This window comes from Suncus etruscus, chromosome 2 (assembly GCF_024139225.1).
Source record: "Suncus etruscus isolate mSunEtr1 chromosome 2, mSunEtr1.pri.cur, whole genome shotgun sequence".
In the NCBI taxonomy this organism is placed as follows: Eukaryota; Metazoa; Chordata; class Mammalia; order Eulipotyphla; family Soricidae; genus Suncus; species Suncus etruscus.
The window spans coordinates 2,298,075-2,439,733 of NC_064849.1; the positions used below are offsets into that span (position 1 = coordinate 2,298,075).

Consider the following 141,659-nt stretch of genomic DNA (forward strand, 5'->3'; position numbering starts at 1 on the left):
GTAAGAGACTGAAAATAAAGGGTCCTCGCCTTCAGATTCACTCTGCAGTCTCATCAGTTTTCTTCAGAACCTGGAAAAACATCTGAGGACCGCTGGGTGTGGCCGAATCTAGCCTACCACAAATTCGAGTTGAATCAAGTGTTGTATGTAGCTCTTGCTTTGCATGAATGAAGGTGAGTTTCATCTAACACAGGTTTTATGTGTGGAAATTTGACTTTTGTATACAGCAAGCAAGCATATGTTCTATAAAAATGTGTAGCATTAATAATAGTTCTTACAATGGAATCCCGGGCATCCCATAGGGTCCCCCAGCCTGCCAGAGGCGATATCTGAGTGTAGAGCCAGGATGTAAACACCTGAGCGCTGCCGGATGTGACCCTAAAACCAAAAAAAAAAAAAAAAAAAAAAAGGATGTGGTGAATCAGCCATGTGTTTACATTTCTCATGGGGCACAACTGGCATTGTTCAGGGATCACACCTGATGGTACTTTGAAAGATGGGTACATATACAACACCAGGGATGGAACCCAGGGCCAGAAGGCAAGAACCCACCACTGGGGCTGGTGAGGGGTGGCGCTAGAGGTAAGGTGTCTGCCTTGCAAGCGCTAGCCAAGGAAGGACCGCGGTTCGATCCCCGGCGTCCCATAGGGTCCCCCCCCAAGCCAGGGGCAATTTCTGAGCTCTTAGCCAGGGAGGTAACCCTGAGCATCAAATGGGTGTGGCCTGAAAAACCGAAAAAAAAAAAAAAAAAAAAAAAACCCACCCACTGTACCATCGCACAGACCCTAAGGGGGAACTAATTTGAAAAGGCAGAACCCAACTGCGCTTTAGCACTGCTTTGCCCTGCACAGGCCACACAGGGTTCACAGTCAGCAGTTCCTCCAAAGATCATCAGGTGTGAACCCCGAGCTGTTTGAGTAAGCCCGGAGCAAGCTATGGATCTCCAAAGTTGTATCATCAGAGTCAAGAGAAATAGTGTTGACACTCTTAGTTTGCAAGCAACGAGTCTCTGGAGCACTCACTTCCAGGGGTCAACACCTGAGCAGATGTCCAGGGGATGTCCAGAGTACCTCAGTGCTCAAACAACTCCAATCCATAAAAGCAACTGTCTTTTCCCAGAAAGCTTGGCTTTCTCAAATAGAAATATTTCTTCACCAGAATTACCGAAACATGAACAAATGCCACTGAATTTATGCATGCCACCCTTAACTCTCCAGTCCCAATGCACTTGAGCAGGGACAATGTCTTAAAAATAAAAGACGCAAATTTGGTTCCTCTGAACAATCTTCCACCTTGTATTATGCTGCTACATTGTGTATTTATTTCCATAAGGATTTTTCTCTGGGGAAAAGCTAAAAATTTTGACTCCTGCAATGAAAGCAAATTAATCCCCAAATTCAAGTTTCTTCTACCCCCCAATTGATGTAGCCATTTATTGAGCAGCTTCTCTATAAAGTTTTAGAACTTTAGTCCAATGCCCAAGACTTCAATTAGGATAATGAGCAAAGGGGCATACAAAGAATTTGTTATATGGCACTTTATTAAAATAAAAGTGCTTACATCCTTTAATGTATTAATCTATTTCCTGAATAACATAAGGGAATAATTAACAAATACTATACACCAATATCTGTCCCTTGTAAGTAGAACAGCATCACTGCCTAAATCTGCTCAACTCCTCCCAACTTCTTTTATTTGCTCACCATGGTATTGCCCATATTATATAGCATAGTTAGTTGTCTTAAAAAAAAATCCTATTTTTTCTAATAGCAACTGCAAATGCTACAGGTAACAGAAAAACAAATTCAAGACAAGAATTCCAGGTAACTTAAATTAACACCAGTTTGAGAAAACCAATTTTTTATTATCATCGCCCACTGTGCTGGGCATGTACCAAATGGACCAGATCATCTAAAGAACATCTACGGAACATTTCTTTTATGTTTCAAGAGGATGAAAATAACTGTACAAAGGTTAGTACAAAAAGTACACAAGACAGCGGACACAAAAAATTCCATGTATGAGATTTCATCCACCTGCAACTTTTTTATATTTGAAAAGTTAGAATTCATGAAACTAAAAAATATTGTCCTTTCTTAGTCCCTGTCAAGTTTAATGGAAGTGGGTTTAACCTGATTACAACACTAACACCAGTATCCTGATCTGATATTTACAAAAAAAAAATGTATTTTTCAATAAATTAAAGTCAATGCCAACAAACCCATGCAAGCTAGAGTGCTAGCTGTTTGGTGAACAAGGCCTGACACCAGAACCAGGAGTCTACAGTTCCGAACTGAAGAAATCTTTCACACTGCATCACATCTCACGCATTGATGATGTGAAACCCAAGCCCATTCCTCGCTGTGTGTGGGTCTGTGATCTTGCCATTTCGTACTGGGCATCTAGATTTCGAAAAACTTCTTCCTGTTGCTTTAGAGTCTTGTAACTTTCTTCATCAACTGAGCTACATCCAGCTTCATCTTCACTCTATATGCCAGATATAAGATACATTAAGATTTCGGTAACAACAAGTGTCCTAATCCATTAGAGCCATCTGTCTCAACTCAGAAAATACCTCCAGGATACAAATTCGGTATTAATCATCTTGTTTTCATTTACTTAGCTTGTCTTTGGAGGTGAGAAAGAGATTTTTTTTTTTTGGTTTTTTGGCCACACCCGGCAGTGCTCAGGGGGTTACTTCTGGCTGTCTGCTCAGAAATAGCTCCTGGCAGGCGCGAGGGACCATATGGGACACCGAGATTCCGAACCAACCACCGTTTGGTCCTGGATCGGCTGCTTGCAAGGGCAAACACCGTTGTGCTATCTCTCCGGGCCCAAAATAGTATTATCTTTTTTTGGGGGGGGTCACAACCTGGCAGTGCTCAGGGGTTACTCCTGGTTCTATGCTCAAAATCGCCCCTGCCAGGCACAGGGGACCATATGGGATGCTGGATTTGGAACCACCATCTGCATGAAAGGCAAACGTTTTAACTCCATGCTCTCCAATCTTTCGGCCACAAATACTATTTCTTTAAAAGGCTGAGAGCACCACAGGCAGACACTTGCACTTCGGAGCTGGGTCTGAGCCCTGATCCCCTGTAATGGTACCCGAGCACTGCCATGATACTCATGGGGATGGAAGATGGTCACAGCAATCAGGGTAGTTCACTTTCACACTGGACAACCTGGGTTCAGTCCTCGCATTCTTTATGTTCCAACAAATCTACCAGAAGTCCCAGAGGTAGCTGGAAGCCCTGAGCACCGCTGCCTGTGGTCCCTAGCCCAGACCCCCCAATAGACATGGAAGCAGGGACGAGGAGGTTTCCTCTCATGTCTAAGGAATGGAAACCTATACTTTAGTTTACAGCCACCACCGGAGTATGTATTTGTGTGCTTTTCTACTTGATCCAAATTACTGTTTCTCTCCCCAATCCACACCCACTCGTTTAGGCTAGAACCCAGGAAACTCTTTCATGAAGAGTAGGCACTTCTGTCATGCAACCATTTTCCTGACACACACATCTTTCACGAAAGCACCTTTGGGCCAGGGCACCTACTTCAAGGGCTAAAGCGCTTACTTTGCATGTTAGAGTCTAGCAGTGTGTGTTCAGAGCCAAAGTGTAGCCCAAACAGAATAAATTAAGGGACAGAAAGACAGTGCAAACAACCACAAGCACAAGGCGGATTTCATAACCTATAGGCAGAGTTTGGGAGTGTTCTGGAAACTGTTGGTTATGGGGGGGAAATCTAACTTACCTTAATACCCATTCAGTTTCCTGAATTTGACATTTTGGTCCTTGTTTCCAAAATTCAGCTTTTCCCATATTTCAGCAGACTGGGATTTATCCTGTTACATAAAACATAGGTAACTTTTATTATGGAGAGTTGTATATGTAGCCGTTATAAAAGTCCACTTTGTATTTCCAGTGATCCCCCAACAAGCACATCTGGTGTGAATCCTCTGTTACTACAGTAATTTTGGGTAGAGCAAGTCTGTACATATGCCATGAAAATATTGTGGGACGGGGCCAGAGCCATAGCACAGCAGGTGAGGGTGGGCTGAACCCAGGTTTGATCCCCAGAATCCCCAGAGTACCCTGAGCCTGTCAGGAGTGATTTCTGAAGTGCAGAGCCCAACCCCCAACATATATAGGCGCAAAGGACCAGAGTGATACCACAGGTGGTAAGGTGTTTTGCCTTGTACAAGGGTTTGACTGGATCCTGTCCCTGGCACACCCCAAGCATCCGAGGTGTGACCCAAAACTAAAAAGGAAAATTTGACCTGCAGAAAGCATGTACTATGGAATTGCTTTAGGGGAGCACAGCTTTAACCAGAGAGCACAAAGCCCAGAGATCAACATCGGTTCTCCGGTGAGTGTCAAAGGAGGTCACACTAGAAGACAACCACAAAAGAGGACAAAAACCAATTTTTTTTTTTGTTTTTGTGGCCACACCCGGTAACCCTCAGGGTTACTCCTGGCTATGTGCTCAGAAGTTGCTCCTGGCTTGGGGGACCATATGGGACACCGGGGGGATCGAACCTCGGTCCGGTCCCGTCCAAGGCTAGCGCAGGCAAAGCAGGCACCTTACCTTTAGTGCCACCCGCCCGGGCCCCAAAAAACCATTCTTGATCATTACAAATAAGCAGGGCCTGGAGAGATAGCACAGCGGCGTTTTGCCTTGCAAGCAGCCAATCCAGGACCAAAAGTGGTTGGTTTGAATCCCGGTGTCCCATATGGTGGTCCCCCGTGGCCTGCCAGGAGCTATTTCTGAGCAGACAGCCAGGAGTAACCCCTGAGCATCACCGGTGTGGCCCAAAAACAAAAAAACAAAAAAAAAGGAAATAAGCAGATAAGTATGCAAAAGGAAGTACTATGACAAATACATAAGGAACAGCTTCGCTCCTTGAGAATCTTACAATAGCTCCAATGCAAATGTTGGGTGCTAGGGACTGACCCTAAGGTCTTAGGCTTCAAGTTGGTTTCCTCGCACCCTACAGGATTCCGAGTCTACAACCAGTAGTAAGCCCTGGGTACAGTGGCCCAAAACAAAACCCAACACTAACAAAACCAAACCACGACTTACTCCTTCTTTCTTTCCTTGCCAAAGCATTTTCCGTTTCTTTTCTTGTTCAGCAAATTTCATTGGATTCACAGCTGCTGGGTTATAATAACTGGGCACCGCGATGCCCGTCTCTGCCAGAGCTTTGGCTTGCAGGGCTGCCATTTGTGCTGCCATGGCAATCTGAGGAGTCACTTGGGTTCCTGATGCCAAGAGGGCAGCGACATTGAGAACAGAACCTCCAGTGGCTGCAGCGGCTGAAGAGTTCAAGCATGACTGTTAGGACTGAGGCCAATCTTGTGATTTATACATAAGCTACTAATGTGTAACATGACAGGAGATTGTTACAAAACACTAGGAAATAACTACTGGCTTATACATTTAAACCAAGGCTGGACCCCCAGCTTTCCATATGGTCTCCAAGCAGCACCAAGAGCAATCCCTGAGTTCAGAGCCAGGAATAATAATAATTGCTGGGTGTGGCCCTACAGGAAGCCAACTAAACCGAACACAGAGTATGGTGTACAATAAATACTAAACCTGTATACCATGAACCACCGGGAATATATTCAAACAATGAAATATCTGTATTTCTTCAGTGCTCAATTGAATCAGCGCTACACACACGCTTTGACAACAGGAGACCCAGGTTTAATCCCAGAAACAGCAAGGGCCCCAAGCCCTCACAGCACTGGCTGACTGCGGCAAAACTAACTAAACTAAACCAAAGAGGGCAGGTGCTCTCCAGTAGACCATCATCACCAGGTCTCATTTCCCTTTATTTCTTTAAGTACATGTAGGTGCACACGCTCCACCTTGTTCATTACACTGCCTGCAGTGCACTGAGCGCGAGAGAACAAGCAATACGGTGCTTAAGGCACCTGCCTTGCACGCAGTCGACGGGAGCTCAATCACTAGTATTACATAGTTGGCTATCTCTCAGGCCTCGATACTCCATTTCTTAGTAACACAAAACATATTCTTTCAGTTCACCTAAGTTTTATTTATTTTATTATGTTTTTGGGGGGTGGCCACACCAGGTGAAGCTCAGGGGTTACTCCTGACTATGCACTCAGAAATTACTCCTGGCTCTGGGAGACCATATGGGCATATGGGATCCGACCGGATCAGTCCCGTGCAAGGGAAATGCCTTCCTTACCTGCTGTGCTATTGCTCTGGCCCCATCTAAGTTTTATTTCTAAAATTCATATAGCTCATCAGCAAACATACATGGTGGCTCATGCGCTACAAAAGAACAAACCAATATTCACCACGACCTCGGGGAAGTCAGTGGTACAGACATGTCCCGTATGTGTTACGCCATAGGGTTCTGCTCTCCAACATCAACTCAAAGTAATTTTTAGAGTATTGGTGGGTAGTAGGAACAATGATTGAGGTGTGAGTGTTCTTCCTATGACCTTTCAGTCTACAAATATATTATTTTGACAACACATAAATACCTGCAGCGATTTCTTGTTGTTTTTGTTTTTCAACCATTTCCTTTTCTCGCTGTTCTTGTAGCTTCTTTGCCTTTCTAATCTGTTAAAGCCATAACAATGATCAATATGAAACTACTACGTATCTCTATAAACAAAGACATGCAGACATTAAATATACTTTGTAGAATTTAAAATGTTGACAAATCGACATGGGGAAAAGTAGTAATTCTTTAGATGGCATCATAGCTTGCTTATCTCAATAATCATAGAAAGCATTTCTGAAGCCAGAGTACGCAATTATTTTTGCATAAATTCTATGCAGTTATAATTGAAACAAATTAACATTTCTGTTCTGGTTATAAAAATTAAGTTAAATTTCACATACGTGACAACAAAGTAAAACAGGGTATGTTAAACAGTAGACTTCTTTTATAGTTTTATCTAAATACTTCACGACAGAGGCGGATACAAGGCCAAACATGCAGGTAACGGTTTCTGCATTTAAACAGTTTTAGTAGACATTAACAAGGGCACGGAATATCATTCTAGCAATGTAATGGGAAAAGCCCTTTAAACTAGAAATTACTTCTAGTAGTAGCTCAAGAAACTTAACATTAACTAGAAACATTCTATTAAGCAAAAATTCGATCTCATACTTAATGCACTAAAGAGAACACATTCTAGATGTTCTGGCAGGTCAGTATGTGTACTCTGTAGCAAGCATTAATGTTTTCCTAAGGTTTGAAATAACTTTTCTTTGCAAGGATACCTTCAATTTACAAATCATATAATTAAACATGACCCTTCCCTCAATGTAGTGGCATAAAGAGAATGGGCCCAAGGGTTCATCTCTGGGATAGCTGGGCTGGTAAACTATGCTGAGATGAAACTGGCACCTGCTTCAATTGCTGAAATTAACATAAAATGAATAAAGTACAACCCCATTTATTACAGTAAAGATAGTTTTTTTTTTGGTTTGTTTGTTTTTGGGCCACACCTGGTGACGCTCAGGGGTTACTCCTGGCTATGCGCTCAGAAGTAGCTCCAGGCTTGGGGGACCATATGGGACGCCGGGGGATCAAACCTCGGTCGGAGGCTAGTGCTGGCATGGCAGACACCTTACCTTTAGCACCACCACGCCGGCCCCAAGATATAGTTTTTTTTGACCTTGGGAATAAAGCTTCTAATTTTTAAATATTTGGGTAGTTAAGCAGCCATGAAGATTTCCAAAGCAATTTAAACATAGTCCTTATTTAAATCCAGTCCCCTCAAAATTCTTTCAAATGCCGAGATAGCCAAGGCATAATCTGGTTTGTGAATTTGTCACCTCAAAATCAGTACAACAACTAAAAGAGTTTTTCGAGATGGTACCAGCTTCAAGTTCCACCAAAATCTTAAATTCTAAACACAATTACCTTGTATACAAGTAAGAATAAACTTCAGAACTACAAAGTGCTAATAGTTAATAGACTAATCATAGTAAAATCAACGCAGATAAAGCGACAATTTCCTAATACCATCGATAATTTCAAAAAGAATCTGATTGCTATTGGTCGCATTAAAACAGTCACGGCAGGTCTGGAATTAATCCCATTCACGGAGGTGAATGGCCGAAGAAGGGACGAGCTCACACCTTTGCTGCTGCTGTTCAGCTGGAGTTTCTGCCAGGCTGGGGTCACAGGGCAGCAGCCCATCAGGTTACATTGTGAACTGTATTTTTGTAATGGAAAAAAAATACAAACTCAATTTCACAAAGAAAAAATGTGAAGAGAATCATTTTCAGAATGTGGGAAAAGCCTGCAAACAAGCATGTCGATTCGACTTCCCTTCTCTCCTGCTTCTACAGGAGGCAGCGCCTGCACTTTCATCTGCTTCTCTCATCTTGATGTGTAGGATTTTCAAAATTCTAGACCTTTAATACACGAGACACTTGAAAAACCACCCAAAAATCCTACTATGCTACCAGCAGTAAAATCTCCAAGACCAAATAAATTGGCTCATGTCTAAGATATGCCACCTTCAAATTGGAACAAAGAATTTTCTTTCAGATACTTTGTTTTCTTAAAGATCAACAACAAAGACCAAAAAAAGCTGAGGGGCCAGAAGGATTAGCACAGCAGGGTGTTCACCTTATACAGGGGACCCTGGTTCCATCTCCAGCACCCACATGGTCCCCAGGAGCAATCTCTCAGTGCTGCTGGGTATGGCCCCAAAAAACCCCGAAAATAGAAAAAGAGCAGGCCAGGGCAAAAATCACTGCTTTACATCAAGACACTCATTTGATCTACACAACAGGGTTATTAACCAGGGGAAACCGGAGCAAACACAAAATCAACACACCTTCTAGCCAAAGCCTCCTGTGCATCCATCGCTGTGTTTCTGCCTCTGAAAGGAGGTGGACTAGGAGTTCGACTTAAACTTCTACTAAATCGTCTTGGTTTTTCGATCCTCTTCTTTCTATCTCTGTAGTAGAAATATTCAAAATTGTTGGAGTTACATAAAACTGCACAATAAATATTTACAAGCTAAGCTCCTTCTCATTTCTATACTATGTTTTTCCAGAGCATATACAGAGCTTTCCATATTTTTTTTTTTTTTGTGGTTTTTGGGTCACACCCGGCAGTGCTCAGGGGTTATTTCTGGCTCCACGCTCAGAAATTGTCCTGGCAGGCACAGAGGACCATATGGGGCGCTGGGATTCGAACTGATGACCTCCTGCATGAAAGGCAAACGCCTTACCTCCATGCTATCTCTCCGGCCCCCGAGCTTTCCATATTTAACGAAGTCTAAAGGGAAGCACACGAAGTTTCCAATCATTTAATATCATATGTAGTGTTCCAAACACTAGACTTGTAAATAGCTGTTTTATATGTCAGGAGGAGGTCACACTGAAATCTCTAATTGGGAGCAATAAATGAAGCATTCTTAGTAGTTTAGTATATAATGAACGTGCATGTATGTATAGACGTATATATAAATAAAATCCTTCAATTCAGTTGAAGTCAAGTAACAAGAGTTCACAATCACAATGATCTATTTTAAACATTCTCTTTTTAGGGGCCCGGAGAGAGAGCACAGCGGCGTTTGCCTTGCAAGCAGCCGATCCAGGACCAAAGGTGGTTGGTTCGAATCCCGGTGTCCCAGAGGGTCCCCCGTGCCTGCCAGGAGCTATTTCTGAGCAGACAGCCAGGAGTAGCCCTGAGCACCGCTGGGTGTGACCCCCCCCCAAAAAAAAACAAAAAACCATTCTCTTTTTAGCAGACACTATATTAGACATTGTCTAGATAACCTACTATGCCTTTAGCTTTAGTGTTTTATTTATTTTGGTTTTTGAGCCACATGGGGTGGTACTTAGGGATTACTCCAGTCTCTCCGTTCAGAAATTGCTCCAGGCACTATATGGGATTCAGGGAGTCGAACTTACCGCAGTGCCATCTCTCTGGCCCCAGCTTTAGTATTTTATTATTTATTTATTTTTTGATTTTTGGGCCACACCCGGCAGTGCTCAGGGGTTACTCCTGGCTGTCTGCTCAGAAATAGCTCCTGGCAGGCACGGGGGACCATATGGGACACCGGGATTCGAACCAACCACCTTTGGTCCTGGATTGGCTGCTTGCAAGGCAAACGCCGCTGTGCTATCTCTCCGGGCCCAGCTTTAGTATTTTAAAACTATGATTTGTCCATAAAACAAAACAGTTGATCCAGTGTTGAAGCAACAGAACAGCGGGTCCCTAACCTGTGCAAACCTGACTTGCACAAGGCATACCTGGGTTTGAGCCCCAGCCATAAATATAGAGGCATGGTTTCTCTCTCAGGTACAATATGGTCCCCTGAATACCACTGAATGATCCCTAATATCAAGTTGGAACAGTGCCCAAGGACCTGCCAGGTGTGGCTTAAAGGCAAAAACCTAGCCAGCAGGCACCAAGTGTAAGCTAAGTGATTCTCCTCTCTTAGGCTTATCTGGGTCAAGCACTGACTAGGGGTTTTAAACCACAGAGCCAAACATATTCTGAACCTTGTCAACAATGTTTTAGGGCCACACCTCCGAATGCTGGATGCCCACAGAACCAGGTATTGAACCTGGGCCTCTAGCATACTCTCCACCTCACTGTGCTCACCTCAGCCCTGAGGCATCAATGTTACTTTTAGTTTATCATAACCTGCTAATATCATTTGCTTTTTATTCGAGATGCTTGAATACGCACCGACTTCTACTCCTCGTCCTACTTCTGCTTCGACTCCTATGCCGGTGTCTTGACCGAGAGCGGGATCGCGATCTGACCCTCCGTTTTCTGTCCCTGCTTCTGGACCGGGACTTTTTCCTGTCTCTGCTTCTGGACCGAGACTTCTTCCTGTCTCTGCTTCTGGACCGAGACTTCTTCCTCTCCCTGCTTCTACTACGATGACGCCTGGAATGACAGCACATACATTTATAGTTTAATGGAGCCAATCAGTCATTTGTAGTGCAGTCAGTCAAGACAGGCAACCCGTCCCTCTCTGACTGGAATCACTCCAGCCGTAGTACTCATATATTTTAATGAATGTGCTTGTTAATTTATCATTTAAATTTTTTTTACTTGCAGACTATAGAGTTATAGTATAGAAGGGCACTTGCTTGCAAGCGGTTGATCCAGACCAATACCTAGCACCCTATACGGCCCCCTCAACCTATGAGGAATGAGGGAGTGCAGAGCCAGAAGTAAGCCTTAAGCTCCACTGGATGTGGCCCCAAAACCAAACCAAAAAAAAAAAAAAAAATCCCGACTTGGGACTAGAAGATAATGAACAGAGTAGGTTACATGATTACGTGTAACACATGCCCAACCCAGACTTAAATCATGGCATAACACGGTACTCTTAAGCACCTCTGGTGTGACCTCAGTATCCCCACAAATGTGTCTCCTCCCTCTCCCAACTATGCTCACAGCCCACAGAGACATCTCTCACTCCTTTCCCATTACGTGGCTCACACACCGGACCAAGGACAGACCTTCTTGATGCAAAACATCACTGAGCCACCTGACCACCCAAAATAGATGTTTCTAACTTTATCATTCCTACCAAACTATTTACCTCTCCCGTGACCTAGATCTTGAGTGACTTCTGCCTCTTGACGACTTTCTCTCTTTCCGTTTGTGTCTGTCCTCACCATTTTCGGAAGAATTCAGCCGTTCTCTTCCTCTATCAGAAGAATGGTCTTTGTCATTATGTTCCTCAGACTTGTGTTTCTTAGAGGATTTATCTTTGGATTCATGTCTTCTTGCCTGTTTTAAGAAGAAGTTGGTTCTTTCAGGAAAATAGTGCAACAAAGAGAGTTAGTATGGGTAACAGCAGACAAAAATGTTGTGATGCAACATTAGTAACCTTAGGAGTGTGTGGCAAATAAAACATTCAAGATCTAGTTTCACATCAGCCAAATGTTGCAGATGCCCATATTCTTAATATAACCCCAGCATTTCATTCCCAAACATTTTCAATTAAAAACTACTTTCAGAGTTGAAATACTGAAAAACCTTTGTCAGAGAGGAATCCCTGATGTTTCTCTCATCTAAAGTATGAAGGGAAAGTACACAATATACCTAAACTTTCAAATATGTTCACAAACCTTATAGAGATCAGATCATGTACAGTCAACAATTTCAAAATCCAGAATATATAGTAGCAAGTTTAAGTTTAATAATAACGATAATAAGGACACAAGAAATGCAGTAGAAAACGCCTCTTTAAAAAGCACCAAGAAAAATTAGTCTTAGATATCATTACTTCACTGCAGAAAAAATTCCAAATGGAAGTGTCCTTTTAATAGCTAAACTGCCCCAACTTTTCTAAATGCGCAGCATTGACTTTTTTTTTTTTGCCAATAACCCACCAGGCCCAGCACTATAGAAATGTTGGTCTATCTAAGGTAGAAAATGGCAACCATCATTTCCTTTTTTGTTTGAAATCTAAGTAGGAAATCGCCATGGGTTTACATTACCCCCCCCAGATTCTTAAGGATTTTAAAACACTTAAACTGCATTTTGAAAGGTGGAAGGAAACAGCTAAACCTCCTTCGATAGGATCAAATCAAAATCTAAGGTCACAATACACAATAGCAAGAGTTGGACCCAGAAGACCACGTTTCCACTGCTTTCCCACCAAAGAAATTTATCCTGTTCTCCCCCAATAGGCCACAGCTTATTTCTACTCAAGGTTAATACATTAAAATAAAAAAAAAAAAAAACAAACAAAAACAACCCCTGGCCAAACATTTTGTAACATGCATGAGAGCGCTATCTGCAAAAAAAAAAAAAAAAATCAGACTATGAATTTTATCATTTTGCAGAAAAAACAAGAGACCTGGAGATAGAGCTAAATTTTAGTGTGCCAGTTCTCTATAGTATATTAAAAAAAAAAGTCCTTTGCTTTGCTTATTTAGATAAACTGGAAAAAAAGGGTAAAGTGGTTAAAACTACCAAAGGGCTTACTTAAGAGTTTACTTCCAACTGGTTTTCCAAACATATCACTATTAAAAAGAAAAAAAAAAAAAAAAAAAAAAACCAAACCAAAAAAACCATTAAAACCCTTAACTGATTTAAGAAATACTTAAGGGAAATAGGAGTTTTAATGACTAATAGTTACCTTATCATGAAGTAGGCTTATTATTTTGCTATCTGAGTCTGCAGCGTCTTCAGTTCAGTCTCTTCGCGCATTAGCACGCTGAGTATGATTTATTATAGAAATGTTATCATGTGAGCTAAACAAAATAGTCATTTTCACAAAAACTCTCCTAAATTAAAAATTTAACAGAGCTTCCATTAGGGGAGGAGAAGTCCCTGCCTGTTGGGGTTCGAAGTCCCTTGCCCAGCCCCCACAGATTCCGTTTGACTATTTCTGCTGTTCCTCGTTGGCTCATTCTTGGTCTTCTCATGTGGGCAAGAAAGGCAATGTCTGTGATACAGCTGCTTCCTCTCTCAAGAGTTGCTGTCACCACCACTATTCAGCAATCCCTTACTGACACTTTGGAAGTCAATACTGACTGACTGCTGGCAGGAAAATGGAACTAGTTTAGGAGTGAAAAAAAGGACTCAGTTATCTTTCACAAAGAAAAAGTGGCCAAGGGGGCTTGAATGAAGCTATTTTAAAAATCCTGAGTGGTCATCAGGCATAAGGAGATTCGGGACCTCAGATTAATGGAAGCTCTGTGTGACAGGCCTAAAAAAACCAGCTATATTCTTCAAATGAAATTTCTATTGTGAGTACTTTCACATAATAAAACTTAGTTTTTGTATGCACTTTGATATAAATATATATCCTCTTGAAAAACGATGATTCCAAATCATGCTTATTATTATAGCCCAATTAACCATCCAAACTTCAAGTTTTGGCACTTACCTTGTCAATCACCTGATCGTCACAAAAACATTTTTCTACCAGATACTTTTACAAGTACTTTAAAGTACCTATTCACTACAAAGTGTTAATTACCTCTTTGCTTCTGCTCCGGCTCCTGTGTTTTCTTCCTTCATTGTCTGCAAATACACACAAAATTTCATAAACATAAACATAAAATGACAGTATTTGCATAAATGAGCAACTTACCACCATCTTTTAATTTTATTTTCAGTGGCAGAAAAGCACCAATTTACATTTACACTACACATGTAAAACAAACAATCCAAGGAATATAAACCATAGAAGAAAAGGTGTATAAGCCAGTCATTTATAAAACTTCCTCACTAGCTCATCTTGTTTCTTAGTATACAGCAAGTTTATAAAAGGTCTGATTAGGGGCCGGACGGTGGCGCTGGAGGTAAGGTGCCTGCCTTATCTGCGCTAGCCTAGGACGGACCGCGGTTCGATCCCCCGGCATCCCATATGGTCCCCCAAGCCAGGAGCGACTTCTGAGCGCATAGCCAGGAGTAACCCCTGAGCGTCACCGGGTGTGGCCCAAAAACCAAAAAAAAAAAAAAAAAAAAAAAAATAAAAGGTCTGATTAGATAACCCACCATGAAAAATCTAAATAGATAAAACCCACCAAAATCAAGACAATTAGCATCAAGTGGGAAATAAGGCAGGTTAGTTTGTGGGGAACCACATGTGGTGCTGGGGGATCAAACCCAGGTTAGCCACATACAAGTGTCCTATCCTCTGTCTTCTCTCTCCAGCTTAATAAGACACTTCTACATTATACCCATCTATTTAAGAGAGGGATGAAAGTAAATCAGTAACTTTTGGCCCCAAATTCCAATTCAGAAATATACACATTAAAAATTAAAATAGTCAAAGGATGTTTGTTTAGATAGAATATACTATCCTCTTTCAGAATATTTTGCAAATGAAGAAAATGCTCCAAGGTATGGGTAATAGTTACCACCATAAGACACACCTCCATGCATTTAACAAAGGATCACAACCAGCAGTTCATACCTGACTTTCGTTTTCTTTCTCTTGACCTTGATCGTGACCTTGAATAATGATGTTTTGAGGCTCTAGGAGAAACGGATACATCTGACTGCTCTTTTTTCTTCTCTGTATCTGGTGATGTCTTTTCTGGCGCTAATCCATCTCGTTCTGTATCACTAGCCTAAGAGTTCAAGAAAAACTAATTATAGCACCTTCACCACATTTACAATGCCTCCAAATGCTTAGCAGCAAGGGAAAACCTGACGTTTATCCCAATGCTTTTTACAAAAATAGTGGAAAGACCAATACCAAGAACTGCAGGTTTCTAAGCAATTGCTGCATATCTAATCAAAAAGGCCGGAGTAAATGGGAATGGCTGACCTACAATACAGCCCTACAGTACAGACATGAAGTAGACTGATGTCTGTACCTTTTTGCTTTTAAAGAATTTTTCGGGTGACGCCCCAGGCTCTATGCTTAGGAGATTGGGCCAAGAGTCAAGAAAGGACCACATAGGGCCAGTCATTACTGCATAAAAGGCAAACCTTCACTGGTACTCTCTGGCTTCTTAGCTTTTAAAATCATATTTGTAACTTAAAAACAATGGAAGGGGTACATTGGACTCCCAAGTATTTCTAAACGTACTAGAAGATATTCCTTTAGATTTATGAACAGGTTTCATCAATACTTTAAAACTAGCATAAAGGCATTTAAAACAAGCTGTTACAAGGTTAAAGAGATTCAAGACTGCAAATCTTATTAACAGCAGGAAAATGCTTCCAGAATAGCATGAAAGAATAAACAGAATGTCAACTTACCTATCTGAGAACCCAATCTTAATTTCATTAACCCTCTTTAATGAAAACAGCCCCTTGGCACAGTGCTGCTGCATAATATGGTCTGGCTCTCCTCACTTATGCTCTGGGCTATGAAAACATTAAGTTGTTTTTGCTTTAAAGCATTTAAAGTTATTACAGTATTAAAACAACACTCAAGTTTTCACTCTTTCCCAGTAACCCGATTTTCCTCAAAAAGGTAGGTTCATTCATCTTTGTTTTCCGTATAAAAAGGGTAATTTCATCTGCCTCACTCAGAACACAGCACTCAGCACATGAATTTATTTGCTTCTAGGGCCTGAGAGAGAGTACAAAGGTAGGTGTTTGTCTTGCAAGCAGCAGACCTGGGAGGGACCTGATTTGATTCCCAGCACTCATAGTCCCCTGGCCTCCCAGGGGTGATTTCTGAGTGCAGAGCCAGGAGTAACCCCTGAGCACTGCTGGATGTGGCCCAAGTCAATCAATAAAGTTAAAAAAAAAAAAGTATTCGCTTCCACTCATAAAATTATGTGTGGTGAACAGTGTGTGGTCAATGTTAACAAGCACCATAAAGGGAAAAACCTGATTCAAGGACAGAAAGGCTTCAACAGACTGAAACTCAAAGCCTCCTAAGGCAAATTCTGAAACGACAAAGCTCTCTAAGCAATGAGGAGGGGGTAGAGATAAACCTCTCTGTAAAGGTAGGAAATAGAAGCTTGGGAAGTTGGTTGCTTAGAACAGAACTTCTAGCTCAGAATAGGTAGGAAGTAGGGGAGCATAGGAAGTGCTGGAAATCCAAACAGGGCTGCCCAATGCCAGCCATGCACTTCAGCCCAGCAGACCAATCATTACGATTTTGTTGATTTACTTCCTTTTGGGGTCACGGGGCATCCTCTGGGCTGTGCTCAGGGACCACCATATGAAGTGCTGGGGATGGAACCTGGGTAAGTTACATGCAAAGCAAATGCCCTACCTGCCGTACTATTACTCTGGCCCCATGTACTAACCTATTTATTATTGGTTTGAGAGCCACACCTGGCTCTTCTCGGGACTTATCCCTGGAGGGGGAACAACCCTTGGCTGTCTACATGCAAGGCAAGAGCCCTAACAGCTACATCATTGCTCAGATTTCCATTATAATTTTAAAAAGCAAGCAAGGGCAACCTGGGGCGTCTCTCCTCAAATTAAAGTAAACAGAAAAAGCAAATATGCTGTGATAGACTGGATACAACTCACAAAGCTCAGGCATTGACACTAGTCAATGCAGGATATATTTTCAGAAGAGAAATAAAGAAAAAAGAAGGGCCCGGAGAGATAGCTCAGTGGCATTTGCCTTGCAAGCAGCCGATCCAGGACCAAAGGTGGTTGGTTCGAATCCCGGTGTCCCATATGGTCCCCTGTGCCTGCCAGGAGATATTTCTGAGCAGATAGCCAGGAGTAACCCCTGAGCACCGCCGGGTGTGGCCCAAAAACCAAAAAAAAAAAAAAAAGAAAAAAAGAAAAAAGAAACATAAAATAATGATTTTCTCTTTTCCTTACAAAGATGACCCCAGAAAAAACGAACAGAAAGGAAAAAGAAAGTACTTAAAATGTTGAGGGAGGCAGACACAGCCAAGCGTGAGCCCCACTGGTCATGCCCATTATCAATGACTGTGAAAGGAAGTGAGGTCATCTTTCTTCCAATACTGGTCAAAAAGGCCAAATCTGAAGTTAGACTCCAGGTTCCCGCGCCCCCCCCCCCCCCCTCAGCCTTCAATAAAAGCTGGAGGAAGCACTTGCCCGGCAAAAAGCTGACCTGGGTTTAATCCTGGACACCGGTATGGTCCCCTTAGTCCAGCCAGGAATGATCTGAGCAGAGCCAGGAGTAAGTCTAAAGCACTGCTAGGCCCAACATAACACCAAGAATTCAGGTAAACCGATTGCATTTGTCTTGAAATGATCCCGAGCAGTCTGAACAATAGGCGGCACTCTGCCAGGCAAAACTTGAATTCCAGAGCAGGCTAACAACTACTCCTCCAAAGCTAAAATAGTCCCTACTAATTGCAACCTTTCTACAGACCCGGTTTTCTCGTCACACCTGGCAGCGCTCAGAAATCACTCTTGAGGGTTATTCTGGCTTGGGGGACCATATGGGATACCGGGGATGAACCGAGTCCGTCCAGGTCAGCAGCGTGCAAGGCAAACGCCCCACCGCTGTGCTATCTCTTTGCCCCCCCCCCCCTTCTGTACAGCTTAAATCTTAACGCAAGGCCATCTACTGTGGGTTTTAACAAACACGTCACTGTTCCCTAACATTTAAAACCCTACTAATACTTAGGATAGCCTACGTATCTGCATCCAGCTCGAAGCAAGCCGCGGATTGAAAGGACAGGGTTTACTAAGAGTGTTTCTCCCAGCCAAGAGACACGGTCTAGGATGGAAAAGGTGACCGCAGGGGCCCAAAGGTGTGCCTGCCCATTCATTACCACTGAGCCATCTTTCGACCCCAGGGCGTCTCTTTTATATAGAGACAGACCTAAACACTAAACGAAGAAACACATCAAATAGGGGCCTTAGGGTCCCCCGTATGGCCCAACCCCCTCTCAAAGAAACACACTAACACCTAGATGCACAAACAACTGAACCGGACCTCCGAGAGCACGGGGGTGGGGCGCACTCGAGCCGGCCAGGAGGAAGCAATCCCGGGCTTAACAGGGCGAGGCCCACAGCACAATGGAGAACAACAAAAAACCCCAAGGATCTCAAGAGGCCTTTCCCCAAGTCCGGTGGTCCGGGGATCCCAGGCATCGATCGCCCTAGAGAAGCCGCCCCCACGCCAAACCCCGGAAAAACACAACAAAAAAGCAAAAACCATCCAGGCCGCACGCTGGCTACTCGGATTTTTGCTCCATTTTAAACGGGGTGCCCCTTAAACCGCGATTTTTGTTTCGTTTTGTACTTTTTTTTTTGTTTGTTTGTTTCTGGGCCACACCCGGGCGGGCTCACATCACATCCTGGCAGGCTCGGAGGATGGGACCCTACGGGATGCCGGGTCGACCTCGAGCAAGGCAAAAGTCCTCCCTACCTTTTGTGCTACGATTCCGGCCCCTGTGCTCCGTCCTCATCCAGCCCTTTAAAGGCCTCTGAGCCTCTCCCTGCTGGGAGAACCCTCAAAAGTTGGGTGTCTTTAGTTTTGTTCTGGGCCACGCTCGGCGATGCTCGGGAGGAAGCGTCTCGTGGCTCTGCGCTCAGCAATCATCCTTGCCGGGCCGGAGACAGCACGAGAGTAGGGCGTTCGCCTGGCATGCAGACGGGTGTGGCCCCAAGCCCCCACCCCCCATAAACAGGCAAAATGGAGAACTAAGAAAAGAGAGAAATTGCTATTTATGATTTACTTTCCTTGGGGCCGGAGGGAGAGCACGGAGGGTGGGCGTTTGCCTTGCACGCAAAGGACGGAGGTTCGAATCCCACAGAGCATCCCCCAGATGTGACCCCCAAAACCGAACAGACATAAATAGGGGCCGGAGAGCTAGCACGAAGGCAGGACGTTCGCCTGGCACGCAGAAGGACAGGGGTTCGAATCCCACAGGGCATCCCCAGATGTGACCCCCAAAACCGAACAGACATAAATAGGGGCCGGGGAGCTAGCACGGAGGCAGGACGTTCGCCTGGCACGCAGAAGGACGGGGGTTCGAATCCCACGGGGCACCCCAGAGGGTCCCCCGGAGCCTGCCAGGTGTGACAGCCCCCAACATAAACCAAAGCAACGAAACGCCCTTCGTGCAGCAGCAGCAGCAGCAGCAAGCGCCTCCGCTCGGGGCCTACGGAAACCAAGCGAGAAATGCCCGGATGTGCCCGCGATGACGTCACGGGCGCGGCGATGACGTCACGGGCGCCGCCCGCTTTGGGGGCCCCATTGGCGGCGGCGAAGCCCCCAGAAGAAAGACGAAATAAGACGACGTCCACTGCAACAAGCCGCGGGCTCTTCTCTCCGCCGGCGAAGCTTCTCGAACGCGCCGGCCCGGCGTCGGCCATGATGGCGGCGCAGCAGACCCGGCGCCATCTTGTCGCCCAGCCCGCGCCGCCGCCCCGAGCCCGCGGGGGCGCCCCGACTCGGAGAGGCCTTCCCCAGGGCGCCCCGGCCGCCCTCCCCGCCCGCGGCGGCGCCACTCACCGCCATGGCGCCGAGTCCTGGCCGCTGCGACGACGCGCGGCTCGGAAGCAGCTTCGGCCCGACTGGAGGCGGCGCGGCTTGGCGCGGCCGAGAGACCCGGATGGCACAAAGGCGCTCGGGCCCGGCGCGCCGCAAGGCCTGCCGGGAAAGGGGGCGTGGAAAGGGGGCGTGGAAAGCGGGCGGTTGCCGTAGCGACCCGGAGCCGAAGCGGCGATTGGCTCTGTCTCCCGGAAGGGGCGCGGTCGGAGGCGGGTGCCGGAACGCCTCCGAGTCCGGAAGTGCGAGCGGATAAAACGCAGGGCGTGGCGACGCTTCCGGCGGCCGCGCTCGGAGGCGTTTTGGCCCCCGGCGGCCGCCGTAGCGGGGGGGCTGGCTCGCTCGCCGCTTTCCCGCCAATTCAAACGCGCAAAGTGGCGCCTCGGTGATTGATCCGGGCGCGGAGGGACCCGCGCGGGGCGGCGGCAGGTGAGGCGCCGGGGGGATGGAGGGAGGCGGGTGTTGGGGTTCCCGGCCCGCCTGCGTCCCCGCCAGCGGTGCTCAGGGTGGCTCCTGGCTCTGTGCTCCAGGATGACCGCTGGCACTGTGCTCAGGTGTGACCCCAAGTAAAGAAGCAAAAAAATCACTCTTGCAGGCGAGGGCAACTTGGGGAACCCTGTGGGATGTCGGGGGTCCAACTGGTTCTGTGTGACTCCTAGCACTGTGCTCAGGTGTGACCCCCCCAAACAAAAGAAACAAAAAAAATCACTCTTGCAGGCTGGGGCAAGTTGGGGAACCCTATGGGATGTCGGGGGTCCAACTGGCTCTGTGCTCAGGGGTGACTCCTGGCTCTGTGCTCAAAATAAAAGAAACAAAAAAAAATCACTCTTGCAGGCTGGGGGTTGGGGAACCCTATGAATTGTCGGGGATCCAACTGGCTCTGTGTTTAGGGGTGACTCCTGGCACTATGCTCAGGTGTGACCCCCCCAAACAAAAGACCAAAAAATAATTAACTCTTGCAGGCTGGGGGTTGGGGGACCCTATGGGATGTCAGGGATTCAACTGGCTCTGTGTTTAGGGGTGACTCCTGGCACTGTGCTCAGGTGTGACCCCCAAAACAAAAGAAACAAAAAAAAAAATCACTCTTGCAGGCTGGGGGTTGGGGAACCCTATGGGATGTCAGGGATCCAACTGGCTCTGTGCCCAGGGATGAATCCTGGCTCTATGCTCAGGGGTTTTTCTTGGTGGCCTCCAGTGACCAACTCTAGAGGATGCTGGGGATTGAACCCAAGTCAGCCTAATGCAAAGCATTGCTATTGTTCTGGTCCCACTATATTGGATTCTTTTATTTGATCACGATTAATTTGGTTTTGGATCCACACCCTGCAGTGCTCTAGGGTTACTCCTGCCTCTGCTCTCACAAATCACTCCCGGCTCCTGGCAGGCTCAGGGAACCATATGAGGTGCTGGGGATGGAATCTGGGTTCCACCTGAGCACTTCTGAGCTCAGATTCAAGAGTGACCCCTGAGCACCGCTAGGTGTGGCCCCAAAGCAAAAAACAAGCAAACAAAAAGTATTCCCAATCTGCCTCTGATTTACCTCCTTGGTTTTTCCCAAACATCAATCCCTGAAATTCATTTTGTTTGCTTGACACGCCTCATTCATGGTGGTAAGAAAATTTTTTTTTTTTTTTTTTTTTGGATTTTGGGCCATACCCGGCGGTGCTCAGGGGTTACTCCTGGCTGTCTGCTCAGAAATAGCTCCTGGCAGGCACGGGGGACCATATGGGACACCGGGATTTGAACCAACCACCTTAGGTCCTGGATCGGCTGCTTGCAAGGCAAATGCCGCTGTGCTATCTCTCCAGGCCCAAGAAAATCTTTATTGAATTTAAAACACTCCTATGACTGTAAATGCCAAGACCAGGTCTTACTTATTTCCACCAATACAATTACAGATTCATTCACACTTAACTGGGCTTTTCCCACTGCTAAACTTAGCTCTGAATTGAAAACTCACAGTAGGGGGCTGGCGAGGTGGCGCTAGAGGTAAGGTGTCTGCCTTGCAAGCGCTAGCCAAGGAAGGACCACGGTTCGATGGCGTCTCATATGTTTCCCCCCAAGCCAGCAGCAGTTTCTGAGCGCTTAGCCAGGAGTAACCCCTGAGCATCAAACGGGTGTGCCCCCCCCCCCAAAAAAAAAAGAACTCACAATAGAACTGGAGAGATAGTACCTGAGGTTGACACCTGAGTTGCATTTTCTTGCACCCGGCTGTTCCTGATTTGAATTCTGAGTGCCACCAGGAGTGACCCCTGACTGCAGAACCAAGTGTAAACCCTGAACACCACTAGAAGTGGCCCCAAACCTAAAATTAAAAAACAGAAACAAAACACACACAAAAACAAGCTTATGACAGCCTTTGTAGTAGCATTGTAACATGTTTTATCGATTAGAAAATCGAGGAATATAAAGGTTAAGTCAGCAGCTCAAAGGTTAGCGGAGCTGGGAATCTGTGCCAACTCAGAATCATTTCTGCCCTCTATAAGTTTTAAAACCTCTTTTGCTGGCAGTTAGCCAAAAATTATAATTATTTGATTCTTCTCAACTTTGATTGATTCGGGGCTTGTTCTGTGTTTTAGTGTTCTGTTGCCTCTCACTATGTGTAAATGAGGTAAATAAATTGGCTGATGACATGGAGGGCCAGAGAGATAGCATAGCAGTAGGGCACAGCGATAGGGTGGTAGGGCGTTGGCTTTGTACACAGCTGATCAGATGGACAGGATGGACGGTGGTTCGAATCCCGGCATCCCGTATGATCCCCCAAGCCTGCCAGGAGAGATTTCTGAGCACAGAACCAGGAGTAATCCCTGAGCGCCATCCCGTATGATCCCCCAAGCCTGCCAGGAGAGATTCCTGAGCACAGAACCAGGAGTAATTCCTGAGCGCCACCACAGGGTATGACCCAAAAACCAAAGGTTCTCTCAGGTTCCCTGATTACTCAAAAGACAGGAAGTTAATCAGGGTTTTTCACCTTTCTATTTACTTATGGTACAAAATTCTGAAAACTTTTTGTTGGGGGAATGAGTTCGGGCCACACCCGGTGGTACTCTGGGTTGATTCCTGGCTCTATGCTCAGGGGCCACTCCTGGAAGCTCCTAAGGGGTCATATGTGGTATTGAGGATGAAAGTGGGGGTGTACATGTGTAAAGCAAGCACCTAGCCCCCTGAACTACCGCTGGCTGGAAACCTTATTTTTTCCATGATGGAACAATTTTATGTAGGACATAGAAGAAGAGAGAAAAAAAGAGTCCTATAAGGGAAAGAAAGCATTCCAGGATGCAGTGCATTTAATAATTTCTTTCTTTAGGGTAGCAACTCATTTCCAGGGGTCAGATCCAATGTTTCCAATATGTAAGACAAGTATAGACTCGTTATTATGTGTTTGGGGGGGAACAGATTATATGGGGATCAAATCTAGGACCTCACACATACAAGATGTACCCTCTGCCGTCTGAGTCACATCCCTAACAGCGAACTTTTATTTTTGTTTTGGGCTCCATTTATGGTGATGCCCGAGGGTTACTCCTGGTTCCACGCTCAGCAGCTGGAGGTTCTCAGGGCTAACATATGGGACGTCAGGGATTATGACTTGACTGTATGCAAGGCAGACATTCTCCTCGCTATACTGTCGCTCCAGCCCATCTGTTCTTAAGACTCCATTTGGATTCAGTGCACCAATGTGATTTGGTCTCTAATTCGAGTATCTCAGGGAAGCCAGTGGCGCCTGGCCCGGAAGACAAGCCTCGAAACATGTGGAATGAAATTGAGCTGCTGACCAATGATGATACCGGAAGTGGGTACCTCAGTGTTGGTTCACAGAAAGAACATGGCACAGCTTTGTATCAAGTGGACTTGCTGGCGAAGATCTCCTCTGACACGGTATGATTGGTGTTGCTTCTACTTGTCGTTAGCTGCAGTAGTTGCAGAACTAGAGGGGTCCCCTTCCTCATCTCAGGCTCTCCCATTCTTACTCCTGGACAAACAAGAACACTGAGTTTGGGTCTATTCTTTTGACACTTTTTCTCTATATCTTTTACCATGTTTGTTTTGTTTTGGGGCCACAACCAGCGGTTACTCCTGGCTCTGTGCTCAGAAATTGCTCCTGACAGATTCGGGAGGCCACCTGGGATGCCAGGAATTGAAACCAGGTCTGTCCTGGGTCAGCTGCATGCAAAGCAAACTCCCTACCACTGTGCTATCACTCCGGCCTGTACTTTAACTTTTAATAACAATAGTTGCCTTTAATGTATTCTTGTTCCTGGCCTTCTGGAAAGTAATACTCTATGGATTCTATTTCTGGAGTACGGAAGACTCCCAAAGCATTATTTGGAACCTGGAGGCCACTCCTGGTGTGAGCCTGACATTCTAGGCCTAGCTCTACAGTAGGGAATCTCTCGTGGTTAAACCAGAGTTTGGAGGATGGCCTTGATATTCAATTTGTGGGAAGGTTTTGTTTCACCCTCCACTCTCACCCCCGCAGGCATCTTTGAGCCCGAAGATCCAGGCGTGCTGCTTAAGCGATGGCTTCATCATTGTCGCAGACCAATCAGTGATTCTGCTGGACAATACTTGCAGATCGCTTCAGTTGCATCTTGCATTCGGTGAGTCTCATGCAACTCCGTGAGATCGGAAGTCGGCTCCCCTGCTCCATCAGCCCCGAAACCAGAAATTAGGCTGATCCAAGAAATTAATTTTGAATGCCGTTAATCTAATATATTGAGTGCCAAACACCAGTGGGGCAGCCTGAGGGGCTATAGAGATAGTACAACAGGTCAGTCATATGCCTTGCATGAAGCCAACCCAGGTTTTATCCTTAACACCCCAGGTTGTTCCCCAAATCCTGCCAGGTGTGAACCTTGAGCACAGCTGGGAATCAAAAAAAAAGGAATTTTTTTAAATTTGTTGACTGAATAGGAATTACTGAGAATCTTTTCCTTTAATGGCTTTATTTTTTATTTATTTACTTTTTTGGAGGGAGGGTGTACTGGCCGTGCTCTCAGATTAATCCTGGTTCTGAACTCAGGGATCACTCCTGGTGGTGTTCCAGGGACTATATAGGATACTGGGAATTGGGGCCAGAGAGATAGCATGGAGGAGGTAAGGCGTTAAATCGAACCTGGGTCCGACCAGGGTTGGCCACCTGCAAGACAAACGCCCTACCACTATGCTGTTGTATATGTTAACATTTTTTTTTTTTTTTTTTTTTGGTTTTTGGGCCACACCCGGTAATGCTCAGGGGTTACTCCTGGCTATGTGCTCAGAAGTTGCTCCTGGCTTGGGGGACCATATGGGACACCGGGGGATCGAACCGTGGTCCATCCAAGCACAGGCAAGGCAGGCACCTTACCTTTAGCGCCACCGCCCGGCCCATATGTTAACATTTTAATGGGATTGTTATGTTACTGACCCTACCCTGATCAGTGACTGTGCCCTACCCTAGGGTGTGACCTGGCATTCTGCCCCCACCCTAGGGTGGTACCTGATTCTGCTCCCACCATTGGGTGGTACCTGATCCCACCGTTGGGTAGTACCTGATTCTGGGGCATAAAAGCAAGGGTCTGTGGAAGGCGAGGGGCTTTTTTCCTGGGGCCTATTCTTAGGCCTTTGGGCTTCGGCCTCTTCATGGAATAAAGAGCTGTTTTCTTCGGAAGCCTGACTGCCTGTTGGCTTTCTGCCCGCCGCATTCACCTCAGAACTGCCAACTGAACAGGGAAACAGACGTGTGGTCCGAGCTGGAGGAGAAAGGCCTCATCCTCCATCCCTCCATCAGTCAGCCTCTTCAGGGGCTGACTTGCAACACTATACTATCTCTCTAATTTCTTTTTTTTGGGGGGGTGGATTCTGGGTCACACCCAGTAGCGCTCAGATGTTCCTCCTGGCTCTACACTCAGAAATTGCTCCTGGCAGGCTCGGGGGACCATAGGGGATGCCATGCCGGCTATCTCTCTGGCCCCTCTCTAACTTCTTTAATCACTCTTTTGAAATATTTAAAAGTGTGAGTAGTTGAGGCCAGAGAGATAGCATAGAGATAAAGCGTTTGCCTTGCATGCAGAAGGACAGTGGTTCGAATCCCGGCATCCCGTAGGATCCCTTGAGCCTGTTAGAAGCGATTTCTGAGCTTAGAGGTAGGAGAAACCCCTGAGCGCTGCCGGGTGTGACCCCCCCAACCCCCCCAAAAAAAGTGTGCGTAGTTGACTTTCTGTGACAAAATATACAAAGTTTCATACCGCAGCACATTTTCGAAAGAAGTTTGAAACTGTGATTTGAAATTTTCAGACACTAACGTGGACGTAGTTGGCCTCTCTCAAGAAGGAAGGTTCCTTTTGGTGGGGGAGAGGAGTGGCAAGTTCCATCTCATTCATGTCACATCGAAGCAAACGTTGCTCACTAACGTAAGACACCCTTCATCTTGTTTTCTCTTTTCATTCCTTATGTCCTAAATTAGGTGTGGCAAACAAGTTTGACACAAAGAGCCAAAATTTTAAACTGAGAGAGTCAGAGAGCCACACCACGCAGTGACCTGCCAAAACAAACACTCACACAAAAGCATATAATTTTAACAATAATATATTAAACACATATTGCATTTTGCCATTTTGAGTGAGGGTAAAAGTCCTGTTCGCCACCCCGTCCTAAATGATAATCTGGACAGTCAAACTCTAGCAAACCTTTATTGGTTTTGTGGCGGCTGTGTTTGTTTTGGTCTTGGGGACACATCTTGTACTGCTTGAGGATGCTCCTGGTATATCTTGGGGAACCTTGTGCTGGGGATCAAACTTGTGAATGCCAAAAAGCATATGCTCATCCCTTGAACTGTTTCTCTGGCCTTTCCTTGGCTTCTAAATTAAAAATAATTCTTCTTGGGACCCGAGCAGTGGCGCAAGCAATAGGGCATTTGCCTTGCACATGTTAACCTAGGATGGACCCCGGTTTGATCCCCCAGCATCTCATATGGTCCCAAAAGCCAGGAGCTATTTTTGAGCACACAGCCAGGAGTAACCCCTGAGCATCACATGGTGTGGCCTAAAGAGAAAAAAAAATTCTTCTTTATAAGAGTTTTATATCAGAAACATAAAGGCAACGCAGAATTAAAAAATTAAGTTCTAGGGGCTGGAGAGAGAGCACAGCAGGGGGCATTTGCCTTGCAAGCAGTCAACCCAGGAGAGATGTGATTCAATCCCCGGCATCCCATAGGGTCCCCTTAGCACTGCCAGGTGTGGCTCAAAAACCAATTAATCAATCAATAAAGTTTAAAAAAATATTAAGTTATAGAGGTATTCTTATCAAGGTCTCAAATAGTTTTCCATTTTAGGGACTGGAGTGCTAGCACAGCAGTAGGACATTTATTTGCCTTGCACTCAGCCAACCCAGGATGGACCCGGATTCGTTCCCAGGCTTCCCATATGGTACCCCAAGCCTGCCAGGAGCAATTTCTGAGCCTGAGCTCCACTGGGTGTGACCCCACCCCCCAAAAAAAAACCATAAACAAAACAAAAACAAAAAAGAAAGAAATCAAGTAATTTTCCATTGTAGAGTGAACTTTTTTGGGCCTAATAGTATTGAACATAGGTTAATTACCCTGCACAGAATGTAGTGATCTAATGATCCCTGGGCGAAGAGAATCCCTGACTAAGTCCTGAGCATGGGAGGGTGTGGCTCCAGAGCCAAAAATCAAATAAACAAAAACCTTAATCTTTTCTTGAGTTAAAGCCTATAAGAGGGGGGCCAGAGAGATACAATGGAGGTAGGGCATTTGCCTCACATGCAGAAGGACAGTGGTTCGAATTCTGGCATCCATACCGTCCCCTGAGCCTGCCAGGAGCGATTTCTGAGCGTAGAGCCAGGAGGAACCCCTGAGTGCTGCCGGGTATGGCCCAAAAACCAAAAAAAAAAAAAAAAAAAAGAGTGTAAGAGGGGCCAGAGTAAGGGGTAGGGCTCTTGATTTGGCTCAGTTTTGATTGCCAGTATCCCATATGGTTTCTCAGGCACCCAGGAGTGATTCTTTTTTTTTTTTTGGTTTTTTTGGCCACACCCGTTTGACGCTCAGGGGTTACTCCTGGCTATGTGCTCAGAAATCGCCCCTGGCTTGGGGGGACCATATGGGACGCCGGGGGATCGAACTGCTGTCCAACCTACGCTAGCGCTTGCAAGGCAGACACCTTACCTCTAGCGCCACCTTCCGGGCCCCCCAGGAGTGATTCTTTTTTTTTTTTTTTTTTTTTTTTTTGGTTTTTGGGCCACACCCGGTAACGCTCAGGGGTTACTCCTGGCTATGCGCTCAGAAGTTGCTCCTGGCTTGGGGGACCATATGGGACACCGGGGGATCAAACCGCGGTCCGTCCAAGGCTAGTGCAGGCAAGGCAGGCACCTTACCTTTTAGCGCCACCGCTTAAGTGCAAGGCCAGAGTGTGCATCGCTGGGTGTGGGGTCCCCCTCCTGGAAAAAAGGAAAACATGTATCTCAGGCCTGGGAGATAGTCCAAGAACTCAAGCACCTGCTTTGCATGCGGTCAACCCAGGATCCAGCCGTCCACGGTTTGCAAATACCCCACAGAGTGTGGTCCTGGGGCATCGCTGATGTAGCAGCTCCCCCTCAGTCCTCCCCAGCCCCCCAAATGGAAGTGTTTAGAATGTAGGCAGGCTTATTACTGATACTGAGGACAATGAATAACTTTCAAGTTTAAATAGAAGACTTGATCATATCTTCTCGATTTAATCTTTTTGTTTTTGTTTTTGGGTCACACCGGCAGTGCTCAGGGGTTCCTCCTGGCTCTACACTCAGAAATCGCTCCTGGCAGGCACGGGGGAGGGGGGGTGAGGGTGGGGTGGTGGGGGACATCTGGGTTGCCAGGATTTGAACCACCATCCTTCTGCATGCAAGGCAAACGCCTTAACTCCATGCTATCTCTCCGGCCCCATCTTCTTGATTTAATCTTACTTAAAATTATTCTGCATTAGGTTTTTGTTCAGAAAAATAATGATGAAAATCAATGTACTTACCAGAATCTTGTTATCGAGAAAGATAATTCAACTGAAGGTAAGTTTTGTGGGTTTAATTTTTTGTGTGTGGAGGTTTTGTTGTTGTTCTTTTTTTTTTTTTTTTTTGGTTTTTTGGGCCACACCCGGTGACGCTCAGGGGTTACTCCTGGCTATGTGCTCAGAAGTCACTCCTGGCTTGGGGGACCATATGGGACACCGGGGGATCGAACCGCGGTCCGTCCAAGGCTAGCGCAGGCAAGGCAGGCACCTTACCTCCAGCGCCACCACCTGGCCCCTGTTGTTGTTCTTTTAAAGTTTTGGTCACACCCAGTGGTATTCAGGGCTTACTCCTGGCTCTGTGCTCAGGGATCACTACCAGTGAGGCTTAGGATGCTGAGAATCAAACCCAGGTCAGTGCCCTACCCATTATTCTGTCACTCTGGCCAGTTTTGTTTTTTGGGGGGTCATGGTTTTTGATTAATGTGTAATGATAATGTTTCTGTGCTATTTATCAAATTTTCTACTATTCTCATTGTTGTGATAAGAATTCGGTTTGGGGGCTGGATGAAGGTGTGGGGCATTTGCCTTGCTTGCAGAAGGACGGTGATTCAAATCCCAGCATCCCATATGGTCCCCTGAGCCTGCCAGGAGCGATTTCTGAGCCTGGAGCCAGGAGGAACCTCTGAGCACTGCCGGGTGTGACTCCCAAATAAAAATTCAAGTTCGTAGCCTTTTATTTGATTGTGATGTTGGGACTTGGAAATTAAACCCAGGACCTCACACTAAGAGGCATATGCTCTACAGTTGAGGCACATTACAGCCAAGAAGAAAGTTTATTGTCCTTAAAGCTAGGGATCAGGTGTTGGAGCGATAGCACAGCAGGTAGGGCACTGCCTTTGCAAGTGATTCACCTAAGTTCGATCCTCGTCATCCCGTATGAAAGCCTGAGCACTGCCAGGAGTGATTTCTGAGTGCAGAGTCAGGAATAAGCCCTGAGCACTCCTGGGTGTGACCCAAGGAGGTTAAAAAAAAAAATTATGCCTTGTTATATTTTGGGAGGGAGGGGCTCCCCAGCAATGCTCAGGAAGATCTGGGGTCCCTGGTGGGACTGGCTAGACAGATCAGATCAATGTAGAAGCCACAGAAGGGGTGCTGCTTAGGCCGTGGTGCTCAGGGCCAACCGCCTCCATGCCTTGATGCTCCTGCAGCCGTGCAGGTGTGGGGATGAACCCAAGATTAGGGCAGAGGGCAGGCACCTGAGCCTGGTTTTAGGCCTCTGCTTAGATCTTTTGGCATGTTTGATATTTTTTCTGGCAAGTCATTTGGGGCAGGACAGAGAGGTTGGTGGGAGCTACAAACTTTACTTTTGGAATCACTCCTGATGGTGCTCACGGGATCATATGGGATGCTGGGGATCAAATCTAGGTGGGCTGCATGCCTGGCAAATGCCCTCCCTGCTGCATTTTCTTCAGCCGCATATATACTTTCTTGTTTTTGATTTTAGGTCATACCTGGCAGCAGTGTTCAAGGGTTACTCATGATGGTTCTCAGGGACCGTAGGGGATGTGGGGATTGAACCTATGTTGGCTGCATGCAAGGCAAATGCCCTATTTGTGCTATGCTTCAGCCCCAACCAAATATACATTTTTAAGATGTGGAGTCAGGGAGTAGCTCAAGGAGCTATAGTGTCTGCTGACAGCCCATGTTAATCCAGAAACAGAAACATGTGCTTCCCTTGCTGGCTATCCCTGTGGGAGTCCCATCTGCACCCCGTGCTCAAGCAGTATCTCATCATTGACCAAGCATTGAACTGTGTCCAGACTGCCGGACCTAATGTTACCAGGAGGGTGAGGCAACAAGAAACCTGACACAGTCATGTGCTTTTTTGAAAAGTATTGTACATGGGCCCGGAGAGATAGCACAGCGGCGTTTGCCTTGCAAGCAGCCGATCCAGGACCAAAGGTGGTTGGTTCGAATCCCAGTGTCCCATAGGGTCCCCCGTGCCTGCCAGGAGCTATTTCTGAGCAGACAGCCAGGAGTAACCCCTGAGCAACACCAGGTGTGGCCCAAAAACCAAAGGAAAAAAAAAACCAAACTTGAAAAGTATTGTACGTGTCCTGAGCATCACCCTTCAGCCATGAGCTGATTTTACTCTGGTTTCAGGTCCTCATTGGAACTTTATTTTATTTTTTGGTTTTTGGCCACCTGGCAGTGCTCAGGGGTTACTCCTGGCTCTGCACTTAGAAAATCGCTCCTGGCAGGCTCTGGGGACCATATTGGTTGCTTGGGATCGAACCTGGGTCTGTCCTGGGTTAGATGTGTGCAAGGCAAATGCCTTGTCGCTGTGCTATCACTCCGACCCTTATTGGAACTTTAAATAAACACATGTGACTTTCAGAGAAATTGTTTTTGCTTTGATTATTTTTTATTTAACAGATACCTATTATTTGCTGCTTCTTACAACCAATGGATTTTTTTATGTAACAAACCTTCAGCTTGGGAAAATCCAGCAAGGTAAGTGATGCCTTGTTTTGTTATTATGAGCTGATAGAAATGCTTTTTTTTTTTTTCAGGTTACTTTTTAAATATTCACTTTAAGGAGATTCTTGTGTATTAGCACTGTATGTACCAAAGGGGTGGCGTGTTTGTGTCTCCCAGATTGAGTCTCTTAACTTCAGTCTGCTTTCTTTGCTCTGCAGCAATTGAGAATGCTGACTTCGGTACTTCGAAGAAGGTAAGAAAAACGATAACACTCTAGCTTCTTGAAACCTTCATTTTAAAAGTTAGGGCAGTTGGTCTCCTGGCTGATGTGTTAGAATGGCCCTCATATGACACCTTACTATTTCTATTTAAAAGCTCAGAGAGATAGTGCAGCAGGTATGGTGCTTGTCTTACACATCACTAGCCAGGGTTTGATTCCCAGCATCCTATATGGTCCCCCACAAGCATCACCAGAACAAAGTCCTGCAAACAAAGCCAGGATTAACACCTGAGTATCTCTGAGTGTGAACACCTCCCAAAAATATGTTTATAGAACTGTGAATATAAATTGAAAACATTCTTCATGTTTCATGAGATCTGTCTTCTGTGTCCAGCACCAGACACATACATGCACACTAACAAAATTGAAAATGTTTGGGCCAGAGCGATGGCACAGTGGTAGGTTGTTTGCCTTACACATGGTTGACTCAGGACGGATCTCGGTTCTATCCCCAACGTCCCATGTGATCCCCCAAGCCAGGAGCGATTTCTGAGTACAGAGCCAGGAATAACCCCTGAGCATCACTGGGTGTGCCCCCGCCCCCCCAAAAGGGGAAATGTTTGTAATTCAGTGACTTAAAATTATTTTGCCAGTTATATATGACAACTTGATTTTTTTTTCCTTTTTGCAGTTACAAGGAGAAATCAAGTCCAGTTTTATTTCTACTGAACAGTATCATACTCTCGGGTGTCTCAATCTTGTGGTTGGAGATTTCAGTAGCAACATCTCTGTGATAATTGGGGTAAATCTTTTTATAATATTTTTTCTTCTTTTTTCTTTTTTTTAAAGCAGCAGACTTTCACGCAGCCAACCCAAAACATCCCGGCATCCTATATGGACCCCAAGCCTGCCAGGAGCCATTTCTGAGCGCATAGCTAGGAGTAACCCCTGAGGGCTGCTGGGTGTGGCCCCCCACAAAAAAAAAATATAAAAAGCAGAGAGCTGAAGAGGTAGTACAGTGGACATGGTGCTTGCCTTGTAGGCAGCTAGCTGATTTAGGCTTGGTTTCTCCAAGTCTGTCAAGTATAATTTCTGAATGCAGAGCCAGGAGTAACCCCTGAACATCACTGGATATGGCACAAAATTAACAACTAAAAATGCACTGGAGAGGCTGATGTAATAGTACAGTTGGTAAGGCACTTTCCTTGCAGGTGGTCAAATCAGGTTTGAGCCCCACCACCACATATTGTCCCCACAGCTTACCAGGAGTGATCCCTGAGCACAGAACCAGGAGTAAACCCTAAGCATTGCCAGATGTGGTTTCCAAATTAAAGTAAATAAAATAAAAAGCATAAAAGTGTGTGGTTTGGGCTAAATTATAAATTAAGGGCCAGAGCAATAGCACAGCAGGTAGGCATTTGCCTTGCATGCAGCCAACCCAGGTTCAATCCTTGGCATCCCATAGGGTCCCCCAAGCCTGCCAGGAGTAATTTCTGAGTATAGAGCCAGAAGTAACCCCGAGTGCTGCCGGGCATGGTAGAAAACCAAAAAAATTAAAAATGAATTATTTTGTAATGTGTAATGAAAACAGGGAAATTTTAAGATCATAAAATTAAATAACATAAGCTTCTGTGTTGGAAAAATATTGCCTCTAGGGGACTGGGGGACAGCTCTGTGGTGATTTTTCTGCTTTGTTAAAGGATCAGATTAACTGACCATGTTTGCATTTGATGGTGCGCGCGTGTATGTGTGTGTATAGAGGCAAGAGAAGGCCCCACCAAACCCTTTGGGGTGTGTGTGTGTTTGTGTGTGTGTGTAGAGGCAAGAGAAGGCCCGGCCAAACCCTTTGGTTCTCAGGGGTTACTCTACTCAGGGATCACTTGTGGGGAACACAAGCAGTGCTGGGGGTACAAAACCCAGGTCAGGGCCCGGAGAGATAGCACAGCGGCGTTTGCCTTGCAAGCAGCCGATCCAGGACCAAAGGTGGTTGGTTCGAATCCCGGTGTCCCATAGGGTCCCTCGTGCTGCCAGGAGCTGTTTCTGAGCAGACAGCCAGGAGTAACCCTTGAGCACTGCCGGGTGTGGCCCAAAAACCAAAAAGGAAAAAAAAAAACCCAGGTCAGCCGCACCTCAGCATCTAGCCTCATATTTGCTATCCTTCTTGTTCTGTAGGGAACTGGCCTTTGTGCCATCTCCAGATGGACACCGGATTCTTCCGAGAACCAAATGACAGTCCAGAATGTTGTTGACACGGAGTTGATTCAAGGTAAGCACTTCATAAATTACTTGGGGCAGTGATGAGTGCATTTTGATGGCTGCGTCATTATGAAACGTCTGTTATTCTTTTTTTTTTTTTTTTTTGGTTTTTGGGCCACACCCGTTTGACGCTCAGGGGTTACTCCTGGCTATGAGCTCAGAAATCACCCCTGGCTTGGGGAGACCATATGGGACGCCGGGGGATCGAACCGCGGTCCGTCCTACGCTAGCGCTTGTAAGGCAGACACCTTACCTCTAGCGCCACCTTCCCGGCCCTCGTCTGTTATTCTTAAACAAGCCAGATTGGTTGTTAATTGTTCATTTTCATGACTGCTTTTTTACAGGATGCTATTGTCATCATTTGTGGGGGGAGGAGGTTACTTTTCAGTAGTCACCTAGACAACTAAAATTAAAAATGCAGACACGAGGGGCCAGAGTAGTGGTGCAGTCGGTTGGGCGTTTGCCTTGCATGTGCTGACCTGGGATGGACCACGATTCCATCCCCTGGCATCCCATATGGTATGCCAAGCCAGGAGCAATTTCTTTTCTTTTTTCTTTTTCTTTTTTTTTTTTTTTTGGTTTTTGGTTTTTGGGCCGCACCCAGTGACGCTCAGGGGTTGCTCCTGACTATGCTCTCAGAACTTGGGTGATCAATTGGAATGCCAGGGGATTTAACAGTGTGCAAGGCAAACGCCCTACTGCTGTGTCACCACTCTAGCCCCAATCAGGAGAGATGTCTGCACGCAGAGCCAGGAGTAACCCGAGTGTCACCGGGTGTGGCCCAAAAACCAAACCAAACCAAACCAAAACAAAACAAAACAAAACAAAAAAAGCAGGCATAAATGAGATTGGTAACTTTAGGTATAAATGTATTTCTACCTTCCCGTTGGTGTGTTTGCTTTTGAAATCTGACTGGAGGGGTGCTGGGAAGTGGCTCAGTTATAAAGTAGGTGCCTCATTTGTACGAGAGTTGTACCCCTCCACCCCAAAAACTGTGCCCTTGGTTGTAGGTACATAGAATTAACACACTCCATCTCTTTCTCTATTTTAGGTGCAAAGAAGTTCCTGCTGGTGGACAATCTGCTGTTCGTGCTCGACACTGGCGTATGTCTCAAATGTCTTTCTGCACTGTTTTTCCCCAATATTACGTTTAATGGCTAAAGGTCTGGACATGAACTGGGGTGGGTTTGTGTCCTGGCCTCGATGCCAGAGTTCAGAGGCCGACTAAACTCCGACTCTAGGAGCTCGATCTGCGAAGTGTCTCTTTTGCAGAATGTGCTGAGCTTGTGGGACGTCTTCACCCTCACTCCTGTCTGGAACTGGCCCTCTCTCCATGTGGAAGAGTTTCTTCTCACCACAGAGGCAGACACACCTTCCTCTGTCACTCGGTACGTTCTGAGCCTGTCAGGGTTTGCCTCCTATGCGAGTCAGGTTGCCCGCCTGGCTCTGTGCCCCGGTCACTGTGGGCACCTTCTCTGTGTGCTAAGAGTAGGCCGAGGCGGGGGAGCTCCTTGCCGGTAGGTCTAGGCGCGGACCGGTGGATTCACATGCACCGTGAGGGTCTCTGGATGTGTTATATTAATTATTAATTATAAAGAGTTCTGATGTCATGGATGGTGGGGAGGCCTTTCTCGGCCCGGCGCCTGCAGCGCATTCAGCAAGTGGGTCTGTAGGTGCAGGGTGATGGCGAAGAAATGATCCACAGGCAGTCAATTGAAGATTCAGGAGACATCCGGCTTTATTACAAGGCCCCAATCGCCATGTGCTTTTTTCACATGGCCTCTAAGCTAAGCAGCCTCTTTCCTGCTCCTGCAGGATCCTTCCTGTGTCTCATCTCCCTCTCCACCAGGCAACCCCTTAATTACCAACCACAGACCCCTCCCAGCTGTGAGTGGACCTCACCATCCAGCTGAGATTGGCATATGGCATTGGAGAGGGCTAACATTTCCCCCTTCCTTGTTTAAATAAAAAAAGAGAAAAGCTCTAGTTTTCCTGACCTCTGCCAAAGGTGGGAACTAATAAAACCCAAAGCAACAAAGTTTAAAGTGTATGATTAAAAGAATGTTCTAGGGCCGGAGAGATAGCACAGCGGTAGGGCTTTTGCCTTATATGCAGAAAGATGGTGGTTTGAATCCCGGCATCCCATATGGTCCCCCAAGCCTGTCGGGCTCGATTTCTGAGCTTAGAGCCAGGAGGAACCCCTGAGTGCTGCTGGGTGAGACTCAAAAATGGAAGAAAAAAAAAAAGAATGTACTAGGGGATCACCCTGCTTTGGCATTTGTCTGTCCATTTGCAAAGCTTATGCGCTTCATTTGCATCTCCTTTTCTGTAGGACCGGATGCTCCAGCCTGAAATTAGTCACTCTGACGAGGACTGCAGATGCCAAGGTACTGGAGAACCTGCTTCCATTCTCGTCCACATGATACATCGCAAACTGCCTCGTAGACAGCGAAACTAATACCATATTTGTTTATTTGGGGGCCACACTTACCTGTGCTCAGGATCAGTCGTGGCAGGGCACGAGAGTCCATTTGAGGTGCTGTGCTTCCGCAGGGCCATCACCTCACCCCTTCCCAGCAAGACTGGGTCTCTTCTCTGAACCTCCACCTGGTGGTGCTCACAGGCCAGGCAGTGCTGGGGGATCAAACTACTCGCCCTAACTCCTGTGTTGGCTCCAGCCCCCCAGCCCAAGAATATAATTTTATGTGATATGTGAATAAATATATTTATTTTGATATTGATATTTGATTTGTAAGCTCTTACTACATATTGATTTTTTGTTTTATTTTGGGTCATACCTGGCAGTGCTCAGGAGTTAGTAGCCATGTGCAAGGCAAACCTGCTCAATGTGCTATTGCTCCAACCCTTCTTATTCCTTTTTTTCTTTTTCTTTTTTTAATTTTGGGTCATACCTGGCAGCACTCAGGGATTACTCCTGGTTCTGTGCTCCGAAATTGCCCCTGGCAGGCTTAGGGCACTATATGGGATGCTAGTAATTGAACCCAAGTAACTGTATGCAAGGCAAATACCCTGGCTATCACTCTGGCCCCTCTTATTTCTTAAATGTGTTTGGGCATTTCCACTCCTGCTGCATTGGGGAGCAGTAAGGATGAAACTCAGACCCAGAGTCCCAAACACAACATATGCTCCTGCCCTTGAGCCATCTCTCCAGTCCCTATTCAATTTTTCTTGGGGTGTGGGTGTCATACTCCAATGTGTTCAGATCTTACTTCTGCCTCTGTATTCAAGGATCCCTTTTGGTAGTGGTCAGGGGACCATCTATAGTATTGGGGCTTGAACCCTGTTCTGCCTCACGCAAGGCAAATGCTCTACCGACTACTAGCTGTCCAGCCAATCCTATACATTATTTTGGCGTTCATCTGTGTGCCACCTTTTAATCTGTGCTAGCTTATGTCATAGCAATTCAACACATGTTGAATTGATGTGCTACATTAATTGTTCTGATCTTTGCTTTTAGATGAAAAACTTCCTCGTTTATTCATTACCTACCATGGAAATACTATATTCTTTGGAAGTGTGTAGTATTTCTTCTCTGGTACAAACGGGAATTAGCTCAGTAAGTTGATGTGTTACTTGATTTTTGGTTTGATTTTGGATTTTGGGCTACATCTAGTGGTATTAGTGTTTGCTCCTGGCAGTTCTTAGGGTTGGTCCTGTAAAAGGCAAGCCCCTTTCCCACCCTGTACAGTCTCTTCAACTCTTGTTTTAGTTTCTTGTTTGTTTGTTTGTTTGTTTGGGGGCCACACCTAGCAGTGCTCAGGGGTTCCTTCTGGCTCTGTGCTCAGAAATTGCTCCTGGCGGACTCGGGGGACCATATGGGATGCAGGGGATCAAACTCAGGTTCGTCCGGGTCAACTAAGTGCAAGGCAAATGCTCTACTGCTGTACTAGCACTCCAGACCCTAGTTTGACTATTTTTTTTTCTGTTTTTGTAGGATACCATATACCTCCTGGAGGGAATTTGCAAAAAGGATCCAAAGTAGGTGATGTTTTACTTGGCTAGCCCTCAGTAGTAAATGACAAATACCCTCATCCAAGAATTGTTTTTCAGCTGCTCGGAGGCCTCCACCTCTATCTTAGCGCTCCGGTGTCTCACTGAGGCTTTGCCGGAGAACAGGTAACTTGCCCTTTTTCTTTTTTTTTTTGTTTTTGGGCCACACCCGGCGGTGCTCAGGGGTTACTCCTGGTTGTCTGCTCAGAAATAGGTGCTGGCAGTCACGGGGGATCATATGGGACACCGGGATTCGAACCAACCACCTTTGGTCCTGGATCGGCTGCTTGCAAGGCAAACGCCGCTGTGCTATCTCTCCAGGCCCCACTTGCCCTTTTTCTGAAGCATCACCCTGTAAGGGAAATTTAAATTCCCTCCCAAGGATGACTTTGACCAGAATCTCTTTTTCCGTGTCACAGATTGAGTCGGTTACTGCACAAACGCAAATTTGCTGAGGCCGAGAGCTTTGCCATTCAGTTTGGCCTGGACGTGGAGGTAACTTTGGGGTGCTGGAGTTGGGGGCCATAGACAGACCTGTGAAACACTGGGAATGTGCCAGGCGGGAGCTAGGATGTAACCCACTTGCCATGTCGTCTGCAATAGGTGGCTTCAAGGAGGAGGCATTCTTTTGTGTTTGTTTTGGGACCATACGCAGCAGTGCTCAGGGATTACTCTGGGTTCTGTGCTCAGAAGTCACTCCTGGGCCGGAGAGATAGCATGGAGGTAGGGTATTTGCCTTGCGTGCAGAAGGACGGTGGTTCAAATCCCGGCATCCCATATGATCCCCAAGCCTGCCAGGAGTGATTTCTGAGCGTAGAATCAGGAGTAACCCCTGAGTGCTGCCAGGTGTGACCCAAAAAAAAAAAAAATCACTCCTGGCAGGCTCAGGGGACCATATGGGATGCTGAGGATCAAATCCGGTCAGCTGTGTGAAAGGCAAACATCCTACTTGCTTTGCTATAGCTCCAACCAAGGAGGAACCATTTTTTAGGCCCATCTGGAATGTTCCAGAGGTCCTGAGGGATGATGGAATTCTAGGCTCAGGCCAGCATGAGTCAATGAAGGAGTATAATGGGAGGACTGGTGTGTGGGTTCCCTGTGCAGCAGGTTGGGGCCAGGATGGAAAAGAGCCATCAGTTTGCTTCTGATACTGGGTTCTGTAGGGATTGGGAGTCAGCCTGTGGGCTTGGGTTGTCTCCACCAAGACAGGGCTGTGTGGAAACAGCCATGGACGAGGGAAATGAAGGGAGCGTCCCTTGGTGAGACCCGCACTCCTCTCCATACTGTGTTCCATAATACAGAAGGAGCTCAGGCTCCAAGCAGTGGTTTGCCAGAAGTCACTCTCCTTGTCACTGTTTCTGTGGCAGCTTGTTTACAAGGTGAAGGCCAACGACATTCTGGAGAAACTGGCTCTGAGCTCAGAGGACGCCCGCCGGGAGCAGCCCGAGTGGCAGAAGCTGCTGGACGAAGCAAAGGGGAATCTCCACAAGATCCAGGTCTGCTCTCCAGGTCTGCTTCCATGCCGAGCACTGCGGTGGGGACTCCTGCCCCCCTGACTGGTGTTCTTGTGAACAGGATGACGAATTTGTGGTGAATTACTGCTTAGAGGCTCAGTGGATGACGTACGAAACAACCCAGGAGATGCTCAACTATGCCAAAAACAGGGTAAGGCTTGATAACGTGTATGCCTCTTGTCTGCCTGATTGGAAGAAGAAAGGTGAGTTTTCTTTTTTTTTTTTTTTTTTTTGGTTTTTGGGCCACACCCGGTGACGCTCAGGGGTTACTCCTGGCTATGCGCTCAGAAGTCGCTCCTGGCTTGGGGGACCATATGGGACGCCGGGGGATCGAACCGCGGTCCGTCTCCTAGGCTAGCGCAGGTAAGGCAGGCACCTTACCTCGAGCGCCACCGCCCGGCCCCAAGGTGAGTTTTCTTAATAAGAGATCAAGAGAAAGCTTAACAAGATCAAATTAGAAAATACTTTATTCAGGGCTGGAGAAAGCGGTAAGGCATTTGCCTTGCATGTGGCCAACACAGGACAGACAGTGGTTCGAATCCCGGAATCCCATATGGTTCCCCCGAACCTGCCAGGAGCGATTTCTGAGTGCAGAGCCAGGAGGAACCCCTAAACATCTCTGGGTGCGCCCCCTCCCCCCCCCAAAAAAAAAGAAAATACTTTATTCCATAGACTTTTGTTGCTGTTCCTCCAGGGTTGGGGACTGGGTCAGCCCAGGTCTCATGTATGAGGTCCTGAGTTTGATCCCTTTTCACACACATTCCCATTCCCCCAAACATACACACTCGCATGCATGCATCTCTCCACATATAGGTACAGATAGATAAAGGGGGCAATAGTATCTATCTTGCACATGAAAACATAGGTTCAATCCCTGGCACCCCAAAAGGTCCCCCCAGCGCAGCATGAATTATCCTTGAATTCAGAGCCAGGAGTAAGCCCTGAGCACTGCCAGGCCAGGCAACAAACAAAAAGCAGATATTGATAGATAGAAATAAAATCCAGTCATCATTGTGTCTGGTGGCGAAAACATTATCAACTTTTAATAAAAGGCATTGTTCTAAAGGTAAGATTTTTCCTTTAATAGATACAGTTTGTATAAAATTTCTAATATCGTAAGTATTCTAACCACGTTTCTTGTTTATCTTAGCTTCTGAAGAAAGAAGATAAAACTGTTCCTTTCTATTCTGAAGGTTTAAAAGAGGTAATTATTATATTCAATTTATAGATAATTGGGGTTGGGATGGAAATGTATATTTACAAGTTTTTTACATTGTGTGTGTGTGTGTGTGTGTAAATGTATATTTACAAGTTTTTTACATTGTGTGTGTGTGTGTGTGTGACATCCAGCAGTGTCCAGGGCTTCTGACTCTGTGCTCAGGAATGACTCCTAGTCCTTTTGGGGTGTCGGCATAGAACCTGTGCCACTGTGTTCAAAACAAATACCCTCTCCCTGTACTATCTCTCTACTTCCTATAAAATGTTTTTCAATGACAGATAAGTAGCTTGTGCAAATTGATTAGTTTTTATAATTGAAATAAAAAGTCCCCTTTTTTTTTTTTGGCTATACTGGCATATATAAGGACTGCTTGCAGTTTTATGCTGGGCTTTGCTTCTGATAATACTTGGGTAACTATGTAGTACCAGGAATCGAATGCAAGCTTCCTGCATGCAAAGCATATCTCAACCCATGGAGCTGTCTCTGACCCCCAGATATTTATTTAATTGGATTTATAATTTTGAGAATTCTGAGTCAGTGCTACCATAGAATGAATACCCAGTGTTGTATCAAATAATTAAAGATGGATCTGGATGGCGATGGATGCCATCCCAGGCCACGTGGCTCCGCAACCCCCATTCAGCTGGTGGGTCCCAGGTTAGGTGAATGGCGGGTATAGAACTCACTCACAGGCAGGCATCAGGAAGCGTCATCTTTATTCATGCCCTATTCACCACATGTGTGTGGCCTACTCATAACCTTTCAAGCACTAGTTATTCTTGGCCCTGCATCTTAACTCCTTTCAGCCATCTTCCCTTTAGGCTCCATGCTGGTCAAAGACCAGAACGCAGAGACCCAAAAGCCAGAGAGCCCAGCAGGGCAAACGGGCTTATCCCCTCGCTCAAAGGTTTATCTACCTATTCCAAGACCCCTCCCAGGTATGGGCGGGGTCTAGCAGGTAAGGTCACACCTAATATTCAGTTCCCAAGACCCCTCCCAGAAATGGGTGGGTCTCAGGTAGCTACACCTAAATCCAGGGTCTCAGATAGGTACACCTACAACCCAGGGCTTTCTAGGACTTTCTGCTAGCTCTGCCCAGGACTTATTTCTGGTGAGACTCAGAAGCTGTATGTGGTACTGTGATTATGACAAGATTGGTTACACATCGGTCAAGCTACTTTACATTAGTACTATACTTCCAGTCTTTTTTTTTTTTTTTGGTATTTGGGTCACACTTGGTGGTGCTCAGTGGTTACTCCTGGCTTGGTGCTCAGAAATTGCTCCTGACAGGCTCGGGGGTCCACATGGGATGCCCCATATGGATCTGAACCACCATTGGTCCCAGGTAGGCCACATGCAAACGCCGTACTGCTATGCTCTCTCCAGTCCTATGTTCCCAGTCTTTTATTATTTTGACTATTTTCTTGGTATGGTGTCTTGTTGTTGTAAGTGCTCTGTTATTTTACTGACCACTCATTCCCTTTGGGATCAAACAGGTGGCCCTGGAGTTAAGACACAGTGCCTTCCATTTGGTCAACCTGGGTGTGACCTTGGCCCCACATATTCTTTTCTAGCACTGCCACGTGTGACCACAATACAAACTAAACCAAACAAGAACACAAGATCTTTATTTGGAGGGGGTCACACCCGGCAAAATTCAGGTGTTACTCTTGGCTCTGCACTCAGAAATCGTTCCTGGCTTGAGGGACCACGTTCGATGCCAGGGATGGAACCAAGGTCCGTCCTGGGTAAGCAGTGTGCAAGGCAAATGTCCTACCGCTGCACTACCACTCCGCCCACAAGATCGATTTTTTAATTTACAAAATAGTACTCAAACAACTCCATGGTTGTTTGAGATCAAATAAGTTTACATAAAGTATTTTGCATGCCTTAAATGGAAAATGTGAAGATGGTGATGATGACGATACCGTTAATGCACATGTAAAAATGTATATACATGCATATACGCATCATATGTGTGTTTATATGTAACAAAATGTTGCATGTCATTGTTTAATATACAAAAGAGACCTGTCACCTGGGATACAGCAGAAACAGGCGTGAGACTTCAGAAATGAAGTGCCTCGTTTTCAGTGTGAGATTTTTTTTTTTTTGGCTTTTTGGGCCACACCTGGCATTGCTCAGGGGTTACTCCTGGCTGTCTGCTCAGAAATAGCTCCTGGCAGGCACGTGGGACCATATGGGACGCCGGGATTCGAACCAACCACCTTTGGTCCTGGATCAGCTGCTTGCAAGGCAAACGCCGCTGTGCTATCTCTCCGGGCCCTCAGTGTGAAATTTTCCAAGCTAGTCTTTGTTTTGATATCCTAGTGCATGCCCTTCAGATTACCACATTCCCTCTTTTTAGGTCCTCAGGGCTCAGGCAAAGTTGACTACTTTCTATGGAGCATTTGGACCAGAGAAACTCAGGTATGTAGGTTCCTCATCTTTAGTTTTTATTGGTTTCTTTGTTTGTTTACAGGTTATAGCCAGTAGTGCTCAGGGCTCATTCCTAGTTCTGCTCTCAGGAATCATTCCTGAGGGGGCTTGGTAACTATATGTGGTGCCAGGGATTAAACCAGGTCAGTGAATGCAGGCAGGCATTCTACCCACTATACTCAGTGCTGCTTTGCTACAGATGCCCTGATAATGTAAAATGAGCAAACATGCAAATGGCTTGCAGAGAATAATCTAATTCAGGAGCGGGAGGGATAGTACATCCCAAGCACTACCAGGAATGATTCCTGAGTGCAGAGCCAAGAGTCACCCTGTGTGGGCAGCTGTGACCCAAAAACAACACAAATGGAAGGTGTTGTTGAGGTGGTGATTATCTCAAGGAGACCTACGGGTGTAAGACGATCCCCAGTTTTTGACCCAAAACAAAGGCTTCCCCAACTTCCCAACTTCCTCTTTCCTTAAAACCTAACCTTTTATATGTAAGAGCCCACCTGGATCACTTGACCTTTCCCCTCCTAGTCAAATGGGTATTTATTTAATAAAGAAAGGGTCATTTTTGACTTGGTACACTCAGACACCACAAGGGAGAAGCCACTGACTCCACGACTCTCTTCTGACTGGCCTGGTTTATTAATCCTTTGCAGATACCCCTGCTTCTTTAGACACATCCGCCTGGGGCTGTTGATCTCACAAACCATGGGAATTAATTTATATACAAGCAGAAATAAGCTCTGGATAACATGACTGGCCTTCTCTGGGTCTGGAGTGAGAAGGAAATTTACTTCACTGCATCACCTTTGAACATTTTTTTTTGTTTTGGGGCCATAGCCGTCTGCTCCCAGGGGTTACTCCTGGCTTTTGTGCTCAGAAATTGCTCCTGGCAGGCTCTGGGGACCACATGAGATGGTGGAATTGAACCCCAGTCTGTCTCAGGTTGGCCGCTGTGCTCTCTTTCTGGCCCTGAACATTTTTGTTGACGTTTTGAGGGGGGAGTTACTCCTGGCTGTGCACTCAGGAATCATTCCTGTTGTGCGTGGGGTATACCATCCCTACTACCTCTGAATTAGATTTCTGGCAGGTTTGGGAAACTATATGGGATGTCAGAAATTGAACCCAGATCGGCCTTGTGCAAGGCGAGTGCCCCACTGTTGTATTGTCTCTGGCCCGCTGTTTCTTTTTTGTTTGTTTTTTTGGGGGCCACACTTGGCAGTGCTCAAGGGTTACTCTTGGCTCTGTGCTCAGAAACATTCCTTGCAGGCTGGAGGGACCTTAAGGGATGCCGGGGATAGAATCTGGGTCAGCCATGTGCAACACAAATGCCCTACCTGCTAGGCTGATGCTCCACGCCCCCCCCCCCTCATTTTTTTTAAATGACTGATTTCCTCTTTTTTGGAGGGGCCACACCTAGTGGCGCTCAGGGGTTATTGGATACTGGGAATTGAACCCAGGTCTGTCCTAGGTCGTCTGTGTGCAAGGTAAACATGCTACTGCTATGCTATTGCTCTGGCCAAAACTACTGACTTCCTCTTTAACTTCACAGTGGCAGTTCTTGGATTGAGTTTCTGAATAACGAAGATGATCTTAAGGATATCTTTTTGCAGCTAAGAGAAGGGAACCTTATTTGTGCACAATACCTTTGGCTGAGGCATCGGGTAAGGCAACGGTTTGTATGTTTTCCTTCGTGCTCCAGGCCCTGTGGTGAGTGACTGAGTCACTGGTGGGAAGTTAGAGGGCAGCTATGTTCTAGAAGCATAAGGGCTGCTTGTCTAATATAGTGTGGAAATTCTTCTCGCATAACAACTGATGCAGGGGAAATAAATGCTGTCCTGGTACTGGGTTAAATTTTTGAGGTTTGTGGAAGGAAGGACTCCTAAAACTGTGGTCAGGGGGCTCTGGCCCTCTGGGCAGTGCTCATGACTGGGCTGGTCAGGTCAATGCTAGGCTCAGTCATGCAGAGTGTGCTGCAGCTACTTGGGGCCTTTCCAGTGCTCGGAGCCCATGAAGCATGTTAAGCTTGTCATTGACAATCCTATTTGCTCCAAAACTGCTTTGAGAAACATTTGTGAACCATTTATTATTATTGCTAATTTTTAGGTTTGGGCTGCACCCAATGGTGTTGAGATTTTTTATTTTTTTATTTTTTTTGGTTTTTGGTTTTTGGATCACACCTGGCTTCGCTCAGGGGTTACTTCTGGCTATATGCTCAGAAATCGGCCCTGGTGGGCACGGGAACATCCACGGGATGCCGGGATTCGAACCACCGTCCTTCTGCATGAAAGGCAAACGCCTTACCTCCATGCTCTCTGTCCGGTCCCTGGTGTTGAGATCTTACTCCTGGCTCTGTCTATTCCGTTGTCTCCTTGCTGCTTTTCCACACTCCCTGGGAGATTTCATGGAATCCATAGTTTCCTCCAGTTCATATTATTACTTAGATTACTTGGAGTAAATTGTCCTTAGAACAAATGGAATGACCTCCAAATAGGTCTTTCCTTTGGGGAACGTTGTCATTTCAAATTGAGAGAAATCTAAACTTCTCACTATACTTTAATAATATAATCTAAACTTCTCACTATAATTTAGGCAAATTTTGAAAGTAAGTTTGATGTGAAAATGCTCGAGAACTTGCTCAGCTCGATTTCTACGCCAGTCTCGCTGCAAGATCTTTGTCCGTGGCTTCAGAATGATGTGATCCCATTTGTGAAAAGAACCGTGCCTGAAGGCCAGGTGCACTGGGACTTGTGTTTGGGGGCTTTTTGTTTGGTTCTGTTTGGGGGGATACACCCTGCATGGCTTGTGATCATTTCTGACTCTGGTAGTTCTCAGGAAAGCATATGGGATGTTGGGAATCAAGATTGGGCCAACCAAGTGCAAGGTACCCTTCTCTGCAGAACTATCTCCGGAACCTTGGTTGTGTTTTTGATGTATGAAGACAATCTCCTTAACATCCATTCATCGTCACGCCTCTTGAAATGTCAGTGATTATTAAGTATTTCACTTATAAATGACTTATCTTTCAGAAAATTCTTGCTAAGTGGTTAGAGCAAGCAGCCCGGAACCTTGAATTAACTGATAAGGTAATAATCATAGAACTGGTACTGTTTCAGCATTGGGAAAACTCTCAGTAACAGAAAGCATCACTTATCATGACGGTTAATGCTTTTTTTAAAGACAAACTGGCCAGAAAATGGACTTCAGTTGGCAGAAGTATTTTTTACGGCAGCAAAACCAGATGCCTTGGAACTGACGTCCTCTTGGCATTGGATTTCCATGGTATGCTTTGGAAAATGAAAGGCTTGAGGAGGTGGGGGTGGTACTAGGGCTAGAACCCAGGACCTCAGACATTTGAGATGTGTTGTAACAGCTAGTACTTCCCTCATCCCAAAAGAATTTACAAATGATCCTGTTCAGGGGGCAGAGTGATAATACAGTGATAGGGTATTTGCCTTGCATGTGGCTGACTCAGGACAGACCCAGGTTCAATCTCCAGCATCCCATATGGTCCCCTCAAGCCTAACAGAAGTGATTTCTAAGTACAGAGCCCAGAGGAACCCCTGAGCACCACTGGATATGGTCCACAACAAAAGGGAAAAAAATAGAAATGAACCTGTTTATAGCAGCTCTCTTGTCTTTGTATCTGCAAGTACAGGTACTTACATTTTCTCTTTTGACTTCTTTTTTTTTCCTGTGCCCCTTCTCTTTTGACTTCTAATTGTTTCCCCCATCCCACCACTGGGTTTTTGTGTCACATCCAGCAGCAGCTGGAGGGATTGGGTTACCGTATGCGGTGCCGGGGATTAAATCTGGTTGGCTGTGTGCAGTGAAGTACCTTGTCCTCATTATACTATTTTTTTCAGCTCCAAATTTTTCTCTTTTTTTTTTGGGAGGAGGTTGGTTTTTGAGTCACACCCGGCAGTGCTCAGGAGTTACTCCTGGCTTTATGCTCAGAAATTGCTCCTGGCAGGCTCGGGGGACCATATGGGATGCCGAGATTCGAACCACCAGCCTTCTGCATGAAAGGCAAATGCCTTACCTCCATGCTATCTCTCTGGCCCCAAATTTTTCTCTCTTATGTTTGACATGTACTTTCAAAATCCACAGAAATTTACTTCTTTTTTGCTTCCTGAAAATTCTTGGACCTATTCCGTTGTTGTTGATTTAGTTTTGGCAATACCCAGAGATGCTCAGGGCTTGATCTCTCCTGGCTAGGCTCCTGGGAACTCTAACTGGGAGAGTCAAGTGCCCTCCTTTCTGTCCTAGCCCTGTGTTCTACTTGAGCCTGCTTCAGGACACTGAATTTATCTTTGTTTCTTCGAGGAGGTTCACATCTGGTGACACCCAGGGTTTACTCTGCACTCAGAAATCACGCCTGGTGATGCTCAGGGAACCATATCATACCGAGGTTTCAACCTAGGATGGTTATGTACAATATCAACAACCTACCCACTGCACTGTTGCTCCAGCCCCACTCCATAAATTAAAAAAAAGGCAGCTGTGCTTCACGGGCTCATGTGTTGGTGCTGTTCACATGTACGTTACCAACCCAGGCACATGGTGCTGCATCCCCCCCTTTCAGATGATGATTTTCCTATTTCCACACCAGGATGTGTGCTGGCACACTCTCTGGATCTGTAGAAGGCTGCACTCTTCTCTCCTTCCTTTCCTTACCCTTTTTTTAGAATTTCCAAGTAAATCCTGTTCTTCAAAAATAAAATCTAGGGGCTGGAGAGATAGCATGGAGGTAAGGCGTTTTGCCTTGCATGCAGAAGGTCGGTGGTTCAAATCCCGGCATCCCATATGGTCCCCGAGACTGCCAGAGTGTTTTCTGTGCGTAGAGCCAGTAGTAACCCCTGAGCGCTGTGGGTGTGACCCAAAAATCAAAATAAAATCTAGACCTTCAGGTCATCTGATAAACAGCCATGCTAGAGAGAGAGTGAAGATTAAAAATATTAATTTAGCAGGGCCGGGCGGTGGCGCTGGAGGTAAGGTGCCTGCCTTACCTGCGCTAGCCTAGGAGACGGACCGCGGTTCGATCCCCCGGCGTCCCATATGGTCCCCCAAGCCAGGAGCGACTTCTGAGCGCATAGCCAGGAGTAACCCCTGAGCGTTACCGGGTGTGGCCCAAAAACCAAAAAAAAAAAAAAAAAAAAAAAGAATATTAATTTAGGGCCCGGGGAGATAGCATAGTGGCATTTGCCTTGCAAGCAGCCAATCCAGGACAAAAGGTGGTTGGTTCGAATCCCCGGTGTCCCATATGGTCCCCCGTGCCTGCCAGGAGCTATTTCTGAGCAGATAGCCAGGAGGAACCCCTGAGCACCGATGGGTGTGGCCCAAAAACCAAAAAAAAAGAATATTAATTTAGGGACCAGAGCTGTGGCGCAAGCTGTAGGGTGTTTGCCACACATGCTGACCTAGGACGGACCTCGGTTCAATCCACCAGTGTCCCATATGGTCCCTCAAGCCAGGAGCAATTTCCGAGCACATAGCCAGGAGTAATCCCTGAGCGTCACTGGATGTGGCCCAAAAAACAAACAAACAAACAAAAAGAATAGGGGCTGGAGTAATAGCACAGCGGTAGGGCATCTGCCTTGCATGCGGCCAACACCGGACAGACCCCAGTTCAATTTCCAGCATTCCATATGGTCCCCCAAGCCTGCCAGGAGTGATTTCTGAGTGCAGAGCCAGGAGTAATCCCTAAGCACCGCCAGATGTGACCCCCCCCCAAAAAAAAAGAATATTTGTTTGATTTCCAAATTCTTAAATTTAGGGGCTGGAGCAATGGTACAGCAGGCAGGGGTTTGTCTTCCATGTGGCTGACCTGGTATTTTGTATGGGAGGGGTCACAACCGGCAGCACTCAGGGGTTCCTCCTGGCTCTACTCTCAGAAATCACTCCTGGCAGGCTCAGGGATCATATGGGAATGCCGGGATTCGAACCACCATCCTTCTGCATGCAAGGCAAATGCCCTACCTCCATGCTATCTCTCCGACCCCCTGACCTGGTATTTTTGTCCCTGGTACCCCACATGATCCCCACCAGGAGCAAACCCTGAGCACAGAATCCAGAGTAAGCTGTGGGCACTGTGACCCCCGGTGCTCAGGGCTCACTTCCGTCTGTGTTCAGGACCATGTAGTGCTGGGCATGGAAACCTTGTTGGTTGTCCAGCTGTGCCTTATCCCAGGTGCCGCCTCTCGGTCCCTCATGGGACGTGCTGACGGTTCTTTCAGAAGGATTCTCAGGAAACGGAGGAAATCCGACAGCTAAGGGAGCTGGTGACAGCCTTGCGGGAGTTGATCACGCTGCATCGGAAGTACAACTGCAAGTTGGGCCTGTCTGACTTTGAGAAGGTGAGGGCTCGGCTCCCTCAGAACCTCATCTGTCCCCCTGCCACAGCCGGTCTGGCTGAGGTTTGCACTTCGCTGTCATTCTTTCCACCTCTAGGAGAATACCACCACCATCGTGTTCCGCATGTTTGACCGAGTGCTGGCCCCGGCCCTCATCCCATCCATCCTAGAGAAGTTCATTCGTGTTTACATGCGGGAGCACGGCCTGCAGGAGGAGGACGTGCTCCTGCTCTACATAGAGGTAGGGCTCTACCACACCCGCCCTGCCTCACTGTCCAGTTGCTTGGCTGTCTGAGCAACAAGAGGCTTACTATTGGGACTTGTGGAACATAGTGTCCTCGTTAAGACCACAGCAGAAGGCTAGGGAGAGAGTAGGCTGATTTGGTCGGTCCCAAATACCACACAACACCCCCAAGCACCACAAGGAGTAGCCCCTGAGCTGCCAGAAAAAGGAATGAAGCCTACCTACTACTGATCGACAGATAACCGTACAGAAAGTGGATGGTGTTACGGCTTTTGCCACACAACTATTATGATAATACAGGATAATAAATGATGACAATTCTTTACCCTTTTTGCAGGGCGGGTGGGTTTAGGGCCACATCCAGTGGTACTCAGGGCTTACTCCTGGCTTTGTACTTGGGATCACTCCTGGTGGTCTCAGAGACTATATGGGATGTTAGGGATCGAATGGAATGAACCTGGGTCAGCCTCATGCAAGGTTAATGCCCTCCTCCTTACTATTGCTCTGAGCCAGAAATTATTTCCTGCGTTGAAAAATGCTTGCAGCTATTTGAGCCACTTTTCAGCCCAGTCATGACCAAGCAGAAGTTTCTAGTTTCTTTGACATCCATAAAAGCTTCCATCTATATCTGCCTGGGCATTTGGCTTTTAAATTAAATTGGGTCGCTATTTGTTTGTTTTTGGTTTTGGGGCCATACCCGGTGACACTCGGGTTACTCCTGGCTATACGCTCAGAAATCGCTCCTGGCTTGAGGGAACGTATGGGATGCCAGGGGATTGAACCGTAGTCTCTCCTAGGCTAGCATGCGCAAGGCAATCGCCTTACTGCTTGAGCCACCACTCCAGCCCCTCAAATTAAATTTTGCACTTAAAAAATACAGAAAAGAAAACCAGCCAGAGCAATAGTACTTGCCTTGCATGCAGCCGACCCAGGTTCGAACCTTGACATCCCATATAATTCTTTGCAGTTTAGAGTCAAGAGTAAGCCCTTCGCATAGCCAGTGTGACCCTAGAACAACAATAAAGTGAAAACAAAGAACCATATTTGCCTTTTCAGGACTTACTGAAGAGATGTAGCTCCAAGTCCACTTCCATCTTTGAAACCGCCTGGGAGGCCAAAGTCATCGCCGTCATTGGATGTCTGTCCGACCCCGACGTGAGTCCCGCTGTGCAGGCATCCTGGGGGAGGAGGGGCGAGTCTCATCGAGGAACATGTGGGTGTGTAAGGAGATAGAACTATGGCAGCCTGGGACAAGGACAGGCCAACACCTGGGCACCTAGTGTGGAATATAGTGTCCCGTCGAGCTCAAGCAGCAGAGTGGGCCATGCTATGCCCGTGTCCACGCTTGACTGCCAGTTGATGTAGACACTTTCCTCATATCTCAGAGTCCTTTATGTGTCTGATATGAATCATTAGAAAATAAGAATAAAGAAATCACAAAAAAAAATTTCAGACACTGGGCCCGGAGAGATAGCACAAGTGGCGTTTGCCTTGCAAGCAACCGATCCAGGACCAAAGATGGTTGGTTCGAATCCCGGTGTCCCATAGGGTCCCCCGTGCTGCCAGGAGCTATTTCTGAGCAGACAGCCAGGAGTAACCTTGAGCACTGCCGGGTGTGGCCCAAAAACCAAAAAAAAAAAAAAAAAAAAAAAAATTCAGACACTTTAGAGAAAATAGGCCAATTTTCATCAAAATACTTGGAATTTTTCTGAGTCATAAAACTTCTTGATGCATTCAGCTGTTAGGGCTTGCTTTTATACTCCGGAGGTAATATATTTTCCATGTGTGTCTAGCTCATATTTGATGCCGTGTTGAAGATCATGTATGCAGCTGTGGTTCCCTGGAGTGCAGCCGTGGAGCAGCTGGTAAAGCAGCACTTGGAGATAGACCATCCCAAGTAAGATCACGGTCTTCTAGGCCACTTTTGTTTTGTTTTGTTTCAAACCATACCCAGTGGGGCTAGGGCTGACTCCTGTGCCTTGACTCCTGTGACTCCTGGTGGTACTCAGGGGACCATATGGGATGCCGAGACACATAAGTCAGCAACATACAAGTGAAAAGCTCTCCCCACTGTGCTATCTCTCTGGCCCTTCAATAGCCCTTTTTGGTGCTTAGACACGTCCTCCAGATTTGAGTTACCATCCTTGAGAAGTTTTAAATTCTTCACTGTACCCTAATTAGTGTTTCCTAAAAAGTATATTCCATGTTAATGTTGATCAATTAACTTTCAGAGTCAAGTTATTACAGGAAAGTTACAAACTAATGGAGATGAAAAAACTCTTACGGGGCTATGGAATACGGGAGGTGAATCTCTTAAACAAGGAAATAATGGTAAGTGCAGTAGTTGATGTCCACCGTGGCCTCTTTGGTCCTGTTCAAAGCCAACATGGGAGTTTTAGTGCCTATTTCATGCACTTACAGACTTGGGCTATCCAGGATTTCCCCTTTTTAGAATGTTACTTGGGCATTTAGTTGTTCACTAAAGTATGAAGAACAATCAATTGTAAAATAGGAAGTCAAAGGAATGTATCCGGTTATTTTTATATACACATTAAATATGTAAATTTTCATTTCTGAATTACACTTTCATGCAGGTGAAGGAGAGGAGAAGTTGTCAGGACTGTCATAAAAATTTAGATAATAAATAGTGAACTTTTGGGGTTTGTTTGTTTGGACTTTTTTTTTTTGGTTTGTTTTTGTTTGCCACACCCAGTGATGCTCAGGATTAACTCCTGGTGGACTTGGGGGACCACATGGGAATGCTGGGGATGGAACCCGGATGGGCCATTACAAGGCCGATGCCTTACCCGCTGTGCTATTCTCCAGCATTGTGTTTTTATTTTATCATGCTATTTACTTTTCTGTCATGTTATTTTAATGGTGCTCTTGCTTATGAACAAATGGTTTTGAACCTCTGAGATCCCAAGACAAAGAATTGTCTGTTCTATCTGTTTCAGAGGGTGGCACGGTACATCCTTAAGCAAGACATGCCATCTTCTCTGGACGATGCTCTGAAGGTGGCCCAGGCGTACCTGCTGTCTGACGAGGAAATCTACACTCTGAGGGTCATCGACCTGCTGGACAGAGAACAGGTCTCAGTTTCCGCTGCCTTCTCTGTGGCTTCTTGTTAACTAAATCCTCAGAAACTCAGAACAGGGGCCAGAGAGATATCACAGTTGTAGGGCGTTTGTTTGCCTTGCAAGCAGCCAATCCAGGACAGATGGTGGTTTGAATCCCGGCATCCCATATGGTCCCCTGTGCCAGGAGCAACTTCTGAGCCCAGAGCCGGGAGTAACCCAAAAGAAACAAAAATAAAAAAAAAAAAAAAAAAAAAAAAAAAAACTCAGAACAATCACATTTTCCATATCCCAGAGTACGGGATGAAATTAGACCAAGATGTAAACGCTGGGTGATGGTCAGCAGCGTATTTCTCTCTCTGTGCCTGGCCCTGAACCTAACACTCCCCACAGGCTCGTGTACTGCTACTGAATCACAATCCTGCCAGTTTTCGAGGAACCAGGAGGCTCAGGCCCTGGAGTAAACACAACTCAGGCTCCATCCCTCTCTGCGACGCTTTGATTCTAGACAGAGATGTGCCTGTCTTTCTTATTTTTTTCTGGTGCGGAGGCTTAATGCCAGGCATGTGCTTCACCCCTGAGACACATCCTCAGAGCCTCTTTTAGGGACCAGTTGGTTTCTTTCTGTGAAACCTACAGGGTGAAGACTGTGTCCTTCTGCTGAGGTCTCTGCCTCCTGCTCAAGCGGAGCAAACTGCAGAAAGAGTCGTCATATGGGCACGGCTGGCCTTGCAAGAAGAACCAGATCATTCAAAAGAGGTAAGATGGGGGGGGTGGGGCAGATGACAGTACTCAGGTAAGGTACTTGCTTGCATGTGGCCAAACCTGGGTCTGATCTCTGGCATTCTTTCTGGTCCCCTGAGCATCACTCAGTGATTCCCAAGTGCAGTCTGGAGGGGCCGGAGAGATAGCACAGCAGTGGGGCATTTGCCTTGCACGCAGGTGATTCTAACAGACTGTAGTTTGAATCCCGGCATCCCATATTGTCCCCTATGCCTGCCAAGAGCAATTTCTGACTGCAGAGCCAGGAGTAACCCCTGAGCTCCACTTGTGTGGACTAAAAACCAAGTATAGTCTGGAGTAAGCTCTGAGTATTGCCAGGTATGGCCCAAATTTCCCCCGCCAATTTTTTTTTAATAAAAAGATATTTCCAAGTGCTGGAGAGATAGCACAGATGTAGTGTATTTGCCTTGCTCACAGCCATCCCAGGATGGACAGTGGTTCGATTCCTAACATCCCTTATGGTTCCCCGAGCCTGCCAGCAACGAATTCTGAGCACAGAGCTATGAGTAACCTCTGTGTCTCTTACTGAATACATTTAATCCATTGACATTGAGAGAGACCATTGTCTTGTGCTACATTTTTCTGCAAGAAGTTAGCAGTGTGTGGTCCAAAAAACAAACAAAAAAAAAAGGTATTTCCTTTTCAGTTTATCTATTTATCATACCCAGCAGTGCTAAGGAGATCAGGCAGTGCCAGGGATCAAACCCAGGGCCTGATGCATGTGAGGCATGACTGCTCTCCCCTTGAACTGTAAACTATAGGATAGGTCCTTAAGGATTCCAATTTGCAGGCCAGAGAGATAGCACAGGTAGGGTGTTTGCCTTGCATGCAGCCCATCCAGGATGGGCAAATCCTGGCATCCCATATGGTCCCCTGAGCCTGACAGAGGCAATTTCTGAGCACAGAGCCAGGAGTAACCCCTGAACACTGCCAGGTGTGACCCAAAAACCAAAAATAAACAAACAAAAAAAGAATTTAATTTGCTTAGATCATAGTATACTAGAGAATAGCCTTATGGTTATGAATATTTATCTTAGTTTTTTTTTGGTTTTTGTGTCACACCCGGCAGTGCTCAGGGGTTATTCCTGGCTCCAGGCTCAGAAATTGCTCCTGGCAGGCACGGGGGACCATATGGGCACCGGGATTTGAACTGATGACCTCCTGCATGAAAGGTAAACGCCTTACCTCCATGCTATCTCTCCGGCCCATGAATATTTATCTTACTGGTAGAATATCCTGATACAAAAATTCTTTTTTTTTTTTTTTGGTTTTTGGGCTACACCTGGCGGTGCTCAGGGGTTACTCCTGGCTGTCTGCTCAGAAATAGCTCCTGGCAGGCACAGGGGACCATATGGGACACCGGGATTCGAACCAACCACCTTTGGTCCTGGATCGGCTGCTTGCAAGGCAAATGCCGCTGTGCTATCTCTCCGGGTCCGATACAAAAATTTTTGCAAACTTTTACAAAAATTCCAACTGCTTTTGATCCACAGATTATTCTAGAATAATCTAGAATCAATAATCAGGATTTATTGATGTCGTTCAATGGTGATGAGGTTGGTTCCATGGTGTCCTTTGAACAAACGGTGTGTTCTGTCCCATGTCAGTACTGTTGGATCATGCCAGCACAGGGCACATGTGAATCCAAAGCTTAGAAGTTTGGAACCTGAAATGGTTTTAGCAGAGCTGGCTTCCTTCCTTCTGGAGAGCAGGAGCTGAATGCTGAATTCACCCAGGAAACCCAAATGTTCAAATGTCCCCTGGTTCTCAGACACGTGAGGCAGGTGCTTCCCACAGAACCACATCCCGTGCCCGTCATCCATTTTTACCGTTTTCTCTGCTTCCATGGCTTTACGTTTGTTTATATACATACTATTGATGTGACTCATGACGCAGATTTTATTTTGCCGTTTTTCTTTTTTAGGACAAGGCCTGGCGAATATGTGTTGCCAAGACATTAGTGGATATTCTGAAAATTCTGTGTGACATCCAGAAAGGTCAGTTCTTCTTCTGTCCCTTCTTCTTGGGTTTATTCTTTTTTTTTTTAATTTTTGGGCCACACCTGGTGGCGCTCAGGTGTTTACTCCTGGCATAGGCTGGAGTGATAACACAGCAGTAGGGAATTTGCCTTTTACTTTGCATGCCACCGACCCGAAATGTACCTAGGTTTGATTCCTGGCATCCCATGTGGTTCCCCCAAATCTGCCAGGAGCGATTTCTGAGCACAGAGCCAGGAGCACCACCGGATGTGACCCCAAAACCAACTAACAAACAAAAACACCAAAAAACCAGAAGTTACTCCTGGCAGGCTCAGGACCACGTGAGTTACCGGGGATCAAACATAGGTTGGCCATGTACAAGGCTAATGCCCTGCTCACTAGTATTGCTCCTGCCTCATAGTTTGTTTTTTTTTTTTTTTTTTTGGTTTTTGGGCCACACCCGGTAACGCTCAGAGGTTACTCCTGGCTATGTGATCAGAAGTTGCTCCTGGCTTGGGGGACCATATGGGACACCGGGGGATCGAACCGCGGTCCGTCCAAGGCTAGCGCAGGCAAGGCAGGCACCTTACCTTTAGCGCCACCGCCCGGCCCCTCATAGTTTGTTTTTTAATCTGTGGAGAACTCCCATTTGAATTAGAAGAAACATTAATGGTGAACAAAGCAACTGTTTGGGGGGACAGAGCTCCCATATATTATTTTCAGGACAGTTGCTCTTTCCTGTAACTCAGGAGACTTTTAGCAATATCTTCTATCAGCATCTGAGAAGAACTGATGACTCCAGATACTGTATTCTGTTTTTTCCTGATTTCAGCTTTTGTACATTTCTGAGGGCGTGGGGGTTACGATATCTCCTCTGACACAGAATTCTACTTACAGACAATCTACAGAAGAAGGATGAAAATGAAGAGCTCTTGAGACTGTTTCAAACTGTTTCTAGCCTCCAGGTAAAAATCGGTGAATTCGCTTAGCTTTTGTTGTTGTTGGTGGTGGTGGTGGTGGTGGTTTTGGTTTTGGGGCCACCCCTAGTGGTGCTCAGAAATCGATCCTAGAAGGTTCAGGGACCATTTGGGATGCCGGGGATCAAACCTGAGTTATCCATGTGCAAGGCAAATGTCTTACCCACTGTGCTATCGCTGGTTCTTCTGCTTAGCTTCTGACTCGTTAATCTACTTCTTAGTTTCTGCACAGATTTTCTCTCTCTCTCTCCTCTCTCTCTCTCTCTCTCTCTCCTCTCTCTCTCTCCCCTCTCTCTCTCTCTCTCTCTCTCTCTCTCTCTCTCTCTCTCTCTTTCCCTCCCTCCTTCTCTCTCCCCTCCCCAACAGTTTAATTCACACACCATGGTTTCACAGTGTAACTTAAAGTTAGCTGGCTTTGGAGCTACAGTTGAACCGACTTATTCCACTCCCAGCTATGCAGATCCTTTTTTTTCCCCGTTTTTTCTCCCTGGTCCCTGTACCTTTTGTCTCTGGATAGTTTCCTAAGTGAAGCCGAACAATGTCCATGATTTAGAAGTCTAAAGGTTTTTGCTAGGCAGGATGTTTTCTAAATGTCCGGGTCAGGCTGCTTGCATCTGTGATGTTGGTCACACAGCTGCCTGTGGGGGGCGCCGTTCTCCTGCTCCTGTTGCTGACTGCAGCCCGGCAGTTCCTGTGTATGCAGGGTTTCCACTTTTCACCTACTAGCTTCATCTAGGCTTTCTTTTTTTTGTTGGTGTTGTTTTTTTTTTTTTTTGTTTTGTTTTTTGGGTCACACCCAGCAGCGCTTAGGGGTCACTCCTGGCTCTACGCTCAAAAATCACTCCTGGCAAGCTCAGGGGATCATATGGGATGCCGGACCACCGTCCTTCTGCATGCAAGGCAAACATCTTACCTCCATTCTATCTCTCTGGCCCCTAGGCTTTCTCTTTTACCTTCACAGTTAATTTCTGTTAGCTGAGTGCAGTGAGTGCCCTGTTGTTTGAGGCTTGAGATTAATTTTACTTTGACCTGGCCTCCCTCATGCTACAGATTTAGAAATAGCAGGACTTCTGGGATTCATTGCTGGAGAACATATGCTGAATGATGAATTCACCTGGCCTCTTGGACTAGTTCAAACTTCATTTTGTGAAAACTTAAAATTAGTGCTGAGGCCAGCACATTAGCACAGTGGTAGGGCATTTACCTTGCACATAACCCACCTGGGTTAAATTTCCGGCATCCCATATAGTGGTTCCCTTGAGCCTGCCAGGGGCGATTTCTGAGCACAGAGCCAGGAGTAACCCCTGAGACTGCCGGTGTGGCCCAAAACAAAAACAAATTAAAAAAATGTAGTGCTGGTTGATGTGACTTCCAACCATATTATCTTTGTGTGGGTAAAGAAGAAATAGTGAAATTTACTTTATTCAGCTGCTCTTCCTCAAAGTCTGGCCTTTCAGACTTCGATCCTTTCAGTGGAATTGCAACAGTGATAAGAAGTTCTTGGGGTTTTGTTTTTTTGGGCACAGACTGGTTTTCCAGAAGCTTTGTGAAAAGGCTGCATGTGCATTTTCTTTTGTGCTCACTTGACCCTGTACTCTGTAGTAGATACAGGGAAGGGAAGGGAAACGTCTCTTCGTGGCTGAGGCGGGGTCTAGGAGCCTCGCCAAGACATTCGGCAGTCTGAAGATCCTTTTGGTTGTCACAATTGGCGCCAGCTGGTGGCACCAAGTGGGCAGAGGCCAGTGATGCCACCCTTGATGGCAGGGCAGAGCTGAAAGCCCCTCAGACTGTGACTCCCGCCATTCCTGCTCACTTCGAGTACTATCTGTTCAGAGTCTGGAGTTGGACTCGAACAGGAGCTGGAGGGAAGGCAACCAGCTCTGGAAGTTTCCAGCGAGTATTTGATTTAGCGTTGTTTTGTTTTGATTGTTGGTTTGGGACCACATCTGGCAGTGCTCAGAGCTTGCTCCTGACTGTGCTTGGGAATCCTTTAGGGTGGGCTCAGGGAACTGTGTGATGCCAGGGATTGAACCCTGGTTGGCTGTGTGCAATGCAAGTATTGTAACCCCTGTGCTAGCTGTCCTTCCCCTTTTCACATTTTTATTTATGTGTTTATTTATTTTGATTTTTGTGGCCACACCCGAAAGTGCACATGTGCTCTTGTGCTCAGGGATTCTTCTGGCTCTGCACTCAGGAATCGCTCCTGGTGAACACAGGGTGTGTTCCAGGTTATCAAGACTGAACCCACCTCAGCTGTGTGCAAGGCAAATGCCCTTCCTGCTCTACTCTTGCTCCTGCCCCATATTTAGTATTTTTTATTTGCTTGTTTTGGCTTTTGGGTCACACTGGCTGTGCTCAGAGGTTCCTGGCGGTGTTTGGGGGACCATTTGGGATGCTGGGGATTGGACCTCGAGGGACCACATGCAAGGCAATTGTCCTTCTTGCTGCTACAACTTCACCTTTTTATCATTGTTGCTTTGGTTTTGGTTTGTGGTCACTCTCCCATATTTATTCAGAGGGCCTTGCGGTATTGTAGAGGATAGGGTGAGGCATGCAATCCAGTTGAACTTGTGGGGGGGGGGCACACCCAGCGGCACTCGGGTCACTGCTGGCTCTGCTCAGAAATCATTGCTAGCAGGCTCAGGAGACCCTATGGGATGCTGGGGATCAAACCTGGGTTTGCCTCGTGCAAGCAAATGCCCTACCCACTGTGCTATCACTCCAGCCCCCCTGAACTGTCTTTACCCCAAATTAGAGTGTCAAAGGAATGTCAAATCTTTGGTTCATCATTTCCCAGGCAACGGGCAATTGAAGGGAAGTTTGACCACACCTGATTTTGAGCAGCCCACCTGTTGAGCAGGCCTCTACCTCCTCTTGCTTGCCTTACTGCAGGAGAACTTTGAGCTCTTCCTGACCTTCGGAGAGTACAGCAACAGCTCCCTGGTAGCCGAGCTCCGAGGACGGTGCATTAAAGCTCACGAGGCCCCAAAGAAGAAACATAGACTCCAGGGTGGCGTCGATTCCACGGCCACCATGAGGCCAAGTGCGGAGCTGCAGCTGCACAGGCAGGCCCGGGCTCTGCAGCTGACCCCGCAGGAACTGGAGGCTGAGCTGGCCCTGCAGGCTTTGGCCAGCAGTGACATAACCACCGCGCTGGCAAAATGCAGGTGAGTGAGAGGCTCCTTCCCTTGCCCCTTGAGGTGGCTGCTTGCCTTTTTCCGCAGGTAGGTGGATGGTGCCACTTGGTGTGCCAGGAGAGCCTGCTGGGGTAGCTGGGCCTGACCTTGTGCTGCAGGTGTCCCCACACTGGACTGTTAAGCGTTGTAAAGCCCACCACAGGCCCTTCATTTTATGTTGTAAAATTATTTTGAGAAATCGGGGCCAGAGCAATAGTGCAGTGGTAGGGTGTTTGCCTTGCACTTGGCTGACCCAGAACAGACCTGGGTTCGATCCCCAGCGTCCCATATGGTCCCCCAAGCCGGGAGCGATTCTGAGCACAGAGCCAGGAGTAACCCCTAAGCATCAACGGGTTTGGCCCAAAAAATTATTTTGAGAAATGGTTTATGAGAGCTAACAAGTTAAAGGGATTAGGGTTAGATTGTTCATATAACAGGTAAGGGGGTTGCCTTGCTGTGGCTGACCTGGGTTTGATCCCCACAATCCATATGGTCCCCCCAAGCCTAACAGGAGTGATTTATGAGTGCAGAGTCAGGAGTAAATCAGAAGCACTACCACATCTGGGAAAAAATAGGGAAAATGATACAGACACATATGTCTTACATTTATTATTAAATTTAAGATTAAAGGACCGGAGCAATAGCATATCAGTAGGGCGTTTGCCTTGCATGTAGCCGATCCAGGATGGACCTTGGTTTGATCCTGGCATCCCATATGGTCCACCAAGCTAGGAGAGATATTTGAGCCCAGAGCCAGGAGTAACCCCTGAGTGTCACTGGGTTTGGCCCAAAAACCAAAAAAAAAAAAAATTAAGATTAAAAAAAATAATAATAATGTTGGGGCCGGAGAGATAGCTTGGAGATAGGGCATTTGCCTTGCATGCAAAAGGATGGTGGTTTGAATCCCGGCATCCCATAGGATCCCCTGAGCTTGCCAGGAGCGATTTCTGAGCATAAAGCCAGGAGTAACCCCTGAGCGCTGCTGGGTGTGACCCAAAAACCAAAGAAAAAAATTGTCTATAGTGGTCTGCAAGCTCTAATCCCAAACTGTCTGATGCAATTTGTTTTGGGTTTGAAATATCAGAAATGCCTACTAAGACTCTTAGCATGATCGATCTCAGCACAGCTAACCAAACCATTGAACAATGCAGACACAGATTCCACAACTTGGCTTCAAGGGCCGGATAGATGAAAACAGTCATATGTACTCTTGCTTTGCTTACCGTTCCCTTCAAAACGTCCTCCCGGGCAGCCCTCAGGTGCCCACAGAACCACAGAGCTGAGAGCAAGGTCTGGATGAGTATATGTTTAGGGAGCGGCGCCCAGTGGAGAGCTCACTGACATTCTGACGTCCGCTGGTAACTCATGAACAAGTGAGGCTTTTGGACGCCTGAGCTCTCTAGCCTATAGCTGCATAAAATAGAAAAAGAAGCCAGGGGCCGGAGCTGTAGCACAGTGGTAGGATATTTGTCTTGCATGCGGCCAACCCAAGATGGACCCGGGTTTGATCCCTAGCATCCCATAGGTCCCCCAAGCCTGCTAGGAGTGATTTCTGAGCGCAGAACCTGAGTGCTGATGGGTGTGGCCCATAAAACCAAATAAATAAATAAATAAAATTTAAAAAGAAAAAGAAGCCAGTAGAGGCCCATGACTGTGTTTGCTGGTGATGTTTGCAGCCCAGGAAGCTAAGCGCTTCACTCTGCTCCTACAGAGACCTGTTCGAGTTCCACCGCAGTGCACACACAGGGACAGTGCTGCTGGCTGCCTGCCAGAAGCTCTGCCAGATGCTGGCTGACGACGTCCCGGTGACTGTGCCCACGGGACTGAACCTTTCCCATTGGATTCATGAGCTTGCCTGCCAGGCTACCACCCTCTGTGGCCCAGGTGACTTTCGTGCCTCCCCGCCCCCAACGTTATGGCCGATGGTCTTCTCCTGTCCCCCAGCTGTCCAAACTGTAGGCTTTCTCCATGTGCCACGAAGAGAGAGCAGTCTGTGCTTCGTGTAGGGACACTGGGAAGGTTATTGAGCCTAAGTGTGTGCAAAGCCTCTGTGTCCTTTCTGACCGTGGATTACATCTCTCTTGCGAGCCAAAAATGCTCTTCCCATAACTGGCCTTCCTTTCCCTCCCACACATGAGCATATAACATACAGATGTACACACACCCACACGGCTTATCAGAACAGTCATTTTTCTGACCTACCTTAGGTCTTTGGTAGTTTATTAAAAGTTGCTGTTAAGGGCCAAAGCAATAGCACAGCAGTAGGGCGTTTGCCTTGCACGTGGCCGACCTGGGATGAACCCGGGTTTGATTCTCAGCATCCCATATGATCCCCCCCAAGCCTGTCAGGGGCTATTTTTGAGCACAGAGCCTGGAGTAACCTCTCAGCGATGGTAGGTGTGGCACTCCCCCCCACCCCACCCCCAGTTTCTTTTAGGGGCAAGAACAGTGATACCAGTGGTTAGGGTGCCTTCCTTGCACACTGCCGCCTTGGGTTCAATTTCTGGCACATGTGGTCCCCCATGCACTAGGAGTGAAATCTCAGCACCAATCCTGTGCCCTGCCAGATAAAACCCCAAACCATAAAAAGAAGTAAAAGTGCTTTAGTTATTAGAAACACATGCTAGACTAACCGTGATGCCATCTCTCCACATGTGTTCTTTTCAGAAATTTTACTCGATGCTTTGGAATTGTGCAAATATACCTTAACGGCAGTAGAACTTTCCAGACAGTGTCAGATGGATGACAACGGGGCCCTCATCAAAGTAAGTTGTTTGTTTGCTGCTCCATTATACTCCACTTTTGTTTGCTCGTTCGTTTTTGTCTTGTTTTGTTCTTTGCACATATCCAGTGTAATTCCGGGTCTTTTCCCTCCTTGGGAGATCCTATGGAAAAGCACATGCTTCGGCCCTTTGAGTTGTTACTCCTACACAAATTTATGTTACTATATTTTTCTCTCTATAACATGCACCTGACCATAAGACGCACATAGTTTTTAGATGTTGAAAACAAAAAAAAAGAAATATTCGGGGGCTGGAGAGATAGCATGAAGGTAGAACATTTGCAGAAGGATGGTGGTTCGAATCCCAGCATTCCCATAGGGTCCCCCGAGCCTGCCAGGAGCGATTTCTGAGCATAGAGCCAGGAGTAACCCCTGAGCGCTGCTGGGTGTGACCCAAGAACAAAAACAAACAAAAGAAAGAAATATCCTAAAGCAAACGATGCAATGCAAGATGCCAGGAGATGGCGGCTGGAAGCAACCATCCTGTGAGGCCAAAGTACATTTACAATATGCCGGTCCACAGCTGATTAAACAGTTTTACATTAAACATTTTACATCAGAAAATAAAAAGCGGGGCCCGGAGAGATAGCACAGCGGCGTTTGCCTTGCAAGCAGCCGATCCAGGACCAAAGGTGGTTGGTTCGAATCCCGGTGTCCCATAGGGTCCCCCGTGCCTGCCAGGAGCTATTTCTGAGCAGACAGCCAGGAGTAACCCCTGAGCACCGCCGGGTGTGGCCCAAAAACCAAAAAAAAAAAAGAAAAAGAAAAAGAAAATAAAAAGCATTCTTTTAAATACTCAGGTTTCAGCTCCAGGCAGCATTTGCTCCATAAAACACAAAGACATTCCCCCCATCTTTTGGAGGGAAGAAAGTGGTATGAAAAATATGAAAAATTGGGGCCGGGCGGTGGCGCTAGAGGTAAGGTGCCTGCCTTGCCTGCGCTAGCCTAGGACGGACCGTGGTTAGATCCCCCGGCGTCCCATATGGTTCCCCCAAGCCAGGAGTGACTTCTGAGCACATAACCAGGAGTAACCCCTGAGCGTCACCGGGTGTGGCCCAAAAACCAAAAAAAAAAAAAGAAAAGAAAAATTTATGGTTTGTCATCAGTTGTTGTTGTTTGTTGTTTCTGCTCAGCTTATTCCTGGTTTTGCACTCAGGGATCACTCCTGGTGATGCTTGGGGGACCATATAGGATGTAGGGTATTGAACCCATGTTTGCCACAGGCAACACAAGAACCTTACTGGCTATGCTTGGGGCTATATACCCATTAATATTGGGGCAAGCATGCAGTTTCAGAGAATCGAACTTGGGGCCTTACCATGCAAGTGTGTGATTATCACTGTCTAAAAATCCCTTGCATGACTAAAAAAAATAATTGTCCCTTAGGCAAGGTGATAATGCAGCAGCTTGGAGTGTACTATCGTCTTGCATGTGGCCAACCGGATTCAATCCCTACTGCTCTAGGTGGTCCCAAAGACACAGGAGTGATTCCTGAGGTCAAAGTCAGGTGTAAGCCTTGCACACTGCTGGGTGTGGCCCAAGCCACCTCCTCCAATCACCTCTCTAAAAAATGTGCCTCTTGATTTTTTTGGTTTAATATAGACAACAACGACTTCTCTACAACTCATATTTGTTGACCATAATTCATACTTAGACAGGCCTCTCTGGACACTGGCCCTTCCTCGAGCCTCAGTTTTGCTAAGTGGTCTTTAGAATACTGTAGGAAGGAACTGGGGAGATAGCACAGCGGTAGGGCATTTTCCTTGCATGCAGCCAACCCAGGCCAGACCCGGGTTTGATCCCTGGCATCCCATATGGTCTACCAAACCTGCCAGGAGCAATTTCTGAGCACAGAGCCAGAAATCCTCTGAGTGCCTCTGGGTGTGCACACACCCCCCCCCCCCAAAAAAAAAAAGAATACTGTAAGAATACACTGATACTCTGTTAGCAGGGAGACAATGACACAAGAAACAAACTGTATCATTGTATTGACCATCGAGTCCAAAGATGCTTTGACACATGGATCCTCTGAGACTGGAGGCTGGAGGGAGAGCACAGCAGGTGATGTCTGACTTGGCGTTTTCTTTCCTGTCTCTCCCTCACATTGTCTCCTGGAGACTGCCCTCGGGACACACAAAGACCCGTACGAGGAGTGGACCTACAGCAGCTTCTTCACCGAGGATGGGATCGTGCTCGAGGCCCAGACGGTGCTGCCTGTGGTCTATGAACTGATTTCCTCGCTCATTCCGCTGGCTGGTAAAGTTTATTCGCTTATTCCGCCTCCTGCAGGGTTCGAGGGTTCGGGACTAGAACTATCTGCAGCATATAGTGATCATGGTCATGATGAGGAGAAAGCAAGGGGATCCAGACGGTACACACAGGTGCATCGAGTTCAGAGAGACTGACAGCACCTGCTCTGCCCACTGGACCTGGCCGGGACTCCGGGAGCTTTGGAACAGCAGTTAATTTCCTTTACCTCCATCGTGTCCTCTCTTACAGACAGCAAGAAACACCCCCTGGATTCTGCGTGTCTGCCGTACCTCTCCATCAGCCAAGGTATTTGAGGTGGTTAATGTAGATGGCATTTTTGGATCTTGTAAATACAGAACATCAGTCACTCATGTGGCTTTCTGTTATCACACAGGGTTAGGAGACTGTCACTTCACGTACTGTGTTAACTTTGAAGAATTAGTTTATACAGGGGCAGGAGCAATAGCACAGTGGGGAGGGTGCTTGCCTTGCACAGGGCCCACATGGTTTTGATCCCTGGCATCCTGTAAATACCTGGCTCCCACAAATACCAACAGGAGTAATTCCTAAATGAAGAGTCAGGAGTAACCCCTGAGCATTGCCTTGTGTGACCCAACCAAAAAAAAAAGAAGAAGAGAATTTGATCACATGTTCTTGTTTCGTTTACTTATTTTTGGGAGCATACCCAGAGATTATCAGGAGTTACTACTGGTTCTGCATTCAGGGATTACTCCTGGCAGTGTTGGGGAACTATATGGGATGCCAGGAATTGAACCTGTGTCAGTCATGGGCAAGACAAATGCCCTCCCTGCTATACTGTCTTTCCAGTTCTTTTCAGATATTTTAGAATCCCAACTAGAGAAATAGTTTTCTCCAAGAAACGATTAAATTAAAATAGCAGGGTACTATCTATGCAGAGCTGTAATGGACTTGGCTAATTCCTGGTTGTTGCATTATTTAATTAACAATGAGGCTGGATGGAGATGGATGGAGGTGGATTTCTCTTTGCCATCCCAGGCCACGTGGCTCAGCAACCCCCATGAACGGGCAGGTTCCAGGCAATCGGCGTAATCACTCACAAGCAGGCAGGCATCAGGAAGCATTAACTTTATTCATGCCCTATTCACCACATGTATGTGGTCTATCTCATAACCTTTTAAGCATTCGGCCATTCTTAGCCCTGCATCTTACAATCCAGCCATCTTCCTCCGAGAGCCCAGCAGGGCCAAAAGGCAAAAGCCCCTTAATCCCCTGGCTTCCGGGTTTATCTACCTATTCCAAGACCTCTCCCAGGAATGGGCCGGGTCTTGCAGGTAAGGTCACACCTATTATCCGGTTCCCAAGACCCCTCCCAGAAATGGGTGGGTCTCAGATAGGTACCCTACATTTCCCCCTTTTTTGAAATATAAAAAGAGCCTTTTGTAATTTTGACTCTACCTTTAGCCAAAGGTGGGTTAATATTTTCATGCAGCAACGTAATAAAGTGAAAATTAATATACCAGCCCTTTTCAAAAACATAACATTTTTGCAAAATATACTATACACCTGTAACCTAAAATTTTATTAATGCTTTTTTACCAAGCACTATTTTGGAACTTTCATGTTCCTATACTTTTAACTATATTGGGGGAACTTCCTGTTCCTATAAACCTTTTCTATACACAAGTACTACAGCATAGATGCATAACATACATTTTAAAAACAGGCTAAGTACATTAAAATACACACAGTAAAACATTTTGCAATTGAAAATATTAACTATGAAAGACAACAAAACACATTTAAATTATAAAGAAAATGACTAAGACAAAGATGCAGGTGGTTAGAAATCAGATGTTTAAATGGGCTAAGCTGTATTACCTCCCTATTTTTTTTTAAACCACTAACTCACTAAAACTTATCCCATTACCAACTATGAGTGAAATATATGACTACCCGCTTAGTCCCTACACCTAAAATCATAGTTTAGATGATTAATTTGTTCCACGCTGATCTCACCACGTGGCTTCTGTAAACTTTTAAAGTTCAGATGCTGGTTTGTCCCACGCTGATTTTACCACGTGGCTTCCTTTCATAGTTTTAGGCCCCGCAGACGGTTCTGTTGACCATGAGGTTGCAGGTTCCGCTGCCCGCTGCCGGTTCGCTTCTGCTGTTTCACCTTTTTGATTTGGAGGGTGGATTCCAGGTTTTCCGCTTTTCCGGGCCGAGCCGAGCCAAGCTGAGCCGAGCCGAGGCGTTCCTGCTTCTGGGCCGATAGGAGCTTTTCGCTGCTTTTCCCCTCCGGGCGGCACTTAGCAAGCAAGTTTTCGGCCACACCTTTACAGGACGCTTTTGGATGTTCAGAGTTGTAAAAGTCCAGTCCGAAGTTTTCAAAGTCGAAATCCAAATTCAAGCCAAAGGTCATTTTCAGAAAATCAGTTCATTTTCAATAGTCTTTTTTCTCCTCCTTTTCCAATTTAAACTTTTAATCAGTTTTTGAGGAGGCCGAGGTTTTTGTTTATTGTAACAAAGTTTCAGTCCTGGGCCTTGGATGGGAGTGATACAAGTGTTCAACTCCCCTGTATTACTGAAATTTGTGCCCCTAGAAGGGGTCGTGGCCATCTTTGAACATGGCTTCACGTGGTCAAACCCTTTGGGCTGACTCCATTTGAAAAGAGCCAAAATCAAACAGAAGAGCAGAAATCTCACCATATTTCCTGTTTTCTTGGGTCCAGGATTCAGGTCAAAGTTCGGAGCGCCAGATGTTGTATTATTTAATTAACAATGAGGCTGGATGGAGATGGATGGAGGTGGATTTCTCTTTGCCATCCCAGGCCACGTGGCTCAGCAACCCCCATGAACGGGCAGGTTCCAGGCAATCGGCGTAATCACTCACAAGCAGGCAGGCATCAGGAAGCATTAACTTTATTCATGCCCTATTCACCACATGTGTGTGGCCTATCTCATAACCTTTTAAGCATTCGGCCATTCTTAGCTCTGCATCTTATAATTCAGCCATCTTCCTCCGAGAGCCCAGCAGGGCCAAAAGGCAAAAGCCCCTTAATCCCCTGGCTTCCAGGTTTATCTACCTATTCCAAGACCCCTCCCAGGAATGGGCCGGGTCTTGCAGGTAAGGTCACACCTATTATCCAGTTCCCAAGACCCCTCCCAGAAATGGGTGGGTCTCAGATAGGTACCCTACACTGGTTTAAACCAAGTCTTAAGGGATCGGAGAGATAACACAGTGGTAGGGCATTTGCCTTGCATGTGGCCGACCTGGGAGGGACCTGGGTAGATTCCTGCCATCTCATATGGGCCCCAGCCTACCAGGGGCCATTTCTGAGTACAGAGCCAAGAGTAATCCGTAAGCGCCGCCAGGTGTGGCCCAGAAACCAATCAATCAATAAAGTTTAAAATAAATAAACCAACCTTAAGTTACTCTATACTTTACTAACTTTGAGAACAAATTCTGTGGCATCTGGTTGAAAACTAGATGACCTGAAACAGTTCCTAATAACAAGTTCTGAGGCTGGTGACGTGGTAAATAATAAGGATTCTTTTTTTTTTTTTTTTGGTTTTTGGGCCACACCCGGCAGTACTCAGGGGTTACTCCTGGCTGTCTGCTCAGAAATAGCTCCTGGCAGGCACGGGGAACCATATGGGACACCGGGACTTGAACCAACCACCTTTGGTCCTGCATCGGCTGCTTGTAAGGCAAACGCCGCTGTGCTATCTCTCTGGGCCCAATAATAAGGATTCTTGTCTTCTATAAGACCAGCCCTGTTTGGTCCCCAATACCACATGGGCCCCTCCAGCATTACCAGGTGCAAGCCTGGCAGCCAGCATATATACCCTCGCTGTTGGGGTACTCTCCAGCCACACGAGGCCTGAGCAGTACCCCATTCTCAATCCTTGCCGTGAGCCACTTGCTCGGTTGGCTCGGAATCACTAGCATGGACACAGTCTCTACTGCATGGCTTATGAGCCCCCCAAATAAGTCAGTAATTTAGCATGCTTCTTGCTTTAAAAAACTCTGAACATGAAAGTGCCTTTGCTCAAAAGTTGTTCCTCATTTCCCAGGAAACAGCTTTATTTTGCCCGTTATCAACTCCATCTCCGCCCTGCATCAGACCCTGGAGGAATCCAGCCAGTGGGAGCTGGCCCTGAGGTTCATCATTGGCTCATTTGCCATCTGCCATCAGCACTCTGTGACGAACTTTATGGATGTCAGTCTGAGTGAAAAGGTATTTTTTGAGAGAATTACATCAACTTGTAGTGAATGTGGACATGGAAGCACCGATAAATGAGTCCTCTCTTTCCTGTTTGACTGTTTGGCGATGCCACCGATCAGGTTTTAGAAGTATTTGCTGAGAAATGGTCAGGCACTTGCCTTGCATACAGCCAACCCAGATGGCCCCCCACAAGCACCTCCAGAATTGATTCTCTGAGCACAAAGCCCGGTGCAAGTCTTGTGCACAGCTGAGTGTGGCGCAAACTTTTTGGGAGGAAAGCAAGCTAGGTAGGATGTTTAGATTTACTGGATTTGCTGTGCTCACAGTGTCCTGAAGGGTTTATTGTGGCCTGAATTATTACAATTATTACCTGACAGCATTGTTGAAAAGATTCTAGGCCCAGGGTACGGCTCTGTGTGAGGGCTGTCATCGCCTCATATATGTGAAGCCCTGAATTTGGTCTTGGTACTATGTAAAAAAATATTCTAGAAGGCAAACTACCTGATAACTTGCATTGTACTCGTTTTTACTCTCTCGTGAATATTTATTAAATGTCAAGTTTGAAGATGATTGATATAACATAAAATATAAAGGATAAAGTTCACGTGTTGGGCTGGCGTGTCTGAAGAGGGGTAGTAATGCTGTAAAATAATTTACGGGCAGTCAGTTAAAGTTGCATCAGAGTCAGCCAGCTTATTCCAAGGCCCTATCCGCTATATGCTTTTAGTCATATGGCTTCTACACTCAGCTTATTCCAGGCAACTCCTTCTCTGCAGATCTCCTCTGGCTTTCTGCCTCTTTCTTCTTCCTTCCCCCCAGCCAGACCCTTTTCTTTATCCTCTAGATCCCCACCCCAGGTGGACCTGTAATCCAGGTGTGACTAACATTTCAACAAAGTTTAGGGCATTTGGGGAGGGATACCTTACAGAAAATGATATTTATTGTTGTATAGCTTTCACGGTTGAAATGGCCTCCCTAACACCATAAGGACTTTCTAGAAGGTCCTCTTTGCCCCCTTCCACTTTGTTGCAAGTCAGCCCCTGATGGGGTTGACTGATGGAGGGGTGGAGAATGAGGCCTTTCTCCTCCAGCTCGGACCACGAGTCTGTTACCCTGTTCAGCCGGAGGTTCTGAGATGAATGCGGCGGGAAGAAAGCCAACAGGCAGTCAGGCTTCCGAAGAAAACAGCTCTTTATTTCATGAAGAGGCCGAAGCCAAAAGGCCTCAGAATAGGCCCCAGGAAAAAAGCCCTTCACCTTTCACAGACCCTTATTTTATCCCCCAGAATCAGGTACCACCCAATGGTGGGATCAGGTGCCACCCTAGGGTGGGAGCTGAATGCCAGGTCACACCCTAGGGTAGGGCACTATCACCATCAGGGTAGGGTCAGTCACATAATAATCCCATTGAAATGTTTACATATACAACACCACTCAATCTGCCCGAACTGTCTTTCACTATTGATCCTTAATGCCATTGCCTTTCTAACCTAATGATGAAGTGTCAGCATTCTTTACTACTTAAGAAAATTATCAGACTGTTGCCTGTAATTGGACCTAATGATTCTCTTGTTTTTTTTTTCTAAAAGTTGTTCGGGGAGGCCATATCAGTGAAATTCAAGCAGGTTGTAATGGGATTGAGAGAAAAGGCCATCACCTTTATGAGGGCAAGTGCTGCAAAGGTATTACACAAAGTGAGTATTTGTTCACTCGTGAGAAGCTCCATGTTTTCCCTTTTCCTCAGTCAAGAGTGTCTGTGATTCTACACTTGAGTCTATATTAGAAACTTTTTCTTTTTTTTGGTTTTTCGGGCCACACCCATTTGATGCCCAGGGGTTACTTCAGGCTAAGCGCTCAGAAATCACCCCTGGCTTGGGGGGACCATATGAGACGCCGGGGGATTGAACTGCGGTCCTTCCTTGGCTAGCGCTTGCAAGGCAGGCACCTTACCTCTAGCGCCACCTCACCGCTACATTAGCGCCTATATTAGAAACTTCTGACACATGTCAGAGCTCCCCTTGGTTAATATGTTCTTCTGGACACAGGATGTGGTAACTCACTTCCACTTCTGTCTCTGTGGCTTAAACATGCCTGTGATCAAGGTCTTTGTTCCAGACTTGGAATAGCCTGTTAGCTCTACTTTTATTTTATTTTATTTTATTTTATTTATTTTTAGTTTTTGGGACACACCCGGCAGTGCTCAGGGGTTACTCTGGCTCTGCACTCAGAAATCGCTCCTGGCAGGCTCGGGGGACCATATGGGTTGCTGGGTCTCAAACCACCATCTGTCCTGGATCTGCTGCATGCAAGGCAACGCCCTACTGCTGTGCTAACTCTCCAGTCCCTACTTAATTTTTTAGCTTTATTTTATTTTATTTATTTATTTATTTATTTATTTTTTGTGGTTTTTGGGTCACACCCGGCAGTGCTCAGGGGTTACTCCTGGCTCCATGCTCAGAAATTGCTCCTGGCAGGCACGGGGGACCATATGGGACGCTGGGATTCGAACCGATGACCTCTTGCATGAAAGGCAAACACCTTACCTCAATGCTATCTCTCCAGCCCCTTTAGGTTTATTTTTTTAAAGTTGCTGCAAAAGAAATAATAACATTGATTGGTTTCCATTTGTCACATCACTTTTTCTTTCGTGTTTTTAACTTTTGTGTGTGTGTGTGTGTGTGTTTAACTTTTGATTTGGAAATAACTGGGGAAAAAAAATTTTTTTTTGGTGGTCACACCCGCCAGTGCTCAGGGGTTGTTACTCCTGGCTATAGGCTCAGAAATCGCTCCTGGCAGGCTCGGGGGGACCATATGGGATGCCGGGATTCGAACCACCAGCCTTCTTTATGAAAGGCAAATGCCTTACCTCCATGCTATCTCTCTGGCCCCACTAACTGGAAAATTTGAGAAATATTTTGAGAGCAGGCCCAAAAACTACTGAGGTTTTCACACCACTTGCTGCCAGTTATTCCTCATTGTCACACATTGGACATCAAGGCATTTTATGCATATTTTATAAACAGGTCAGATCAAACTCTGTGTCGTAGCTGTTCTCCGTTTCCTAGAGTTTTGTGTTTTTTTTTCTTCTAAAAATAAGAATGTAGGGGCTGAAGAGATAGTACAGCAAGAAGGAGCTATTTTTGTGATCCCAAAACAAAAATAAGTAAGTAAAAAAGTGAAATCTGAGGGCCAGAGAGACGGGAGAGTTGGTAGTTGGTAGTTTGCCTTTCACGTAGCAGACCCCAGGTTTGATCACTGGCATCCAGTGTGATTTCCCAAGCACCATTTGGAGCCATCCCTGAGCATTGCTAGTTGGGGACCAAAAACAAAAATAAAAAATAATAAGGTGACATATGAGTGAGGACTTACAGGAGTGGAACTGTGAGGACGAGGAAGAACATTCCAAACAGGGAACAGTGAGCACAGAGGCCTGAGCTCAAGAGCACTTTCCCATGGCTGGAGGGAACACTTGAGGGTGAGGGAGGAGCTGAGCATTAGAAAGAGGCAGGGGCAGGGCCCAGAGAGATAGCACAGCAGCGTTTGCCTTGCAAGCAGTCGATCTAGGACCAAGGGTGATTGGTTCGAATCCCAGTGTCCCACATGGTCCCCCATGCCTGTCAGGAGCTATTTCTGAGCAGACAGCCAGGAGTAACCCCTGAGCACCACTGGGTGGCCCAAAAAAAAAAAAAAGAAAAGAAAAGAAAAGAAAGCGGCAGGGGCAATGTCCCTAGTTCCCTGTCTTGAGTGTGGTGGGAGCCATTGGAGGCTTTGAATCTAGAACTTACGAAGCCCACACGAGTCGAAATGGGTTCCAGAGGAACAGCACAGCCCCTGGCTCCTTGCAGGACCTGTCACCAAGGCAGACAGGCCTGTGGAGGTTGGCTGCTGGTGCTCCGGCTACGACCACCTTGTGCTCTCCTGCAGGTGTTCAATTGCCGCGTGGTGGACCTGGACCTGGCGCTGGGGTACTGCACTCTCTTACCCCAAAACGAGGTGTTTGACAACCTCTGGAAGCTCGTCGATAAAGCCTGGCAGAACTACGACAAAGTCTTGGTATGATTATGATATGCCCCAGAGAGCATATGTTTGATATCACAGTGTGGGCGGGGCGCATGAAGCTGACCTTGCCTCTGTGGCGTGGAGGAGCCAACGTGGGTTTCTTTTTTTTTTTTTTTTTGGTTTTTGGTTTTTGGGCCACACCCGGTGGTGTTCCGGGGTACTCCTGGCTGTCTGCTCAGAAATAGCTCCTGGCAGGCACAGGGGACCCTATGGGACACCGGGATTCGAACCAACCACCTTTGGTCCTAGATCGGCTGCTTGCAAGGCAAACGCCGCTGTGCTATCTCTCCGGGCCCCCAACGTGGGTTTCACCCATGGGCGATGGCAAGTGTCTCTTCAGTTGTTGGGTGCATTGATCTGCATGAAGGATTTGGATGGTTCCCTTGACAGAATCACCTCAGTTCCACCTAGTTCGTTCCCAAGGCCCAGTCTCATCTTTCTGGACAGTGGGATCGGTCATTGAGTCTGTCTCCTTCAGCTTTCTGTTTGTGTGACTTTGTTTGGGAGAGTGACAGGGCCATGCTAAGAGGACCAGGAGGTGTCGGGGCTTAACTGCAGGCCTCTCGCAGGCAAAGGGGAGTCTCCAGAACAGCGCTTTGATTTATTTATTTCCCTCTTGGCCCCTCCTGGCAGCAATGCTCAGGAGATTTCAGGGATCAAATCCTGGCCACAGGAAAGGCAAGTACGTCCTCACAGTCTAGTGCCCGGACCGAGGGTGCAATTCTTATATTTAATGTAGTGCATCTGAGACCTTAAAACAGCATGAGCCAGGGCTGGAGAGATAGCACAATAGCACAGTAGTAGGGCATTTGCCTTGCATGTTGCTGACCCGAGCCAGACCCAGGTTCGGTCCCTGGCATCTCATATGGTTCTTTGAGCCTGCCAGGAGTGATTTCTGAGCACAGAGCCAGGAGTAACCCATGAGCTCCGCCACCGGGTGTGGGCCCCCCCCCAAAAAAAAACAAACAACAACATGAATCTGTGGTAATGTCAGTTTGACAAGCACAGAACCTGTCTGGGAGGCTATTTTAGGATGGACCCTTGGGGCAGTTGATGGTCAAAAAAAAAAAAAAGTAGGGCCCGGAGAGATAGCACAACGGTGTTTGCCTTGCAAGCAGCCGATGCAGGACCTAAGGTGGTTGGTTCGAATCCCGGCGTCCCATATGGTCCCTTGTGCCTGCCAGGAGCTATTTCTGAGCAGACAGCCAGGAGTAACCCCTGAGCACTGCCGGGTGTGGCCCAAAAAAAAACCTAAATTGTGGCCATAGTGGGGGGGGGAGCCATAAAGTCACAGCATCACACTAGAGCTAGTGGCCTAAACATTGTATGAGCTGGTGGCTTCCCACAGTGGTTCCCTGGCCACCTGCAGTCTTGAACGACTCATGCCACAAGGCTAAGTGACTTGTGCCCAGAGCCACTTTGGTTTCCACACCTTATCACACCTGAGAAGGTTATGCATTTGTGGCGAATTTTCCTCAGAGATGTCAAAGCATATGCTTTGTAAATTGTATTTCTACTTTCATTTTTTTTCTTTGGGGGCTGGGAAGAGCCCAGAGGGTTTGGGCCACCGACACCCTCCACCCCGCGCCCAGCAGGCAGAGGTTTAAACAGGGTCAGCTGCGTGCAAGGAGGTGTCTTAACCCCTTGTGCTCTCCCTGGGTCTGTATTTTCATTTTCTAGGCAATATCCCTGGTGGGCTCTCAGCTGGCCAGTCTCTATCAGGACCCGGAGATGGAGCTTAAGTTCCGAGAACTCAGTACTGACGCCCAGTGGGGAATTCGCCTCAGCAAACTTGGTGTGAGTATCTCCAGAGACCCTGTGGGTTGGATTCACTCTGATGGTTACCCCACAGGTTACATAAAACGGTCAGGTTCTTATTCACCCTGCCTTTGAATTGTAGTAAGTGACAAGTTGTCCTTTCAGAAGAAGTTAATATCCTTGGGGCCGGAGAGATAGCATAAAGGCAAGGTCGTGTGCCTTGCATGCAGAAGGATGGTGGTTCAAATTCCGGTATCCCATAGGGTCCCCTGAGCCTGCCAGGAGCGATTTTGAGCATAGAGTCAGGAGTAACCCCTGAGCGTTGCCGGGTGCAAACCCCCCCCCCCCCCAAAAAAAAAAAAAAGAAGAAGTTAACATCCTGAACCAAAATTGAAAGAGGCTTGACATTCTCATCAGTTTATCTTTCTTATTTACCAGAACGTACCTAGGATTGATCATGGATATTCAAGTTCCTTTTATCCTGCCCTGTAGGCTCATGTCTTTGCTGCTGTTATTTGGTTGAATGTTCTTTTTTTTTTTTCTTGGTTTTGGGGCCACACCCGGCAGTGCTCAGGGGTTACTCCTGGCTGTCTGCTCAGAAATAGCTCCTGGCAGGCACGGGGGACCATATGGGACACCAGGATTCGAACCAACCACCTTAGGTCCTGGATTGGCTGCTTGCAAGGCAAACGCCACTGTGCTATCTCTCCGGACCCTTGGTTGAATATTCTTTTTTTTTTGTTTTTGGGCCACACCCGGTGACGCTCAGGGGTTACTCCTGGCTATGCACTCAGAAGTCGCTCCTGGCTTGGGGGACCATATGGGACACCAGGGGATTGAACCGCGGTCCGTCCTAGGCTAGCGCAGGCAAGGCAGACACCTTACCTCTAGCGCCACCGCCCGGCCCCTGGTTGAATATTCTTAAGGTGCCATGAAATGCTCTCATAGATGTGATCAATTTTCACAACTCCTTTTTTTTTTTTTTTTTTTTTTTTTTGGCCCACCAGGCCCCACCATCACTTTTTTTTGTGGGGGGGGTTGGGTCACACCCCCAGCAGCGCTCAAGGGTTACTCCTGGCTCTATGCTCAGAAATTGCTTCTCGCAGGCTCGAGGGACCATATGGGATGCCGGGATTTGAACCACTGACATTCTGCATGCAAGGCAAATGCCTTACCTCCTTGCTATATCTCCGGCCCCGATTTTCACAACTCCTAAGAAGGAAAAGTCAATGGTTGTTATTTTTCACTCTGTGAAAACAAAACTTTGTCTTATATTAGAAACATAAAACGTTGTCTTTGTAGTTATTCAGGAATATAACCATGTCTGAATTCTGTATTCTGGGAGCCTGGCTCCTCTGCATCAAGGAGCTTTCTGCAGTTTGCTAACAGCCGACCTGTAGTGATGAGAAGCTCGAGGTGAGGGGCTGGAGTCATAGGACAGTGGGTAGGGCGTTGGCCTTGCAAGCTGCCTACCTGAAGCCATTTCTGGCATCCCATATGGTCCTCTTAGCACTACAAGAGTAATTCCTGAGCTCAGAGGCAGGTGTGCCCTCTCAAAAAAAAAATAGTTTGAGATATTGGGACTGAGAATTTTGAACTAAAGTCCTAAAAGTCTCAGAATGACAAATTGGGTAAAAGGTGAAAGATTTATTTAATTTTCTTTTTTTTTTTCTAGATTTCTTTTCAGTCCGTTTTCAGGCAACCTTTTCTAACCAAGAAACTCCTCGTTAAATCTCTGGTGGCAAACATTGATATGGACACAAAGCTCCTTCTGGAATACTGCTCGTAAGACTGCACTGGGGCTGGGGCCATAGCACAGCAGGGAGGGCTTTCGCCTTGCACAGGGCTGATCTGGGTTTGCTCTCGGCATCCCACAGGGTCCCCGAGGTCCCACCAGGAGTAATTCCTTAGCACAGACCCAGAAGTAAACCCTGAGCATCCTCAGATGTGGCTCAAAAAAAGTCTGGACTATCCCAGCATTTTTGCTCTGATAAAAAAATGCCCACAGGGCAGGGCAGGAGAAATGCAGGTTCCCTTTTCTAAAGCAGTAGTGATGTTTTGTTTTGTTTTGTTTTGTTTTTGTACTTCCCCAAATAAAGTGAATCCCAAATGGGTTTTGGAATTCCATTTCTTTTTGCATCAGCCCTTCGGATATTCCCTGGTTTTGCCACATTTCCTCCACTGGTCATCCCAGAGGCCTCCCCAGCACCCTCCCTGTCTGCAGTCGGTCACTCAGAAGATTTGGGGCTCTGAGCTTAGAGCACGGATCTGGCTGAGAGCAGACACTTGCTTTTCTAGCACCTTCCAGCTGGATTGTGACTCGGTTCTTCAGCTCTTCATTGAGACGCTGTTCCATAACACGAATGCCAGCCACAGCCAGGGAGACACGAGCCCGGGCCTGGCAGACCAGCTGCACTCCAGGGTCCTGGCTAAAGCCCTAGAAATGGTTCCTTTACTCCAGAGCACGAAAGACCTGGTGATCAGCCTCAGTGGGGTCGTGCATATGGTGAGGAACTGGGAGCGACTGGGGCGTGTGATTTTCAGCATCCTATAAAATGAATCCCTACGGTTTGTGAGACCACCCCACACTTCATCACTGGACGCGAATGATAGCGAGACACCCACGCTAGCCTGGCCGAGGTCGTGCCAGAGTCTGAGCCCCGGGTTTGGACAGAACTGAGTGAAACCCTCTTCCAGCCTGGCCTCATCTTCTCAAGCTTTGATATATAATTTTCTTTTACAGTTGGATCCCTATGACTATGAAATGATCGAAGTTGTCCTGAAGGTTATAGAAAGAGCCGATGAAAGGATAACCAGTATTAACATAAATCAGGTATAACAGATACATAATAGATTTTGAATTAATCTGTATCTTTTTAAAAACATTAGTGGAGGGGCCAGAGCAAAATTGTACAGAATCTAGACATAATAACTGTGTTGTTGTGTCTTTAAGGAGTAGTGTCACTTACGAAATGCCCCTCCCTCTATAACTACCACAAAGGACAGGTAGGACTGAGGTATTTATAGGGAGATCTATATTGGAAGAGGAGCCTGAAAGGGATTCTTAGTGAGAGCCTACTGGCCAGGGGGCACAGGAACCCAGCCTACTTTACCTCCACAGCCAGATGTGCTCTCTTGCTCTCTCTCTCTTCTCTTTTCTCTCTTTTGTTATGATTGCCTTTCACACATTCGAACCAGGTTCAATCCCCGGTATCCCATATGGTCTCCCTGAGCACTGCTAGGTGTGGCCCACAAAACAAAACCAAAATAAAAAATCAGTAGGCCCAGCGATCATCCAGAAGGTGTATATGCTTGTATGAGACCCTGAGTTCAATCCCTGACACCATATTTGAGGACCCCCCCTTTGCCCCACGTCCTCACTCCCCAAAATAAAAGCTACAGTCCGATAGTGTCTTTCTAGATGACTCTTTGAGTTTCCTTCAAAGCCCACATTTGTACTCGGGTGGTCACACAGGAGTGAAGGCAGGGAGGTCTTGTTCAGTCTCCAGCATCATTGGCCCTCCAAACATTCTGGGTATGACCCAATATCCCTGGTCACTGGTCACTACTAGGGTAGAACAGATTTGTCCTTGGAACTGCAAGGCCCACGTGCCACTGACTTCTTTGGGCCTAGCATTGACCTGATGGCCAGTTGGCTGGGAATGGACCCCCTTGGCCCTGAGCACTCTCAGTTTTTAAAAAGAAACCCACATTATATTGGTATATTTCCTTTCTCTTTTTTGTAAATTTTATTTATTGATTGGTTGGTATTTGGGCCACATCCAGCAGTGCTCAGGGGTCACTCCTGGCTCTGCATTCAGAAATCACCCTTGGCAGGTTGGGGAACCACATGGAATGCCGGGAATCAAACCGGGTCCCTCCCGGGTTGACCATATGCAAGGCAAATGCCCTACCCCACTATGCTATCTCTCTGCCCCCCCCCTTTTAACTTGATTGACTGATTGATTGGGTATTTCCCTTCTTTAACAGGAATGCAGCAGGGGCTGGAACGATAGTCCAGCAGTAGGGCATTTGCCTTGCACACATCCAACCCTGGATGAACTGGGGTTCGATTCGTAGCATTCCATATGGTCCCCAACCTGCCAGGAGAGATTTCTGAGTATTGAGAGAGGAGAAACCCCTGAGTGCTGCCTGGGTGTGACCAACCCTGCCCCCAAAAAAAAGTAAATAAAAGAAATGCAGCAACAAAATGGTTCATTCTACTCTTCATATTTTAATAATTCTAATTCCATTTTTGCTTTATAGAAACAAATTGAATGTGTTTGCGAGTGTGTTGCTTTTAAGGGACTAATTTGGAAGAATCAAAGAAAAATTGGGGGGGGTTGTTTTGTTTTGTTTTGGGGCCACACCGGTGACACTCAGGGGTTACTCCTGACTATGCACTCAGAAATCACTACCGGCTTGGGGGACCATATGGGATGCCGGGATTTGAACCACCGAATTGGATTGGCTGTGTGCAAGGCAAACACCCTACACTGTGCTATTGCTCGGGCCCCCAAGAAAAATTATTTTTTAATCTTAAGAGGGAAAAAAAATAGAATTCTTGCCCTAGAGCTCATGCTAATAAAAGTGAATGTTGAGAACGGTCAAGCTCTCTTTACGAGCTTCCGCCAACTCCAAGGAGCTGGTTTGGTTGGTTCCTTCTCATGGTTTCTTCAACCACCTCACGGGTCATAGAAGAGAAACATTGGGGGGAAGACTGCAAAAGCTTGCTTGTCTTTATGGGGACTGGACTGTCTCAGCAATCGATGTGATGGCATAGAATGAAATTGGGCTTAAGACACTACTGTTTTGACCTCACGGGAAAATACTGATTTCTCCTGCCTTAGGCCTTGAGTCTCCTGAAACATCTGAAGTCATACCGGAGACTGTCTCCTCCCGTGGACCTGGAGTACCAGTATATGCTGGAGCATGTCATCACGCTCCCGCAGGCTGCCCATTCCCGACTGCCGTTTCACCTCATCTTCTTCGGAACAGCACGGAACTTCTGGAAAATTCTCTGTATGTCCAGTAATATCCCTCTCTCTTGAATGCTGGGGCTTGTGTTCAGGGTTGCACATTGCTTATTAGCTTCCTGTGACATTTGAGGTGGCTGAAGCACAACAGGAGGACACTTGTCATACACACAGCTGGCCTGGGTTTGATTCCCAGCGTCCCCTACAGGCCCCTGAGCAGCGCCAGGAGTAAGAACTGCGCATTATTGATGTTCACCCCTCCTCAAAAAAAATACCTTTCCCTGAATAGCCAGAATTTTTTTGTTTGTTTTTGGTCCACATCCAGTGACACTTAGGTGTTACTCTTGGTTTGGGGGACCTATGGGACACCAGGGATTGAACCTAGGTCTGTCCTGGGCAGCCGTGTATGAGGCAAACGCCCTACCGCTGTACTATTGCTCCAGCCCCATGAATAGCCAGAATTTGTTTTGTTTTGTTTTGTTTTGTTTTGTTTTTGACCACCCCCAGTGATGCTCAGGGGTTACTCCTGCCTATGCACTCAGAAATCGCTCCAGCTTGGCGACCATCTGGGATGCTGAGGGATCGAACCGCAGTTCATCCTAGGCTAGCACCAGCAAGGCAGACACCTTACTGCTCTGCACCATCGCTAAAGGAGTTGCACTCTTTTGTTGTTTCAAATTTGAGCCAGCCCCCCCCCCCCCCACTGGTTCTCAGGTGTTACTCCATTGCTCTGCACTCAGAAATTGTTCCTGGTAGGCTCAGGGGATCATGTGGGATGCGAGGGATTGAACCTAGGTCTGTCATGTGCAAAGGAAGTGCCCTACCTCTGTGCTATCACTCCAGCCCCCCAAAATTACACTCTTAGGCCAGAGAGAGTAGAGTAGTGAAAGAACACACCTTGCATGCAGCTGTTTCCAGTGTGGGCCCCAGTGTGATCCCTAACATCATACCAGGTCCAAACTCCCCAGCCCTCCAAAGTTATTCTTGTTTCACTTCCAGCCACAGAACTGAGTGAAGAGTCCTTCCCCACATTGCTCTTAATTTCGAAATTAATGAAGGTACGATCATGAAAGAGACCTCTCACTGCTCTCAGCCTTAGGGGAGGAAGGGGCAATGCTGAACCGAGCTTCATGTGTCTCTTTTCTTTGCCTCGAAGTTCTCTTTGGACACACTTTACGTGTCTACGGCCAAGCATGTCTTTGAGAACAAGCTGAAGCCGAAGCTCCTGAAGTTGACGCAGGCCAACTCCTCCTCGGTTCTGATGAACAAGGAGGTCACGAAGATCTCACAGACCATTGAGTCCTACTTACTGTCCATCGTGAACCCCGAGTGGGCTGTTGCCATTGCCATCAGCCTGACCCAGGACATCCCAGAAGGTACCATGTGACCCAGAGGGTTTACAAAGACGTGCTCCTTTTTGGGGGGCCACACCGGTGATGCTCAGGACTTCCTCCTGGCTGTGCGCTGAGAAATTGCTCCTGGCAGGCACAGGAGGACCATATGGGATGCCGGGATTCGAACTACCGTCCATCCTGGATCAACTGTGTGCAAGGCAAATCCCATACCGTTGTGCTATCTCTCTAGCTTCCTGTCTTTGTGTTAATGATGATGGAGCCCGGGGCTTCCCACAAGCCAGGCACACTCTCCTGGAGGTGGCTGTGACAGTTGTTCATCTATGTGCCCTTTCTCTGCACTAGGCTGGCAGCTGTGGTAAGGGCTCACGAATAGGAGCCATGACTTTGGGACCCGGTTCGCGACCATGCATATTCTCCCTGGCCAGAGGGATTTCACATTTGCTCCCTCAGCCAGACAGGCTTCGGCAGGAACCTTCTTTGGCCTCCTGGCATCAGCTGGTGCTGAGGTTCTGGAGTGACAAAGGCTGACTGTAACTGAGAGAAGGTCTCCAGTCCACATCGGCACGTAGAACAGCGAATGCATCTAGGACTGTGTGGGTTCAGACATATACTCGGGAAACTCCTGGCTGGGGCTGAATCTAGGACTAGCAAGAGACACTGAAGAGGGAGCACCGAGGACTAGGACGAGTGTCCTTGTGCCTCATTTAACTCCTTCCCTGGGCGCCCTTGGGAGGAGGCGTGTTTAAGCTGCCTGCTCTGGGGATACTCCTAGCCAGGTCTTCGGCATACAAGGCAAGCCCCTGTTTCCCTAGCGGTTGCCCAGCCTGTTCCGACTGTTGGAGGTTCAGGCTTCTGCAGCCTCCAGACACAGCACCTCACACTTGCTGGGCTGGCTCTGTCCCTTGAGCCCCAGCGCCTCAGCACTAGTGTGTGCTTCTTATGTGTTCTTATAAAAAGAAAAAACACGGGGCTGGAGAGATTGGTAGGGCATTTGCCTTGCACACTGCTGACCCGGGAAGGACCTGGATTTGATCCCTGGCATCATATATGGTCCCCTGAGCCTGCCAGGAGCAATTTCTGAGTGCAGAGCCAGGAGAAAATCCTGAGCACCACTGAATGTGGTAAAAAAACAACAACAACAACCACCTTGCTGTTTTGATGAAAATGCCAGGTCTTAAAGAGATTAAGGTTTCCATAAAAAATTTTGCCAGGCCCGGAGAGATAGCACAGCGGTGTTTGCCTTGCAAGCAGCCGATCCAGGACCAAAGGTGGTTGGTTCGAATCCCGGTGTCCCATATGGTCCCCCGTGCCTGCCAGGAGCTATTTCTGAGCAGACAGCCAGGAGTAACCCCTGAGCACCGCCGGGTGTGGCCCAAAAACCAAAAAAAAAAAAAAAATTTGCCTTTTCAGGTTCCTTCAAGATGTCCAGTCTGAAATTCTGCCTTTACCTGGCTGAGAGATGGCTCCAGAATACGCCAGCTCAGGTGTCTGAATTGTCCCCCCCAAGCAAAGATTCCCCCAGACTTCCCCTTCTCATTGTAGCTCCCACCCTCAGAAATGTACCCTCGAAATACATTATCAGGAAGCGCCCCAGATCGTACCTAAGTCTATATTTCCACACCTGCATTGTTCCAGTGGCTGGAGATGTCACTCCCTGCATCTCCTGGTGTGCACCCCCCCCCCCCCATCCTGCTTTTCCTGGCTGCAGGGAGGGGGATGGTGGAGGGCGCTCATTGGCACCAATGGAAGAATAAGAGGCCCTGTCCTGCAGGATGAAATGCACGAGAAAGCCGAGGCCTTGCTGAAGAAGCTGCACGTCCAGTACCAGCGCTCGGGCACCGAGGCTGTGCTCATCGAGCACAAGCTCAACTCCACCGAGTACCTGAAAGTCGTTGGGAAGCCGGCGCACCTCATCGTCAGCCTCTACAAGCACCCCAGCATCTGCCAGAGGATCCAGAACTTGCCGAGCACGGATTATCCGGGTGAGGACCGTCGCTGCCCCTTTATCCAAGGAGAGCGATGTGCCTGCCACTTCTGCCTCACCCACTGTACAAACAGGGCTTTGCTTTCTAAGTGTCTGTCTTGGGTGCCGCAGATATCCACGCAGCTGCCCAGGAAATCGCCGAAGTGAACAACATCAGCCTAGACAAGATCTGGAACATGCTGCTGGAGCAGTGGCTGGGCCCGCCCACCAGTCCCGGGGAAGTAAGAGACTGTGTGTGTGTGTGTGTGTGTGTGTGTGTGTGTGTGTGTGTGTGTGTGTGTGTGTGTGTGTGTGTGTGTGTGTGTGTATTTGTCTTTTGCGGGGGGGGGGGGGGTTTGGACACACCCTGTGACCCTCAGGGGGTTACTCCTGGGTATGTGCTCAGAAATCACTCCTGGCTTGGGGGACCATATGGGATGCTGAGGGATAGAACTGCGGTTTGTTCTGGGTCAGTCGTGTGCAAGGAAAACGCCCCACTGCTGCATCATTGCTCTGGCTCCTGTGCCCTTTTTTTTGAGGGGGTTTGGTTTTTGGATCACACCCAGCAGTGCTCAGGGGTTACTCCTGGCTTTGTGCTCTTTTTTATTTTATTTATTTTGGTTTTTGGGCTACATCGGCAGCACTCAGGGGTTACTTTTGGCTCTATGCTTAGAAAATACTCCTGGTAGGTTTGGGGGACCATATGGGATGCCGGGATTTGAACTACTGCCTGTCCTGGGTTGGCTGCATGCAAGGCAAACGCCCTACCACTGTGCTATCTGTCCGACCCTCCCTTTTTTTTTTTTTTTAAGCAAAAATACTTCCTAGAGGGACTGGAGAGATAGCATGGAGGCAAGGCATTTGCCTTGCATGCAGAATGTCGGTGGTTCAAATCCCGGCATCCCATATGGTCTCCCGAGCCTGCCAGATGTGATTTCTCAGCAAAGAGCCAGGAGTAACCCCTTAGTGCTCCCAGGTGTGACCCAAAACAACAATAAAACAACAAAATATATTTCCTAGAGTTTGGGCTGGAATGATAGCACAGCAGTAGAGCATTTGCCTTGCACATAGCCAACCCGGGATGGACCCAGGTTCGATCCCAGCATCCCATATGGTTCCCCAAGCCTCCCAGGAGTGATTTCTGAATGCAAAGCCAGGACTAACCCCTGAGCAGCACTGGGGGTGGCCCAAAAAACAATATATATATATATAATTACTTTAGGAAATATATTATATATATATAATATATTTCCTAAAGTAATTAAGTATTAAAGTAATTAAAGTAATTAAGTATTCTCTACTTCCTTTTATGTAAACTTCATTTTGTCAGCTGGGTTTTTCACTTAATAGCATTCTAAAACCCTTTGGTTTTTAACTTTTCTTTCCTTCAAAGAATCCATCAGAGTTTTTCGAACTTCAAGATGACGAGGCCTTACAAAGGTGAGTTTCCTTTCCAACACTTGCCACTGGTAAGAATCTCCTTGCTTTGTCTGTCCAGCTGATTTAGAGATGTCGTGCTGTGACTACCTCGGGCTCCACCGCCGGGTGCCTGTGCCATGTTCGGCAGACTGTCTGGACTAGCCAGGACTGCTGCTAGCCCCCCAGCTGGTGGGGAGAAAGGTATCCAGGACATGGTCTCTGAGCTCTCACCTCGTCCCCTTCCCAGACCAATTCTCCCAGTACTGGTGCCCCAGGAAGGCCCTGTTTCCCTCTCTCCCCTAGTTCAGGGCTGAGGAGGCCACACTGACATTCTCAGTTGTGCCAATCACGGCTTGTCCTCTGGAAGACTCCGGCCCAAGCTCAACTCAAGTGAGCAAGTGGGTCCTTCCCAAGAGGGCCTGGGCCAGGCTACAGTAGTGCTCAGCTGTGGCATTTTGCCAGTTGGTTGGGTATCTTTGAACCTGTGGGTCCAAGGGGTGAAAGCCAGAGACACCACAGGAAAGGGTCACCCGCCTTGGGGCCAGCCAGCCTGTACTGCTCTGCCCTCTTTCCCTCTAGGCATGGCATCCTGCAATGAAGCCCCCAGGGCAGCCTCCACTGTACCCATCCACTGCCCTTTGTCCAATCCCTCCTGCCTTGCCTGTGGGCCCAGGGAACCCAGTCTTAGAGCTGAAATGGGCCTCAGTGAGGTTCTGTGTCAAAAACTTTCCATGCATAGTCTCACAGGTCCCTTGGGTTATGGTTTAATTTCTGAATTAGTTTAAAGTCCTGGAGGTTACATGGTCCCCTGAGCCTGCCAGGAGCGACTTCTGAGCACAGAGCCAGGAAGAAACCCTGAGCGCCGCCTGGTATAGACCGAAGCCCCACAAAAAATAAAAAAGTCCTGGAGATTAATTCACCTTTTACAGATGAGAAGAGGCCTGGTGATCATAGCTATTGCATCTATTTACTTTATTACTATCACTTTTTTGTTTTGTTTTTGGGGGCCACACCCGTTTGATGCTCAGTGGTTACTCCTGGCTATGTGCTCAGAAATCGCTCCTAGCTTGGGGGGACCATACGGGATGATGGGGGATCGAACCTCGGTCTGTCCTACTAGGCTAGCGCTTGCGAAGCAGATGTCTTACCTATAGCGCCACCACTCAGGCCCCACCATCACTTTTTTTTTGTGGGGGGGGGGGTTGGGTCACACCCAGCAGCACTCAAGGGTTACTCCTAGCTCTATGCTCAGAAATTGCTCCTGGCAGGCTTGGGGGACCATATGGATGCCGGGATTCGAACCACTGTCCTTCTGCATGAAAGGCAAACGCCTTATCTCCATGCTATCTTTCCAGCCCCACTATCACATTTTTTTTTTATTTGTTTTTGTTTTCATGTCACACTGGTAGGGCTCAGGGGTTACTCCTGGCTCTATGCTTAGAAATTGCTCCTGGTAGGCTCGGGACCATATGGGATGCCGGGATTCGAGCCATCGGCCTCCTGCATGAAAGGCAAAAGCCTTACCTTCATGCTATCCGGTCTCAACTATCACATTTTTTTGGTGGTTTTTGGATCACACCCGGGAGTGCTCAGGGGTTGCTCCTGGCTCCATGCTCAGAAATTGCTCCTGGCAGGTACGGGGGACCATATGGGACGCCGGGATTCGAACTGATGACCTTCTGCATGAAAGGCAAACGCCTTACCTCCATGCTATCTCTCCGGCCCGACTATCACATTTTTAATTCAAGAAAATATTAAGCTGTCTGCTTTGTTTTGTTGGGGGCCACACCCATTTGTGCTCAGGCTTTCCTCCTTGCTCAAATCTTACACCCCTTCAGGCTTGATGGATGGTGGGTCTTTTTTCTGGGTGATAATTGGATTACTTTCTCCTCCCCAGAGTCCTCTATCTCCTGTCAGCTCGGCCAATTGATTATAGCTCAAGAATGCTGTTCATTTTTGCCACATCAGCGACCAATGTAAGCTCCAGAAACTTCATCAGACTCAGCTTTGCTCTCAGCTCAGCCTGTTTCTCCTGTCTCTGCTGCTTCAGAGAAGGCGTGATGCCCGCCCGGGGACAAGCCCAGCTCTGTGCCACTACCCAGGCCCCCTGCGTGGGTCGTCACTTGTCCCACTCTAGGCCCTGCTTCAAAGGGGCCCTCTACCCCCTCCCACCATGCCCTCTTCACCAAACCCTCCTCCCCAAAGCAAAATACCCTTCAGACTTTGGCTCCCAGAAGCATTCCATTTTAGGGGATTTGGTTTTCAGGTCACACGCAGGAGTGCTCAAGGGTTCATGCAGTGCCTGTGATCAGACCCGGGGCTATCTGTGTGCAGGCATGTACTTTCACCCTTTCAACCACTTCCTGGCACCCAGGCCTGTTTGGGGGTACATTATGAGCTACTCCACACTTAGTACCAAAGTGTCAGCATCTCTTCGCCCTTTGGGTCCATTTGTGCCCCACTCTGTCAGAGGCTGAGGCTTTATTTCTCCACATCCCCATCTCTCCTTTCCCTTCCCCCCTGACTTACTCGCCATGGCCCTCGCAGCTCGTCCACTGTTGTGGGGGTCTCATCTGGATCCTTCATTACTAGGCTTGTTCTTCTGTGGGCGGAGGGGGCTTTCCTTATAGACCTCAGAGATTGGAGCTCACTGGCTGTTTCCCAAAGACGTGTTTATGCAATTCCAGGCAAGCCCTGTTTCCCCCATGCCCCCCACCCCCGTGCCTCAGAACCCTTCTTGGTCTGCAGACGGTGGGGATGCGCCAGTTGACCTTCGCCTACCGGGCCCGCGCACTGCAGTGTCTCCTCTATTTGGCCGACAAGGACACCGTAGAATCACTCTTCAAGAAGTCCATGAAGGAAGTGAAGTAGGCACCCGTTTGTGTTCCTCAGAAATGGGAAATGGGCCAGAGAGACAGCACAGTGGTAGGGCTTTTGCCTTGTGCTGCTGACCCGGATGGACTCGGGTTCAGTCCCTGGCATTTCTCTATGGTCTCCTGAGCCTGTCAGAAGCGATTTCTGATTGCAGAGCCAGGAGGAACCCCTGAGCGCCACCAGGTGTGTCCTCCCCTACAAAAATGGGGGGGGGGGCAGATATTTTCTAGAAGTGGTGCATGCAGTCCCCTGACTGGTCCACACGGCACAGTGGCTGTGCGAATGCTCTGTGTCTAGCCTTGAAAGCCCTTGATGCTTTTGGCCAAGAATAAACAGGCCTTAGAGAACTGCTTGCTTCTCTCATTCCTTTGACCCATGTGGAGATGGGCTGTTTTCTTCATCTTGCTTCCATTTCTCTCTAATACTCTAGCAGTGGACTCTCAGAGCCTGACGTGTGTGCCCTGAGAAGCAATCTGTCCCTGCCCCTAAGGGGGGGGGGTCCCCTGAAAGCCTCTTTGTGTGTGAGGACCTCTGGTATTGGAGTTATCTGGGCCACTCTGGCAAATATTTGGGGTTCTACTGGGCTACACTTGGTGATGCTCAGAGGCTAATGAAGGGCTGGAAATGAGAGTGAGGTTGGACGAGTACAAGGCAAGTCCCCTGACCCCATGTGCTCCTATTTTCCAGGTCTTATCTGAAGTGTGTAACTTTCCTGGCATCGTTTGAGGCTTTGAACATCCCCATCACGTACGAATTGTTTTCTAGCAGCCCAAAGGAAGGAATGATCAAGGGTCTTTGGAAGAACCACAGCCACGAGCCCATGGTATGTCCTGGGCTGTCCTGGATGCTGGTGCCTTGTGGCCAGCTAGCGCCCCTCACCTGAGGACAGACTCTGAAGCGCTTTCTTCCTCAGTTCTGCAATCCTGACAGGCCAGGAGCCTCCCTGGACTCTCCTTTTCTCTGTTCCTTACCCTGAGCCTGAAGAAACGGAGACTACACTTAGTGGCCCCTCGTTTGCTTTGTGTGGGGGGCCTTGGGTTCATCCCAGCTCCACAGAAAGCAACCCGGAGACCTGAAGCTACCTAAGAAAGCTCCCAGGGCCCTTTCTCCCGGCATCTTCTCCTCTCAAGGGGGTTACTCTGGAGAACAGGAGTGGGGCAAAGGTCAACTTTCTGATTCGAACAGAGATGGGAAGGGAAAGGATGCTTGTAGTTCGTGGCTGAAGAAACGGACAGTGGGAGCCCCTAGGAGCCAGGCAGGCGACAAGACATGTTTATGCGGCACTGCCCAGTTTCCCAGCTATCCTGAAGCACTGGTTTCCTCCTGCTGTAGGCTGTGAGGCTGGTGACGGAGCTCTGCTTAGAATACAGGGTCTACGACCTGCAGCTTTGGAACGGACTCCTCCAAAAGCTCCTGGGTTTCCACATGGTAAGTTGGCCTGGCGAGCACAGCCTCGCCTCCCTCTGCCCCGGTGCTCTGGTGCTGGGGCCGAGCTCGCTGCCAGCTCAGGCCAGACTTGAAGGACTTGGTGTCGGGCCAGAGAAAACACAAGTTCAGAGAGGCCATAAATTTGCCCCAGAACGAATGGAAAGTTCCCGGGCCCTTCTGTAAGTAAACGTCTCTGATGGTTCTCATGCAAGATAAATTTCTCTGATATGGTTCGGCTCTTTCTTTGGCGGAAAGTTTCCATTTTAGTGGGTGGGTTCCAGAACCTTTTTCTTTTTTCTATTTCACAGATTCCTTACCTGAGGAAAGTTTTGACCACCATTTCCAGTGTCCATTCCTTATGGCAGGTATGTCTTTTGAGAGAGTTTCCTCTCATACAAGCCTTGTAGAAAGTCACTCTTGAGTGACTTCTGAGTCCACTGGAACAAGAATCACCTCTTGGGGCAAGTGTCCCACTTTCTCCTTTCTTGGTCATCAAGAGCATCAGCCTTGCTGCTCACCTTCTGTGCAGCTCTTGTGTGGACATTTGTGGCATTTTCCTCGCAGGTTGGTGAGGAAGACGATTGTTGGGCCCTGTCATAGCTATCTTTAGCCTCTAGGGGGTCTCTTTTCATGCTTCGTTGTTGGGAATTTTTTGTTGTTGTTTGTTGGGGGCCACACCCAATGGCTCTGTGCTCAGAAATTATTCCTGGTGGTACTTGGGGAACCCTATGGCATGCTGGGGATCCAACCCAAGTCGTGTGCGTGCAAGACAAACGCTCTCCCCGCTGTGTCATCACTCGGTCCAACACCCCAAGCACTGAGGTGGACCCTATTATTATCCATCGCTGGTACACCTTAGTCTGGGTGGTGGGGTTCTTTTTCTTCATTTCCTGGGATTCTATGTCTCCTTCACTTTCCCCATGGGCCCCAAACACCAGCCCCAATTCCTTTTGACACCCTCCCTCTTCTGCTGGATGTACTTAGTGGTAGGAAATGTGGACCTGAGGCGATAGGACAGGGGTGCTCCCTCTTGGCCCACTCAGGCAGGATGCGCCAACGAGTGATTTCTTTTCCTCACAGCGCAGATAGGAGCTGGACGTGCTTGATTGTGTGACTGCAAATACGGTGGCCCCGCACGCCCACATGGTTCTTTCGTTCCCTGTTTCCACAGGCTCCGTACTTCAATAAAGCGTGGCAGCACATAGTCCAGATCCCCCTGCTCTCAGGTGCCCCTCTGGAAATGCTTGGGAGGGGGTGTGTGGGTGTGAGATTGTGTGGGTGTTGGTTTGTGGGTGGGAGTGTGGGGGTGAGGGGATGTGGGTGGGTTTGAGATTGTGTGGGTGCTGGTTTGTGGGTTTGGGGTGGGAGTACGTGGGTGAGGGGGTGTGGGGTGAGTTTGGTGTGCACATTCTCCTCTGAACAGTCAGCATGTTCTCTATTTAACTGTTTTCATTTTTATTTCCAGCCTCTTGTCCTTTAAGCCCCAGCCAATTATCAGATTGCTGCAAGAGTCTTGTCGCTGTCCTAGAGTAAGCAAAATATTTGTTTTCCTACCCCCCCCCCAAAAAAAATATCAGCGGAACTGCTTATAAAATTCCTTTCTAATGACATTCCTCATGAATAACCCCTTTTTCTTGGGAAATTCAACGTGCCACTTGCTTTCCTGACAAACCCCCCCTTGTTTTCACCCTGTTCTCCCTGAGCAGGGCCCCAGGCAGCTACTCTCACAGGGGGGCAGTTTCCACGTCCTTTGCACATCCTTGTGTGTTGGCCTCTCATGGCGTCTTGCGAGGCCGTTTCCGTTGGCCTGTGTGAACTCAGTCATGCCCCAGCAGGTCCACCTGTCCCTTCTGTAGCTAGTGCGACGATTTCATTCCGTAGAGAAGTCACTAAAAGTCTCAGATCACCACGGGTCCTGCATTACAAAGCAGCACTGCCGGGCATGATCTTAGGAAGCTTTCGGAGTCAGAAATGTGGCCGAAGCAGTAGAGCTCGAGGCCTTGGGTTCCATCCCTGCCACCGCCTGCGGCCCACTTAGCAGGAGCGGCAGCGTAGCTGGGCCACCCAAGGGTGGCCAAGTGACTGGTGGTGGTGGTGTCCCTCTGCAGGTGCCCCGTCTCCAGCGACCTGGACATGGTGGGCGTGGCCAGGCAGTACCTCCAGTTAGAGCTGCCGGCCTTCGCGCTGGCCTGCCTCATGCTTATGCCCCACTCGGAGAGGAGGTGCCAACAGATCCAGGTAAGGGCTGTTTGGTGCATGGGGGAAATGAAGGACAGGAAGACAAGGCTAAGGCTCAGGCTGGGCTCAGGGAATCTGGAAGTGGGGTGTGGTGGAACCTTCCCCTTGGATTGGACTCCATTCATTTCCAAGTAAATGCAGGCCAGAGGAAGGACCAAGCCAGTAGGGAGCCAGTGTGGGAAGCACTGGCTCCTCGATCCACTTTTTCTCCCTTCACCCACACAAGGAGGTGTGGGGCTGTCTCCAGGGGTGACCCAGAGAAGATGAACTGGGGGAAGGGGAGCCTGACTTAGAGCAGATGGGCCAGAGTCGGGTTTTAGGTGGCAACCCCAAGCATTTGTGGACAGAAATTTTTTGTTTGGTTGGTTAGTTGGTTTTTGTTGGTTTTTTTTTTTTGGGGGGGGCACACCCAGTGGCACTTAGGTGTTACTCCTGGCAGCTCGGGAGATCCTATGGGATGCCAGCGATCGAACACAGGTTGGCCACATGCTAGGCAAACGCTGCTGCCCCTCCCCACTCCCCCGCTGTGCTGTTGCTCCAGTTCTGCCAACAGAACTTTAGAAATCACTGACTCACTGAATGGCACAGCACAGAGGCAGAGGCCTATTCCCAGGGGTCTCATGCTTACACAGTCCCAGCTTGCCTGCTCCTGGCTTGCTCCCCGGGTACCCAGTCCTGGCATGCTCCCGGGGCTCCCGCTCCCTTTCTCCCCTGGACTGATGGCTGCAGGTCCTGAGCTGTACAGAGGGCCCAAGAGATAGCGGTAGGGTGTTTGCCTTGCATGCGGCCGACCCTGGATGGACTCTGGCATCCCCTGTAGGGATGTCCCCTGGGCCCCCAGGAGCAATTTCTGAGCACAGACCCAGGAGTGACCCCTGTGTCACAGAGTGTGACCCAAAATAAAAAAAATAATAAAAAAGCTGTGTGGAGGAACCCTGAGTTTTCTTCTGCCTCTGCATTCTTCTCCCCAAGGCCATCTGTGCTGTCTGTCATTTTCTGTTCTCCGTCTTCTTCCTTCTCCTGTGCTCCTGGCAGTTGGTTCTTTTGGATGTTCAGGACTTCAGGTGTCGGCCCTTGTTCAGCCACAAACAGTGGAACAGAAAGAGCTTTATAGAATTGCCTTTACTCCTAAGTTCATTTTTTGGGCAGGGGGGTCAGCACACCTGATGATGCTCAGGATCACCCCCTTGTCTCTAGTCAAGAATCCCACCTGGAGATGCTTGGGGAAATCAAACAGGAGAGATCCAACTTGGATTGGTTGCAAGCAGAGTCAGTGCTCTATCCAATGTGTGATCTCTCCTGCCGTAGAATTCTCATTTCAGTCACTTTTTGATGGGGCGGTTTTCACCATAGTAGAAATTCTTTTTTTTTTTTTTTTTTTTTGGGTCACACCCGGCAGTGCTCAGGGGTTACTCCTGGCTCCATGCTCAGAAATTGCTCCTGGCAGGCAGGGGGGACCAAATGGGACGCTGGGATTCAAACCGATGACCTTCTGCATGAAAGGCAAACGCCTTACCTCCATGCTATCTTTCCGGCTCCCCCCCCCCCTTTTTTTTTTTTTTTTTTGGTTTTTGGGTCACACCCAGCAGCGCTCAGGAGTTACTCTGACTCTCTGCTCGGAAATCACTCCTGCAGGCTCGGAGGACCATATGGGATGCTAGGATTCAAACCACCGACCTTCTGCATGCAAGGCAAACGCCTTTCCTCCATGCTACCTCTCTGGCCCCTGGTAGAAATTCTTGACTGATCTCAGATAGAGAAATGAAAACTCCAGGCAGAGAGAACTGGGTCAGGCATGCCTGCGCCAGTTCAGCAAGGACTCAAGATGGATTGCTGGGAGTGGCGCCCTGCATTCCCTGAGAACTACCTGGGATGAAACCCCCCCAACAAGGCACTGACAGAAATCGCTAGTAAATCATATTTGTTTGCCCTCCGATAATCACTTCCTCATGTTTCTCTCCAGAACTTCCTGGGCTCGTGTGATCACCAGGTCATCTTACAGCAGTTGGACGAGCACATGAGTTCAGGCCATTTAGCAGGCTTTGCACACCAGGTGAGAGACTGTTTTACCTCCTTTTTGTCATGAAAAAGTTGATATTAGAAGATAATGATTCTCTCAAGCCAAGATTATTCTGCTTTTACTAAAACCTCCATGAAAAGCAAGACTCTTCCCTGTAGCGTTGATTGTAGCCCCTATGAGAGTCAGTTACTCTCAGCAGTTGTCACTGCAAATAAATGACCCTTTGCTTCTAAAGGGTTTTACAGTGCTTTGCAACATTTGCTTTATATCTATGAAATCCAAACTTAAGAGGACCAAGGCGGCACCCCAGTGTGTAACACCCGCAGACGAGGGGAGGCCTTGCCACAGATCAGCATTTCACTTGGATTCTGGAGCTCGCTTCTGGGCTTCCGCTGAAGCAACTCTCCCCTGTGCCCACTTCTTCCCTATAGATTCGGAGTTTGATTTTGAATAATATCGTGAGTCAGAAGGCGTTTGGGCTTCTGGCCAAGACAAAATACTTCCCCGTGTTGAAATCCCACATGATGAAAGCCAGCAACATCACTGACCTAGTAAACTACCTGGCAACTGAGTTAAGGTGAGTTTATTGAAAAGACATGTTTAATTTGCAGGAGAACTTCGAACTTGGGGAGAGGCATCTGGTTATCTTTGGAGACCCCTGAGATTAGGCCTTACAGCGTGACTGCTCTGGCCATGGGCATGACAGTAAAGCAGGCTGAACCCCAAAGTCATGTCTCTAACACCCCAAACCAGAGGACACCCCCTAGCGCTCTGTAACCTCATTTTGCTCAGCGTTTTTTTTTTTTTTTTTTTTTTTTTTTTGGTTTTTGGGCCACACCCGGTAACGCTCAGGGGTTACTCCTGGCTATGTGCTCAGAAGTTGCTCCTGGCTTGGGGGACCATATGGGACACCGGGGGATCGAACCGCGGTCCATCCAAGGCTAGCGCAGGCAAGGCAGGCACCTTACCTTTAGCGCCACCGCCCGGCCCCGCTGCTCAGCGTTTTTTCCGATTTTCTGCTCATAGGCAGAGAAGTCGGAAGCTTCTGGGGATGGGGCAGAGGACAGGCTAGAAGGCTGAAAAGAAGGTGGGGGTGAGGCTTGCGCAGCCCACCCCTCCGACACCGCCCTCTTGACCTGTCCGTTAGCCGGGCCCTGCCATGGCACCATGCCCGCCCCCCCCCCCCAATTGGGAACATGTCTCGTCTGAGGCAGCAGAATCAACCATGTGTCAGCTGCACACAGCCCAGTCTAGACAGCGGGCTCTGTCACCCCAGTGTCATCATGATCCTTGTTCTCTTTCTGCTTCTGTAGTTTGGATGAAGCTTCAAACTTCATAACTGAGTATTCAAAGCGCTGTGGGAGACCCCTCCCACCGGACGCACCTCCCTGTGAGCTTCTGAAGGTAAAGTAACGATCCCCAAATCCAGAACCCGGCTGGAACCATAACACAGGGGAGGGCGCTAGCCTTGCACGCAGCCAGCCCAGGTTCTGTCTCCTTGAACACTCTGGGTGTGACCCAAACATACAAAAAATTTTAAAACCGGGGCTCCAGGATAACATGACTACTCATAGATCTTCTTTACCTTTATCTGAGAAAATTCTCAACTGAAAGCTAAGCGTCTGCTCTCAGAGCTCAGCATTTCTCCCTTGTCCACCGCCAGCCTTTGTGGCCTTGGTCCCTGGTGTCCTCTGGGGCTTCCCATCGTATTACTTGGCTGCAGCATCTATGACTCTGGTTCAAATGCCACATGTGATGCCCTGAGCACAGAACCAGGATGAGCTGGTGTGACCCAAAAACCAAAGAAAATGATCTCACTTGGAAATTGCAGCACGCGAAAAAACAAACTTCTGAAAGCATTGGTTAGGGGCTGGGAAACAGCACAAAGGAGAGAGCCCTCGCCTGGCTCACAGCGCCGCATATGGCCTTGAGCATCTCCAGGAGTGATCCCTGAACGCAAAGATCCAGGACCATCTCTCTGGCCCCCTAAATGACACTTCACGATGTTCTGTATTTTCCCCATTCAGATGTTCCTTAACGGATCGTAGTGAACCATCGAACATTTCCTCAAGAAGAGCAGGAGGAAGTTCAAAGTCTGCCAGGAATGGACCATATTTATTCGTTCTGGTGTTTTGCAACCTACACGTCGAGGCCATTGTGAGATGCCGTCCGACAGGTGGAATCAGGATGCGGGCCGGATGGCCTCTGCGTTGTTTGCACACCCCTGACCCCAGCTGCTGCTTCTCTCTGCCTGCAGCACCGTCCTGTGGCCGCTGCCCTGGTTTGGCACCAGAGCCGAGGCCATCTTGCCCCTTCCCCAAGACAGACACTGACCAGCTGAACACTTTCTAATAAAGCCACACATTCAGATACAGTCAAGCATGTTTTTATTTTAGAGGCTTTTGAATTCGGTTGGTTTGGGGCCACACCCAACTCTGTGCTTGGGGGTCACTCCTGGAGGTGCTAGGCACTGAACTGGAGCCTCGAGTTTGCAGAGCACCATATCAGCCCACTAGGCTCTCCTGGCTCCAGGAGTATTTGTTCATGCCAGGAATGGGAGAGCTAATCAGGCTGAGAAGAAAGCAAAGGCCCCAAGGTCCCCTGAGTTCCCGAAGAGGGGGACTGTTGACGTCCTGCCCCTGCACTGGGTGCTGAGTGCCCCTGACCTCTGACTCACGATGCTACTATCTTTGAGGTTCTAGCACAGGCTCACACTTCTTCCTACATCCTCTCACTACGTCCCTCATACCATCTACAGAGACTTGATCATTTTGTTGGTTTTTGGGCCAAACCCAGAGGGCGTCGTGGCTACTCCTGGCTCTGCGCTCAGAAGTTGCTCCTGGCAGACTCTATGGGATGCCGGGAATCGAACCTGGGTCTTTCGGGATCAGCCTCGTGTAAGGCAAATGCCACACCGATGTGCGGCCCCTTGACCACCATTTTGGTTTGGGGCCACATGGCAGTGTGCTCAGTGGTTTTTCCTGCTTCTGTGCTCAGGGAAGCTTAGGTGGTGGTAGAGTTGAAATAGTCTCAGCCCCGTAGGGTCCCCTGAGCCCACCAGGAGTGATTCCCGAGTACAGAGCCCGGAGGAACCCCAAACAAAACTGAATAGTCTACACAGAAAACAGAAGCTTAGTTTGAACCCCGTCCCACGTGACCCCCTGAGTACAGCCAGGAACAGCGCTAAAGTTCAGGGCCAGTATCAGCTCCCAGTACCCCAGGAGTGGCCCCCAAATTAGAGCTGGCTCGAGTGTCTGTTTGTGCCATTCCTGCCTTGTCTGGTTTCCCATCTTAGCCCTGAGTCCCTCAGCCCAGTTAGTGCCCCTGTTCCCTGGCTTCGTCTTCCTGACACGGTTCTCTGCGTTTGAATCTCATGGCTTGAACATGGTAGGTACATATGAAGTCATAGAATATCTTTGTGGTCCTAGAGTGTGGTATTACTGGGATTGTTGTTTCTACTGTACTCGTCTACACCTTGTTACTCATTGGTTGGAAACACATTTGAATGTAGCATTTTAGAATGGTGTGGTCATATCCCCTCAGATGAAATACTAATTAAGGGGCTGTAGAGATAGCACAATGGTAGGGCATTCGTCTTGCACAATCAATCCAGGACTGACCGTGGTTCGAGTCCCAGATGGTCCCCTGTGCCTGCCAGGAGTGATTTATGAGCACAGAGCCAGGAGTAACCTATAAGTACTGCTGGGTGTGGCCCCAAAGCAAAAATACTCAGATTGGGAGGAAGTCACCCTCTTGCATTTCCAGACCTCCCTGGAGCTGTTTGCTAGCTACTTAGGGGCAAAGGACAAATGTGGAGGAACTCCTGAAAATTCTTTGTGTGTTTTGCTTCCAGACCCATGTCATTCCAGTGTTCTGGTATTTGGACCTGAGGACTTAATTCAATATAAGAGACCCTGTGTTGAACCCAAACAAATGGAATTACGGGATCTGTTATTTTCCCCAACCGCCTTTATATCACTTATTTTTATTTGTAATCTTGAAAAGATGTATTGTTCATAATTTCAGAGGAAGTGGCAGGACAGGGCCCGGAGAGATAGCACAGCGGCGTTTGCCTTGCAAGCAGCCGGTCCAGGACCAAAGGTGGTTGGTTTGAATCCCGGTGTCCCATATGGTCCCCTGTGCCTGCCAAGAGCTATTTCTGAGCAGACAGCCAGGAGTGACCCCTGAGCACTGCCGGGTGTGACCCAGGCCCAAAAAGCTAAAATAATAATAATAATAATAATAAGGGCCCGGAGAGATAGCACAGCGGTGTTTGCCTTGCAAGCAGCCGATCCAGGACCAAAGGTGGTTGGTTCGAATCTCGGTGTCCCATATGGTCCCCCGTGCCTGCCAGGAGCTATTTCTGAGCAGACAGCCCGGAGTGACCCCTGAGCACTGCCGGGTGTGACCCAAAAACAAAAAAAAAAGAAGTAACAGGACAGCTTACAAAATCTCCCATTTGCCATCACAAATGTCACATGTCCTACAATTGGAGCTTGGACATCTGAAGGCGAATGTATAGAAAAACTTTGATCATGCAAACATGTGAAAGCATAAATGCACCCGTGGGCTCTTTCTCTTTTTTTTTTTTTTTTTTTTTTGTGCTAGGGCTTAAACAGGAGCACCTCACACATGTGAGGAGACTCCGCATGTGGGACACCTGGGAACTAACAGGAGAAAGGAGCTCCCCTTTCAAGTTTGCAGCAGAGGCCAAAGCATTAGCACAGTGATAGGGCATTTATTTGCCTTGCACGCGGCCAATTCACACCTTGGTTCGATATCCAGTGTCCCATATGGTCCCCCGAGCCAGGAGTGATTTCTTAGTGCAGAGCCAGGACTAACCCCTGAGTATCACCGGGTGTGGCCCAAGAAGCAAAAAATAAATAAATAGGGGCCAGGCGGTGGCGCTGGAGGTAAGGTGCCTGCCTTGCCTGCGCTAGCCTAGGACGGACCTCGGTTCGATCCCCCGGCGTCCCATATGGTCCCCTAAAAAGCCAGGAGCAACTTCTGAGCGCATAGCCAGGAGTAACCCCTGAGCGTCACAGGGTGTGGCCCAAAAGCAAAAAACAAACAAACAAACAAACAATAAATAAATAAATAAATAAATAAATAAATAAATAAATAAATAAATAAATAAATCAAGGACGTTGGGGCAGGAGAAAGGCAGGCTGTGTTCGGGTGGCTTGCCTGGAACCCCCCAGCTTCCAGGTGAGCTTGGTCCCCCAGCAGAGCCAGGCAAACAACATTCCATTAATTTGTGAGATTCAGACATGAAACCCGCTCCTGTATGTTGGTAGAGGCCTTTGGGTCGTCCTCATATTGCCTTCTAATTAGATGTCTCCCCATGGGTTCCTTTGATTTATGTGTTAAAAAGATGTTTCCCCATTGCCCCCTCATCTGGCTTTTTCCCTCCCCTTGGGTGGGTTTTGTTTTTCCCAATAAAGGTTGCTTTGGAGGTCTGGAGGGGCAGCTGACATCTTGGCTTGTGTTTCCACGTGATGGAGCAACTGGCTTGTGGGTGACAAGCTTGCGGTGTTAGTTCCTGGCCTGCTCTTCCTTCCCAACTGTGTGTGGATTATTTCCTGCGTCGGAGTTGCTGCCAGACCTGCCTCTCTTGTCCTACCCATACAGGGGGCTAGGGATCCCTCTCCTCTCTGGGGATTGTGGAATGCACAACCCACCATTCAACACATGTGCTGTGAGTCTACTTGAGTCAGGTGTGATGGCATACACTCGGCCCATTAGTGCTCACACCCAGGCTAACTGACCTGACGCCCACCATCTTTGCTGTGGCCCTCACCTGGGCTCACACCCCTGTTGGTGGTGCCTGCATGCTCCTAGCTGTGGTGCAGCTGGAAACAGTTCTTGGTACCCAGGAACAGGGAAGCAGGGAAGCCGCCAGGGCCTGCAGCAGAGCTGAGATTGGCAGGATTGTGCAGGGCTGGGAGCAAGTGGGGGGCTGGAGGACTGCACCGGTGACCACATGCTTGCAAGGTGGGTGCTCTGTGCCTCTCCCTGTTGAAAAATGGAATCATGGGGCCGGAGAGATAGCATGGAGTTAAGGCGTTTGCCTTGCATGCAGAAGGATGGTGGTTCGAATCCCGCCATCCCATATGGTCCCCCGAGCCTGCCAGGAGCGATTTCTGAGCGTAGAGCCAGGAGGAACCCCTGAGCGCTGCTGGGTGTGACCCAAAAACCAAAAAAAAAAAAGGAAAGAAAGAAAGAAAGAAAACTGGAATCATGGGAACCTCATTCTGGGGGGTTTTGTTTGTCAGTCTCATACAAGTAAATAACCTTCCATGCTATACTATGGCTCCAGCACCAGGAATCTCTCTCTTTTTTTTCCCCCTAAGTTTTTGGTTTTGGGGCCACAGCTGGCTGCGTTCATGTGTTACTCTTATCTCTGCATTCAGAAATTATTCCTGTCATGGGGCCAGAGAGATAGCATGGAGGTAGGGCGTTTGCTTTGCACGCAGAAGGATGGTGGTTCGAATCCCAGCATCCCATAGGGTCCCCCGAGCCTGCCAGGAGCGATTTCTGAGCGTAGAGCCAGGAGGAACCCCTGAGTGCTGCTGAGTGTGACCCACAAAACAAAACGATAAAAAGAAATTACTTCTGGCAGACTCAGATGACCACATGGGATGCTGAGGACTAAACCCTGCAATGCAAACACTCTCCCCGCTGTGCCATTGCTCTGGCCCTTTTGCATTTTGATGGAAAATTTTTTTCTTATTTCCAACCCTAATTGTGATGAATATGTAAACATCCCTTGAATGTTTTTGTCAGTGATGATAGATTTTTTTTCCCCAAGGATTTTGTTTTTTTGTTTTGTTTTGTTTTGCTTTTTTTGGGGGGCACACCCAGTGGTATTCAGGGGTTCCTCCTGGCTCTGCACTCAGAAATCGTTCCTGGAAGACCAGAGAACTATAAGGAGGCTGGGAATCGAACCCTGGTCTGTCCCAGGTCGGCGTGCAAGGCAAACACCCGACCCTGTGCTGTGCTATGTCTCCGGCTCCTGTTTTGCTTTGTTTCTAATGGGGACCACACCTAGTATTGTTGAGACCAGGGTCACTCAGCTACACTTGGGCCTGGCAATCCTGGGGCACTGCTGGGGGTGCTGAGGGGCCACCAGACTATAGTGATGGTGCTTGGACAGTAAACTGTTTGGGTGCTTTAATTATTCCATTGCGGGGAGGGCAGGAGTCTGGAGTGGGGTTGTTCTCAGGATTTCACTCTGGCCCCCAGGTTGCCCTGTCCTCACCCTAATCTGCAGGGGTTGGTGTTTTCCTTCCTTTTCCTTCCAAACATTTACTCATTGTTGTGGCAATAGCTCACATTCCCGGAGCTTGGAGGCTTCTTGAATCTCTCAACATCTCCTTTAGTTCAAGATCTGATCCCTGGACTCTGGATTGCGGGCAGAGTTGGTAGGAGCCCATCCCAAGGGGACACTGAGCAGAGTTCATCAGGATCTCACTTGCACCCTCAGACATTAGTGCAGCCCCCCACATGCACAAACAGCAAAAAGCAAAGCCTTCAGTTCTGCTGAGAAAAGGGTGTTCGCTGCAGGCAATAGGAAAACTTTGTTCTCAGGGTTTGCACATGACACATGACTCAGGACTGAGTGCCAGGAAATACTTCAGGTCAAGATCAAACCCACCGATTAGGCCTTAATCCCTGGTGTTAGCCCCTAAAAGCTTCACGGAAAGTCCCCGCTGCCTTCTCCTTCCTTCCCACGTGAGCGGGAGAGCTGGCACCTGATAGGGGTCCCATCCCCAGGTCTCAGAACCACAGGAGAGAAAGTGTTATGCCCACAACTGGTGAAGCCCACAAATCCCCAGATGTGCTGTGGGAAAAAGGCCCAGCCCTCAGTGCTGGGTTCCATGTCTGGTTTTGTTTTTGTTTTTTGGACCACATCTGGTATCAGTCAGGGGTTCCTCCTCCTCCTGGCTCTGTGCTCAGAGGCAGGCTCTTGGGACCATATGGGATGCTGGGGATGTCCCCAGATTGACTGCATGCAAGGCAGATGGCCTGTGTTGTGCTAGTACTCTGTCCCCCGTTGTTCCATGTCTATCAGTTCATATTCCCCAGACAGTGCCCCAATGATCCCCAAGTCAGCACGAACACTAGCATAAGCAGCTTGGTTTATTATTTGAACACCTCGAGGTAGTCACCTTATGACATCATCTCATCATGGACGGACCCAGAACCCCAGGATGATCAAGCCAAGGAGGAACCATCTGGGGGACTTCAGAGTGACCACGCCATGGACAGGCCCGTCAACAGGGACAGTCCCCACCCCTGACAGAAGAGCCTAACCTGGGTCAGACCCAGGCAGTCTTGCACTCTCTCTACGGTCCTTTGAGCACAAGGTTCCTGGGTCAGACTCGGGACAACGAGGGAGTCAAGCCAGGTGCCTGGTGACTTGTTCCTACTACAGCCCCCTTTTATGGACCTTGTCAAAAGTGGGGTCTGTGGATGGCTTTTGGGAAGACAGCAGAACCCAAGCAACTGACGTGGCTGCACGTAGAATACCCAGCACAGGGTGCCGCCTCCCTTCACTCTTGCCATCTGAAGGTGGGGGTGAGGGTCAGACTCTTAAGCCACTTCCCAGGGGAGGAGCCCCAGACCAACTCCCTCGTCCTGCCCAGCTGCCTCAGTGTCCTCCCAGTTTGGGCTGCGGTGGAATGTGATGAGAAGTCAGATTCTGCATGTGTGTTTTTCCATTCTTGGGCCACACCCTGCGGTGCTCAGGGATGACTCCTGGCTCTGCACTCAGGGTTCACTCCTGGCAGGACTCTCGGAATCTTATAGGGTGCCGGGGATCAAACCTTAGTTGGTCTGTGCAAGGCAGGGGTCTTAACTTCTGTGCTCTGTCCTGTTAAAAAAAAATTCAAGCAATGGGGTGGCCGAAGCGATAACACAGCAGGTAAGACATTTGCCTTCTAGAGCTATACCCTTGGAACCCAGAAACAACACAAAAATGCCTTCTGCACACCTATATTTATTGCAGTGCTAGATACAATAGACAGAATCTGGAAACACCCAGATGCCCGACAACAGATGAAACGGTGGTACATATACACAATAGGATACTAGCAGCCATCAGGAAAAATGAAGTCATGAAATTTGCCAATTCATGAATGGACATGAAAAATATTATGTTGAGTGAAATGAGTCAGAGAGAGAGGGACACAGAATGATCTCACTTATCTGTGGTATTTAAGAAATATGAAAGAGCGGGGCTAGAGAGGTGGCGCTAGAGGTAAGGTGTCTGCCTTGCAAGCGCTAGCGTAGGACGGACCGCAGTTCGATCCCCCCCGGCATCCCATATGGTCCCCCAAGCCAGGAGCGATTTCTGAGCGCATAGCCAGGAGTAACCCCGAGGATCAAACGGGTGTGGCCCAAAAACCAAAAAATAAGAAATATGAAAGAGGGGCCGGAGAGATAGCACAGCAGTAGGACATTTGCCTTGCATGCAAAAGGATGGTGGTTTGAATCCTGGCATCCCATATGGTCTCCTGAGCCTGCCAGGAGCGATTTCTCAGCATAGAGCCAGAAGTAACCCCTGAGTACTGCCAGGTGTGACCCAAAATGAAAGAAAGAAAGAAAGGAAAGAAAGAAAGAAGAAAAAGAAAAGAAGAAAGAAAGAAAGAAAAGAAGAAAGAAAGAAAGAAAGAAAGAAAGAAAGGAAGGAAGGAAGAAGGAAGGAAGGAAGGAAGGAAGGAAGGAAGGAAGGAAGGAAGGAAGAAGGAAGGAAGGAAGGAAGGAAGGAAGGAAGGAAGGAAGGAAGGAAGAAGAAAGAAGAAAGAAAGAAGAAGAAGGAAGAAGAAGAGAAGAAAGAAAAAAGAAAGAAAGAAAAGAAAGAAAGAAAGAAAGAAAGAAAGAAAGAAAGAAAGAAAGAAAGAAAGAAAGAAAGAAAAAGAAAGAAAGAAAGAAAGAAAGAAAGAAAGAAAGAAAGAAAGAAAGAAAGAAGAAAGAAAGAAAGAAAGAAAGAAAGAAAGAAAGAAAGAAAGAAAGAAAGAAAGAAAGAAAGAAAGAAAGAAAGAAAAGAAAGAAAGAAAGAAAGAGAAAAGAAAGAAAGAAAGAAAGAGAAAAAAAGAAAGAAAGAAAGAAAGAAAGAAAGAAGAAAGAAAAGAAATATGAAAGAGGGGCAGAGTGATAGCACAGCAATAGAACATTTGCCTTGTATGAGGCCGACTCGGGATGGACATGGGTTCTATCCCTGCATCCCATATGAGCCTGCCAGGAGTGATTTCTGAACACAGAGCCAGGAGTAACTCCTGAGCGTTGCAGGGTGTAGCCAAAAAAAAAAAAGAGAGAAAAATGGGGGCCGGGCGGTGGCGCTAGAGGTAAGGTGCCTGCCTTGCCTGCGCTAGCCTAGGACGGACCTCGGTTCGATCCCCCGGCGTCCCATATGGTTCCCCAAGCCAGGAGCAACTTCTGAGAGCATAGCCAGGAGTAACCCCTGAGCATCACCGGGTGTGGCCCAAAAACCAAAAAAAAAAAAGAGAAATATAAAATACATTATTGTAATAATGCTCAGAGACAATAGAGATGAGGGCCAGAAGGACTGTCCCATGATATGAAGCTTACCACAAAGAGTGGTGAGTGCAGTCACAGAAAAAACTACACTGACAACTATCATAACAATGTTAATGACTGAGAGAAGTAGAATGCTTGTCTTGAATACAGGCAGGACGGGGGAGATGGGAAATGAGGGGCATTGGTGGTGGCAAGGTTGCACTGGTGATGAGGGTGTTCTTTTTTTTATAACTGAAACCCAAATAAAAGCATGGTGCTTAAATAAAGATACTATAAAGTTTTTAAAATAAAAAAGACATTTGCCGGAGAGATAGCACAGCGGCGTTTGCCTTGCAAGCAGCCGAACCAGGTCCAAAGTGGTTGGTTCGAATCCTGGTGTCCCATATGGTCCCCCGTGCCTGCCAGGAGCTATTTCTGAGCAGACAGCCAGGAGTAATCCCTGAGCAATGCCGGGTGTGGCCCAAAAACAAAAACAAAAAAAAACAAAACAAACAAACAAAAAAAGACATTTGCCGGGCCAGAGAGATAACTTGGAGGTAGGACGTTTGCCTTTCATGCTGAAGGACGGTGGTTCGAATCCCAGCATTCCATAGAGTCCCCTGTGCCTGCCAGGGGCAATTTCTGAATGTAGAGCCAAGAGTAACCCCTGAGCACTGCTGGGTGTGACCCAAAAACCAAAAAAAAAAAAAAAAAAAAAGACATTTGCCAACCCAGGTTCAATCCTCAGCATCCCTTGTGGTCTCCCGAGCCTGCCAAGAGTGATTTCTGAGCACCGAGCCAGGAGTAACTCCTGAGTGCTGCTGGGTGTGGCCCCCCAAAAAGGCAAAACAAAAATTTCAAGCCATGTTGACAGTATTTACCGTGATACACAACCATCACACCACTATTGGTTCCAAAGCATTTTTCACCCCAGAGAGAAACCCCAAGTCCCCGGCCCCACCTCCCTCAGCTCCTGGCACCCACTAACTTGCTTTTGTCTCATCTATGGGCCTGTAGGCACATTTTCTATTCATGGACTGGACATTTGTGGTCTGTGTGGCTTGGCAAAAATGAAGATTTCCAGGTTCCTGCATGCTGTAGAACATGTATGTGCTCTGTTCTTTTTTTTTTTTTTAATATGTGCTCTGTTCTTATTCTTGGGGCCACACCCCCTGGGCCCAGTGACCACCAGGCCATGTTCAACAGGAATGCCCGAGGAGCTGGTGCCAGGAAGAAGACCCAGGACTCAGCCCATGCCCGGCACAGTCATTCACCTGATCTCCTTCCTGGGTTAGGTACGTGACCTAATCTCCCTTCTATGGGTCTGGCCCCTGCTTTTCTGTTTTGTTTTGTTTGGGGGCCACACCCAGCGGCGCTCAGGGGTTCCTCCTGGCTCTGTGCTCAGAAATCACTCCTCGCAGGCTTGGGGGACCATATGGGATACTGGGATTCGAACGACCGTCTGTCCTGTGTTGGTCGTGTGCAAGGCAAACGCCCTACCGCTGTGCTATCACTCTGGCCCCAGGGCCTTTGCTTTTCTGTTTGTCTGTGCACAGGGATATTTGGCTCCTGTGAGAAGTGTTGTCATGTGTGTCTGTGTTGCAATTTCTCTCAGGACACCTGCTTCTGTTTTGTTTTGTTTTAGGGCTATCCCTGGCAGCGCTCAAGGATTCCTCCTGGCTCTGAGCTCAGAAATCTCTCCTGGCAGGCTCAGGGGTCTCTATGGGATGCCAGGGATTGAACCCAAGTTCGTCCTGGGTCGTTTGTGTGCAAGGCAAATGCCCTACCGCTGTGCTATCACTCCAGCTTGGTTCCCTGCTTCATAGAATTGGAATGGGGAGGGGCCCTGGGGGGAAGTCAGTGGCCCTCTGTGAAGTGCCCATGTGTCCCGGCATTAACTGAGGCTACTTCCCAGCACAAAATGAACCTGCTTGTTAACATCCCTGCCCTTCAGTGCTGAAGCATTATTTCTTGAGGACAGAATCCAGCAGTGGGACTGGTGGGTGAGAAGACTGATTTTGATGTCTGCAGTCGTGGCCCAGTTTACTCCCCCTGTTGTGGGACCGTTGCTGGTCGTGGCTCTCAGCAGCTGCACCCTGACTATGGGTCTTTCCTGATGGACCCTTGGATTTGTAGGTATTTCTGTTTTTTGGTTTTATTTGATTGGTTCATTGATTAATTTTGGGCCACATCTGATGGCACTCAGGGGTTACTCCTAGATCTGCAATCAGAAATCACTCCTGGCAGTGGCCAGAGCAATAGCACAATGGTAGAACATTTGCGTTGCATGCAGCTGAACTCAGATGTACCCGGGATTAATTCCTGGCATCCCATCGGGTCCCCCGAGCCTGCCAGGAGCGATTTCTAAGGGCAAAGCCAAGAGGAACCCCTGAGTGCCGCTGGGTATGCCTAAAGATCAAAAAAAAAAAAAAAAAAAAAAAAAGAAGAAGAAGAAAGAAATCACTCCGGGCAGGGGCCAGAGCATTAGCACAGTGGTAGGGCATTTATTTGCCTTGAATGTGACTGGACCAGGATGGACCCAGGTTCAATTTCTGGCATCCCATAGGGTCCCCCGAGCCTGCCAGGAGCGATTTCTGAGCACAGAGCCAGGAGTATCCCCTGAGTGCTACTGGGTATGGCCCAACCCCCGCCCTCAAAAAAAGAAATAAAGAAATCATTCCTGGCAGGCTTGGGGGATCCTATGGGATGCCGGATGGAAGCCAGATTGGCTGCTTGCAAGGCAAATGCCCTCCCTGCTGTGCTATCACTCCGGGGCCCCAAAAATTTGTGAGTCTTTCTACACATCTGGAGGCCATATGGTTCTGCTCCTCCATAAACAGTCTTTTTATAGTCTGCGTTCATTTTCCGATCGGTTGTTTGTCTGCTTTGGGTCAGTCTGTAAAAGCTCTTTATTTAGTGTCCAGTTGGCTTTTGGGTCAGTCGCTGACAAATGATGAAAAGCATTCGCTTCTGGGGCTTGAATGATAGCACAGTAGGTAGAACATTTGCCTTGCACGTGTGTGACCTGGGTTCAATCCTCAGCATCCCATATGGCCCTCCATGCCTGCCAGGAAAAACCCCTAAGAGTCACCCCCCAAAAAAAAAAATAAAAAGAAAAAAGGAAAAGCATTGGGTTTGTGTTGGACAGCCAAGGAGTCACTCGGAACTCAGTCCCCAACTGGCCGTGGGACCTCAGCAGGGGATGGCCCTTGGGTGCCTATTTCGTCTCAGCTTCATCATCCTCCCCACCACCACCACTGCCATCATCCCCCCTAGTTCCAAGCGAAAATGGGCTGACAGACCCAGACGTCCGCAGCAGCCAACACTGGCACACGCAGTTGGTCGAGGATGGCTGGTGACTGTTGTTTATCTTGCAAATATTTTTCCAACTCCATCACTGGAACTGACTTTATTTATGGTATCTTTTGTTGCAGAACATTTTCGTGCTTACAGAAACTAATATATCCACTTTTTCTTTGAGTTTCTGAGTTCTGAGACTTTTGTTGTTGTTGTTGTTTGTTTGTTTGTTTGTTTTTGAACCACACCCAGCTGCAGCATTCAGGGCTTACTCCTGGCTCCCCACTCAGGAATCACTCCTGGCAGGCCCGGGGGACCATATGGGATGTGGGGGATCAAACCCAGGTCCGTCCCAGGTCAGCAGCATGAAAGGCAAATGCCCTACCGTTGTACTATCACTCCAACCCCTCTTTTTCTTTGTTTTTGGGTCACACCTGACAGTGTTCAGGGCTTACTCTGAGCTCTGTCAGTGCTCAAGGAACCATACATGATGCTGGGGGTTGAACCCAGGTCGGCTGTGTTCGAGTCAATCACCTTTACCCGCTGTCTTATGGCTCCCTTGTCCCTATGGTCTTTGCTGTAAAACACCCTTCGAGTCCTTCAGAGGGGACACGTTTTCTCACCCCAAAGAGAGATCCATTTATCAATGAGTAGCCCCTCCCAACCTCCTACCCCAACCCCTGGCAACTATTAACATTTGCTACGGTTTGCCCTGTTCGGGACATTTCTTTTCAGTAATGTCACACAGCCTCTGACCTTTCATATCGCTTCTTTCCTCAGCATCATGGTTTCTAGGTTCTAAATCTTATTTACTTTTTTAGTAAGTAAATTTATTTTGGGTGACCCTTTATCTGGTTCCCATAAAGGCCATCTGGGGGTGTTGGGGCATGGAAAAGAAGGTGAAGAACAATCTGAATCTAGAATGTGGGTGGAGGAGGTTTTTGGGGGGGGGGAACAGGACTGTGAACAAGCCTGCAGAGATACCCCTTGGAATACAGAACTTTATAAGTTGCTTGTCTTCTTTCTACCCTCACTTCACAGAGCTGAGCACTCGGTCATATTATTCCTTAGACTTTTTTTTTTTTTTTGGTTTCTGGTTTTGGGGTCACACCCGGTGGTACTCAGGAATCATTCATGGCTCTGCGCTCAGAAATTGCTCCTGTTAAGCAAAAAACATTATTATAATAATACACCGAGACAATAGAGAGGAGGGCTGGAAGGTCCAGCTCACAATATGAAGCTTGCCACAAAGAGTGGTTGTTGCGTATGTAAACATTTTAGGGGATTATTATGTGACTGACCCTACCCTGATCGGTGATTGTGCCCTACCCTAGGGTGTGGCCTGGCATTCTGTCCCCACCCTAGGGTGGTACCTGATTCTGCTTCCACCATTGGGTGGTATCTGATCCCACCATTGGGTAGGACCTGATTCTGGAGGATAAAAACAAGGGTCTGTGGAAGGCGGGGGGCTTTTTGGCAGGAACTGATGCTGAGGCTTTGGGTTTCAGTCTTGTCCACCGAATAAAGCTAATATTTCCACAAGCCTGACTGTCTGCGAGCTGTTTACCCGCCGTTTCACCTCAGAACCGTCGGCTGGACAGGGTGGCAGACGCGTGTTCCGAGCTGGAGGGGAAAGACCTCCTCCTCCATCCCTCCATCAGTCAACCTTTTCAGGGGCTGACTTGCAACAAGTGGTGAGCACAGTTAGAGAAATACCTACACTAACAACTATCATGACAATGGCAGTGAGTGAGAGAAATACAATGACTGTCTCAAATACAGACAGGGGTTGGGGGAGGAGGGAGTTGGGGGCACTGGTGGTGGACCGCAGTTTGATCCCGGGAATCCCATATTGTCCCCCAAGACAGGAGCAATTTCTGAGTGCATACCCAGGAGTAACCCCTGAGTGTCACCAGCTATGAACTAAAAATGAAACAAAAAAAAAGAAAGAAAAGATATCACTCCTGGCAGGCTCGGAGCGATTCCGGGATGCCAGGAATTGAATCCAGGTTTGTCCTGGGTTGGTTTCGTGCAAGACAAATATCCTTCCGCTGTGCTATCATTCTGGCCCCTATTCCTTAGACTTTTCACCTTGAATATGAATGTTAGGGACAGTCCAGTTTGGTTTGGGCCTCTCCCGCAGCCTCTCACTCACATCAATGGGAGTCCCCAAAAGTAACACCCGAGCGGAAAATAAGCTCATATGCTTCCCTTTCCCTTGCCTTCTTTTCTTTCCTCTTTTCTGCCTTCACTTCCCCATCCCTCCTTCTTTCCTTCCCTCTGCTCTCTTCCCCTTGTTCCCCAGGGGCTCAATTATGTTGCTGTACCCCTTCACTTTCAAACAGTGAACAAGTCTTTGGAGGTCAGAGAGGGCTCAACTGGCTGGAGGCAGGTTTACATGCAAGACACCTAGGTTCAATCTCTGGCTCTGCATCTCTGCATGGTCCCCTGAGCAAGCACCATGTATCAAAGTTCCCAAACACTGCCAGGTGTAACAAAACAAACAAACAGACAAACAACAACAAAAACCCAAAAGCCTAACTAAACAAAACTACAAAAAAAAATTAAACAAAAAGGAACTGGAGCAATAGCACAGAGGTAGAGCATTTGCCTTGCACCTGGCTGACCCAGAAAGAACCTGGGTTCGATCCCCGGTGTCCCATATGGTCCCCTGAGCCAGGAGCGATTTCTGAGCTCAGAGCCAGGAGGAACCCCTGAGCTTCACTGGGTGTGGTCCAAAATAAATAAATAAATAAATAAAACTTAGGTGAACTAAAAGGAGAATATGTATTTTGGGTTACTAAGAAATCAAGTATCAAGGGCTGGAGAGATAGCACAGCGGTAAGGTGTTTGCCTTGCATGCAGGACGGTGGTTTGAATCGCGGCATCCCATATGCCAGGAGCGATTTCTGAGTGTAGAACCAGGAGTAACCCCTGAACGCTGCCGAGTGTGACCCAAAAACAAACAAACAAACAAACAAACAAAAACACAGAGAATAAAATTCCCCACAGTTCCACGGCTTCAGTAGAACCAACTTTCAGTATTTGTTTTCTGTCGTGTCAGACTCTTCCATTGGAAGCTCCTTTACCACAGAAAAGGGGCTTACTAGCCTGCTGAATCTCCCCCCTCCAGACCTCTTCCACACTGACCCCTGCTTTTTTCTTCACTGAAGGTAGTTGACGCCCCGCCTGCCCTTGCAGTTCCCAACATTTGCAGAACAGGGGCTTTGCATGTATGGCAGGGCAGACCTGAATGCGGGGTTCCTAAGGACAGTGGCAAGTGTCTTAACCTGGGACAGGGAGAAACTCCAAACTCTGGAGAGGTGTGTAGAGCTGGTGGCAGCAACTGGGGATGCTTCTATAAGTCAGAGACACCAGGACTAGGCCCTCAGGCATCCAGATAAGCAGGGAAGGGAAGTGAAGCATGGCTTGGACTCATTGTGGCAGCCCTACCCATATTCTCCAGGGTCCAGGTCATAATAGTACAGTTGGGCTGTTTTCAGCCTCTGAGCCTGTGGCACTGGGTCAGGACAGACACAGGGCTGAAGCTAATCTTGACCTGGTCCCAAACCGCCTGTCCTTGGTTCCAACAGCATTTTGGTAGGTTTTTGTGTGACTGCTCCTAGCTCAGCTCAGGGTGCCTTGGTCCTAGCAGCCCTCCCTGCCTGCTCCCTGCTTTGCACTCGTCCAAGTGCCCTCCCAGGGATGCGTTAATCCTTGTTCCCAGCCTTGAATGGGCATCTGAGGGGAGCCTAGTTCCTCTTTCTGCTCGCCACAGCCTCCACAGAGTCAGAGCATGCTTGTAAAGTGATGGAAGTTGGCCTGAGGGACTGGTTAGTTTAGCAGACTGGTGCTCATGTGGGAGCCTAGGTTTGTCCCCCCTCCCCCCAGCACCATCTGATACCCTGAGCACCTCTAGAGCCACTGGCTGTGACGTCTTCCCATAAAAACAGACAGAGGCCCGAGAGTTAGTCCAGAAGTTGAAGACATGCCTGGCATATCACTCATTGGACTGGAAGCACCTTTGGATTAAAGCTCCTTTTGGACCTTTTGGACTGGTCCCTGTTTGGGCACCTGATGAAGCAGAAGCCTCATGGCCCAATCCAACAGAATGGGGAAGATGCACGTCTGGGAACAAACGCTGACACAGGAAATAATTCACACAGATTGAAGGGAATAAAACAGGTTCATGGGGCTGGAGGGATAGCACAGCGGTGGGGCGTTTGCCTTGCATGCAGCCGATCTGGGAGGGGCCCTGTTCGGTTCCCGGCATCCCATGAGGTCCCCCAGCTTGCCAGGAGTGATTTCTGAGTGCAGAAGCTAGAAGTGGCCCCTGAGTGCTGCTGGGTGTGGCCCAAAAACCAACCAATAAAGTTTAAAATGAAAATAAAATAAAACGGGGCCAGGCGGTGGCGCTAAAGGTAAGGTGCCTGCCTTGCCTGTGCTAGCCTTGGACGGACCGTGGTTCGATCCCCCGGTGTCCCATATGGTCCCCCAAGCCAGGAGCAACTTCTGAGCGCATAGCCAGGAGTAACCCCTGAGCGTTACTGGGTGTGGCCCAAAAACAAAAACAAAAAAAAAAAAAAAGAAAAGAAAATAAAACAAATTCAGGAAAATTTCTTCCACTGCTGCTAGCGAGAGATACTCACAGGCTGTGGAAACAAGATCTCAGATCCTCCCAGAGAACAGGAGTCTTTATTGGGAAGTGAAAGACGCCCCAGGGGTTGGAGAACAGGTAGGTTAAAGGGCCGATCCAAAAGGTGCTTCAGGTCCTGAATGATAGCATAGCAGTAGGATGTTTGCCTTGCATGCAGTCAGCCTGGGACGAACCTGGGTTTAATCCCTGTATCCTATATGGTCCCCGAGCATGCCAGGAGTGATTTCTGAGCGCAGAGCCAGAAGTAACCCCCGAGCACCTCCAGATGTGACCAAACCAAAAACAAAAAGGTGATTCAAACCAAAGGTACTTCCAGTCCAATGAGTCACAAGCACCCGCAAAGAATTATCCTGAGTAGAAGAGGGGAGGGGAAAGGAAAGGAGGAGAGAGGAGGGGAAGTGAGAGGAAGGGAGAGGAGGGGAGGGAAGGAGAGGGGGAGAAAATGAGAGAGGAGAGAAGAGAAAGTGGTCCCAGAGATCTGCCCAAAGAACTGGAATCTACTTGTTAATACACAGAGAAATGCTCACTTTAGATCCAGAAGCTGAAATGGGAGAGAGAAGAGGAGAGGAGGGAAGGGGATAAGGGGAAAGGGAGAAGAAAAGAGGAAAAGCCGAGAGAAACGTCACCGGGCCGAGCCGGGGCTACCCCATCTGGGCTGGGAATCCCTGCACCCCTCCTGCTTCCTCTAAGAAGCTGGTTCCCCTTCTTGCTACCTGGAGAACCTGAAAGCCAAGTGCTGCAAAAAATCTTTCGAAATCCCCAAGCGTCTTTCTGTCTCCACTGCCGCTCCCGGGGCCGCGTGTGTCTTATCGGGTCTCACTCAGGGAGCTGGAGCAAGCCCTGTCATGCCAGAAAAGGGCTGAGGGCACTGGGAACTGAAACTTGGCCCTGTCGGAACTCCAACCAGTCTGTCTCCTTCCCATCCAGGAACTAAGAGCAAGGGAAGAAAGTCTTGGGAGGTGCCTTCCTCCCACAAATTCTTGCTTGCCACAGGCTGTTTTGGGACCCATACCTAAGAGTGACTGCCCAAGTAGGCACCCCCCCAAATGCATAACCCAGTCTTTGCTTTTGTTCCCAGCCCTGTCCCAACACCTAAGAATTCTCACCAAACTATCTTGCAAAGAATTCAGCATTCATGTCCTTTTGAAAAAATAGTTCCTTTTCTTTCTTTCCTTCTTTTTTATTGATTTATTTTTGGAAAACAAACTGACAGTGCTCAGGGGCTAAGTCGTTCTCAACATTTGGGGCTTGGGGCTTGGGGCTGGAGCGATAGCACAGTGGTAGCGAATTTGCCTTGCAAGCGGCCAACCAGGAACAGACCCGGGTTTGATCCCCGGCATCCCAGACGGTCCCCAGAGCCTACCAGGAGCAATTTCTAAGTGCAGAGCCAGGCGTAACACCCCTGAGCACTGCTGGGTATGGCCCAACAAACAAACAAACAAACAAACAAACAAAAACCATTCGGGGTCATTCCCAGCAGTACTGGGGGTCTAGCGGACCATGCACACATCCAGGGTTCCTGCCTGTCAAGCTAGCACCACGACCTTTTCTTTTTCTTCCTTTTCACTGAGTGACGCTTCCCTCCCGGAGCCCAGCGGCATGAATTGGAACCAGTTTTTGTGTGTTGGACCCACATACAAGCCAGGCCAGACGGGGTCAGATCCAGTTTATTGAAAGGGGAACTTACTTCTCAGTACCAACACACTAGCTTTGGACCAGGGAGACCCTGCTCCTGGGCCCAGAACACTTTCTCTTCTATGTGGCAGAAGCACAGGGGAGAAGCGTCTTTTTCTGCAACTGGTGCAGTGCAGAACCTCCATTCACATTAAAAGAAAAAAAGGGGGGGGCCGGAGAGATAGCATGGAGGTAAGGCGTTTGCCTTTCATGCAGGAGGTCATCGGTTCGAATCCCGGCGTCCCATATGGTTCCCCGTGCCTGCCAGGAGCAATTTCTGAGCCTGGAGCCAGGAATAACCCCTGAGCACTGCCGGGTGTGACCCAAAAACCAAAAAAAAAAACAAAAAACAAAAAGAAAAAAAGGGGGGGCCGGGCGGTGGCACTAAAGGTAAGGTGCCTGCCTTGACTGCGCTAGCCTCGGATGGACCGCGGTTCGATCCCCCGGCGTCCCATATGGTCCCCCAAGCCAGGAGCGACTTCTGAGCACATAGCCAGGAGTAACCCCTGAGCGTCACCGGGTGTGGCCCAAAAACCAAAAAAAAAAAAAAAAAAAAAAAAAAGGGAGTGGGTTTAAGTCAACTGCAGGATGCCCAGATCTGCCCTCAGACTGGGTCGCCCTTCCCGTGACAAGTCTCCGCTTGATTTGTTCCTGGAGCTTGGCTGAGAGACGGACAGGGTCCATGGAACCAGGTAACCTACCAGCATGCCGGGTGCCTGAGTTCCAGGGATTCAGCACAGTTGCCCCTTCTCCTTGAATGGCTTTCCTCTTCCAGCCTGGAGCCTTCCAGAAAGTGTGCAAATCACCAGGGAGCCATCTCAGGGGGACCCCTACTCCCAACCTTAGAGCTGGCTAGTCTCAGGTTGGAAGGAGAGATCAGTGTCCCTGTGCTCTGCAGAAACATGGCCAGCTCGGCCACATTCCGTGAGGTTCGGAGCATGGGCACGCTCAGGCTTGATTCCCTGGCCCCGAGACCGTGAGCTGCACCTCTGCCACAGCCTCCCAGCACCACCAACATTGAGTCTTGGAACCTGGAAGCTTCAGGCAACCACATACCAAGTCTCATGATGTCCCTCAGCGCCCCGGCCCTAGGCAAGACTTTGGCTGGGCTGACTACTGAGAGGCTGGGGTCAGATAAGAGGGGCCTGGGGGCTGCCTGGGACCAGCCATCAAGGTTCCTGGCTTGTTTCGGCCACCAGCTGCATCCTCCGTGAGCTCCACAGTCGTGCTCCTATTTGTGTGCAGCTCTGGGACCTTTTCCCTGCAAGAGCAGCGTTGGAAGAGACCTGAGAAGAAGTCGGGGAACAAAGGGCTGGAGAAGTAGTAGACCACAGGGTCCAGCATGCTGTTCATGTATGTGAAGCTGAGGGTGATGAAGAAGGCCAAGTCCACAGAGTGGTAGATGTCGCAGTTGCTGGTGCCCTGGGTCAGCAGCAGCCAGAAGATGCGGATACGCACGGCCACGCTGGGCCCGAAGCAGAGGACGAAGACGATGGCCACCACCAGGATGAAGTTGATGGCCCGCCTGATCTTGGCGTGCCTGTCCATTTGGCGTTGCCGCAGGCTCCAGATAATCCTGGTGGAGCAGAACAGGATGATGCCCAGTGGCAGGAAAAACTCCAGTAGGAACATGGCATCGTGCCACCGGAAGGTCTGGCAGATGCTGAAGCTGCTGCAGAGTTTGGCGGTGTCGTTCTGGGTCAGGATCTTGTGGGAGAGAAGGTGGCCGGTCAGCCCAATGGTTAAGCCCCACAGGAGGCAGGAGATGATGGCCGCCGTCCGGTTGGACATTTTGTTCAGCGGGTGGTGAGGATGGACCACGCGGAAGTATCTGTCCACAGCCACCACGGTGAGGAAGATGATGCTGCCCTGGCGGTTCATGGCCAGCATGAAGAGCATCACCCGGCAGGCCACATCCCCAAACTTCCAGTCCCAGTTGTGTACGTAGTTGTCCGTCAGGAAGGGCAGGCAGATGATGAGAAGGAAATCGGCCACGGCCAGGTTGAACAAGAAGACCCGGCTGGGTTTCCAGGACTTGAGGTGGAAACAGAAGATCCACAGGGCGATGCCATTGCCCAGGAGGCCGAACACGAACTCCAGGCTCAGCACGGGTGGGAGCACACGAGGGATGGTCTTGTCCCGGAACACGCAGCAGTTCTTGCCATGTATTTGCAGAAAGTAACTCTGAGCATGGGACAGGTTCATGGGTGGATCTGGGGTGTCTGGCCCCGGGCAGCGCCTCCCGGCGTGAAGGCTGGGGAAGAGGTTCGTGACCGTCTGACAGGGCGTGTGGCTCTGCTCCTTGCCTTTATGTCATGTTGGGGTGTTGAAATAGATGATTGAATGGTTACCAGGAAACCACGAAATCACTTTTCAAAAAAGTGTGTGAGTGTGTGTGTGTGTGGGGTGGCCAGCAAGACTCTTAAGCAACCTGCTGTAGGCATAAACAAGGAATAAAGAAGATCCCCTGGGCAGACAGCAGCCAGAAATGTTTGTAAATGTAAAGGATTTGTTTAGGCAAGCAAGCTGTCATTGGTGAATTTACTAAAATCTTGAAACATCTGTCCAGGGACACCCACGGGAGGAGGTGGTGCCAGGGGCAAAGTACAGAATCAGTTCACTGTCACATCATTAGCTTATATAATGAGCAAAAAATGGCAGCAATAGCAACAGTGAGTCCCACTGCTGAACTGCAGGGTTTTCCAGGAGCATTAGGAATTTGATTTATTTTTTCTATGTGTTTGTTTTGTTTTGGGGTCACAACCAGCGGCACTCAGGGGTTATTCCCGGTTCTGCACTCAGAAATCACCCCTGGCAGGCTTGGGGACCATATGGATGCTGGGATTCGAACCACCATCTGTCCTGGGTGGGCCACATGCAAGGCAAACACCCTACTGCTGTGCTATCTCTCCAGCCCCAGCTTTAGGAATTTGAATGTGAAAAAAAAATCCAAATGAGGGGCCTTGGGGAGGCACTTGCCTTGTACACAGCCAGTACTAGTCAATCCCTGGATCCCATATGGTCCCCTGAGCCCATTAGAACTGATTCCTGGGTGCAGAGCCAGGCGTGACCCCTGAGCACCCCTGGGTGTGACCCAAAACAAAACCCAAAAATAATTCAAATGAGGGGCTAGAGCAATAATAAATAGCACAGCTTGTAAGGCATTATTAGTCATGCACTCTGCCGACCCAGGTTGGCTCTCTGGCATCCCAGTATGGTCCTCAGAGCATGCCAAGACTAATCCCTTAATACCACCAGGTGTGACCCTAAAGCTGAAACTAAAACAGAAACCGTGCATATGGGATCCTGGAAATTAAACTGGAGTCCACGTGCAAGGCAAATGCCCTACAGCTGTGCTATTTTCTGGCCCAGAAAAAAAGTTTTTTTTAAAGATTTAAAATCAGGAAGTCAGAAAAACTCCAAGGGCTGAGGTCAGGCTTTGTATGTTTTGCATGGTTTGATGCCAGCACTATACAATCCCCAAGCACTGCCGGGAGGGATCCCTGAGCACAGAGTAACTCATGAGCTAGAAGTAACTCATGAGGATTTCTGGGTGTGGCAAAAAAAAAATTTAAGATGAAAGATAGGCATGCAGGTGATTTATGGAGCAAACCTGAGTGTGACTTCTTCGGGCAGGCTGGAAGACATGACATGTCTCTCTTATGAGGACAGATATGAGGGATTTGGAGTCCCAGGACTTTCTACCTGGATTGCTTTTCTACACCAGTACTCAGAGATTAATCTCCAGAGAGGCGCGGGATTGGGAGAGTGGGTAGGTAGAACTGCTGTTGGGAGCAGCATAAAATTTCCTAAAATGCTGGAAAACTTGAACCTGGTTTGCTACATGCCAGTGTATGTCACGACACAGTTGTGTGGGCTTTTGCTGGCATTGGATGTTGACATGCTTCTATGCTCAAGATAAGTGTTTTGTACATGATTTAAAAAATAATCAGCTTATTTTTGTTTTGAAAAAAGTTTTAGATTTACAGTAACATTAGACAGCATAGAAAGTTCCTATTTCGGGCCCGGAGAGATAGCACAGCGGCGTTTGCCTTGCAAGCAGCCGATCCAGGACTAAAGGTGGTTGGTTCGAATCCCGGTGTCCCATAGGGTCCCCCGTGCCTGCCAGGAGCTATTTCTGAGCAGACAGCCAGGAGTAACCCCTGAGCACCGCTGGCTGTGGACCCCCCCCCAAAAAAAAAGAAAGTTCCTATTTCCCCGCGTTTCCACTTACTCATGGCCAAATAAGTATGTGCTATTTAAACTTACTCATGGCCAAATAAGTATGTGCTATTTAATTTAATGTGATTTTTTTTAGGTTTTTTTTTGGGGGGGGGGTTGGGTCATACCTGGCAGTGCTCAGGGTTTCCTCCTGGCTCTCTACACTCAGAAATTGCTCCTGGCAGGCTCAGGGGACCATATGGGATGCCGGGATTCGAACCACCATCCTTCTGCATGCAAGGCAAATGCCTTACCTCCATGCTATCTCTCTGGCCCTTAATTTTTTTAGTTTTGGGGCCACACCCAGTGGTGCTCCACAGTAACTCCTGGATCTGCACTCAAATCACTCCTGGCAGGTTTGGGGAACCATATGGGATTTCAGGATCAAGCTCAGACAGCCACGTGCAAGGCAGATGCCCTCCCCATTGTGTTATCATTCCAGCCCCAGTTTTTTTGAGGGGGAGGGCACACCCAGCAATGCTCAGAGCTTACTCCAGGCTCACTGAGCTACATGCAGTGGGCTTTTTTGTTTGTTTGTTTTTGGGCCATGCCCGGTGATGCTCAGGGGTTACTCCTAGCTCTGCACTTAGAAATTTCTCTTGGCTTGGGGGACCATACGGGACGCTAGGAGATCAAACGGTGGTCTGTCCTAGATCAGCTGCATGCGAGGCAAGCACCCTACTGCTGTGCTCCAGCCCCTGCAGTGGGCTTTTTAGACTTTGACATGCATTAGCCAGATGGTCTTTTAGAGTCTTTTGGGGTCTGAGCACTGAGCGTGCAGTTGTTGGTGGGGGAAGGCGACACTGGTGCCCAGGCCCCAAGGAGTCAGCAACTTTCCCCATTGTGTGTGCCTGACCACATCCAGGAGGTCGTGGGCAGAAAGAGGACCATACCCATAGATGTTTGGGGGACACTTCCACTGGTGTTCTGGTACCAGTCTTGTCAAGGGATGAAGCCCAGGGCTGCCTCCCCTGCCCACCTCTTACGAGTTCTCATTCCAGTTCCAGAATGTGAAACTCCAGTCAGCGAGAGGCAGAGCTCGCTTGGCTATGAACCTGGCCACGGCTTCGACCCCTGTGTCCCTCAGCCCCACTGAACCTTCCAGCCTGCCCATGTCCCTGCCATGTCCCCAGCTGCTTTAACTCAAGGTCACATTATGTGGGTGCTGCAGTGAAAAGGCTGATTGATACTTGTTTCCCAGGATGCTGCCTGTCAACACTGTCTTCCTCTTACGCCATGTGCGAATGTTTGGTCTTCAGGACAGTCCAGGGAGCACTGATTACTGAAATCAGTAGTGGTTATTTCTGCAAACTAGTATTTCTTGGGTTTTTTTGTTTGTTTGTTTGTTTTTGGGGGAGCCACATCCTGTGGCACTCGGGGGTTCCTTTTGGCTCTGTGCTCAGAAATCACTCTGGCAGGCTTGGGGGACCCTATGGGATGCCAGAAACCGAACCCAGATCTGTCCCAGGTCAACTGTGTGCAAGGCAAATGCCATGCCATGTGTTATCGTTCCGGCCCCCAGGTTGTTTTTATTTATTTTACTTTACTTTTTTTTTTGGGGGGGGTGTCATACCCAGAGGTGCTCAGGGGTTACTCCTGGCTCTATGCTTAGAAGTCACTCCTGGCAGGTTTGGGGGACCATATGGGATGCTGGGATTCCAACGGGGATTCGTCCGGTATTGGCCTCATGCAAGGCAAACGCCTTACTGCTGTGCTATTTCTCCGGCCCCTATTTTATTTTTTTAAATTTGTGTTTGGTTTGGGGGCCATGCACAGCAATGCTTATTCCTGGTTCTGCACTCAGGAATCATTCATGGCATGCCGAGGGATGCTGGGGATCAAACCTGGGTCCGCTGCATGCAAGACAAAAAGTCCTCCCTGCTATACTATCTTCCCGGCTCCTTCTGGTTGTTTTGAAACAATAATCATGGGTAGAATTAGAAATAAACCACAGGAGGGGCTGGAGAGATAGCATGGAGGTAGGGCATTTGCCTTACATGCAGAAGGACGGTGGTTCGAATCCCGGCATCCCATATGGTCCCCTGAGCCTGCCAGGAGCGATTTCTGAGCATAGAGCCAGGAGAAACCTCTGAGCACTGCTGGGTGTGACCAAAACAAACAAACAAAACAACAACAACAACCACAAAGGAATAAATTACAGGGGCCAGAGCGGCGCAAATGGTGCAAATGGTGCAAATGGTAGGGCGTTTGCCTTGCAACCACTAACCTATGAACTGCGGTTCCATCTCCTAGCGTCCCATAGGGGTGGGTCCCAAGGTCCCATTGGTCCCATAGGTCCCCCAAGCCAGGAGCGATTTCTGGGCGCAGAGCCAGGAGTAACCCCTGAACAACACCGGGCCAAAAACAAAAACAAACAAAAAAAAGAATTATAAATCAATCACATAAAAAATTTTTGAAGAAAAAGGACAATGAGAAACCCCAAATTTCATTAACTGGAGCCTCGAACCCCTTGGCTTCCATGGGGGTGTCCTAGTCTGAGATTCTAAACCAAAGGTCACAGTTCTCAGGCAGGAAGTCCATTCCAGCCCCCAACCCCCACTGGGAGCCCTACTAGGAAATCTCCAGTCTTCTCAAGACAGGTTCTGTCTTGCTCTGGTTCTTCTCTGGGTTTCTTTCTTTCTTTATAATTTCTGAGCTGTCCAGTAACTCCTCAGAGTGAATCATTCCACCAGCCAAAGCATCGGGCGACCAAGCACAGGAAACTCCACTTAAAACTCTTCTAATTCGGGGCCGGGTAGGTGGCGCTGGAGGTAAGGTGTCTGCCTTGCAAGCGCTAGCCAAGGAAGGACCTCGGTTCGATCCCCCGGCGTCCCATATGGTCCCCCCAAGCCAGGGGCGATTTCTGAGCACATAGCCAGGAGTAACCCCTGAGCGTCAAACGGGTGTGGCCCAAAAACCAAAAAAAAAAAAAAAAAAAAATCTTCTAATTCTTGGGGCTAGAGTGGTGGCGCAGCAGTAAGGCATTTGCCTTGCACACGACTGACCTAAGACGAACCTCGGTTCGATCCCCCAGCATCCCATATGGTCCCCCAAGCCAGGAGCAGTTTCTGAGTGCAGAGCCAACCCCTGCACGTCACCGGGTGTGGCAATAAATAAATAAATAAATAAATAAATAAATAAATAAATAAATAAATAACCTCTTCCAATTCCTCAGCCATTCTGTGTAACATTAACCTGTAACAGCTTAACCTTACGTGTGAATCAGAGCTATTGTGGTTTTTTTGGGGGGGCGGGGGTGGGCCACACCTGGTGGCAGTCCGGGATTCCTCCTGACTCTGCTCAGAAATCGCTCCTGGCAGGCTCAGGGGACCATATGGGATGCCGGAGATCGAACCTGGGTCAGTCCGGGGTCAACTGCGTGCCAGGCAAATGCCCTATTGCTGTGCTATCACTCCGGCTCAGCCCCAAGATCTTTTTATATTTTTACTTTTTGCTGTGCCGAGGTTTGAACCCAAGGCCTCGCACATTCGGGGCAAGTGCTCTATTTCTGACCTCCATTACGAACCCCAATAGACATTTTTTCTTCTTATTTGTTTTTGGTTTTGGACTACAACTTGTGGTACTCAGGGTTTACTTGTGAATCTGTGCACAGGGTTCACTGCTGGCAGTGCTCGGGAACATGTGGGGTATTGGGGATCGGACATAGGTCAGCCACATCTTGGGTACGACATCTAAGTTCAAGCAAGCACCTTCCTTGCTGTCCGATCTCTCCAATCCTCAAACAGACCCTGTTCATGAGTAAGTTTAAAAATCCCAGGATGTCTCATTCATGACATTGTACTAGTAAACCGAGTCAGGGCCTGTCAGAGTCCCACCCAGAGGAGCACAGGGGGTGTGGTTGACTCAGGAGACAGAATTCACTAAGGAACTTGGGGAGACTTGGCCCTACAGATGATGAATGACAGTGTCAGGATGGTGGGTGGTGGGAGATGAGAGATCTTGGGACCATGATGAGGGTCAGGAAGTGAGAGACAGGATGGTGGGGCATGGGGGCGGGAGGAAGCATGAGACCCAGAGCAGCTCTGGAAAGGGGAAGAATGCTTCTGGGTTTGGAAACATGTTTCTGGGTTGTCTAAGCATGAAAATCTTTTCTTTTCTCTTGAGGGGGCCCATATCCGGCAGGATTCAGGGGTTCCTCCTGTCTTTGCACTCAGGAATCGCTTGATGGGCTTGGGGGACCACGTGCAAGGCAAGTGCTATTGCTCCATCCCAGGAATATGAAGAACGAAAGGGCAGAAACAGTTACCAGAATCTTGAAAAGAAACAGAATTTGGGGGCTGGAGCAATAGCACAGCAGTAGGGCATTTGCCTTGAAAACTGCTGACCTGGGGCAGACCTGGATTTGATTCCCGGCATCCCATATGATCCCCTGAGTCTGCCAGTAGCAATTTCTAACCACAGAGCCAGGTCGAACCTCTGAGCACTGCCAGATGTGCCCCTACACCCCCCCAAAAAAAAAAAAACAAAAAACAAAAACACAGAATTGAAGCTCTCCTGACTCCAGAATAAAAACTTAGTCCTGGCTTGAGATCGAATGTTGGAGATCTGTGAAGAAACTGAGCCAGAGAGATATACTGAATGCCTGGGGCTCACTGTGGTATTGATGGCAGTGACATCCCACCAGGATGCTCACAGCATATAGGAGGTCCAAAACTGGTGGTTTTGTGGGGTTTCTTTTGGGGGGGGATGGTACTATTCAGGGAACCAAACACATGAGAGACAAGTTCCATCTTTGAGCCCTGAACAGTGTTTTTGTTCGTTTGTTTTTATGTTTTTTTCATAATAATTTTTATTTGATCAAAGTGGATTACAAATCTTTCACAGTAATATGTTAGGTACATAGTGACCATGAACAGTGTTTTTGGGTTTTTTTTTTGTTTTGGTTTTTTTTTTTTTGGTTTTTTTTTTTTTTTTTTTGGTTTTTGGGTCACACCCGGCGGTGCTCAGGGGTTACTCCTGGCTGTCTGCTCAGAAATAGCTCCTGGCAGGCACGGGGGAACCATATGGGACACCGGGATTCGAACCAACCACCTTTGGTCCTGGATCGGCTGCTTGCAAGGCAAACACCGCTGTGCTATCTCTCCGGGCCCCATGAACAGTGTTTTTTTTTTTTTTTTTTTTTTTTTTTTTGTTTGTTTTTGGGCCACACCCGGCAGTGCTCAGGGGTCACTCCTAGCTGTCTGCTCAGAATTAGCTCCTGGCAGGCACGGGGGACCATATGGGACACCGGGCTTCGAACCAACCACCTTTGGTCATGGATCGGCTGCTTGCAAGGCAAACGCCGCTGTGCTATCTCTCCGGGCCCATGAACAGTGTTTTTAAGAAACAATGTAGAGATTGGAGTGATAGCTCAGTGGTAAGGCATTTGCCTTGCACACTGCTGACCAAACTGACCTGGGTTCAATCCCCAGCAACCCATATGGTCCCTCGAGCCTTCCAGGAGCCATTTCTGAGCACAGAGTCAGGAATAACCCCTGAGCAGCACTGGATGTGGTCCAAAAATCAAAGAAAAGGGAAAATAAAAAGGAACAATGCAAAACAATTGGGGAGCTATAGGCAAAGGATCCAGAAAGACCTTTCCTTATCTACACCCCAAAACCAGCTCACCTGGGGCCACAGACCTAAAGCTCAGAGACGGACGGCTCTTAGAACACCAAAAGCTAAATAAGTCTTCATGCAAGATCTCTGCCTGGGGAGAAGTTTCTTAGGTAAACACCAGCTGCACAAGCAACAGATGAAAAAAAAAAAATAAGAAAGAGAAAATTGAGGGCCTGGAGAGATAGCACAATGGCGTTTGCCTTGCAAGCAGCCGATCCAGGACCTAAGGTGGTTGGTTCGAATCCCGGTGTCCCATAGGGTCCCCCGTGCCTGCCAGGAGCTATTTCTGAGCAGACTGCCAGGAGTAACCCCTGAGCACCGCCGGGTGTGGCCCAAAAACAAAAACAAAAAAAAAAAAAAAGAAAATTGGGGGCCCTGAGGGGATAGTCCAGGGGATTCCTGGAGCATATGTGGAGTGTGTAGAGGCCCTGGATTCAACCCCTGAACACAGACAGGTTTGACTCTGCCACCAGGACTGGAGGTATTAGCTGGGGGCACCTGCCTTCGGGTCTGTCTCCTTCCCTTGGCTCCCTAACAAGCCCCTCTATCTTCCCCCACCTTTCACCACTGACTCAGCGGCTGGCCCAGTTCCTGAATCACTTCCTCCAGACACTTTCCCCTTGGGGCCCGGTACCTGCTTTGGGCTTTCAAAGAGGAAGTGAGGGAAGGAGGGAGGAAGGAAGGGACAGCAGCAAAGCCCACTCCCGCTTCTGGGTTCTGGGGTTCTAGATCTGGGGAAATCCTGCTGGGAGTTCCTTTGTGTTTCTCAGCTTTACCTACCTGTAACATAAAATTCTCTGGAACTTGAGTTGAGGTTTTCTTACCCCACAGTTCCCAGAAGAGAAAGGGAACTCCCACTCCCCTATCCAGCAAGAATAGGGGAAACAGTTTCCGTCGTATAGATTCTCAGTAAATAATCCACACAGTGACAACTATGTGACACATTTTCCTTAAATAAATTAATTAAAGTAAAAAATAAAATAATCCACACAGATAAGAGGTCCCTTCCTCTCCACTTTTCCTCCTCCAAACAACGCCCCTATCTAAAAAGGGGGGGAGGTGGAAAAACTGGCAGAGAGTACAGATACAAAAGAGAAATATAAAAGCCTTTATGTACCTCACACCTACCTACCTTTTACCCTCCCCAAAGCCAAAGCCAAATGTTTATCTTACCTGAATGGTGAGACCCTCCCACAGCTGGGGAGGGGGGTCTGTGGTTGGTGAAAAATATGCACATGGTGGTTAGGGCCTTGTAATAAAGTTGGCTGTCTCCTGAAACTTCATCCAACTGCCTGTGGATCATTTCTTCGCCATCATCCTGAACCCACAGACCCGCCAGGCTGTAGGGGCTGCAGGTCCTGGACTGGGCCAAGAAAGGCCTCACCATCCATCAGCCACCACACTAGGACTCTTATAATCAATATCCTCCCATCTACTGTCAGTTATCCAAAGCCTGTCTCTGCATCTCCAAGTATCTCTAGAGATACACAGAGATCTGCAGATCTGTAGAGTGTAACAAGACGTTCTTTGGGTATTGGGCTGAGGTTTGGTTATCCCACAATTCCCAGAAGGGAAAGGGATATCCCATACCCCCGTCCGGGGGGGGGGGGAGGGCAGGAACAGCTGGTTCGGAAGCAATTCGCCGCAATAAGTAATCCACACAGACCTGGAGGATAGAGTGGGCAAGAAAACTCACATTGGGGCTGGAGAAGATAGAATGGAGGTAAGGCGTTTGCCTTGCATGCAGGACAGTGGTTCGAATCCCGCATCCCATAGGGTCCCCCGAGCCTGCCAGGAGCGATTTCTGAGCATAGAGCAAGGAGTAACCCCCAAGCGCTGCGGGGTGTGACCCAAAAAACAAAAACAAAAGAAAACTCACACTGCAAGCTGTTCATCCAAACACACGGAACCCCAAGTCTAGATGACAGCCCCCTCTAAGCTCTCCTGCCTTCCATTTATTGAAATCCAGTTCAAGCCCCTCCTCAAGAGGAGGGGAAAAAACGTGAAAGGCATGGGAAAACAAGACAACCCGAAAATAATTGAGATACAAATGAGAGATATTTGATACAAATGGCAACTATTTCAATTTACCTCCTAGTAAGATCAAGGAATAAATAAACCTATTTCTATATACAAATACACACACTTGCATGTTTTTTATTTCAGGTAGTTTTTTTTTTTTTTCTTTTAGGGCTACATCCAGCAGTGCTCAGTCAGGGGTTACTCCTGCCTCTTCACTCAGGAGACACTTCTGATGAGGTTATTTAGGAAGTGGGGATTGAACTCTAGCTGACTAAATGCAAGGCAAAAGCCCTACCTGCTGTGTTATCTCTGGCCCCTGTTTCAGTTTTTTTTTCCTCTTTGTTTTGGGGCCACACCCAGAAATGCTTTAGGCTTACTCCTGGCTCTGTGCTCAGAGATCATCCCCAGCAGTGCTTGGCGGAGCATGGAAGGTTGAGACTCAAACCAGGGCCTCCTGCATGCAAGACCAGGCCTGAACCCTTGGATTCACTCCAAGCACCCAGACCGTCTATTTTGGGCATTGAAGGACCCATTTGTTTTCTAGACAGTTCCTAGGAGTTCCATTATGTCCTCTAGAGCTTTCCTGGGACTTCACCCTCTAGGACAAAGTAAGAGGAGAAAATAGCCTCTGAAATCACTTATGTCTTCTTCTTGCAAAGCCAGTCAACATCCATATTCCTTTTTCTTTGAATCGCTGAAGACTTCTCGACAGAATGTACGTCTTGTCTCATTCTGTGAATCTGGAAAGGGAAGCAAAATCGGAGTCTAGACAGTGTTTGGGTTTGGTTGCAGGACTTTCTTTTTGGTGGTCCTTGCTGCGTTTCAGAGAGAAACTACCCACATTCTTCGCTGAGCTCCCAATTACATAGACTTTTGGTAGTGTTTGGATCCAGTGACTCCTCCTGGCTCTTCTCTCAGGAAGACTCTGGCAGTGCTTAAGGGACTGCATGTGGTGGGTAGGGGTGGCTGGAGTTGGCTGTGTGTAAGGAAAGCGTCTCACTGCTGGAAGTACTTAGAGGACCATATGGGGTGCCAGGTACTGAACCAAGGTCAGCTGCATGCAAGGCCAATTCCCTTCCCACTGTTCTATCTCACTGGTGGTTTTTGTTGTTTGGGGGCCATAGCCAGTGATGTTCAGGGGTTACTCCAGGCTCTGTACTTTTTTTTTTGGGGGGGGGTCACACCCGGCAGTGCTCAGGGGTCACTTCTGGCTCTACGCTCAGAAATCACTCCTGCAGACTCAGGGGACCATATGGGATGTCAGGATTCGAACCACTGACCTTCTGCACGCAAGGCAAATAAATGCCTTACCTTCATGCTATCTCTCCAGCCTCTGGCTCTGTACTTAGGAGTCACTCCTAGAGGTGCTTGGGAGAGTGTATGGAGTGCCCAGGATCCAACCCAGGTCTGCCACATGCAATATTTTTTTTTGTTTTGTTGCTGGCCCCGGTGGGGGGGGGGAGAGGGGAATTGGGCCACACCCCGTGGTGTTCAGGGGTTACTCTTGATTATGCATTTATAAATCACTCCTGGCAAGCTCGGGGGACCATATGGGATGCCAAGGATTGAACCCAGGTTGGCCACATGCAAGGCAAATGCCCTACCCACTGTGCTATAGCTCTGGCCCTCTGGCCCTGTGTTTTTTTTTTTTCTTTTGGCTCTGTGTTTTGATATGGAATTCTAACTTAGATCCATCTTTCTTTCTTCAGTTCAAACTTTTCTGAAAAAAGAAATTAGAAGAATTTCTCCTGGGTGTTTGGAGATCAAAGAAACCAGAACTGGAGGTGTCTTCAAGGAAGAAGAAACTTGGGAATTTGAGAAAATGCAAATCAAAGCGCTTAGGCCTTTCAACTCCTGGGGCTGAGCTAAGGTTGGTTGGGACTCTCCCTCCCCTCCCTCACCCCTTAGTTCAGGGCAAGGGCAGACTGTGAGGACACACAATCTGCTGGATTGCAGGCTCGCTGGCCATGTGGACACGTACACGGCACATTCTGGCACATAGTCCTGCAGGGAGAGGACAGTGCTGGACTTTGTTTGCAAAGAACCATTGAAAGGGTAGAGGTCAGTGCTGGAGCAATAGAGCAGCAAGTGAGGCCAACACAGGGTTGATTCCAACATCCCATATGGCCCCTCAAGGAGTAAACCCTGGATGTGGCCCAAAACAGGAAGAAATGAAAGAAGGAAGGAAGGAGGGAGGGAGGGAAAGAAGGAAGGAAAGAGGGAGGGTGGGAGGGCAGAAGAAAGGGAGGAAAGAAGGAATGAAGGAATGGGGACCCGAGCAGTAGGGCAAGCGGTAGGGTGTTTGCCTTGCACGTAGCTAACCTAGGATGGACCATGGACCACGGTTCGATCCCCCGGCATCCCATATGTCCCAAGCCAGGAGTGATTTCTGAGTGCATAGCCAGGAATAACCTCTGAACATCACTGGGTGCTGCCCCAAAAACAAAGAAAGGAAGGAAGGAAGGAAGGAAGGAAGGAAGGAAGGAAGGAAGGAAGGAAGGAAGGAAGGAAGGAAGGAAGGAAGGAAGGAAGGAAGGAAGGAAGGAAGGAAAGAAACAAAGAAAGAGACAGACAGAAAGAAGAAAGACAGACAGAAAGAAGAAAGACAGACAGAAAGAAAGAAAGAAAGAAAGAAAGAAGAAAGAAAGAAAGAAAAAAGAAAGAAAGAAAGAAAGGAAGATAGAAAGATAGAAGAAGGAAGGAAGGAAGGAAGGAAGGAAGGAAGGAAGGAAGGAAGGAAGGAAGGAAGGAAGGAAGGAAGGAAGGAAGGAAGGAAGGAAGAGAAGAAATGTGAAGAAAAAGAAGGGAAGGAAAGAAAGATGGAAGGGAAAGAAAAAAGAGAAAAGGGAAGAGCAAGGAAAGAAGGGAAGAATGACAGAAGGGAAAGAAAGCAAAGAGAGAAAAGGAAGAGAAGAGAGAAGGGACAGGGAAGGAGGGAGAAGAAGGAAGAAAGGAAGATAGGGAAGGTCATTCATTTTTAACAAACTAACTATTCCTCCAGCCTGGTGCAGGTGATAGATTCAGTAAAAAAATTTTTTGGGAGGTTCACACCTGGCAGCCCTCAGGGGTTACTCTTGGCTCTATGCTCAGAAATTGCTCCCGACAGGCTCAGGGGACTATATGGGATGCTGGGATTTGAACCACCTTCCTTCTGCATGCAAGGCAAACACTCTACCTCCATGCTTTCTCTCCGGGCCCCAGATTCAGTAAGTTTGTGGAAAATGAATGAGAGAAAAAAGAATCAACCCCGAGTCACCTCACCAGCAGTCAAAACTGATCACACTAGCCAGAGGGGGGTTGCAAATGTTCGGATCCCACCAACAAACAAACCAGAGTGATGAGCAAACATCCCTCCTCACTTTCTCTGAAATGTGGAGACAGGGTGAGGTGGGGTGGGGGGCTGTAAAAAAAAATTCACAGGGATTGTTGTGCTGTGGTTCTTACGCTGCCCACAAGTCTCCAGCACACAGAGGGGTCAAATCAAGGGCTCAGAGTACCCCACATGTAGAGAGCCTCCGCCAGCTTCAGCAAAGGTACCGAGAGACTTAGAGGGGTTTCAATTTTCCACAATTAAGCAATAACTTAAGGTCTGAGCGTGGCAAATACTGCGAAGTCATCAAGTTCACTCATGCTCCGAGAAAACATGAACAAGACCTGTTTACTCAGCCGGTGCAAGTTCCATGGGAGCTGAGCACTCCTGAACCCGAGCCCCCTAAACGCACACATACACCATCGCTGCAGTCACACCACAGAATGGCATCGACTCGCTTCTGAATCAGAAAGTTCTCCAAAGGCACCAGGACCTGTGCTTTTCGTTTCCCAGTTTCCAGAAAGAGTGAGGCAGCCGTAGCTAAGCTAGGGTGGCATTTCCAACCCCTCCTTTCTCCAGCCCCCCTCCAGCAGGACTCACGTCTATCTTGTACCTCTCTGCTTGCCTGTCAACCCATCCCTGCACCCCACCACACACCTGATCGTCTGCGAAAGAAACTTGCCCCGTGCAGGCAGCTCGAAGACAGGCATCTCCTCCGCTCGACTTGGGACCCGTCTGGCACGCTGCGGTCTCAAGTGACAGAGTTTGAGCTTGGCATAGAACTTGGGGAACGAGGGGCTGGAGAAGTAGTACACCAACGGGTCTAGCATGCTGTTCATGTAGGTAAAACTGAGGGTGACATGCAAGGCCGCATGCACCGTGGGGTCACAGGCGCTGGCTGGCACCGTCCACAGGAAGTACAGCCTGGCCGACACGCTGGGCAGGTAGCAGGTGACAAACACCACGGCCACGACGATGACGAAGCGGGTGGCCTTCTGCGTCCGGGCCTGCCGGGCCAGGTGCTGTCGCTGCTTCAGGCTCCAGATGATCCGGAAGGTGCAGAACAAGATGATGCTCAGAGGGATGAAGAACTCCAGCTGGAACATCACGTCGTGCCAGCCATTGGCTGACTCCATGATGAAGCTCTCACAGGCCACCGTCTGGTCCTGCACACACAGGTGGCTCTCCGTGAGCAAGTAGAGTGTGCCCAAGATGACCAGCACCCACAGGGCACAGACCCCGAAGGCCGCCGTCCGGTTGGAGATGGCATTCACCATGTGGTGTGGATGCACCACCCTGAAGTAGCGGTCCAGGGCCACCACGGTGAGGAAGACGATGCTGCCGGCCCGGTTCATGGCCAGCATGAAGAGTGCCAGGCGACACGGGATGTCCTGGAAGGCCCAATGTCGACGCCGTCGGTAGTAGTCGGTGCGGAAGGGCAGGCTGGCCATGAGAAGGAAGTCGGCCACGGCCAAGTTGAAGAGGTAGATGGTGCTGGGCTTCCAGGTCTTCATGTGGAAGCAGAAGCCACACAGTGCCAGCCCATTGCCCAGGGCACCCAGCACGAAGGCGAGGATGAGCAGAGGGGGCATCACCTGCGAGATGGGGTCCCCCTCGATGAAGCAGCAGGAGCCGTTGTCCATGGTGGCCAAGAGGAGGGACAAGCTTCCTGTGTGTCGGGGGGCCCCTAGAGCTTTTCGGAGCTCCTCCTGCGGGTGCAGGTAGGCCGAGCACACATTCACCCTTGGGAGATGGGGCCACGACTCTGAAGATCAGGATTTGGGGTGGATCTGAGCGTCCCCCACCCCGGGGAGCCCCTTTCTCCTGAGCAGAGTGACCAGCTGCTGCTTGCCTCGTTGTGGACAGAGGGAGGAGGGCCCGGCCCTTCTGGGAGATCCGTGTCCCCGCCAACCTCAGCTCACACTGGGGAAGTCACCAGCAGGTCCTTACGGTTCTTGTCTCGGAGCTGGAGCGGGTTTGGTTTGCAGCCACGCTGGCCAGCTCAGGGGGGCGCGTGTTTGTCCTCCCTCGGGGTGGGGAAACAACTATTTCCTGGAGCTGGCCAGGGCCTCGGCTTTCCTCCCCTAACCTTTGCCTGACTGCCCTGTCCCCTCCCTCCCTGCCTCTCATCCCATGGGGCACTCCCCAGTGCCAGAGGAGGGGGAGGTTGTGTTCACAGCTTCCCAGTTATTTCCGGTGCCCCCCCAATATGCCTCAGACGCAGTGCCCCGAAATGGGCCGGGTCGGAGGAGAGAAGGGGTCCTGGGAGTGACACGTGTTGGAAGCTCGCCACGTTCTTTGCAGTGAACCCCTCTGCCTCCCGCCAATCTCTGCATCTTTCCTTGGAAGCGAGTGACCACGTTACACAACTATCAGGGCCCGTGAAATGGATCTGAAGCCACTTCCCATGTCTGGCCATGAAATCAGTCCCTCTAGACAAGGGTGGGGGGCCGGGGGCGATGGGAAGCTGGTGGGAAGCAGGCCTGGACTCCCAGTTTCCCACCATCTCTCAGGAGAGCAAGACACTAGGAAGGGCCTCTAGACTTTGATTTTGTTTGTTTGTTTTGGGTCACACCCAGCAGTGCTCAGGGGTTACTCCTGGTTCTGTGTTCAGAAATCACTCCTGGATTCCTGGATGCTTGGGGAGCATATGGGATGCTAGAGATCAAACCAGGCTGGGGGCATGGGGGGGGGGGGAGGCAAACGGGAAGCCAGGATTTGAACCACCACCCATCCTGGATCAGCAGCGTGCAAGGCAAATGTCCTACTGCTGCGCTATATCTCAGACCCTAGGCTTTGAATTTGAATTAGGTGCTGAGTCCATCATTGGTGGGGGTGAAGAAGGGTTGGGGCATTTGGTCAAGGGATGTGTGACTAGCGCTGGAAAAAAAAAAATCCAGCCTGGGAGACCGGGCTGCGCTGATGCCAGGCTCTGGGTGCTTTCAGGGGAGAGGTGGAGGTTGGGGGAGATGGCACCCAAGGGAAGGCTGGGCCTTGTGCCAGGGAGAGCTGCTCCTCCCCACTGCTGCCCTCACACTATGGCCCCTGTGTCTGTTCAGTTTGGAGGTGCTCGAAGTCTTAGAATCTGCTACCTCAGACATGGCTCTGCAGTTAGGGGCCAGGGTGAAATATGCGACATTTTTTTTTAATGTATTTGACCTATATTTTTATTTTTTGTTTTTGTTTTTGGGTCACACCCCGAGGCGCTTAGGGGTTACTCCTGACTCTGTGCACTAAAATCGCTCTTGGCAAGGTCGGGGGACCATATGGGATGCGGGGGGGGGGGATTCAAACTACTGTTCGTCCTGGTTGACAGCATGCAAGGCAAACGCCCTACTGCTGTGCTATCTTTCTGGCCCCTGCAGTTTTTTTTTTACAGTTAAAGTTGTTTATTATTGAGTTACAGTCATACAATGTACAGCAAACCTTCACCAGTGCGCATTTCCTGCCACTCACTCTACCTGATGCCTTCTTCCCTCCCACCAATGCCTCTCTCTCTCTCTCTCTCTCTCTCTCTCTCTCTCTCTCTCTCTCTCTCTCTCTCTCTCTCTCTCTCTCTCTCTCTCTTGACATTGTGGTTTGTACTACTGCTAATAAAGGAGTTTCATGAATGTCCCTTTCATATGAGACCCTTCTCTATGGAGATGCTGTTTTTGTTGTTGTTGTTCTTTTTGTTTTGGGGCCACACCCAGGTGCTCAGAGGTTACTCCTGGCTCTGCACTCAGGAATCACTCCTGGAAGGTACGGGGACCTTATGGGATGCTGGGATTCAAACCACTGTCCAACTTGAATTAGCTGCATGCAAGACAAATGCCCTATGGCTGTGCTCTCATGTCAGCCCGTGGATATGCTGTATGGAATGTGGGGCCTGTGAGCTCACTCTGGGTTGCTCAAGGGACTCTGAAGCTGGGACAGTTTTCCTTGCTTGTTTGTCTTCTCTGCAACTGGCCCCTACAAGATGGAGGTCCCAGGTGTCAGCCTAGATTTATTGGGGTGAATGGCCTCAGGTGAACTGCTTAGTGTGAAAAGAAACCCGGGTTGGCTTCCAAACCAATGTGTCTTTGAATATGTTCTCAGTGAGAGCTGCTGTTCTTCTAGTTGGTTGTTTTGTCTTTGGGCCACACCCGTCGATGTTCAGGGCTTACTTCTGGCTCTGAGCTCAGGAATCACTTCTGACTCAGTCCTGAGCTCAGGACATCTTCAAGGATGCCAGAGATCGAACCCAGGTCAGCCATGTGCAAGGCAAATGCCCTTCCCACTGGTATACCTGGACAATGCAATTTCTGGGTTGTGTGTGTGTGTGTGTGTGTGTGTGTGTGTGTGTGTTTTTCCTGCAGGGTGACTAACTCCTGCCTTCCTTCCTCACACCCTGTCTTTATCCAGTTACCTTCCTCTCTGGACCGTAAAATTCGCTGGAAGGTGAAAAATGAAAGAAGAACTCACCACAGAGGAAGCAGGAACAGGTGAGAAATCTCTGTATCTTCCTCCTGGATTTGATATAAATCTAAGATTGATATAAATCTAAGAAAGGAGATCTGGTGGCTCCAGTCCATTAAGGCTCCCTCTGAAATGGCCTCCAGGGGGCCGAGCAATATTGCAAGCTGCTGACACAGGTTCTATCTCCTGCATCCTGAATGATTACTTACCCAAGCACTACTAGGAGTGATCCCTGAGTGCAAAGCCAGAAGCAAGTCCTGAGCACAGCTGGATGTGGCCCCAAAAGTAAACTAAATAGAACAACGACAAATAGAAAATGGTCTCCCACATGTCACCTCCTACATGAGCCAAAACCATGCTTGGGATCTGGAAGCTCTTTTAGGACTCCAAGCACCTGAGCATATGTGTCACAGGCAGGAACCCCTGGCTCAGGCCCAGCCCCTCACGGTTCCTCAAGTACTGGATGGAAGGACTGGAGAGATAGTGTAGTGGGGAAGGTTGCCTTGCACACAGTCAACTGGAGTTCAGGCCCCCGCACCACATAAGGTTCTCCTAGCCCTGCCAGGAGTGAGCCTGAGCACTGAGCCAGGAGTGAACTCTAAACATAGAGCCAGGAGTGGCCCTGAACCAGGAGTGAACCCTGAATACAAAGCCAGGAATGAGCCCTGAGCACTGAGCCAGGAGTAATCGCTGAGCAAAGAGCCAGAGCCAGGAGTAAGCCCTGAGCACAGAGTCCAAGAGAAAAAACAATGATGCAACAATCAAAACAAGCCCAAGGCAGTGTTTCAGGACCACAGGGCTCTCCTTTCCTCTCTGTCTCTTCCAAAAAAGGCCTTTATGATTGGGCTCTGTGACAGAACCTTCTAGAACCAATTTCTTACAGTGGTGGAAATGTTTTGTCATTGAGCATTGGAATGAAATCAGCAAGAGCTGAATTTTCTGTTGGTCTCAGTTTTGTTTGTTTGTTTGTTTTTGCTTTTGGGCCACACTCAGCAGCACTCAGGAGTTCCTCCTGGCTCTGTGCTCAGAAATCGCTCCTGGCAGGCTCAGGAGACCCTATGGGATTTCGAGGATCGAACCCGGGACATCCTCGTGCAAGGCAGACTCCCTCTCCCACCCCGCGTTATTGTTCTGGCCCTTCAGTCTCGTTTTTATTAACCATCATTTAAAAGCCACATGTGGTTTGTGGCTGCCCTGGAGGAAGCCAAAGAGGGCCCCCCCTACCCCAACTCTGGGCGCCTTCTCCTCGCTTGGCACCGGGCCCTGGGAACAGATTCAGTATGTGAGCGAGCCACCAGGCAGCTGGCAGCGGCTCTCCTGGCTGCCGGGACACGGCACTGCAGGAGGGGCTGGCAAAGGGATTGCAGGCACTTCTGCCAGGCTCATCTGGCATGCGCTCGGCCCCTTGAACCCTCGCATGCCACCTCCTCGGGCATATTGTGAAGGGACAGCTCCTTGGATACAAGTCAGGGGCAGAAAGTGGGCATTTCTCTTGTCCTAAAAAAATTTTTTTAAACTTTATTTATTGATTGTTTTTTGGGCCACACTCAGCGGTGCTCTGGGATTACTCCTGGCTCTGCACTCAGAAATCGCTCCTGGCAGGCTCGGAGACCATATCGAATGCCAGGAATCGAACTCTGGTCAGTCTTTGCAAGGCAAATGCCCTACTGCTGTGCCACTGCTCCAGCCCCTCTTCTCCTAATTTTTTATTATAATACCATGATGTACCACATTGTTTCTAATGCAGTCGTTTTTTATGAACGACGGATGTTCCCACACCAATCCCACCACCAGTGTGACCTTCCTCCACTTAGTCCCTGTTTTCCACCAGCCTAGTTTGTCCTTCTTCTCCCCCAAAGGTACTGGATTTCTTGAATTTAAAGTTAATTCTCTACTTGAGATTAATCATTGAGATCATTAGGCTCTTTCAAGCTGGTTGGACATTGGCTCCTGTTACATTTACATTGCTAGCATGTAAAATGGGAAATGGGATCGCGTCAAAGTGTTAGTCTGTGTAAAGTGATTAGAACAAGGGGCCGGAGAGATACCATGGAGGTAAGGCTTTTGCCGTGCATGCAGAAGGATGGTGGTTCGAATCCTGGCATCCCAGATAGTCCCCTGAGCCTTCCAGGAGTGATTTCTGAGAGCAGAGCCAGGAGGAACCCCTGAGCGCTGCCGGATGTGACCCAGAATTCAAAAAAAGGAAGGAAGGAAGGAAGGAAAGAAAAGGAAGGAAGAAGGAAGGAAGGAAGGAAGGAAGGAAGGAAGGAAGGAAGGAAGGAAGGGAAGGAAGGAAGGAAGGAAGAAGGGAAGAGAGAAAGAAAAGAAAAAAGAAAGAAAGAAAGAAGGAAGGAAGGAAGGAAGGAAGGAAAGAAAGAAAGAAAGAAGAAAGAAAGAAAAAGAAAGAAAGAAAGAAAGAAAGAAAGAAAGAAAGAAAGAAAGAAAGAAAGAAAGAAAGAAAGAAAGAAAGAAAGAAAGAAAGAAAGAGAGAAAGAAAGGAAGGAAAGAAAGAAAGGAAGGAAGAAAGAAAGGAAGAAAGAAAGAAAGAAAGAAAGAAAGAAAGAAAGAAAGAAAGAAAGAAAGAAAGAAAGAAAGAGAAAGAAAGAGAGAAAGAAAGAAAGGAAAGAAAGAAAGAAAGAAAGAAAGAAAGAAGAAAGAAAAAAGAAAGAAAGAAAGAAAGAAAGAAAGAAAGAAAGAAAGAGAAAGAAAGAAAGAAAGAAAGAAAGAAAGAAAGAAAGAAAGAAAGAAAGAAAGAAAGAAAGAAAGAAAGAAAGAAAGAAAGAAAGAAAGAAAGAAAGAAAGAGGGCCGGGTGGTGGCGCTAAAGGTAAGGTGCCTGCCTTGCCTGCGCTAGCCTTGGACGGACCGCGGTTCGATCCCCCGGTGTCCCATATGGTCCCCCAAGCCAGGAGCAACTTCTGAGCGCATAGCCAGGAGTAACACCTGAGCGTTACCGGGTGTGGCCCAAAAATAACAAAAAAAAAAAAAAAAAAAAAAAGAAAGAAAGAAAGAAAGAAAGAAAGAAAGAAAGAAAGAAAGAGAGAGAGAAAGAAAGAAAGAAAGAAAGAGAAAGAGAGAGAAAGAAAGAAAGAAAGAAAGAAAGGAAAGAAAGAAAGAAAGAAAGAAAGAAAGAAAGAAAGAAAGAAAGAAAGAAAGAAAGAAAGAAAGAAAGAAAGAAAGGAAAGAAAAGAAAGAAAGAAAGAAAGAAAGAAAGAAAGAAAGAAAGAAAGAAAGAAAGAAAGAAAGAAAGAAAGAAAGAAGAAAGAAAGAAAGAAAAAGAAAGAAAGAAAGAAAGAAAGAAAGAAAGAGAAGAAAGAGAGAGAAAGAAAGAAAGAAAAAAGAAAGAAAGAAAGAAAGAAAGAAAGAAAGAAAGAAAGAAAGAAAGAAGAAAGAAAAGAAAGAAAGAAAGAAAGAAAGAAAGAAAGAAAGAAAGAAAGAAAGAAAGAAAGAAAGAAAGAAAGAAAGAAAGAAAGAAAGAAAGAAAAAAGAAAGAAAGAAAGAAAGAAAGAAAGAAAGAAAGAAAGAAAGAAAGAAAGAAACAAGGGGCCGTAGTGATAGCAGAGAGGTAGGGAGGGGTGTTTGCTTTGCATGCGGATGACCAGAACCTGGTTCGATCCCCAGATCCCATATGAGTTCCCCAGAGCCTGCTAGGAATGAGTTCTGAGTGCAGAGCCAGGAGTAACCCCTGAGCGCCCCCAGGTATGGCCCCAAAACAAAAACAAAAAAAAGCAAGTATACAAATTGTGTAGATGGGATGTTTTGCGAATACTCCCCTTATTACCATTGCACAGGTGCAAAAAAACTGGGAGTGTTTGTTTTAGGCTGATTTTTTGAGCCACACCCAGTGTCATGCAGGGTTTAATCTTGGCTCTGTGCTCAGAAATGATTCCTGACAGTGCTCAAGGGACCATATGGGACACCGGTGACTGAACCTAGGTGGGGTGAGTTACAATGTCAGTGTCTTCCCTGCTGTATTAGGGCTCCTGCATGTGCACATCAAATTATTAATATAGTTTGGGAAGGGGGTGGGTCTTTCTACTAGACACCGCATTCCTGGGACATTTGCAAGAAGCATGTAAACCTTTTCTGAATTTTATTTATCTTTTTTTTTTTTTTTTGGTTTGTTGGTTTGCTTTGGTTTTGGGGCCACACCTGGCCATGCTCAGGGGTTCCTCCTGGCTGTCTGCTCAGAAATAGCTCCTGGCAGGCACGGGGGACCCTATGGGACACCGGGATTCGAACCAACCACCTTAGGTCCTGGATCGGCTGCTTGCAAGGCAAATGCCGCTGTGCTATCTCTCTGGCCTCCAATTTTATTTATCTTTTTTTTTTTTTTTGCCACATTTGGTGATAATCAGGATTTATTTCTGGCTCTGCACTCAGGGATCACTTCTGGTAGGGTTTGGGGTACCCTATGTGACATTAGCGTTCAAACCCATCAGGTCAGTTGCATTGCAAGACAAGTGCTTGCAATCCACTATCCCTCTGGCCCTGAAGCATGTAATTTTTTTTTTTTTTTTTGGTTTCTATAACACACCTGGCAGTACTCTGGGGTTTCTCCTGGCTCTGTTCTCAGAAATCGCTTCTGGCAGGCTCGGGAATCATATGGGATACCAGGGATTGAACCCAGATCAGCCAGATGCAAACCTAACGCTGTCACTGTGCTATTGCTCCGGCCTGAGCATGTACTATTTTTATGGTAAAGAGGAACATGCTTAAGCCTAATATATGATGGCCGTCAGAGTACAGAGAGGGTTTGGGCCTCTGGCTGAGGAGGCCTTGGGTTTACTGAAGCACCGGTTTTACCGCTTCATTCACGATAGTGCCCTTCCCATAAAGACCTGATTGTCTCATCTCCCCAGTGCCTCCTCCTCTGGACTGAAGGTGCATGGGCCTCTAGTAGAAATGTTTTCTGCTGGGGCCAGAGCAGTGGCAGAACTGGCTGTGTGCCTGTCCATCCTGCTTTGCAAAGGCTTCTTTGCAAGCAAGGAAGGGCCAGAGCAGGTTGGTATCATAAAGCTCTGTCCTGCTGTGTCTTTCTTAAAATAATATTTTTATTTGAACACCATGATTACAAATATGTTTGTAGTTGGGTTTTAGTTATAAAAATGAACACCCCCTTCACCAGTGCAATGCCACCATCTCTCTCCTTCCCCAACCCCTGCCTGTCTTGGAGACAGGCAATTTACTTCTCTCGTCATTGTCATAATAGTTATCGGTGTAGTTATTTCTCTAACTGCACTCACCACTCTTTGGTGTTAAGTAAGCTTCATACCATGGGCTGGTCCCTTCCAACCCTCATCTCTATTGTCTCTGCATATTATTACAATCAGGGATTACTCCTGGCTCTATGCTCAGAAATCACCCCTGGCAGGCACAGGGGACCTTATAGGATGCCGGAATTCGAACCACCGACCTTCTGCATGAAAGGCAAACGCCTTACCTCCATGCTATCTCTCCGGCCCCTACAATCATGTCTTATTTTTCTTTAATCCTACAGATGAGTGAGACTATCCTGTGTCTATCTCTCTGCCTCTGACTTACTGCACTCAGCTGTCCTGTCCTGCTGTTTTAGCCTCTGCTCCTGTCACACCATGGCAATGCTGGGGGGTGATCCTGAGATTACATCTGGGTTACAGGTCCTTTCAGCTTTTCCCAGCAGCTATTCACCCTCCTTTGGACAAGAAAACCCGGATTCCTGACCATCACCCTGGCCACTCCCTATCTTGGACCATTTCTAAGGCCTGGGGAGTGTTTGGCTCTCCAGCCCAGGTAGCTAGGACAGAGAATGTGATCAGGCTTGACCAATCAGACCGCTGTGATTGGCACAGGGGGGCACATGATGGGGGGATGATGCTCCCTGGCTGGTAGGTGGTGCAGAGGATAGTCAGTAGGAGATGCTGGAGCATCAGATGAGCTAGACACAATGGTCCTCAAACTATGGCCCGCGGGCCACATATTGTATTTATTTCCATTTTGTTTCTTCACTTCTAAATAAGATATATGCAGTGTGCATAGAAATTTGTTCATAATTTTTGTTTTTACTATAATCTGGCCCTCCAACAGTCTGAAAGACAGTGAACTGGCCCCCTGTTTAAAAAGTTTGAGGACCCCTGCAGGTCTGTCCCAATTTGGTGCCCCAAGAAGTGGGGTCTATTTGGTACTTGCCCTGTCTAGAGAGTCTGGCTTCCTGGTGTAAGAACCAAGGCCCCCCTAGATTCAATCTCTTTTTTTTTTTTTTTTTTTTTGGTTTTTGGGTCACACCCTGTGACGCTCAGGGGTTACTCCTGGCTATGCGCTCAGAAGTTGCTCCTGGCTTCTTGGGGGACCATATGGGACACCGGGGGATCGAACCGCGGTCCGTCCTAGGCTAGCGCAGGCAAGGCAGGCACCTTACCTCCAGCGCCACCGCCCGGCCCCTAGATTCAATCTCTTACCCCAGTGGAGTAGATCTTCCTGAGACAGAGAGAGACAACTTAAATAAATCCAAAGTTAGGTGCCCTCCAGGAATATGAAACTAGGGGTTGAATGAACTTGGAATATTCTGTCTGAAAGGTCTCCCTTGACAGCCAAAGTTTGAATCAGAGTAACCCTGACAGGCAGGGTTCGAATCAGAGTATCCCTAGACAACCAAAGTTGAGCTAGAAAAACCATGATTAATTAAGACATCTATACAATGAAATGATTGTCCTGTTACTGCTTGTGATTTTTGTTTTTGTTTTTGTTTTTGGGCCACACCTGGTGGTGCTCAGGGGTTACTCCTGGCTGTCTGCTCAGAAATAGCTCCTGGCAGGCACGGGGGACCCTATGGGACACCGGGATTCGAACCAACCACCTTTGGTCCTGGATTGGCTGCTTGCAAGGCAAACACCGCTGTGCTATCTCTCCGGGCCCACTGCTTGTGATTTCTATATAAACTGCTTGAAGATTTTTTTTTAAAACTGTTCGAAGATTTGACTCAGGGTCTTTGCCAAGACTCCCCTAGTGGGATGAGGCTAGGACCTCGGTTAACCGAATAAACTCCCTTTTGCACCTTGCATAATTGGAAGTGGTCTTTGACTCTCAGCGCCGACATGCGTGTCAACTTGAATCCTAACACTGGATCAGGCTTAGGGGCAAAAAATAAAAGAACGTGGGCCAGAGCGATAGTACGGCAAGTAAAGTGCTTGCCTTGCACACGGCTGACCTGGGTTCAACCCCCAGCATCTTATATGATCCCTTGACCACAGAACCAGGAGTGAACCCCTGAGCACAGCTGGGTGGGACCAAAAACATTTTTTATTTTAATTTAAAAGAACCTAACTACTACTACTATTGTCTGCTCCTGAAATGGGAAAAGGTGGAAAGTGGGGTGTCCTTCATCTAGGCACAAGCCCCCTAAAGTGACTCCACTTCATAACCATACCTCTTAATTAATACCTTGGGGTTAGGATTCAACACACAAATTGAAGAGAGGAAAAAGACACTCTACTGAGTGGTTTTCTCGAAAGGATCATCTCTCTTTGGACAATAATGAATAGGAAAAAAGTCCAAGTATTTGAGCATAAGGGAAGCAAGCAGATGGGGGCTGGAGAAATAGTAGGTAGTGTGATCACCTTGCACGCAGCCCACTGGAGTTCAATCCCCAGCATCCTACATGGTCTGCTGAGCCCTACCAGGAGTGATCCCGAGTGCAGAACCAGGAATATCATACGTATGCCCCTCCCACAAAGGAGAACAAGCCCCCCCCCCAGAAAAAGCATATGGGGGGCCGGGAAGGTGGCGCTGGAGGTAAGGTGTCTGCCTTGCAAGCGCTAGCGTAGGACGGACAGCGTCCCATATGGTCCCCACAAGCCAAGGGTGATTTCTGAGCACATAGCCAGGAGTAACCCCTGAGCGTCAAATGGGTGTGGCCCAAAAACCAAAAAAAAAAAAAAAAAAAAAAGCATATGGAAGGAGCTGAAGATTTTGTTTGTTTGTTTGTTTTTTAGGCCATACCCCATGGCTCTCAGGGGTTACTGATGGCTCTGCAATCAGAGATGGCAGGCTCTGGGGACCATATGGGATCCTGGTAATCAAATCCAGGTCAGTCCTGGGTCGGCTGCATACAAGGCAAATGCCGTACCATGGTGCTATCTCTCTGGTCCCTGAAGATTATTTTTTAACATTATAAATCTTATTATTTATTTAACTTTTGTTTGTTTGTTTTGGGTTTTGGGTCACACCCAGCATCGCTCAGGGGTTACTTCTTGCTCTACGCTCAGAAATCACTCCTGGCAGGCTCCGGGGACCATATGGGATGCCGGGATTTGAACCAATGACCTTCTGCATGAAAGGCAAATGCCTTACCGCCATGCTATCTCTCTGGCCCCTATTTAACATTATTATTTAACATTATAAACCTTATTTTTTAACATTATAAACCTTATTTAATAGAATGTTCTTCATGATACCTCTCAGGATATAGAGTTTGGTGTACAGAAGTTCATTCTGATGACTAAAGACTCATAGGAACTTAATCTGAAGATTAAAATTATATTTTCAATTTTATTTTTTCACATATCTTTGATGGTACTGTGATTTATAATACCATTCATGATAAAGTTTTATGCATACAAACCCGGATTCCTGACTCTGAGCCAGGTCCTCTGAGCATTGCTAGAAATCATCAGAGCACAGATCTTGGAGTAGCCCCTGAGCATCAATGGATTTGGTCCAGAAATAAAATAATTTCAAATTTAGAGAAAAGCTTTGTAAAAGATATAAAGGAACTCCCATACAGTCACTCAAAACTGCCAAGTATTTCACATTTACTTTATCATTGAGTGAAGGAGGATCCAAATATGGAATGCTATACTGGGTTCTAAAATTTGGAGGAGGACGTCCTCACCTGGGAGAGTGATTGAGGACCAATTCCTGCAGTGCTTGGGGACCCTTGAGGTGCTAATGGAAAGCAGGCACTCAACCCTTTGGTATCTCCTCAACAA

General features: G+C 48.0%; 4 protein-coding genes across 4 annotated transcripts; 1 reads left to right on the forward strand and 3 right to left on the reverse strand.

The window, feature by feature from the left end:
- Positions 1-2,108: 2,108 nt before the first annotated feature.
- Positions 2,109-19,965, reverse strand: RSRC2 (arginine and serine rich coiled-coil 2). The gene is made up of 12 exons (XM_049767895.1): positions 19,857-19,965; positions 14,913-15,069; positions 13,971-14,014; positions 11,577-11,767; positions 10,709-10,912; positions 8,839-8,963; positions 8,422-8,429; positions 6,522-6,591; positions 5,086-5,318; positions 3,765-3,847; positions 3,170-3,176; positions 2,109-2,487 (listed from the first exon to the last, which is right to left on the reverse strand). Exons 1-12 carry the CDS (start codon positions 19,860-19,862, stop codon positions 2,317-2,319), a joined length of 1,299 nt encoding a protein of 432 aa, XP_049623852.1. The 5' UTR covers positions 19,863-19,965; the 3' UTR covers positions 2,109-2,316.
- Positions 19,966-23,642: 3,677 nt separating this feature from the next.
- Positions 23,643-95,200, forward strand: KNTC1 (kinetochore associated 1). Its single transcript, XM_049767742.1, has 63 exons — positions 23,643-23,771; positions 24,373-24,493; positions 26,169-26,284; positions 28,850-28,928; positions 31,307-31,384; positions 31,570-31,604; positions 32,263-32,373; positions 33,744-33,837; positions 34,879-34,931; positions 35,100-35,215; positions 36,160-36,214; positions 37,306-37,404; positions 37,783-37,826; positions 37,899-37,964; positions 38,258-38,333; positions 39,206-39,334; positions 39,414-39,503; positions 40,503-40,556; positions 42,940-43,001; positions 44,569-44,680; positions 45,609-45,752; positions 46,046-46,102; positions 46,197-46,298; positions 49,253-49,372; positions 49,467-49,610; positions 50,670-50,768; positions 51,407-51,510; positions 51,845-51,944; positions 52,571-52,705; positions 53,330-53,449; positions 55,398-55,470; positions 56,350-56,417; positions 59,322-59,596; positions 61,317-61,489; positions 62,273-62,370; positions 64,505-64,643; positions 64,887-64,943; positions 68,697-68,860; positions 70,437-70,541; positions 72,772-72,900; positions 74,587-74,703; positions 76,340-76,449; positions 76,963-77,170; positions 77,408-77,497; positions 79,515-79,686; positions 80,640-80,698; positions 80,797-81,016; positions 82,406-82,479; positions 82,767-82,977; positions 83,091-83,200; positions 84,352-84,398; positions 86,275-86,353; positions 87,126-87,244; positions 87,939-88,074; positions 88,584-88,679; positions 88,988-89,044; positions 89,851-89,905; positions 90,145-90,208; positions 90,788-90,917; positions 92,881-92,970; positions 93,369-93,514; positions 94,251-94,341; positions 94,965-95,200. The coding sequence occupies exons 1-63, from the start codon at positions 23,643-23,645 to the stop codon at positions 94,983-94,985; spliced, it is 6,627 nt and encodes a 2,208-aa protein (XP_049623699.1). The 3' UTR covers positions 94,986-95,200.
- An 18,996-nt stretch (positions 95,201-114,196) lies between these two features.
- HCAR2 (hydroxycarboxylic acid receptor 2) lies at positions 114,197-115,291 on the reverse strand. The gene has a single exon (XM_049767853.1). The coding sequence runs from the start codon at positions 115,289-115,291 to the stop codon at positions 114,200-114,202; it is 1,092 nt and encodes a 363-aa protein (XP_049623810.1). The 3' UTR covers positions 114,197-114,199.
- Positions 115,292-128,860: 13,569 nt separating this feature from the next.
- Positions 128,861-129,916, reverse strand: HCAR1 (hydroxycarboxylic acid receptor 1). Its single transcript, XM_049768229.1, has one exon. The coding sequence runs from the start codon at positions 129,899-129,901 to the stop codon at positions 128,861-128,863; it is 1,041 nt and encodes a 346-aa protein (XP_049624186.1). The 5' UTR covers positions 129,902-129,916.
- Positions 129,917-141,659: the final 11,743 nt, after the last annotated feature.

Excerpts from the sequence above, each read along its gene's own strand:
- RSRC2 (XM_049767895.1), bottom strand. Across the intron at positions 14,015-14,912 it reads AGAAAGAAAACGAAAGTCAG|ACAATGAAGGAAGAAAACAC; the intron begins GTATGAACTGCT and ends GTGTATTTGCAG. Across the intron at positions 3,848-5,085 it reads GGCAAGGAAAGAAAGAAGGA|GATAAATCCCAGTCTGCTGA; the intron begins GTAAGTCGTGGT and ends TTTATGTAACAG.
- KNTC1 (XM_049767742.1), top strand. The coding sequence starts at position 23,643 with ATGTGGAATGAAATTGAGCTGCTGACCAATGATGATACCGGAAGTGGG. Across the intron at positions 40,557-42,939 it reads ATTCTGAAGGTTTAAAAGAG|GTCCTCAGGGCTCAGGCAAA; the intron begins GTAATTATTATA and ends CCCTCTTTTTAG. Across the intron at positions 51,945-52,570 it reads TCTTAAACAAGGAAATAATG|AGGGTGGCACGGTACATCCT; the intron begins GTAAGTGCAGTA and ends TATCTGTTTCAG.
- HCAR2 (XM_049767853.1), bottom strand. The coding sequence starts at position 115,291 with ATGAACCTGTCCCATGCTCAGAGTTACTTTCTGCAAATACATGGCAAG.
- HCAR1 (XM_049768229.1), bottom strand. The coding sequence starts at position 129,901 with ATGGACAACGGCTCCTGCTGCTTCATCGAGGGGGACCCCATCTCGCAG.